The sequence below is a fragment of the Neomonachus schauinslandi genome, chromosome X (assembly GCF_002201575.2).
Source record: "Neomonachus schauinslandi chromosome X, ASM220157v2, whole genome shotgun sequence".
Taxonomy (NCBI): Eukaryota; Metazoa; Chordata; class Mammalia; order Carnivora; family Phocidae; genus Neomonachus; species Neomonachus schauinslandi.
In genome coordinates this window covers 87,529,771-87,673,949 of record NC_058419.1, presented here as the reverse complement: position 1 = coordinate 87,673,949, position 144,179 = coordinate 87,529,771, and the positions used below count along the sequence as shown (strand labels likewise).

The following is a 144,179-nucleotide window of genomic DNA, read 5'->3' as shown; positions in this document are numbered from 1 at the left end:
ATCTCCTACAATTGAAAAACAGAATTAATCGAAATGTGAAACATGCAAAAGAGAACCAGATTCTTTTCATATACAGTGAAGGAAACTGAAAGGATTACTCCTGTTATAAGGTTTGACTTGTATTATTAAGATTTTTTCTGTTATATTCTTTTTTTTTAATAAAATAGTCCTGAAACAATAGCATTGTTTAATCTGGAAAGGGGTCATTGGAGCACTCCTGGGAAAGTCCCTGTGGCTTAGAGACTGTTGTTGATCCTGTCTCCTGCAGAGTGATGGGATATAGTTTTTTCTAAACTTTTCTTTTTGCCATAGTCACACTAAGAAATATATTTTGGGGCGCCTGGGTGGCTCAGTCGTTGGGCGTCTGCCTTCGGCTCAGGTCATGATCCCAGGGTCCTGAGATCGAGCCCCGCATTGGGCTCCCTGTTTGGCAGGAAGCCTGCTTCTCCCTCTACCACTCCCTCTGCTTGTGTTCCCTCTCTCGCTGCGTCTCTCTCTCTCTGTCAAATAAATAAAATCTAAAAAAAAAAAAAAAAAAAGAAATATATTTTATGGGGGCGCCTGGGTGGCTCAGTCATTAAGCATCTGCTTTCGGCTCAGGTCATGATCCCAGAGTCCTGGGATTGAGCCCCGCATGGGGCTCCCTGCTCCGCAGGAAGCCTGCTTCCCCCTCTCCCACTCCCCCTGCTTGTTTTCCCTCTCTTGCTGCGTCTCTGTCAAATAAATAAATAAAATCTTTAAAATATATATATATATATTTTATGACTTTGTGTACATATGTGTATACAAGAACAGTTTCATAGAATAATACATTTTCTAGCCTGTTCCATTCTATTTCATTTAAATAAGGAAGTAGAGGTTGTAATCCTCTAATTGGGGTGCAACACAGAGTTCACACAAAGCACTTGATGGGGAGACATTTCTAGAGTTCTCCTGGTATCCAGTCTGGACTTTTTATTAACTGGGCTTGTCACTTTTGGCAAGTCACATTTCTTTCTCTGGGTCTTTTTCTTCATTTGTAAAATGAATTACATTGGTTTTAAACTTAAAATTCTGACCAACACTAAAATACCATCTTCTTTGTGTTTCCTTGGATTAACATGAAATTTCTGAGTGATGTTCAAAATATTTAACAATTAGGGCTGATGACTGGTGATAACAAGTTCACCTATATGCCAATGCCTGTAGGCTGCATATCACCATCAGATGTTTCTCTTTGCAACTTGAAGCAGCCATGGTTTGAAAACCAGAGTGCTTTCTTCTTTGTCACCTGCTTATTGAATTGTAACTACAAAGTTGTTTCAAAATAGGCCTATGCTTGCTTCTGGGTAACATAAGTCAGTGGATTCCGAGTCCTGACTGCTTGTTAGAATCTCTTTTGAAAATAAATAATTGATTAACCTCTGGAGATTGGGATCAGGCACAATATTTTTTACAAAGTTTCCCAGAGGATTATACTGTACAGCCAGGATTAGAACCATTAGGTTGTAGTAGTTTTTGTCCTCAAGCCATTGGAAGCCCAATTCTGTGATATTTTATCCATAGTTGGGTAAAGTGGAAACAGTTCTAGAATAAATGGCAGAAGAGCTATATGTCCCGCCCCCTTTGCCATTTAGACACTGATGTAAATACTGGGCAAGTTATTTGAACTCTCTAGAGGGATTTTTTTTTTTTTTTTTAAGATTTATTTATTTATTTTAGAGCAGGAGGGTCAGAGAGAGAGGGACAGAGAATCTCAAGCAGAGTCTGCAAGGAGTGTGGAGCCCAATACAGGGCTCGATCTCCCAACCCTGAGATCAGGACCTGAGCCAAAACTAAGAGTCGGATGCTTAACCAACTGTGCCACCCAGGCGCCCCAAGAGTTCATTTTTCTTATGTATGTAGTATTGGATTGGTTCTTTTAAGATTCATTTCAATTGAAAACCTCTCCAATTTGAATTATTTTATGTAAATAATACCCTCAACTCAAAAAGAATGCAGTTTTTCATTACAGATGGGGGGGCGGGAAGCAAACTTGGTAGATTACTTCTTTGTCACTTGTGTCTGAACTTTTTGGGTTTTTTTTTTTTCCAGTTTGTATATAAGGCATTAGTTTTTCAGAAGTGTCCTGTGGAACACTGAAGAATTCTCTAAGGAATTCCCTTAGAGTAGTGCTATCTAGTAGAAATATAATGCAAGTCATATATATGATTTAAAATTTTATAGTAGTCATATCGATGCAAAACAAAATAGGTGAAAATAATTTTAACCTGGTATATCCAAATCTTATCATTTCCACTTGTAATCAATATAAAAGTTATGGGATTTTTCACAGTTTTTGTTTTCATATTAAGTCTTTGAAATCTAGTGTGTACTTTATAATTTCTGCACATCTCAGTTTATATAAACCCCATTTCAGGTGGTTACTCTGTTAGAGAACTCGGTCTTAGAAGAAATGAATAGTTTAATTAGTTTAGTTCAATTTTTTAAAAATTATTTTGAATACTTTTTTATGGGGCAAACACTCTGTTCCTGGAGTTACATAGATAAGGTGGTACCTACCTCATGGACTTTATGCTCAATCATGTATGTCCTAAACTATAGAGGTGCTCTCAGGCTCTACCCCAAAATATTTTGAATTTGACAGTGGGATTTCAGCATCTCTAATTATAATTAGTGCTAAATTTTATTTTGGAGTCCACACCATGGACAATTCCAACCATCTACCCATGGTAAGAGTTTGTAAGTATTAAGAGTACCATACTCACTTTTTTTTCCCCAACACCATTTGTTGAAGAGACTTTTTTCCATTGAACATTCTTTCCTGCTTTGTTAAAGATTAGTTGACCATAGAGTTGAGGGTCCATTTCTTTAAAGAACTTATTAAACTCAACACCCAAAGAACACATGATCCAATCAAGAAATGGGCAGAAGACATGAACAGACATTTTTCCAAAGAAGACATCCAAATGGCCAACAGACACATGAAAAAGTGCTTAACATCACTCGGCATCAGGGAAATCCCAATCAAAACCTCAATGAGATATCACCTCACACCAGTCAGAATGGCTAAAATTAACAAGTCAGGAAATGACAGATGTTGGCGGGGATGCGGAGAAAGGGGAACCCTCCTACACTGTTGGTGGGAATGCAAGCTGGTGCAATCACTCTGGAGAACAGTATGGAGGTTCCTCAAAAAGTTAAAAATAGAGCTCCCATATGATCCAGCAATTGCCCCACTGGGTATTTACCCCAAAGATACAAATGTAGGGATCCGAAGGGGTATGTCCACCCCCATGTTTATAGCAGCAATGTCCACAATAGCCAAACTGTGGAAAGAGCCCAGATGTCCATCGACAGATGAATGGATAAAGAAGATGTGGTATATATATACAATGGAATATTATGCAGCCATCAAAAGGAATGAGATCTTGCCATTTGCAACGACGTGGATGGAACTGGAGGGTGTTATGCTGAGCGAAATAAGTCAGTCAGAGAAAGACATGTATCATATGACCTCACTGATATGAGGAATTCTTATCTCAGGAAACAAACTGAGAGTTGCTGGAGTGGTGGGGGGTGGGAGGGATGGGGTGGCTGGGTGATAGACATTGGGGAGAGTATGTGCTATGGTGAGTTCTGTGAATTGTGCAAGACTGTTGAATCACAGATCTGTACCTCTGAAACAAATAATACAATATATGTTAAAAAAAAAAAAACAACAGGAGGGGAAGAATGAAGGGGGGGAAATCGGAGGGGGAGTTGAACCATGAGAGACAATGGATTCTGAAAAACAAACTGAGGGTTCTAGAGGGGAGGGTGTTGGGAGGATGCGTTAGCCTGGTGATGGGTATTAAAGAGGGCACATTCTGCATGGAGCATTGGATGTTATACACAAACAGTGAATCATGGAACACTACATCAAAAACTAATGATGTAATGTATGGTGATTAACATAACAATAAAAATTTTTTTAAAGGTACCATATTCATCACACTGTCATACGTAAAAGACACGGTATAGTGAGAGCAGCTACATTTTTCTCTATTGAGGTAAAAATCACACAGTAAAACTAATCCTTTTAAAGTATGCAGTTCAGTTGCATTTAGCGTATATTCACTGTGCTGTGTAGCCATCACTTCGGTGTAGTTCCAAGAGATTTTCATCTGTCCAAAAGGAAACCTCATACCCATTAAACATTAACTCCCCATTCCCCACTTCCTTCTGCCCCTGGCAACCAGTAGTCTACTTTCTGGTTCTATAGAATTACCTGTTCTGGATGTTTCATACAAATGGAATCATATAATATGTTCCCTTTTGTGTCTGGCTTCTTTCAGTTAGCATGTTTTTGAGGTCACCTGCATTGTATTAATGGTTCAGTCCTTTTTATGGCCAAATATTCCATTGTGTGGATATAGGACATTTTGTTTATCTGTTCATCAATTGATGGACATTTCGGTTGATTCCACTTTTTAGCTGTTGTGAATAGTGTTTCTGTGAACATTCATGTGCAAGTATTTGTCTGAATTCCTTTTTCCAGTTCTTTTGGTTATATACCTAGGATTTGATTTGATTTCATATGGTGATTCTATGTTTAACTTTCTGAGGAACTGCCAAACTGCTTTCTACAGTAGCTGCACCATTTTACATTCATGCCAGCAATATATGAAAGTTCCCACATCCTTACCAACACTGATTATTTTCCATTTTTTCTTATTATGGCCAACCCAGTGGATGTGAAGTGGTTTTTCTTTGTGGTTTCATTTTCATGTGCTTGCTGGCCATGTATATTATCCACTTTGAAAAAATGTCCGTTCAGGTCCTTTTCCCATTTTTTAATTCAGTTGTTTGTCCTTTTGTTGTTGAGTAGTAGGAGCTTATATTTTGCATATTAACCCCTTATCAAATATATGATTTGCAAATATTTCCTCTTATCCTTTAAGTTGTTATTTCATTCTCTTGATAATGTTCTTTGATATACAAAAGTTTTTTATTTATTTATTTTTTAAAGATTTTATTTATTTGAGAGAGAGAGAGAGAGCACATGAGACGGGGGGAGGGTCAGAGAGAGAAGCAGACTCCCTGCTGAGCAGGGAGCCCGATGCGGGACTCGATCCTGGGACTCCAGGATCATGACCTGAGCCAAAGGCAGTCGCTTAACCAACTGAGCCACCCAGGTGCCCCAAAAGTTTTTAATTTTGATGAAGTTCAGTTTATCCATTTTTTGTTTGGTTGCTTGTGCTTTTGGTATCATATGTAAGAAACCACTGCTGAATCCAGGGTTATCAAGTTTTACCCCTGGTTTTCTTCTTAGATTTTTATAGTTCCAGCTCTTATATTTAGATATTTGATCCATATTAATTTTTATATGTGGTTTTATATGAGCTAAAGGTCTAAATTTATGCTTTTACATATCCAGTTGTCCCAGCACTATTTGTTGGAAAAACTATTCTTTCCTCTATAGAAGGGTCTTAGCACCCTTGTTGAAAATCAGTTGGCCACAGATGTATGGATTTATTTCTAAAATCTTGATGCTCTTTCCTTGATTTATATCTCTGTCGTTATGTCAGTACCACACTGGTTTGATTGCTGTACCTTTGAGGTAAGTTTCAAAATTGGAAAGTGTGAATCTTCCAACTTAGGTAGTTACTTTTACTATAGTACTTTATCTCTTCATCACAGGGCTGTGAATTACTGTCTTTGTTTCATTTCAGCCCCAAAATTCAGCCTCTAGCATTTTCTTACATGGCAGATTGGCTAGTGACAGACTCTTTCAGCTTTTATTTATCTGAGAATGTCTTAGTTTCTGCTTTATTTTTGAAGAATAGTTTTGCCAGATATGGAATTCTTGGTTAATTTTTTTCTTTCTTTCTTTCAGCAGTTTAAATGTGTTACCCTGTTGCTTTCTGGCCTCCATGGTTTCTGATCTGAAATCAGCTATTAATCTTATTGATAATCCCTTGTATGTGACAAATCACTTTTTTGTCCTGCTTTCAAAATTTTCTTTGGGTTTTTAGTTTGAGTATACTGTGTCTTGGTGTGGCTCTCTTTGAGTTTTTCCTACTTTGGAGTTTCTTTAGCTTCTTTGATGTATAGATGCATGTATTCTGTCAAATTCGGGAAGTTTTGGACCATCACTTCTTCATATATCCCTATTGTCCCTTCTTCTCTTCTGGGACTCCCACAATGCATAGGTTAGTGTATTTGATGGTCCCTTAGGCTCTGTTAATTTTTCTTCATTCTATTTTCTTTCTTCTCAAAATGGTCAGTTTCATTTGACCTATCTACAAGTTTGTAGATTCTTGCTTTAACCTGCTCAGATCTGTTGTTTGAAACCCACTAGTGAATTTTTAATTTCAGTTACACTTTTCAGCTTCAGAATTTTATTTATGGTAATTTCTGTCTCTTTATTAATAATCTCTGTTGAGACCTCATTTTCCTTGTTTCCTGTGGTTCTTGTTTATGGTTTCTTTTAGCTCTTTGAAGTATACTTAAGACAGTTGATTTAAAGTGTTTGTGAAGTCCAGTGTCTGTTCTTTTTCAGGAATAGGTTTTGTTATTTTTTTTTTCCTGTGACTGGGTCATACATTTTTGTTTATTTGCAAGCCTCATAATTTTTTGTGAAAACAGACTCTGAGAATTAAAAAAAAAAAAAGACTGTATTCTCGGTCAGATGTAGTCCCTGAGGTCTCTGTTCCCTAAGCATAGTACTGTGCTAATATTTTGACATTTTGAATGTTATCATGTGGCAATTACAGAAATCAGATTCTCCCTCTCCAGGGTTTGTTCTTCCTTATTGTGGGCTACAGTTGTCTGTTTGTTTAGTGACTTTTCCACAGTATTTTCACAAAGACTGTATTCGTTGGCACGTGTGGGAGCTGAAGTTTCTTTTCCATTATCTCAGCAGTTAGCCAGTGACCTGACAGAGATTTCCTTCAGTGCTTTGTGCCAAAAAAAGAAAGAAGAATGGAAAAATGAACAGAAAAGAAAAAATAATTCTCCAGGTCTTTGCAGATTGCCTCTGTGTTGAGTCACTCCTTATACACTTATCCATGCTGCTTACAGTTGTACTTTTAGCCTTTACCTCCTTGCTTGCACTGCGCCTAAAGATTAGCAAGAAGTTACAATTTATGGTCTTAGGTATTTTTCTGAGCATGCGCCCTGCTCTGGGTATGCATGTGGCTTTCTAAATTCTCTAGTGTTCACGGGAACTTTTCAAAACCTTTTATTCCCCCCAAATCTCACTCCCCAGCTTTTCTTTCCAGGCCTTTGGTGTGTCTGTTGCTTGCCCCAACTCTTTGTTTTTGCCTTTGTTCATTGACCTTTCAATGTTTTGACCTTCTCCACTGAACCACTTGCCCTGATAGAGTGAAGCTCCTTGTGTTAGTCCTTTGGGGAAACTCCAGTCAAGTCAAAACAGAAAAACATAATTCCTTGGGAACAAGATCCACTGTGCTCCCTCCAGAACCAGGGACACTCACACTAGAACACAAGACTACCATTTTTAAGTCCACTGCCACACTAGTGATGTGGGTGGGGATAAGGTAAGTTAAAGTGACATAAAAGTTTCCTACTGTGTTGTAAGTTCTTTCTGGTCAGGCATTCACTTGGTCGCTGTAAACCTTGACTGTTGCCCAGAGTTCCGGTAAGGTTGCTTCTGGCAGTTTTTACTAGATTTTTTTCTTTTTTTAGTGTTTCTGAAGAGTTCTCCAGAGTTCCCTGCTCCATCACTTTTGTTGATAATACTCCCACAGCTACATTTGAAAACCAGGTTTCTTGTCTCTTTATTGATGTCCTAATACTACTTGTGAGAGATGGTGATTAGTTCACAAAGAAGTGATAATGATATCAATAATAGCTAATACTTATTACTTACCATATATTTGGCACTGTTCAGAGCAGTCATTATTTCATTGATCCCTCAAAATAACCCGGTGATTTATTGGAATTGTTATTATCTAATCTTCTATATAAGGAAATGGAGTCAGAAAGGTTTAGCAACGCGCAGGTTCACATAAGCTTAGGATCCTGGCTGTAGAACCTAAGCTTGTAGTCTTGATTTAGACTACCTCTGCAGAAGGTCTTACTGAATAAGTTAGGAGCTGACCAAACTCTGCTCTAAAACTAGACACAGAAATAATGACAAACAGCTGAATACCACCAGAACATTCTATGTTGAACATTTCCGAGGTCTTATTTCTAAAGGCACATTTTTCTATAGAATTTATAGTATGCTGATTACTGTTTTTCTTTTCTCATTTCAGGTCATCAAGAAAATAACAACTTCTGTTCAGTTAACATAAATATTGGTCCAGGTGACTGTGAATGGTTTGTTGTCCCTGAAGGTTATTGGGGTGTTCTGAATGACTTCTGTGAAAAGTAGGTTTCCAAACTAAATTTTCTTTAAACGTAATTACTCAAAAACAGTAATTGTAAAGGACAGCTTACTAACCTGGATATCCTAATGTATGTAGCCAGTATTCACTTAACCATTCAGCAAAAAATTCATTTAAGTTGATTTGATTCCAAGTCTATTCCTTTGCATTACTGAGAATACTTTAAGAAAGATGCCTTGAAACTACTCCATGAGGTAGTAACAGCCTTGAATTTGGAAGATAGGAAGGTTGAGTTGTTTATTAGGTTAATTGAATAGTTGATACATAAATACTTTTTCATGTGGGAGATCTATATTCCAAGAAAAATTATTTTACTATGAATGGTTTTAGAAGTGGAAGGAATTCTATAATAGAGCCCCTTCATAGGTTGTTAATAACTCAAGTTTGAGCATATTACTCTTTGTCATATCACCATGATATAAATCCTTTTTTTTAAAACTACACTGGCAACTATTCCTATAAAATAATTTTACAAAGTTTAATCAACTACTTCAGATTTTATTTTCTCTGTTTGAAGGAACTCACCTAGTAGAAGTATTCCTTTCCTTAAGGTCCTAGAAATGGCCTTCCTTTATTTCTGTATCTTGTGTTAAAGAGTACCTCAGAATTATTTTCATTGGTTTAAACTTAATTATTTGTCTAAATGGAAACTTTCTCTCTCTCTCTCTCTCTCTTTTTTTTTTTTTGGAAAGTACTCATGTAAATGATTGGGCATGGCTATGGTCTAATAAAAGTTCTATTTACAAAAATAGGTGAGCTGGATTTGGCTCATGGGCCATAGTTTGCCAGCCCTTGATCTAAACAAATAAGTTAAATTTAAACCAAAGAGAATAATTTCAAGGTACACTTTATTGTATCCTTTGGCACAGGACAAAAGTAAAGACTACTTCTTAGATCATAAGGAAAGGAACATTTCCATTCTGCAAGTTCTTCCTTCCCTAAAATGTAGCTTATTGAATTTTATAAACTTCTCTTGTAGGAAAAGTTGCTATGCGGCTTAAAAAATACTTCATATTATATCATGATGAAGTAGAAAAAGAAGAAGCCAGATTTTATTTATTTTTTTTATTTTTTATTTTTTTAAAGATTTTATTTATTTATTTGACAGAGAGAGACATAGCGAGAGAGGGAGCACAAGCAGGGGGAGTGGGAGAGGGAGAAGCAGGCTTCCTGCAGAGCAGGGAGCCCGATGTGGGGCTCAATCCCAGGACCCTGGGATCATGACCTGAACCGAAGGCAGACGCTTAACGACTGAGCCACCCAGGTGCCCAAGAAATCAGATTTTAAAGTAAAAGCTTACTAAGATCCATAGAATGGTTCCAAAGTACATTGGTGGTGGCGGCGGCAGTGATGACGGTTATTTGTGCATGTGTATGATTATTCGTTTTTTATGAAGTTGTTTTCAGCTGCATAGTTTTAACTAGTATCAAAACTCTAGAGACTGACATCCTGTCTCCTTTTCCTCTTAGAATTCAAAACAGCAGTAGAGACCATTCTTTTTTCCACTTTGCCTCAGAAATCAAAGTTCCTAATACTTCATTATATTTGCCATAGCGTTCCTGTTTATGGACTTAAGTGACTTGATGTCAATTCCACCTTCCATTTACCTTTTAGAGATTTCTTGGTACTCCGTGAAGAAGTGTTCAGTCAAATAGCCTTTAGTGAAATGAAATTAAGTTAATGTATAAGTGTTACTTAAAAGGAGCTTTGGATTTCATTTGGATCTTTGAAAAATCAATTGACGTTAGTAGTACTGATCTTTGGATAAGTTATTCAATACTTAACTGTAATTTTACTCCCATTACATACGGTAGTTCTTCTTTCAATGCAGTGTGAATGAGCATGTTTTAAGAAGTTTTGACCTTGTTTTCCAGTCTTATTAAGGAGCTTTATTTAAGTATTTGATCCATTTGCATTATTTTTTCTTATTTCAGAAATAATCTGAATTTCCTCATGGGTTCTTGGTGGCCCAACCTTGAAGATCTTTATGAAGCAAATGTTCCAGTGTATAGGTTTATTCAGCGACCTGGAGATTTGGTCTGGATAAATGCAGGCACTGTTCATTGGGTTCAGGCTATTGGCTGGTGCAACAACATTGCTTGGAATGTTGGTCCACTTACAGGTATTTTAAAGAATATGCTAAAAAAAAAAAAGTTTGATTTATAAAGGATTGTATCTGATAGGTTTATTTTTTTTTTCTTGGAATATAACTCACTAGTAATTGGAAGAAGAGTTGTATCTCCTTGAATAAAATTTTAATTTGTAGTACCAGAAATTAAATTCAAGTTAACAGGTAGAAATCCAAGACCATAGATCTCAGCAAATAACAAATTAATGTCTTTATATACAAGGAAGATACACTTTTAATAATTTTTAGAGTGCTTGGTTTTGTTTTATAAAGCAAACCCTTTATGGGAGAAGGCAAAATAGAGTGGTTATTCATTCTTTCAAATTTTTCTTTTATCTGGTATGTTGTATGAATAGCCCTAATATGTCAAAATCTGTTTGAATTATGCCTGCCTTCAGGCAGTAGATAATTCAGATTAAGAATATGGCCTTTGGAGCCAGAAAGACCTGGATTAGGACCAGGACCTGGCTCTTGCAACTTTGGGCAAGTTATATAACCTCTCTGGGCCTCAATTTCTTCATCTGTATAATGGGAATAATAAAATTAATAAGGTAATGATAAAGATGAAATGAGATAATGTATAAAAATAGCTCAGCACAATGCCTGGCACATAGTTACAGTAAGCACTCTTTATGTGTTCACTATTATTATTATTGCCATAATTATCAAAGAAAGATAAAAATTATTTTTGTAATGTTTTGAGGTTCTCAGAATTGGTATTGATAACATCTGAGAAGGTGATAATGGTAACTTCATATCTTTTGGTACTTTGGGTTGCTATTTTATAACTGTTTTTTTTTTCCTAGCCTGCCAGTATAAGTTGGCAGTGGAACGGTACGAATGGAACAAATTGCAAAGTGTGAAGTCAATAGTACCCATGGTTCATCTTTCCTGGAATATGGCACGAAATATCAAGGTCTCAGATCCAAAGCTTTTTGAAATGATTAAGTAAGTGCTTTCTAAAACTGCTGTAGTCCCTCTCTTTTTGGGGAGTGTTAACTATTCAGTACTTCCCCCCACCCCCATAGAATTATGTTGACATCACAACAAAAAGGTCCAGAAGTCTAGTAAAATGTAGTACGAGTATCCACACATTAAAAGTATTTTTCCCTTCCAGATAGTCAGTACGCTATGGTACAAAAAGGAATGAAGGCACACAAATGATTCTAAACCAGTAGATTCACAGGCCTGTGCTTCCCCACTACCCTCTGAGCCACCTGATTCCTAGGAGAACTTGAGTTTTAATATTGAAAGACTGCCCTTGGTATCAGGGGGAGAGAATGGCATCACAAAATAATTGCTGGTACAGATAAATTAGCATTTAATATAAGGACTTAACTAAAATGGCAATTTTTTAATTGTTTTAATGAAATCATCCATCTTATAATTGTTCCTTTTCTCAGCTGCTTTAAACACCTAATACAAGTTATTTGAATATATATATCCTGCTAAGCTTCTCATTTATTGTCAGTTTCTGTCTTAGCTATTTTGTAAATATATTTGAAGTAATATTTTCAAATAGTGCTATATAGCAGTGTTTCCCTAAATTGTATTTTCTGCCACTGCTGCCCCTACCCTGAAAAGGTGGGTGATTCTGGTCAAAGAAATGGAAAATGATGGATTAGATAAAGTTTTACAAGTCCTTTATTCTTTTAATAGTTTTTCTAAAATGTTGTAGAGACTATAAGTGTTGGTATGTTTTGTGAATGGGGAGGGAGGAGGGTTATATAATGTATTTCCCAAACTTATTTGTTTGGCCAGTATCTCTTAAAGAATTGATCTCCTCAAAAACTCATTTTGGAATACACTGCTTTATACTCACTGATAAAATATTTATAGTTTTCATATTTGTTAAAGTAGTGCTTATATTAAGTATTTCTCCTGCAGCTATATTAATTTGGTCAGAATATGTCGTTTTCAAAATACTGTCTTTTGAAAGTAATCCTGTCTTAATAAACTGATTTCAAACCTAAGTCCAAAATTTCATTCAAACAGAAATTGTAGTGGTCAAGGTAACACACCTCTGGATTATCTTATGATATAGTCCTTTTATCAGTTGCAGTTTTTCGCTAGTCTTGGGCAGAAATAGTAGGGGAGACAAGAGGTAACAAAACCCAAATCATAGCAAATAATGTACAAATCCTTTTTTTTTAAATTCAGTTAATTAATATGTAGCGTATTATTAGGTTCAGAGGTAGAGTTCAGTGATTCCTCAGTCTTATATAATACCCAGTGCTCATTACATCACATGATATACAAATCCTTTTAAAAAGTTGGCTCTTGGGTACTGTATTCTATAAATGTAATTGGTAGTGGGGTGTGAGGGGTTATCTATCCATTTATCTTACTATATCTGACGGTGGTACCTTGCTCTGAAGGGCAAGTTCAGGGTTACTTTTGGGGCAAAAAATGATTTAAAGTCACTGAAGATGTTTAGTAAATTTGAGATAGGCATAAACTAGAGGCTAATTCAGATCTCCTAAAGAAGGTAGAGAGATGGTACAGCATAGAAACCATTTCTCTAATAGCTATATAGATTGAAAGTGACTCATTACATTTTAGATAGATTAGAATTTTATAATTGGGAAGGATTTTTAAGGTCATTTAGTCAAAACTACTACTAAGTGCAGTAATCCATTCTGTAGCCTCCATAATTTGTGGTCATCTAGTGAGGTAGATGAGAACGTTACCTCACTATAATTCTCATTACCTCACTATAATTCTTGAAAGTTCTTTACACATTGGCCTAAAATCTACCTGTCATTTGGTCCTAAATCCCTAAATATGTTTCGGATTTATGTAGAATGTATCCCATTCAACAAGTGTTTAAGAACCAACTCTGTGCAGTGTTTAAATTAAAACCCCTCCCCTCAGGGGACTTAAATTCTAGTGGAGCAAGACAGACCACCAGACAAATGAATAAGTTACTAACAAGTAGTATGAATAAGATGAAATGCGTAATATTTGGGGGTGAGGGTGGGAGTGCTGCTTTTTTCTACAGCAGTCAAGGAAAGTGTCTGAGAAAGATGAGTTTTGTGCTTAGACCCAAATACTGAGATGGAGTCAACCAAATACTTAGGGGTAGAACATTTCAGGCCTGAATGGCTGAATGGGGAACATCTTTGGCATGTTTGTAGAACAGAAAGGCCAGTATATACTAGCAGAATGAGAGAAAGGGGGGTTGCAGTAAGCTCAATGAAGTGAGCAGGAACCAGATTGGACATGGACTTTTAGGACATGGTAAGCAGTTTATATGTTAGTTCTGGGTGTTATAGGTTAGCATTAGAGGAGTATAAGCAGGAGACGGATGGGTTCTGATTTAAACTTTTAAGAAAATGAATCTGGTTGCTTTGTAGAGAATGGATTCCAAGAAGCAGTGTTGGAAAGGGGGAGTGGGTGGACAGTTAGAAGGCAATTGCAACAGGACAGACCAACCTAGACAGACATTTACCCATGGGGGTAGAGAGAGGGATCAAATTAGGGTCTGTGATGGAGCTAAAGCTCACAGAATTTGCACATATGTTGCCGGGTTGGGGGAGGAAATGGCAAGAAGGAAAAAGGAATCAAGGGAAGATCATTGTCCTGTTCTGTTCTTCTTCCTACCTGGTCGTCATTAATTTAAACATCTCTCACCTCTATCATCTTTTCCATCCCTCCGTCCCCATCATCCTTGTCATCCTTCTAGACTCCTTCCAGTTTATCATCATCCCTCTTAACATTTGAAATGTTGAGCATTGACACTCACATTCATCTTTGTTATAAAGTTGTGTTGTGTTGAAATTGGATACACACCATTTGGATGTTTTTCAACTTAAAATTACCTGCGGTACTGTTGTTCCTCATACCTACCTTGTTTTTTTAACCTAAATGCACTTACATACTCATTTTACTCCCATTTTTACTCTGTGCTACAAAATATTCAGTCATTTAAATCTTTATTGTGTTCCTCATTATATTAAGAATTCTGCTCCCAGCTTGAGTTGTCATGAGATGTGATTAGCAAGCTCCTTTTGTCATCACACTGATTGAAAATGTTCACTATAAATTCAGACCCCTAAGCCTTGCTTTATAAACTTCCCTCTTAAAGCATAGTCATTCAGCTATTACTAAAAATGGACTTTTCACCAGCCAACATTGTTCCTTTTCTTCCATTTGTACTTTCTATAATTTAATGAATGTTTGCTGACTGTATACAGGGCTCTAGGCTAGGCACTGAGAGAGGGTATATGTGTGTCTGTCATCTCTCTGTATCTGGTATAGGTCTTATCTTGAAATAAAAGTGCATATAATGGATAGATCGAAAGAAATACAACAACGGATCCCCACTGGATTCTTTCCAGCTCCATGGAATCAGAAAAGTCTGTGTGTTCTGGGAAGCAGGTAATTTGTGTGAAGGCTAAAGATGTGGAGGCAGGGAGAGGAGAGAGGACAGAGGAATAACACCTGAAGCCAGTTTAAGACCAAACTTGTGCCATCAGGAAGACGCTTCCATTCATCTACAAAGTAATGCATACCATGTCTCCTTCAGTCCAGCACAGTCACATTTGCCTCCAGCGAGGGAATAAATCCCTTTTCTTCACTTGAGCACTAGGTGAAGTCGTTGGGCTTCTGTGGAGAGGCCCTCTTGTACTATTACAATCATACTCAGCATGGTAAGGCTGCTGACTCGGTAAGAGGCTCAGAAGAACTCCTGCTGCCCAGAGGACCAGCAGGTGCATACTCACTCCAGGTCATCTTTTCTTCCCCCGGCTCTACTTCTGTCCCCAGCACCTACCTGTTTTGCTCCTCCCTCCTGACTTCTTCCCTACTGGGTATTTGCATGATCTTAAACGCATATATGATACAACTCTGCTACGTATGCGGTGGTACATTCTAGCTTGAGGACAATGTGTGTGATGAGTAGTAGAATAAAAGTTCTTAGTGGCAGAGAGTATGCATTGTGTGCCAAACATAAGTCTGTTCTGTTAGCTTTTGATGGGTTTTTAACTAATACGATCTAATTTGGGTTTCATAAAGTACTTTCTGGCAGTTAAATAAACAGCATAAGCTTTTGGATGGTAAGAGAAAGGAGTGAATCAAAGATAGTTTGGGTTTTCAAGTCTGGGTTCTATGTGGTTTTAGTAATAATGCTAGTTAATAAATTGATTTTGGGGGGCAGACCTGGCTGGCTTAGTTGGCTAAGTGTCCAATTCTTGATTTCGGCTCAGGTCAGGATCTCAGGGTCGTGAGATCAAGCCCCGTATTGGGCTCTGCGCTCAGATCTGCTTAAGATTCTCTCCCTCTCCCTCTGCACCCTTCCCCCCACCGCTCACATGCTCTCTCTCTAAAAATCTATATAAGAATAAAAATAATAAATTGAGTTTGGTACTTAGCTGAGCACTAAGAAAAGTGCTTCCCAGAGTGTATCTGAGTTCTACCCCTCAGCATCCCAAGGTCACCCAGGTAGTTAGAGCCAGGATTAAATGCCCATAGCCATCTTGTATGAAAGCTACTTGAATGTGTCTTTGGCACAGGACTTCATTTTGGGGCAGTGGCAAGTTTGAGGAGCCAATAAAATAGTTGGATAGAGCTGTTTAGCGGAAGCTGTAGGAAATGCAGAACTCTGGAGAGCAAAGTTAGAGCCGACAGACTAGGGGGTCTTTTGTCTAGCCATTTGTGATTGCATTGCCTTGAGAGAAAGAAAAGGGGAGGAGTTGGAGACAGAGCTTAGAGGAATACTTCTATTTAAGAAAAGCAAATAGTGAACCAGATAAAGGTCAGAAGCCAGCATGGGGAATGTATTGTTCAGAAATAGAGGGTGTCTTTTTCCACAAGCTCGGCTTTGCTGTAAAATTGTACCCACATCATTGATTTGGTCCTCAAACCTAGTATCCTGCCAACAAAGGAAGTGGTATTGGTTTGTCCTGGCTTGTGGAGCTATACCAATTCTTAAGTAATGGTTCTCTCTTGCCATTTCTTTCCTTGGCCTGAGTCTTTTTCTTCATATCCGGTCCACTCCACCATCCATAGCAGTTTGGCTTTCTACCTTAAATATGTCCCAGTCAGTTCTCTTGCTGAGGTTTCCAGTGACCAACTAAGCTAAACATACAAAGGCATAAATGTAAACTTTCTTTAAAATCCCCCATTTCTACCTCAAATCTGACCCCCACTTACCTTGTCAGCCATTTCTCCCACTGCTGCCTTTCCATGTGTACTTGAATTTTCCATTTATTTTTGCTACTCTGTTTTGTATTTTAAAAACATCTTTAATATGAATTGCAATTTTTACACTTCCCCCCCTTTTCCCTCCTTGTTTGAATTATCTTTTAGTAAGGTATTAATTCAGGATACCTTGAACATGCGAATTGTAGACTATTTTAAAAGAAAAAAAATTATCAGCTCCATGCAAGAAGTGGAATGGAGAAGATATATATACAAAGATAGTCTTCTTCCTTAACTTCCTCCCTGAGTTATTGTTTTTAGTTCAAAATACTATGAATCAACAATGTGTAATTTTTGGGTCTTGATAGTTGTGTTAATCAGAAACAACGCAAGCAAAATGTACCTTGTGCCTTCACATCCACTCATTCATCTCCACCCAGTTCTTTTCATGCTTTCATATTTGTTTCATATTTATTGTGAACTGAGTTGGTGCTGTGATACTGTCCTAGGGGAGAGAGGGACTTGATCACTTCTCAAGCCATTTATAATAAATGGGGAAATAGTGCATTAAAATATGGGATCTTTGCTCGTGAAGATACTGGTTTAAAAAATGGGGGAGCACAGAGGAAGGCACTTCTGAGAGAGGGGAACATTAAGGAAAGGCCTCACAGAAGTAGTAGTACTGTAGCTCCATAGTCCTTTATCCTACCCTTAGGCCAAATGTGGTTTGGTATTCAGAATTCTTTGGGTTTAGAAAAGAAATACAGTGCATATATGATCTATTTTGTCCTTCTAGTAAGGTCTGTGGCAGTATCCTGGAATCAAACACATTAATTTTTCCGTGGTAAAACATACAGTCACCCTGATGAGCTAAGCAAAAACTATAAAAAGCCTCAGGTCAAGTTTCAACACCAAGTGAGTTTATGCAAAATTTATGAAAAATTTGTGGGAGTATAGTAATAGATCATGTACCTCTCTTGGCACCGAGTGATTTAATAATGGGAGAATGGTGTTCTCTTCTATTGCCCCCTACTAATTTCTTGTTATCATTTTGAGAATGAATTACCTGTAGTTAATTCATCAAGTCAACATTATTCTTGTTTTTTTCCCTTGCATTTCCCAAGTTCAAATTGGGTCTTTCAGAGTCCTGTAATTCCATAAAGTACTTAGATTATCTGAGTAAATCATATAGTAATCTCTTTCACTTTCTACATCCTAGTTGTTCTACTAAAATACATTAATCTTTATACTCTGCTTCACGTTCTTCCAAATACCTTCTGCATTGGCATGAGTCAAAAGAATATTCATTATCTTATTACTTCTTTCATTTTACAATGCAGTGACCTTGAATTAAAAAGTTAACAGCCTAACTCCTTAGAAGAATTTTAGTGGAGGCTCAGTGAATAACTTTTCTCTTTTGATTTCCTTTAACTGTCTAAATAAACATAAACTTTTTTCCACATACCCCATATATTATAAGCAAACTTAGTTTCTCCTTCTTTAGACCAAACTTTTAAGTGTCTTTTCAGGTTTAAGCCCTACTTGTTCATATTAGTTGAAGAGTATAGATTTAAACATGTTGCTAAAAATTTCAGGTAGACTTCACATTGGGAGCAGCCACCAGTGGGAAGCCTTTAGAATTTTACATCTTTTAGGGGCGCCTGGATGGCTCAGTTAGTTAAGCTTCCAACTCTTGATTTTGGCTCAGGTCAGGATCTCAGGGTTGTGTGATCGAGCCCCGCATCAGGCTCTGTGTTGGGTGTGGAGCCTGCTTGGGATTCTCTCTCTCTCCCCCCCCCCCCGCTCTCCCCCCCCCCCCATTGCGCTCGCATGCTCGCTCTCTCTTAAATTTGTTTTTTGAAATCTTTTTAATGATCAAATTTGCATGTTAGGTCACTTGGCAGCAAGATGAAGCAATAAATGGAGGGCAGAAGATTTAGAGGAATAAATGAGAAGGTAGTTGCTGCAGTTCAGACAAGAGGAGGGACAAAGGTTAGAGGGTAAAATAGACTACACTTGGTGATTGGGTGGCGGAGGTGAGAGGAATCTGTACTGCTGGGGCTTTACCTTGGGTAAGCAGGGGGACATACGTGCTTGTTGATGGAGCTGGGGGTAAAGGAAGAAGAGAGGAACTGAATTAGGTGTGGGGAGTGATTACCAGCTTGGCAGACTTAAGACATGCAGAACTTGAATTCTTCCTGTGATGTTTTAGTGGGGATCTCTGTTCAGTAGCCAGATGACTGTGTGGCTCTACTGCTTAGAAAAGGAGTCTGGTACACACGTTTGTAGCTTTCACCTGGCTGACGGGTAACCCTCCTAAGGTGTTAGCTGTTACGTTTTCTCAACCATTCACTATTTTTAAAATAGAACAGTGCCTATACAAAGAAATGAAGTAAGAAAGACTTTATCAGAATGTAAGGCTACTGATCTTTTCCTTTAACTCATTGAACTGTGATATTTTTTCCATATTAATACCTTATTCTCCTTTAAAATACATCAAATTTGCATGTAATGCATTGCTGCATGCCCCTACTCCGAAATTTGTTTATACTTTTTCCTCCAACGTTTTATTTTGTAATTTTAAAAATCTACCAAAAGTGAAAGAATAGTACCGTGAATGCGTATATAACCTCATCTGGAGTCCTCAGATAAGTTTTTGCCACATTTACTTAGCAGTCTCCACATGTGCATATGCACACACTTTCTTGGCTGAGCCATATGAAAAAATAATTTGCAAACATTATGACATGACCCCAAACACTTCAACCTGCATCTCTTAAGAATAAGGATATTCTTGGGGCACCTGGGTGGCTTAGTCGTTAAGTGTCTGCCTTTGGGTCAGGTCATGATCCCAGGGTCCTGGGATCGAGCCCCGCATTGGGCTCCCTGCTCGGCAAGAAGCCTGCTTCTCCCTCTCCCACTCCCCCTGCTTGTGTTCCCTCTCTCGCTGTGTCTGTCAAATAAATAAAATCTTAAAAAAAAAAGGAATGCTTTATGTTAAATAAAAAAGAATGCTTTATGTTTAAAAAAAAGAATAAGGATATTCTTGTGTAACCACAGTAATGTTTAACACATGTAAGAAATGTGAAATTCAATAGTAATTAGCTAATATACAGACTGTATTTGAAATTCCCCAACTACGCAAAAATGTATTTTTGTAGCTTTTACCTCTCCTTGCCCAACCAGCCCCTATGATGCTGACGTTGAATTTAGTATGTAGTCATTGTGTCTTTAGTCTCTTTGAAATCTGTGAGTCCTTTTGCATGATTTTTTTTCTTTCTTTTTCTCCTTTTGTTTTTTTTTTTAAAGAGAGCCGACCTTTGTGTTCTACAGAGCTCCACGTTCTGGATTTGTTTTCTCACAATTTTATTTGGGTTGTACATTTTTGAGAACTTTTGAACACACTTACTTTAAGTAAGTCCCTCTCCCACTCCAGTATAAACTATGTCATAGGTATTTTCATTGGTTGGTCTTGAGTGAATGAAGTTTTACTAAATAGGCACTTTAAGACCTAAAATTGAGGGTGGGGAGATTATTGATGGGGATTATCCATCTTCATCATAGTATACAGTTTTTACTCTTTGGTTTTAATTTTAAACTAGTTGAGAGCTAAGAGAAATCTCATTCTTTGAAAATTCATGATTCCATTTTCAAATATTTGAGGTACATTGCTTTGGCCTACATTTTCTCCCTGTATAGTGCTAAAGCTCTTTTTAACTTCACCTTCGTAAGACTTGTATATTCATTATGTTTTAGCATTAAAGTATTCCTTTTAATAGGACCCTTGAAAAGGAAAGAAAAAAAGACAAAAGGAATCAAATGATAGTGTAGCAAGTGAGCTCTGGAGACTGTTGGTACTGATCAGATTTCCCTGTAGATAACAGGCTTTCACAATACATAGATTCCTTTAGATGCAGTTGAATGGTTTTATCTCAACAGTAGATAAAGCCAAGTCCAACAAATACGGTATAAATTGTTGCAATCATGTTGGGCTATTAGCAAGTTAATGTAATGATAGTATGTTTCTAATACGTTGGAAACTCTGGTTCCTTCGCCACCTACTTTGTTAGTTCCACTTAAATCGCTGTGATGGTAAGTAGTTCAGTACGTTTTCAAATGTCAAAAACAGAATGCCAAAGATCCCATTTTCCTCTGGAAAAGTTCAATATTAGGAAGTCTCAGATTTAGGAGGAGCATATCAGACAGTATGCTGAGGAGTCTATAGAAGGTTAATTTTCAGAATATACATTGTCTTATCAACCTCCCTGTAATCTGCTAGGTAATTATACATTCTAAAAATACTAATAGCTTATAAGCCATTACTTGAAAATAAATTTTCTAAAATTTCAGTAGTATCAAGTCCATTGAAAACCACTCCCCACAAACTTAAGTTCTTGTCATATCATTTTGTCATACTTTTGACCACTTACACGCTTTTTGTAGATGTTTTTAAATGTACCATTTTACATGCACAATATTAATGCTTTATAAAGTACTTTCTCTGTGCCTTTCGTGTATATGTGGTCATTATCTGTTCGTTATTTGCCTTTCCTTTGTAATTTCCCTGTCTTAGGTTCCGTGCTATTTGATGTCTCAGTGAACTATTACAGGCAGGGCAGCACTATGTAGTTGTTTAGAGTCCAGTCTGCCTTCAGATCTCAGCTGCCCCATTTGTTGGTAGGGGGGGACCATGGGTAAATTACCAGACTTATTAGTCTTTGTTTTCTTTTCTGAAAAATGGGAATAATAATTGTATCTTTCTAATACACCTTTTGTAAGTATTATGTGAGTCTTAGCATAGAGTAAGCACTCAGTAAATGGTAGCTATAGTTATAATTGTTAATACTAATATTAGTTATAGAAACCTCAGTCACCTTCTGTTTTTCAAGTATAATATTCATGGACCTAGGGCAGTGGTTCTCAACTGTGGGTAGTTTTGCCTCCCCCTGACCCCTTCCTCAGGGGACATAGGGCAGTGTCATGATTTGAATGGGACGGGTACTATGGATATTTTGTGGGTAGAAGCTGGGGATACTGCTAAGCACCCCACAATGCACAGGACAGCCCCTCACAACAAAGAATTTTCCCGCCCAAAATAACAATAGTGCCTTGATTGAGAAATCCTGACCTAATGGGATCTAGACTAAACGCCTTTTAAATAATCTGCCTTATGTTCTTTTTGGTGTAATTATTGCACTTTTAGTTGGCACTCATTGCACAATTTTTTCAAATTAAAAAAACTTCAGTTTAGTAATTATTTAAGAATTTGACATGTTGAATTTAAATACTGATCACTAATTGCCAGGCACTAGTCTAAACATTTTATGTAACACATGTAATTTTCATAATAGCAGTGTTAGTTAGTTGTCCTCTTTTTTTTGCAGTGAGGAAACTGAGGCACAGAGAATATGAAGTATGTGTGGAGCTGGGATTTGAACCCAGGCAGTCTAGATCTAGAATCTGCTCTTATCTCCCCCCTGAAGCTTTCTTTCTATAGTCTCTTAAAGGCTTTTATCATAAAAATGTGATTCATGAAGTTGGTATAGTACTAATGTCTATTGAAGAATACTACAAATTTTAGACATTGTTCCCAATTTCATCACTTATGAAGTAAGAGGTTTGCACTGGTTCTTACTTCCCTAATCATAAAAATCAGCAGAGACTCTTACTAAAATAGATTTCTAGTCTCTGTTCTTAACAAGTAAATTCAAAGCTCTATGGGAAGAACCCTGGGAATCTCTTTCACAGTGGCCTAGATAAATCCTCTGATCAGGCAAGTCCCTGACATCCTAGACTAGATTAGATCTCTTAAAACTAACAATATTTTTGTTTTCCCTTTTTTTGGTACATACTGTAGATTATTACCCTATCTACATAATATAAACTTTATCACAAGCACAGAGGTTTTGAATATACATTAAAGCAGATTGTTCACTATTAACTCCCCTTTCCCTTTGATTCCCATTTTTTTAATGGACAAATGGACTCCAGCTCTTTGGTAATATCCAGTTGGCCTAATAATTGATTGAGAGGGTATAGCCATGAAGACCAGTCCATAGTTGGTGTAGATCCTGATGCTCTTATCCTGAGGCTGGGTCTTCTGAAACACCATTGGGTTAAATATACAGTACTTCGTGAGAACACCGTATAAACAAAATCTAAAAATTCTAAAACTACATCCTCATGGTTAACATTTGCTTTCATGTTTGATTTTTCCATCCAGGAATTTAAAATTCTTAAGATACTCATTTTATCATTGACTGAGACCTTGATTTTCAGCCATGTGGTTGGTTTAAATGAAACTATTAGATGTCTTACATTCAGACACTGTTGTCTTAGGGAAATGAAACCCTGGAGTGACAGGTGGCAAGTTTGTTTCAAGGGCTCACATGTTGGCTCACTTTACCGGCATGGCTCTTTCAGTAAGAGAGATTGGTCAAGGCAGGGCACCTCTTGGTGTACTTTAATTTGTACCCCATTTACTTCTTAGTGGCTAAGGTTGTTACCATAAAGACTTGTTGTATCAAGTTAACCCATGTTTCATCTGTCTCCACAGTGGTATTTGGGAACTAACTTTGGAAACTTAGTCCTAAGTTACCCTTGGAATGTCTGAGTAGTCCCCAGTGTTGTCTTCACTTCAACATAATGTACTGTCACTGTGGCTTTATTCCTTTATTTTCCTGGCCCAGAAACCCCATCCCAAGATTAAAATCTTGTAGCAACAGTTGTTTGTTTCCTGAATAATCTCCATACTAGCTTTGTTCATGGCATTCGCACTGCCTGGAAGATGCCTTCCTCCCACCTCTCCTCCTTGCTCACATCTAAATTGACAACTTCTTTATGAAAACTGTGATTTCCCATCTCCCCTCAATGGAAGATGAGCTGCTCCTTCCTTTTGCATTCATGGCATGCTTTATCTTTTGCCCAATGTATTGATTTATGATTATATTGTTCATAATCATTTGTTAGTCTATTTATTGTCTTCAGTGTTCTTATTCTGATATTTCAGGTATATTTGCATTTCTATCCCCTATGTAAAGCTGTTCACTAAAATTCCATCCCTCTTGAGGTTCCATCTTTGCAGATGGGTTTTTGGGTGGATTAGATTCTGTGTAACCTCAAATACAACACACCCTCAATCAGCCTCTTCCTTGTGGTTTTCTTCCAAGCCAGAGCTGTCTTTAATACTCCCTGCCTTTTTGTGTAGTCTTTCATCCAGACAGCTAAACACAGGGTCCTGAAACCAGACTGATCCTTAAAACTCACAGAATTTCCTGCTTTTCTGGCTCCTGAAATCATTTCTGACCCTGTTCCTAAAATGCATTTGTTAAAAAACAGCATCTTCTATCCTCTATATTTTTTTTTTAAGACTTTATTTATTTGACAGAGAGAGACACCAGGAACACAGCAAGGGGAGTGGGAGAGGGAGAAGCAGGCTTCCGAGGAGTAGGGAGCCCGATGCGGGGCTCGATCCCAGAACCCTGGGATCATGACTGAGCGGAAGGCAGACGTTTAATGACTGAGCCACCCAGGCGCCCCATCCTCTACATTTTTATACTTTTAGCTAGTGATTTATTATTTTGTTTTTAACAAGTTACATTTTTAATTGCTATAAGTTTATTAAAATTCAGCAAAACTAAAATAAAGAGGAAATGGCAACAGTGATTTTGTTTGACTCTTAGTTTTTAGCTCTTCAGTACATTCACATGTTGTCGTCACATAAAACCAAAGCCTGAGGGCGCCTGGGTGGCTCAGTTGGTTAAGCGACTGCCTTCGGCTCAGGTCATGATCCTGGAGTCCCAGGATCGAGTCCCGCATCGGGCTCCCTGCTCGGCGGGGAGCCTGCGTCTCCCTCTGACCCTCCCCCCTCTCATGTGCTCTCTGTCTCTCTCATTCTCTCTGTCTCAAATAAATAAATAAAATCTTAAAAAAAAAAAAAAAAAAAAAAACAAAGCCTGAGATGAACCAAAGCAGAACCAGATGACTGTTAAAAGTCAAGTCTTGAATAGTATATCTGTGCCTTCCCTAGGCATCCTTTCCTCAAATGTTTTTATTTTCTATTGTTCCCTACCCTTCAGTTGAATCACATCCTCTCTCTAGGACCTGCTTATTGCTGTGGACTCCAAAAGAGCCTCTGTCTCTCTCAGTTCTCCTTCTGTTCCAACTGCTACCTTTTGAAAATGGAAAGAAACAAAAACTTTTACCGTTAAGGAAAAAACCAAAGGGCAAGGGGGAAACCACAAGTTGGTTATTTGTTGTCAGATCACATTAATTGAATTGATGATTTTCTAAGATTCCAGTATGTCACAAAATAAAAATTCTGGAGCTGTGATTCCAGAAGCAGCATATTCATGGCTTAGTGTTTACTCTTAATATAACCCTAGCTCTAACCCTTTATTGTTTGTAGGAAAAAAATATATACTAATTGCCTTTTTCTGGATAAAACTACCTAACGAGGCTTAAGTTGTAAACTACAATCTAACTGCCAAAGTAGTCCATAGCATTGGAGGTAGAAGTTCATTCGCTGAGTAGAGTGGAGTACTGCTCCCCTCAGAACCAAGGCTCTGTGTTCAATACACAAAACCAAACTGTGCTGATGGAGCTTCATGAATCTCATCTTCAAGGGCGCCTGGGTGGCTCAGTCAGTTAAGCGACTGCCTTCGGCTCAGGTCATGATCCCAGGGTCCTGGGATCAAGTCCCACATCGGGCTCCCTGCTCTGTGGGGACCCTGCTTCTCCCTCTCCCCCTCCCCCTGCTGGTGTTCCCTCTCTCGCTGTGTCTCTCTCTGTCAAATAAATAAATAAAATCTTTAAAAAAAAAAAAGAATCTCATCTTCAAAAGAGATGAGGGGGAGCAGGCAGGTAAAAAGAGATAGGAAAAGATACCAGAAAGAAGAGAGTACAGTGTGAGGTAGTGAGGGGAGGCTTAACATTTTGTTTTCACAAACCCCTAGCCCAGCCACTTAAAAATTAGCTTTATGACATCAGACAAATTGAGCTTCCCTGAGCCCTAGTTGGCTCATTGGTAAGATGGAAATAAGAGTGCCTCTCACAGGGCTGTTAAGAGGCCTACATGGCATAACGTGTCTGAAGTACCTCATACCATGCCTCCTATTTTCTTATTTTTAATTATTTATGTACTTTATTGTATTATTTTATTATTTTTTCTTTGTTTCTCACACAAGAGCATAGTGGAGTCTGCAAATTTTCCAAAGGTATCTGCAAAGTTTTAGGCATTATTTTCCCGTGAAAGAGACCTTATTTTGAAGCCCTGCTTGGAAAACTTGTTTAGTAAGATCAGTGGCTTCAGAGGTGAATTGTACGTGACGCGGGAAGGGGAAAAGGGAGGAGCAGGTACTGTTCAAGAGCTGGCGGCATAGTCTAGAATTCTATCTTCTTTTTGCCATGATCTAACTTTTTACTTGCTACCTCCCCTGACACATCTCTCTCCACTCCCCCCACACACAGCTGTCCTGTGTTTGACTTGCAAACCACAATCTAAAGCATTATTTTGTTTTTAAATAAGTTAAACACAAGAATTGCTGAAGCCAAATTAAGAGTGAAATTCTTTGACTATGATACTGAAAGGATCTGCCTTACAACTGTAAAGTTGCTATTGTTTAAGGTTTGTTACATAAAGTAACAGGTTTACATATATTTTAAGTCATCTTTTTTCCCTTGGCTTAATGTACATGGGTTCTGATAAATTATAATACTTTAACCTTGTAACTTAGGAAATAGCAAGGAAATACAAATTCAGAGAAATTAAATATGCTGTTATCATGCTCTAAATTTTACTTGTTAAGTAATTGAATGTTTATCGAGCACCTACTATATGCCAGGCACTGTCCTAGGCAGTGAATAAAACAGACAAAAACTTTGCTCTCAAACAGCAGTTAGTTGCTAAACCCATTTCCTTTTCTTTAGGGTATTTTCATTGTCTGCAAAAATTTTAGAGCTGCAAAGTGCCTTAGAGACCATCTAGTCCAAGTTCTCTTTGAAATGGAGAACCTGAGCCACTAATTCACAGGAGAATAAGAGACTTTAGCAGACAAGTCCAAATAATGACAGCAAACTGTAGGAAAATCACAAATTGTGAGAATTCAATATATTGTTAGCATCATAAGTATGAATTTAGAAAAGGTATAAGAAGAGTTCACTTGTGTTAATATAAATGAAAGATTCTGTATTATCCTCAAGTTAAAATCAGGTAATGTCTTTTTTTCTTCTTTAGCGCTGTAGTGAAACCAATTTTGTGTCATGTAGTAACTAAATCTATAGTTTTTTGTGTACAGACTCAAAAGTTTCAAAATCACCTGTACAGATGATGCTATTTATGAGTGTCTAGGTAGTGCTGACAGAAATAATGTGCCTTCCTGCCTTAATAGAACTATAGCAGTTGAGATCTGGACTTTAGACCCCTTATGTCAAGGATGAGGACATTGACTCCCAAAGAGGTTAATTGACTTGCCCAAATAAGAGCCAAAGTTAGCAGCTTCTATTTAAGCAAGGAGTTGGGTTTTTTGTATTAAGATCACTATATTTTGATATTCAGATATCAATTAATTTTCAATTGTAAATGATCTAATATTGTCATCATCAGACTTGCTGAGCATTGGCCTTATTTTTTAAGAGAATATCCGAGAAATTGACCAAAAAAAAAAAATTAGAAAGTCACAGATACTAGAACCAAGTTTCTGGGAGTATATCTTTTATGCTAATGATATACAGTATTCTGTTGCTGGTCACAAATAATTTTTCCCCCATAATAGGTATTGTCTTCTGAGAACTCTGAAGCAATGTCAGACATTGAGGGAAGCTCTGATTGCTGCAGGAAAAGAGATTATATGGCATGGGCGGACAAAAGAAGAACCGGCACATTACTGTAGCATTTGTGAGGTAAGTATTGTTATCCAGGGTTGTTTTATAAAGCCTCTTACCTCTCTACTTTTGGTTTCTCTTTGGTTACTTTATTTAAAATTTACAAATATATAAAATTTATAAAGAGTATTTATACTCTCATGTCCTGCATCTTACTGAAATTGACATTGTATTCAATCTTGTTATTTTCTTGTTACTTAGCTGTTATGTTAAAATTCAATGACCTACTATTTCGCTAACAGTGAATTAACTCTACAAGTAATTATGACAGAGTCATTTGTCTGGTAGATGTTTAACAAATGATAATCATCAAGAAATTTAGTCTTGAGATTTTAAACTGGAAATAATCCAGATGTAAACAGATGACAGTAAACTGGATGTAGTTCGGTATAGCTCCAGGCAGATCAGTGCTCACCCCTCTCTGGTGCAGTTCATAATACATTGGTCAGTCTTCTGTTGCCAAGGCATTCAAGAGAAGCAGAAACAAATATTAATGTAGTACCTGTTCTGAAAGAGCTTATATTCTACTCGGAGAAGACAAATTATAAACAACTAATTGTAATGTACATGAGACTGTGGTGAATGCCAAGTTGAATCTTACTGTTAGGATAACACTGAGGGGGAAAATGACCTAATTTTCCCTTCTAGTGTTGGCATAAGAATTCACAAAAATATTAACATTTCAGTCCATCCTTGAAGTGGCTAAAAAATGATGAGAATTGGAAGTGGAGTGAATGTTGTTATGAGCTGTAGGCACAACATGGGAAATGAAATGGCTTACTCAGAAAAGGGTAAGTAGTCCAGTATGCTGGAACACAGAATATGCAAATTCTACTTACAAGTCTAGCGGGTAGGAAGCTTTGCAGAGCATCTGGAATGATTTTAAGGAACTTGATATTTATTCTGAGGTCATTGAAGCCATCAAAAAATGTTGAGCAGGCAGCCACTTTGGATATGTGTTTGAAAGCGAAATGTGATTGGAAAGAATGGAGATAGGAGCTATTGCAGTGGTTTTAAGAAAGAGTTGTTATCTTCAGACCTACATGAGATTGCAGTGGGAATAGTAAAGAAGGAGAGGAATTCAAAATATTTAGAAGGTAAAATCCACAAGACAGCTCATTACATGGCAGAAGTGAGGGACAGGTCGAAGAATGCTCACAAATTTTCTAGCTCAGATCACCAGGTTCATGTTGTTACCCATTGATAGTAATGGTAAAGTGGTGAATGCTGGGATTTTAGTTAACACGCTGTTCAAAGAAGACAGGAGGTCATGAGAGTTTTCTGTCATTGAATAAATTCAAGGATATGCCAAAGCCAGGGATATTAATGATCCATTCCAAACCTTGAAATTCTGTATTCTAACGTTGACTTTTATTTGAAATGAGTGAATCCATCGGCTGTTTTTTATTTATTTTTTTAAAGATTTTATTTATTTATTTGACAGAGAGCGAGTGACAGAGGGAACACAAGCAAGGGGAGTGGGAGAGGGAGAAGCAGGCTTCCCACTAAGCAGAGAGCCCGATGTAGGGCTCGATCCCAGGACCCTGGGATCATGACCTGAGCCGAAGGCAGCCGTTTAACGACTGAGCCACCCAGGCACCCCAGTCCATCGGCTGTTTTAATGTTGTGTAACCTGGCTAAAGTTAAATCTTTGGGAGATCAGATAGATTCTGTTTAGGTTTGTTATGCCTCAAAAAAAAAAGAAATGAATGTATCAGCTTTTCAGAATTTCAGAATGACTTCTGTCCCTCAGTGTTATTTCTTATCCCACCTGAACCCTAGCAGCTCATCAATCTTTCTGTAAAAGGTAGAGGTATTATTTCTAAAATCATGCTATACTCATAAATATACCTTTTGCCTGTACTCCTATTCCTTAACATGAGGCTTATAGCTAAACACTCACTGTCACTTATCTGTCAGTTTCCTCGTCTGTAAAATAATCAGATTATATTTATTCAACAAGTGTTGAGGTTTGCCTTATTAGCACTGTGCTATGCTCTGGAGGTGCAAAAGTGAGTAAAACATAGTCTTCATTGTTGAGGAGCTCAGTCTCTGGGAGAAAAGTATCCATACACAGTGCTCTATGATGAGTACTGTTACAGAGAAGTAAACGGAAAATAACCATCACTTTCTTCTAACTGTATACCATTGTTTTGGATTTAAAACAAAAATAGGCTGACCTTGATCAACTTTTAAATTAGGCTTTTGCCAGTGGTTGTAAAGGGTGTGTCATTCCTTTAAGTCCCTCCCCCAAAGTTGCATTACCACCCATGTCTTTGGGTTTGGTGCAAAATAAACCTGGTCTGTTGAAGATTCTCAGACATGGCCGTGTTTGTCTTAGTAGCTACTCTTAACCAGAGATCACTGTCCACAATTCCATGTAAAGTAGAATTCTGTGATTATACTAAAACAGTACAATAAATAAATACTCTATTGAACTCTTTTTCTCTTGCATAAAATAGGTGGAGGTTTTTGATCTGCTTTTTGTCACAAATGAGAGCAATTCTCGAAAGACCTACATAGTGCATTGCCAAGATTGTGCACGAAAAACAAGCGGAAACCTGGAAAATTTTGTGGTGCTAGAACAGTATAAAATGGAGGACCTGATGCAAGTCTATGACCAATTTACATTAGTAAGTAAATCAGCATGTGAGTACATACTTAGCTGGATAGGGAAGCAGCAGTGTTTGTTCTGCCACCTGAGAAGTAGGAGGTAATGAAATATTATATTTTCCTTTGCTTGTTAGATACTGCATGAGGCAATACTCATATCATTTCCCCCTCCTTCACTTCCAAGTATTTATTCCTATAAAATTGGTATGTTTCATTTTCACTTTTCTTCCTGGGTGAGTCCAAGCCTAAATAATGTCACCGTAATTACATTTTAAAATCTTTCTGTGCTTTTAGAACACTATCATATCCTCTGTGCCATTTGATTTCAGTTGATAAAATGTGTACATAGGTTATTAGCGTCCACAAAATGAATCAGTAAGTGTGGTCTTTAAATAGACTTCTGCTTTTAGAGCTAATTATATGTATTTAAAATTTTGTCCTTGCCAGAAGTATTAACCTCATGGGAATATCTGATGGAGCTTAACTTCCTGGTACGTTATATAACCTTATGAAATTCAAGTATACTTATAAATTATTACACAGTTTTTAATTTTAAGCAGCAGATGCTTAGGGGGAAGCATTTTACTCTAGCACATCAATAGTTTCATGAATAGACACACAGATATGATTTATGAATTGTTGATTTCCTCCAGTACTTTTCTCTGCATATATGACCAGAACCCGAATTATTGAAATTTAGCTCCCAGTTTCACTTAGATGGTCTTTAAGATTGCTTAAAGAAGAAGAAAATTATCCGGAATATGTTAAAATATATTATCTCGTTGAGATAGCTTCTGAAGCCAGTCACTAATGAAATTATAATTGATTTGTGAAATCATTTTCTGAAAGCCGTTTTTTTTTTTTTAAGCAATCTAGAAAATGGTCAACCTAGTAACATCCTAAGAGCTTTTGACTAATTGGTGAAGTACAGAAAAATGTAGGCACACTGAGTAGAATAATGGTCCCAGACCCTTAGGAAAATTGGCCATGCAGGAGACAGTAGTAAGGAAGGTTCTACATTGACATTGTGTAGCAGACTGTGAAACTTTCTTTTGAGAATTGTTCCTTCCCCTGCATTCATAAGCAGACTATGTTTGTAGACTTGAGCTAGGGACTGCTATTAACCGTTTGTATACCAAAGTAACACACCTTTTATTTTCAGGCTCCTCCATTACCATCCTCCTCATCTTGATATTGTTCCGTGGACAGTAAATGCGACCTTTTCTGCTATTCAGGAAGTAACTCAGTTCTGCACCACTGGTTTTTGTAGCTGTCTCGTAAGGCTGCTGGCTGAAAACTGTGTCTATGCAACCTTCCAAGTGTGGAGTGTCAACCACCTGGACAGGGGAGAGCACTGCTCCTACTCCAGGACTCTCACAGAGCTGATCAGCTGTACTTCAGAAACAAAATAATAAATTCCATGTTTTGTATATATCTGACAAAACTGGCAACATCATACAGACTACTGACTTGAAAACAACCTCTTTTATATTTCTCTATTTCTGGGCTGATGAATTGGTTTTCATCTATCTTTTCCCCCTTCAGAATTTTCCTTGGAAAAAAAATACTAGCCTAGCTGGTCATTTCTTTGTAAGGTAGTTAGCAATTTTAAGTCTTTCTTTGGTCAACTTTTTTTTAATGTGAAAAGTTAGGTAAGGAACTTTTTTACTGCTTTTATGTTTTTCTGTCTTGTTTTGAAACCATGACGGTTATTACACTTTTGGTTCCTAAATAAAATGTTTAAAAAATTAACAGCCAAGTCACAAAGATAATGGATTGCACATAGACTAAGGAATAAACTTCAGATTTGTGATTTTTGTTTCTAATCTTGATGTAAATTTACACTATTTATAAATACATATTTATTGCTTGAAAATATTTGTGAATGGAATGCTGTTATTTTTTCCAGATTTACCTGCCATTGAAATTTTAAGGAGTTCTGTAATTTCAAACACTACTCCTATTACATTTTCTATGTGTAAATAAAACTGCTTAGCATTGTACAGAAACTTTTATTAAAATTGTTTAATGTTTAAAGAGTTTTCTATTGTTTGAGTTTTAAAAAGACTTTATGTACAGTGCCCAGTTTTTGTTCATTTTTCAAATCTGATTATATATATTTTATATATACTTATGTATGTATATATAATATATATAGAAATCTGGCTATATATGTATAGAGATTTAGAACTTAAATTTTTCTCGTTTTAAGTTTCACATCTATGGTAGATTTTTGAGGTGTCTACTGTAAAGTATTGCTTACAAAAGTATGATTATTTTTAAAGAAATATATATGGTATGTATCTTCAAGACCTAAAATGTCAGACTGGTTTATTGTTAAGTTGCAATTACTGCAATGACAGACCAATAAACAATTGCTGCCAAAACATAGTATAATAGTAGAAAACAAATAGTGATTGAACTTAAGATTTTAAAGGGAATGTTACATGGGCTTGATAAATCTTGTACATCACTAAGTAGAATTTTATATGGAAAAATTCAGATGAAGGGCTCTATTTTAGAATGCAAATAAATTAAGAGACTTATTTTTTAATGTTAGGCAATTTTGAAATTTCATGCTTTCCTGCTTGCATGATGTGATTGGGGTCGGGGGGGAGAGTCTACAAATCCGTATCACTGGTAAAAATATAGCAAGCTATATTAGCATTAACAAGTCACTTCTAATTAATTTCGTTTTATAACAATGGTACCTTGCACTTGGCACATACTCTCTTTTTATCACACTGTTCTTTATAAGATTTTCCAGGAAGCTTTAGTGAAGAAGCATAGAGAATGCTAGAAATGGAGTTACATTTATGACTAAAGAGAATTTATAATCCTATCTGGGGAAATGCCGTGCTGATTGCATTAATCAAGTATTCTTGTTCAGATAGTTTTGGAGTATGTTGTTCTCCCAGAAACGGTTCGAAGGCTTGAAAGCATGGAGATATTTTATTTAATTAGTTAATTTGGTAAATATTGAGTATCATCAATAGCAGCCATCATCTCTTATAACTTCAGAAGGAAATAACTTACAAATCTATTTTAGTTAAGAAGCAAAAGTGCTTGTCTAAGTGCTGCTTAGGATGTGTAACCACTAATATTTTTGAAATAACTAAAGACATACATTTTTGCAAATAAAAATTACAAGCCAACTGTCCAGAAGCAGAGATTATAAGAATGCTAAAGCTATGCCTAAATGTAGCTTAACCACTTATAGTTTATCTTACTGACAAAGTGTCTTATTTTCTATGGTTTTATCAGATTGTTTATTGCTAAGATTAATACAGGTTGTCTGACATTTAAGAGTAATTTAGTGCTGTTTAATCAATACATACTTGGAAGTTTTATGTCAAGAATAATACTTGCTCAGCTTAATCTTTGAATGGGTAGAGAATAGGAGATAGCAAACACATCAACATTACTCTGAAGTATAACTAGATAAAGTTGTGCAAACTGCTTTCTTTTCATCAATTTGATATCCTTTATAATTTACATTTTTCAGGTTTCAGAAGAAATAGAATTTTTTTTTCTTTTTACTGCTCTATGTATAGGTAAATCCCACTAAAAGCACACTTTATTTAGATGCCTTAATAACACACATTGTTTAAAGAAAAGCTAATTACAAAATGTATAAAAAAGCAGATGTTGATCCAGATAGTGGGAACTGAATCATATTCTTTTCTCTTTGTCACCAGTTGAATAGGAAATCATATACCATCAGTAGAGCAGTTCAACTTGCTTTTTAACCTATGTTAAATCAGTAAAAAAAGTGGCTTCTTCATTTTGAAATAAAACCTGAGTCAGTTTCTAAAAGTAGTAAACTGACACAGCCTTCACAATTTCAACGGAAATTTAAGATCACATAATACTATAAATTTAACTGAAATGAAGTGTCTTCTCCGAACCTAGTCATTAAATCTTTAAATTATTGTCGTGTATTTTCATTTAGTCAGTATACTTATTTAGCATCTCCTAAAAGCAAATCTAAGATGTGATCCCTGTCCTCTATCCTCTCCACACACATCTAATACGGGAGATTGATGTAATACATCAGGCAAAACCTAGAAGAGTTAACAAGAAGGGTAGTATCGGGGCGGCCTGCATTTCAGTGAGGTTTACATCGCACCTTCCCGAGCCAAGAGGATTTGGGAACTTTGGCCAAGGGGTTGGAGGAGTGCTAAAAGAAAGGGTAAGAAGGCTCCGAGATGTGGGAAAGCTGCCTCTGCCATGAGCGGTGTTTACACTTTACCCTGTAGTTAATATGGAACCGTCCATGGGATTTAAACGAAAGAACAGCACTGAATTTGCAGTAGTCTTCCTGCCTACTTTAACACACTCCATCTATTCTATACATTGCTGCCAGAGGCATATCTCCAAAGCAGAGAAATTTAAGGAAGAGAGGATTTGGATTTGAGCTTTGGATGTTGCGAGGTTGGAAATAAGAGCACAGATTGGGAAGACAAAAAGTAAGTTCCACAGGACCCATTAGATGTCTTCAAGTGGTCTGCTTCTAACGAGAATAGGAAATACGGAAGTGTGGTTCTGGAGGCAGAAACTAATGAACTGCTTGTGGGGCATCTAAGTAGATGAAATTAGGAGAGGCCTGGTCTGGAACCATGTATCTGCTGTTCACTGAGGTGATGCTTAGAGCCAGAAGAGATGATACGATCTAGGAACTGTGGTGAGGAGAGGTAGACCAAATACCCACTAAGGAATGTCACGTATGAGAGAAACGGAGATTGCAGAGGAGAAGAAAGCTAAACCAGCCAGGGTGATGTTGGACAAACCAGAGCTTTTGAAGAACAACCACACCATGCTGCAAAGATGAGGATTACAGGGATTCCTTTGGGTTGGCACAAGATGGTTGGTGACATTTGCCAGAGCACCTTCAGTGGAGCAACAACCTAACTGCCATGGATGGGAAAAGGTATTGAATTTGAGGGGTGGGGGGTTGTCCGGTCTTTCCAGGATCCCTAGGTATGAAATTATGTTGGTCTTTGAAGAACAGCGAACATCACCAATTTTAAATGTTTCATATCACTGTCCTGGAGTGCTTTGCACAGTAGTAGTTTTGTATATATATTGTGAAGCAGTCCATGTGGTATTTTGGTTTTGAAAGGAAGATGTACTTTTTTTTAGTTGAACAGGGAAATGAGGATGGTATTTTTTAGTGTGGCCTACAGATACCATTTACTGACAACCTGTGCAAAGCACAGTGCTAGGTACCTAATATACATTCTTTTTAGTCCTCACAGTGACCCTCTGAGTTGGGTACTGTTGTGTCCCCATCTTACAGATAAGTAAACTGAGGCAAAGAGATCATATAACTTCCCCCAAGTTTGTGGTCATTAAGTGTTCGAGCCAAGATTGCAACTGTGGTGATAGAGATCCGACTCCAGGGAAGTGCTAGTCTACCTCCCACCGCAGAAAAGTAGAAATTGCGGAGTGCTTACTCTGTAGTCATGCTTCAAAGAAACTTTTCATTTTGAGTATTTCTTTAACAAGAGAAGGATGTCTTTAAATTTGATAACCTATAATTAGGCCAACCATATCTTTTATAGTCCAAGCCAGAACACTTTTGAGATCAAAAGGGGGCACAATTAGTACTTACTGGGATAGGGTGGCTGCCATAAAATGGGGGCTCTCCTAGACAAGCTGGGATGTATGGCATAGTGTTTTAAGTTGGTTTCAGAAGAAGCATTTGGGAGTAGTAGTGACCTCCTCCCGGCATCATACTCCTAGATTTTTGCACTCTTGGAAAGGAAGCATGGATTTGTGCTGTATTAGGGTCCATAGTGGTTGGAAAAGATGGTGAGTGGTCAGGGAGAAGATAAAGCAATGGGTTTTAGGAAGTGGAAGTGATAGAGGAAAGAGTCCTTTTGAGTCTTAGTGATGGCTACTGAGTTGTTCCAGTCCTAAAGTCAAATAATGGCACTTCAAGAAACTGTGACAAGAAAGTGTGTAAATAGAATATTTTCGATACAATGATTAATAGACATTTTTTTTTTCTAAATTCGGTCTGACTACCATTTACCAGTCTAGTTTAAGATGAGAATCTGATTTAACATATTCAAAATATGATTTCTAAGTGTGCCAACCTGAAAAAAATGTAAAGTCAGAGTCCGTTTTCTCAGGATTTTAAAGCCATTCAGTGCCAGGTAGTTTACTCCCAAGTGGTTAAACATGTCTTGATTTGAACAACAGAAAGATTCCTGATGAACTTAAGGACTGCCTTAAGGTATTTACATTATAACTGTGTGTATGTAAGTATATGATGACCTCAAATAGATTAAGGGTATGATTAACACAAAGTAATAACTCTGAACCACACCTACTTCCCCAGATGCTCAGATACAACATCTACTAAGTGTAACAGGAGAAAGGAGGAGAGAGCAAACGCACTGATTTTGTAGGCTTAAATAGCTGATTGTAGCCAAGCGTTCTTTAGCGCTCCACTTTGTGTAGAATAATACATTTGGCAGAGTGAAAGTAGATGAGAATGTTATCTTTAGAAAACTTGATATATGTGATTTAAATGTCATTATCTTTGATTAAATGTACTTGGATGCAAATTTTGAGATGTGTGCACATGGAAAGGATTCTATGTTTAATAAATGGAAGTCGGTACTCAAATCTATGATCAACAAGATTTTCTGGGTTAAGGTACTGAAAATAATTGGTGGTGGGGGGGGAAATTCAAAAATATACACAATACTGATGCATCAAAAATTTCAGTAAAAAGGAAAAACTAGAAAGTGCCAAAGACTTGAAAATACAACTGTATGCAAAACCTGGATCATTTTTAAATCTTGATCAGCCTACAAATTATCCTGCCATAAATCCTTCTAAATCATATGGGCTTGCAAGTCCATGAATTAAAATTCCTCTGTAAGACCATCTCTATCTGTTCCTCCAGATAAGGCCAGTCTCCTCAAAAGCTTCATGAGTAAAACCCACTGAAGAGCTGCGGATGAACAGTGGGTAATCTGCTAGTTAATACTGAAGTGCGATGCTAGCACTCTGAAACCTGCATTTTAGGCTTGCTTCAGGCTCCATCTAACCCCCTCCCTCCCTCCCTTTTGACTTAACTTTTTTTTCAAAACACATAACATTTACATGGTTAAAAATGCAAAACTATATTAAAACGTACTTTCAGAGAAGTCTTGTTCCTATCCCTTTAAGCACCTTCAAATTGTCTCTACCCACCCCCTACAGGTAACCATTTTTAATTCATTAGCTTGTATCTCCTGTGTTTTTTTTTCCAAAAGTAAATAAATTGGAATGTATAGTCTTATTTCCCTTCTTTAACACACAAAATGTAGCATGATGTGTGCACATTTTGGCACCTTGCTTTTTTTCCACCGAATATATCCTAAAGATCATTATCAACTCATGGTGCTCCATCGTTTTCATTTGTCATCGCTCAATGATGGACATTTGGGGGATGTTTCCAATCTTTTGCTATTTTCAAATAATGTCTCAATGGCCTTATGCACATGTTGTTTTGTATTTGTGGAGGTATATCTTCAGGGTAAAATCGTAGATTACTGGGTCACAAGGCAAGTGCGTATACAGTTTTCGTCAATATTGCCCTTCCTAGCTATACTGTATTGCACTCAGCCTAGAATGTATGAACAAGACTATTTCTCCTACAGCCTTACCAATAGACTGTATTGTGGAGCATTTGGAGTTTTGCAAATATAATAGGTGAAAATGGAATCTTAGGGTAGCTTTAATTTTTTTAAGATTTTATGTATTTATTTGAGATAGAGCAAGAGAGAGAGAGCAGAAGCAGGGAAGAGGGGCAGAGGGAGAGGGAGAAGCCTGCCTGAGCAGGGACCCTGACTCAGGGCTTGATCCCAGGATCCTGAGATCATGACCTGAGCTGAAGGCAGACGCTTAACCGACTGAGCCACCCAGGTACCCCCTTAGGGTAGGGTACTTTTAATTTGCAGTTCTTTAATGACTAAGGTTGAGTGATTTTTCATGTATTTAAGGACTATTTGTCCATTTTTTAAACCTGATCTTTTTTGAGATATGGTTACATAGTACAGTAAGCTGAACAGATCTTAAGTGTACAGTTGGATGAGTTTTGGCAAATGTGTCAGTTATACCCCAATCAAGAATAATGCATTGTCATTTCCCTAGAAAGTTCTCGTGTCCTTTTCCATTCTGTTCTCTTCCTCTCTTGCTGCCCCAACCCCAGGCAACCACTTTTTTAATTTTTATCCCCAGAGATTAATTTTACTGTTTTTAAACTTCATAAAAATGGAAGTGTGCAATATGCTTTCTTTGTGTTTGACTTCTTTCACTGAGCATAATGTTTTTGAAATTCATCTATGTTGATAACTATCAGTAGTTCTTTCTTTTTTATTGTTGAATAGTATTTTTTAAAAAAGATTTTATTTATTCATTTGACAGAGAGAGACAGTGAGAGAGGGAACACAAGCAGGGGGAGTGGGAGAGGGAGAAGCAGACTTCCCACCGAGCAGGGAGCCCGATGTGGGGCTCGATCCCAGGACCTTGGGATCATGACCTGAGCCGAAGGCAGATGCTTAACAACTGAGCCACCCAGGCGCCCCTGTTGAACAGTATTTTATTATATGACTATAACAATATGTTTTATCCATTCTCCTGCTGATTGACATTTGGGTTTCCAATTTTTGCTACTAAGAATAAATATGGCTGGATCATAAGGTAGTTCTCTATTTAACTTTATAAGCAATTGGACATTTTTCCAAAGTGGTGGTACCAGTTTATACTTCCAGCAGCAATATCTGGGAGCTCTGGTTGCCCTGCATCCTCAGAGATATTTAGTGTTGTTAGTTTTCAAAAGCTTAACCATTCTAGTCAGTGTGTGGTATCTGATTGTGGTTATAAATTTGCATTTCTGTGATGACTAATGTTGAATGTCTTTGCATGTGTATACTGACCATTTGTATATCTTCGATTATGAAGGATACAGATGTTTTGCTCATTTTAAATTGGGTTGTCTTTTTGTTATTGATTTGTAGAGGATTCCTTATATGATCTGCTTATAAGCCATTTGTCAGATATTCATATTACAAATATTTTTCCCAGCCTGTGATTTGCCTTTTCATTTTCTTAATGGTGTCTTGATGAGTAGACAGTCTTAATTTTGATAAAGTCTAGTTTACCCGTTTTTGTATGGTTAGTGTTTTTTGTGTACTGTCTAGGAAATCTTTGCCTAACCTTGGTCTCAAAGATACTCTCCTGTGTTTTCTCCTAGGGGCCTTATAGTTTTACATTTAGGTCGGTAAATCATCTCAACTTATGTTGAGATGTTCTATGAAGTCTTTCAATCAGGTAGTGTAAGTTTTCCAACTTTGTTATTCTTTCTCAAAGTTGATTTGGCTATTCTAGATCTTTTGTATTCTAGATTAATTTTAGAATTAGCTTGCCAATTTCTACCAGAAAATCCTGCTGGAATTTTGACTGAGATTACATTGAATCTCCAGATCCATTTGTGAAGAATTGGCATCTTGACAGTATTGAGTTTTCTGACCCATGAAAAAGGCATATTTTGCCATTGATTCAGATCTGTAATTTTTCTCACCACTTTGTAATTTTTGGTAAACAGGCCTTCATATCCCAAAGAATTTGATATTTTTGATGCTATTGTGAATTGCATGTTTTTAAAATTTTAATTTCTTTTTTGTGTGTATGGCTAGTTTATAGAATAAATCAATTACTGAATACTGACTGTGTCCTGCAACCTTGCTAAGCTCATTTATTAGTTCTAGTAGTTTTCTGTAAATTCCTTGGGGTTTTCTACATAAATAATTTATGTTACCTGTGAAGAGTCTTACTGCTTTCTTCCCAATACGGGTGCCTTTTTTTTTTTTTCTCCCCATTTTTTGCACTGGCTTGAACCTCTAGTACAATGTTGAATTGAAGTGGTCAGAACAGACATCCTTGCCTGTTCCCAGTTAGGGGAAAGTAGGTATGATGTTAACTGAAGGTTTTTCATAGATGCCGTCTATCAGGTTGAGGATGTCCCCTACTATTGCTAGTTTGCTGAGATTTTATCAGGAATGTATGTTGAATTTTATAAAATGAGTTTTCTGCATTGACTGAGATGATTATATGTTTTTTTTCTTTTTTAGTCTGCTAATATGATGAATTACATTGATCAATTTTTAAATGTTAAACTAATTTTATACTTCTGAGATAAAGTGCACTTGCTCATGTTTTATTATTTTATGTATCGTTGGATTATATGTTGTTGCCAAAAGTTGGCTGAGAATTCTTGCCTGTGTGTTCATGAGGGATAGTGGTCAATGGTTTTATTTTCCAGTAATACTTTTGTCTGGGTTTATTATCAGTGTAATATTGGCCTCAGAGAATGAGTTGGGAAATATTCTCTCTCTTCAGTTTTTTTGAAGAGTTTGAGTAGAATTGGTATTAAATCTTCCTAAAAATGTTTGATAGAATTCATCAATAAAGCCATCTGGGCCTGGAGTTTTCTTTGTGGAAAAGTTTTTAGCTACAAAATCAATTTCTTTAGTATATATAGGCTGCCCAGATATCTATTTCTTCTGGAGTGAGCTTTGGTAGTTTGTGTCTTTCAAGTCATTTATCCTTTTAACATTTGTGAAATCTATAGGTCTGTGTCATTCCTGATATTGGTGAATTGTGTCTCTCCCCCCACCCCCATCAGTCTGGCCAGAGGTTTACAAATTTTCTTGATCTTCTCAAATAACTAACCTTTGATTTCATTGATTTTTCCTTATTGTACTTCTGGTTTTTTGTCATTGATTTTCTCTCTCATTATTTTCCTTCCTTCTGCTTATGCTGGGTTTCTTGAGCTGTTTTCATTCTGGTTTCTTTAGGGGGAAGCTGAGGTCATTGATTTGAGACATTCTAGTATAGGCATTTAGTCCTATAAATTTCCATCTAATTAATGCTTTCGCTGTGTGTCACGGGTCCCCCAAGACCAATCTCAGGCTTGTTGATTCACTACCAAGAGTCACAGGGCTCAGAAACTGTTTTATGCATGGTTACAGCTTATTACAATGAAAAGATTAAAATCAGCAAAGGGAAAAGGCACATGGGGGAAGTATGGGGGAAACTAGGCTCAAGCTTCCGGGTGTCCCCCCCACAACCAGTGGAGTTCCCCCAGACATGCTTAATTATTCCAGAAACAATGTGTGACATGTGAAGTATTGCCAAACAGGGCAGCTCCAGGATTTTTATTGGGGGCTAGCACCTGCATGACTGACCTCAGCTAGTCAGACTCCAGAACTCTAGAGCAAATGCAGGTGTTCACTACAAATCACATTATCAGCATGAACTATCTGGCCAAACTGGTACAGAATGGCCAAATACCTCAGACATACAAAAGTAATCTTAAAAGACAGAACATTCCAAGAGCTCAGTATTCAGTTCCCAGGGACTAGCCAAGAGTTTTTCTTGGTAATGTGCAGGATTTGATCAACCCAGGCCTACTGACTTAAACTTTTCCTGTACAAGGTGCCTTCTCTAAACTTGGATAGAATGTATTTTCATCTTCATTTCAAAATACTTTCTGATTTCCCCTTTGATTTCTTCTTTCACACATGGATTTTTTTAAAGTGTGCTCTTCCAACTGTTTGGGGCTCTTCAAGATATTTTTCTTGTTGGTTTCTAATTTGATTCCATTGTAATCAGACTATATTTGTATGTCTTGGATCCTTTTAAACTTATTGAGACTGTTTTAGGGTCTGGACTATGGCCCTTGGTAAATGAATTATGTGTACTTAAAAAGAATGTGTATTCTGCTGTTGAATGGAATTTTCTGTGACAGGACAAGTTGGCTGATAGATAGGACATGTTATTCAAGTCTATTTGTATACTGACTGTCTGTCTGTTCTATCAATTATTGAGAGAGTGGTGCTGATATCTACAACCAAAATTGTGGATTTGTCTATTATTCCATATATTTCTCTCAGATTTTACTTCATGTATTTTGAGGCTCAGTTATTCAGTGCACAAGCATTTAGCACTGTTATGTTCTCTTGATGAATTGACTCCATTGTTATTCTCTGCTTTTAAGGACTCTGAGATTGGGCCCACCTGGATATTCCAGGATAATGTCCTATCTCAAATCCATGCCCTTAATCACATCTGCAAAATCCTTTTTGCCATGTAAGATAATATATTCAAAGGGTCTGGGGTTTGCATACGTTGGGCGGGGGGAACCATTCTTCTGTATTTTATTTAGTATGCTTATTGGTAAAGTTTGGTTTAAATTTACCACCTTGCTCTTTGTTTTTCATTTGTACCATCTGTGTTTTGTTCTCTTTTTCCTTCTTCTGTCTTCTTTTAGACTGAGTATTTTTTGGGATTCTATTTTATCACCTTTCTTGGCTTATTAGTTATAGCTCTTTGTTGTGTTATTTTAATAGTTCCTTTAGTGTTGGTGTTACAGATCTTTAACTTCTCACAGCCTACCTTCACATGATATTCTACCACTTTACATATAGTTTAATAACCTCACAACAGCATACTTCTATTTTTATCACATAGTTTCAATCTACATATATACATTGCTATAATTTTTTTCTGGCTGCTTTTAAGATTTTACTTTTTTTTTTAAGTAATTTGATTATGAATGTCTTGGTGTAATTTTCTTCGTGTATCTTTGGCTTGGTGTTCCTTGAGTATCCTAAATCTGTAGAATTACGGTTTTCATCAAATTTGGAAGATTTGGGCCATTATTGCTTCAAATATTGTTTTTTTGAGTCCTCCAATTATGAATGGGTTAGGCTGCTTGAAATTGTCCCGTAGCTCAGTTTTTAAAATTTTTTTTTAATTTCTGGATTTCCTATTCAATTGTTTTTATTGCTGTCTTTGATTTCACTAAACTTCACTTCCACAGTGTCTAATTTGCTCTTAATCCCATCTAATTTTTTTTTACATTTCAGAAATTGTAATTTTTATCACTAGAAGTTTGATATGGATCTTGTTGATATCTTCTGTGCCTCTTGCTTTCTTCTCCCTACTTGAACATATGTAATATAGTTTAATAACTCTTTGAATGTCTTTGTCTACTCATTCTACTATCTGTGTCACGTCTAGGCTTATTTTGATTGATTTTTCTTTTAATTATGGATCATATTCTCCTGTTTCTTTGCATGCCTGATAAGTCTTTATTTAATGCCAGACAAGGTGAATTTTGTTTGGTTCTGGATATTATTTTATTTCTATAAATATTCTTGGGCTTGTTCTGGGATGCATTTAAGTTACTTGAAAACAGTTTGAAGCTTTCACGTCTTTTAAGCTTTGTTAGGTGAAACTAAAGCAGTGTTCCAGTAAGCTCTCCTTTTGCCCTCCTACTGAAGCAGAACCATTCAGAGTACTCTACCCGATGCCATGTGATTCATGAGGGTTTCCCCAGCCAGTTAGTGGGAGCAGGAATGAATATTGGCAAAGTTAGTTCCAGAGACTCTTCCCTCTCATCTTTTTGGGTATGTTTCTTCACAGCTGTGCTGCTTCCTGAAGACTTGAAAGGAATCCTAGGCAAATCTCCAAAGGTATTGTTCTGTGCATTTCTTTTTTTTTTTTTTTTAAGATTTTATTTATTTATTAGACAGACACAGAAAGAGAGGGAACACAGGCATGGGGAGTGGGAGAGGGAGAAGTAGGCTTCCCGCAGAGCAGGGAGCCCGATGTGGGGCTCCATCCCAGGACCTTGGGATCGTGACCTGAGCCGAAGGCAGACGCTTAACGACTGAGCCACCCAGGCACCCCTGTTCTGTGCATTTCTATCTACTATGTGACTCTGAGTCATTAGCTGTCTTGGCCTCCTTGAGTTCTCAACTCTGTCACTTCAACTCAGGGAAAGCACTGGGCTCTGGGTTTCCTCTATGGGCTGCAGCCTGGAAACTCCAAGCAAGAAGCTGGGACAATTGGAGGGATCACTTCCTTCATTTCCCTTTCATCAGTGGTTAGTGTTGTGTTGATGCCTGATTTCTAATGTCCTGAAAACCATTATTTCAAATATTTTGTCCAGGTATTTACTTGTTTAAGGCCAGAGGATAAACAGTCTTGTTACTCCATCTTTATTAGAAGTCTCTGCTTTTTAATATAGAACTATCTTCCTTTTGATTTTTATGATTATTGAACATCTTTCCTTTTTCACTGCTGTTGCAAATGGAATTTTCTCTTCCACTGTATTTTAGAAGCGATAATTGTTTGATATATAAAGGCTATTGATTTTTGTATGTTACTTTTATATTGTTACCATCCTAAACTTATTATTTATATTGGTTTTAGCATTGATTCTCTAGAGTTTTTCAGATATCTTATCAACAATAAATATAGTTTTACCTCCTCCCTTCCTATTTTATGCCTCTTTAAAAAAAATTTTTTTAAGCATTTTATTTATTTATTTGAGAGAGAGAACGAGCCAGAGGGGAGGGGGGTGGAGAAGAGCAGAGGGAGGAGAAGCAGACTCCTCACTGAGCAGAGAGCCCAATGTGGGACTTGATCCCAGGACCCTGAGATCATGACCAAGTCAAGGCAGATGCTTCACCGACTGAGCCACCCAGGTGCTCCTGCCTCTGTTTTATTTGATTGTACTGGTTAATACCCCCATACAGTGCTAAATATTCACACTCTTCTATTTCAAACATAGTATTGATAACTAACCTCAACTTGCATCAGCTAGGTTTATTTTTAAGGCCTCAGATGATGTTAAGTTAGGGGACAGTCTGGTGGCCAATGAAGTATCTTTTCGAAGTGGGGTTAAATTGAGAGACTCCAGGATCCAAAAATGGATTGTCTCCAGAATGTCTAACAATGCATTCTGAACATTCAAGTGGTGATGTTCAACATGTATGGATAAATGAGTGTTCTGATCCATTTTGTTCTAAGTTTCTTAGTTTCCCATTAAGATCTTTCTTTTTGTTTTTAAGACTTTATTTATTTATTTTAGAGAGAGTGAGAGAGTGCTGTAGCAGGGATGAGGAGCAGAGGGGGACAAGGAGGGAGAGGGAAGGGGAAAGAATCTCAAGCAGACTCTCCACTGAGCAGGGAGCCCTCCACGGGGCTGGATCTCACAACCATGAGACTATGACCTGAGCCATAATCAAGAGTTTGGATCCTCAACCAACTGAACCACACAGGTGCTCCCCGACCCAAACCATTAAGATCTTTCTGATGCCTATTCTGCTGTTATTGGATGGAGTGGTCTTTAAATACCAATCAGGTTATGTTGGTTGGTAGTATTGTTCAGATCTTCCATATGTTTAGAGATTTTGTCTACTTGCTCTATGATTACAGAGAGAGGAATGTTGATGTCTCCAAGTAGAAGTGAATTTTATCCATTTTTCCTTTAAATTCTGTTGTGTTTTGTTGCATGTTCAGGATGGTTAGCTGGAGAACTGATCTTTTATCATTATGTAATGTTCCTCTTAATTGCTGATAATTCTCCTTGTTCTGAAATCTACTCTGCATGATATTAATATAGCTACTCCACATATTTTTTTGATTAGGGTTGTTTGTGTGTGTGTGTGGGTGTGGGTGTGGGTGTGTAGCAGGTATGCATTTCTCAGGCCAGGAAAGGTGTGCATAAGAAATAAAACTTTTTTCCTGTAATTTCTATTTAGCGCCTCCATTCACTGACTGACAGAGGAAATTACAGTCAATTCGAGGTTTGAACCCCTCCCCAGAGTTGCATCTCAGTTCTGCATGGGGCTTATGTGGCACCAAGACTTGAGCAAGGGGGGATCGCTCTGTCAATGCAAACATCTGCCGATATGACTCATTCCCCTCTAGCTCCTGTCCTTGGACCACACAGACTTGTTCTTCACCTTGGATACCAGACCTCTCTCTCCACCACTGCCAGCCCTCAGGGTCCCATGCACACTGCTCTCAGCTTCTTGAAAACCACTTCTGGGACTCTTTGTGCTGTGTTGGCATGTGAGAAGACTCTGGAAGCCTGCCTTGGGCATGTCTTCCTTGAGTCCCCCACACTTCTCCCTCCCTCCTCTTAGAGCTGCCACAGTGCAGTTTGATCTGGGGCAGGAAAAATATTCATTTTTTGTAACTTTTTTATTTTAATGTTATACTATGTAATATTATTTTGATATAATTTTCAACTTACAGAAAAGTTAAAAGATTAGAACAAAGGTCTTATTCAGATTCACCAGTTGCTTATACTTTACCACAGTTGCTTTGTCATTATCTCTCTTTGCATATATGTGTGTGGAAGGTGTGTTATTGGTGTATTTTCTTTTTTGCCTTTCTGAGTCATTTGAAACTAAACAACAAAAAAAATAGAATAAACCAGTGAAATAAAAAATAGTTTCTTTAAAAGATCAACAAAATTGATAAACTTTTACTTAGACTGATCAAGAAAAAAGAAGATATAAATGATGAAAATCAGAGATAAAAGAGAAGGTATTCTATTGACCTTACAAAAATTGAAGTGATCATAAGAGAATGTTATAAACAACTTTATGCTAATGAATTAAACAACTTAGGTGTCTTAGGTACAAATTACCAGAACGAACTCAAGTAGAGGTAGAATCCAATCTTGGAATGTACTCAAAAGAAATGAAACTATATGTCCACACAAAGACTTGTATACAATTATTTATAGTAGCATTATTCATAATAGCCAAAAAGTGGAAACAACCAAATGTCCATCAATGCATGAATGGATAAATCGAAGTGGTATATCTATACACTGGAATAGTATTTGACCATAAAAAGGAATGAGGTACTGATATATCGTACAACGTGGATGAACCTTGAAAACATTATACTAAGTGTAAGAAGCCAGTCACAAAAGACCTCATATTGTATGAGTCCATTTATATAAAATGCCCGAAATAGGCAAATACATAGAGACAGAAAGTTGATTAGCAGTTGCCTAAGGCAGGGGGAGGATTGGGGCGGAGGGTAAAGGCCGAAGGGTTCAGGGTTTCTTTTGGAGGTGATGCAAATATTCTAAAATTGATAGTGGTAATGGTTGCACACCTCTGTGAATATACTAAATTGTACACTTCAAATTGGTAAATTTTATGGCTTGTGAATACATATCAATAAAGTTCTTACCAAAGAAAAAGAATAGAAAAGCTAAATAGACCTATAACAAGTAAAGAGATTAAAGTCATAATTAAAATACTTCCCACAAAGAAAAGCATCAGTCCAGATGGCTTCATTGGCAAGTTTTCTCAAATATTTAAAGAAATAATGTCATTCTTTCACAAACTCTTTCATACAATAAAAGAGGAGGGGACACTTCTCAACTAATTCTATGAGAACAATATTACCCTAACACCAAAGCCAGACAAAGATATCAGAAGAAAGAAAGATCACAGACCAATATCCCATGAACATAGATGCAAAAATGTTTAAGAAAATATTAGCAAACTGAATCCAGCAACATACAAAAAAGACTATGCATCATGGCCAAGTGGGATTTATCCCAGGAATGCAAAGCTAATTTAACATTCAAAAATCAACTAATGTAATGTACCTTATTAATAGAAGTAAAAAACCACAGGATCATCTCAATATAGTAGTCAACATAGCATCTGACAAACAACTATTCATGGGAGAAAAAAATCTCAATAAACTTGGATAGAAGGAAATCTTCAACCTGTTAAAGGGCATCTATGAAAAGCCCACAGCTACCATCACACTGAATAACGAAAGACTGAATGCTTTCCCAAGATCAGGGAAAAGACAAGTACATCCACTCTCACCACTTTTATTCCATAACTGTAGTTAAGATTTGGGTCATTTCCATAAGGCGAGGAAAAGAAAAAGCGCCCAGCAGGTTTTTTTTTTAAATGGGGTATGTGGTCTTTTGTCTGTGCCCATTGGCATTTCTGGGGTGCCAGCTTCTACAATACATAATCCAGGATATATGAGGCAAAAAGGAAACCCATGGAGCTCACTGCCATGTCATTCTTTAGGGCCCTAGGCTTCTGGCTGATCAGCTACCTTTCATCGACCTTTTAAAGTCATCTTATATTTGTTTATTTAATATAATATTTAGAGTTTCAGTCTTCACTCAGTGGGAGGAATAGAAAGAAGTGAATCTATTCCATCTTGGGCTGTAACTGAAAGTCTGGACTATTTATCTTTTATTAAAATTTTTATTTTGGAATAATTTTAGATTTTTTAAGAAAAGTTGCAAAGGTAGTACAGTATAGTTCTTTTATACCCTTCACCCAGTTTTCCCTAATGCTAACATCTTACATAACCATGGTATCTTTTTAGAACTAAGAAATTAACATTGGTACAGTTCTACTAACTAAACCCCAGACTATTCAGATTTCGCCAGTTTTTCCACTAATATCCTTTTGCTGTTCTAGGAGCCAATCCAAGATACTACATTATATTTAGTCATCATGTCTCCTTAGTCTCTTCTGATCTGTGACAATTTTTCAGTCTTTCCTTGCTTTTTCTTTTATGACCTTAAAAGTTTAGAATCTACTGTGAAGCTCCAGAAAGATAAGAAAGTGGCTACATAAAGAGCCTCCAGGGATAGCAAACTAGGCAGTTTGGGGCCAGGGGTGGGAGGAAGACTTTTCTCCGTCTACCCTTTAGTTGTGTGCCTTTTGAATTTTGTATTTTTAATAACCATGAAGATGCTGATGTATTACCAGAATTGTTGATAAGAACAGAATAAAACAGAATAAGTATATATATATGGAGAGAGAGAGAGAGAGAGAAGGGGGGGAAAGAGAGAGAAGTGGGGGATTGATTTATTTTAAAGCATTAGCGCACACTATTATGGAGGCTTGGCAAGTCTTAAATCCACAGGCCAGCAAGCTGGAGACCCAGGGAGAGTTGTAGTTCATGTACTTGGCTCACAGAATTCCTTCTTGCTTGGGGAGGTCAATGTTCTATTAAGACCTTCAACTGATTGGATAAGGTCTACTCACATCATGGAGGGTAATCTACTCAAAGTCAATCAATTTAAATGTTAATCTCATCCAAGAAACACCCTCACAGAAAACATCCAGAATTGTGTTTGACCAAATATCTGGACAGTGTGGCCCAGCCAAGTTGGCACATAAAATTAACCATCACACTGCTTATTTTTAAAAATTTAAATCATTTACTAAAACATAATTTTGAAGAGTACTGTTCATGTATGTTATAGAATCTCAATTAGAATTTATCTGACATTTTCTCATAATTAGATTTGAATTATGGGTTTGGGGGAAGAACATACAGAGGTAAAGTGCCCTTTTTACCATATCATGTTGGGGGGGCCATGATATCACATAATGTGGTTTTGTGGTTAATGGTGGTTTTGACCTTAATCATTTGGTTAAGGTGGTGTCCACATGTTTTTTCTACTGTAAAGTTACTATTTTCTCTTCCCATACTCTACTCTTTCCAGGTGAGTCACTAAAGCCAGACAACACTAAAGAGGAGGGAATTAATCTCCACCTCCCAGAGGAGATAGTCTCAATGTGTATATTACTTGGAATTCTTCTGTAAGGATTAATTCTTCTGTAAGGAATATTTGTCCCTTCCTCCCCATTTATTTATTTATTTATTTATTTATTCATTCATTTATATTGGTATTAACTCATGAATATTTATCCTAATTTTGGAGTTATAATCCAATACTATTATTATTTATTTTGTTGCTCAAATTGTTCCAACTTTGGCCACTGGGATCCCGTTCAAGTTGGCTCTTGTGTACTTTTGACAAATCCCCTTGCATTTTTTTTTAGCACTTCTGAGTTTTTTGGCACCACAAGAGGCTCCAGGCTCATCTTGTATTTACTCTGTCCTAGACTCCAAAGAGCCCTGATTCCTTTGATTGAAGAATGGTGTTAGAAACCAAGATCTGGGTGATGGGTGTGCTCATTGCTACTGGGATGTCACTGTTTCTAGGCCCTCTAAATAGAACTAGAAAATATATGTATGTGTCGTAATACACGAATACATATATATCCATAATTCTATCTGTATTATATGTTAAACATGAGTTCACTCACATAAAAAAGATACCAGGAAATTGATGCAAAAAATTAAAATCAAGGGGCACCTGGATGGCTCGGTCGGTTAAACATCTGCCTTTGGCTCAGGTCATGATTACAGAATCCTAGGATTGAGCCCCATGCTGGGCATCCTGCTCAGCAGGGAGGGAGTCTGCTTCTTCCTCTGTCTTTACCCCTCCTCCCACTTGTGCTCACTCTCTCTCTCAAATAAATAAATAAAAACTTTAAAAAAATTAAAATCATGCCTTGCCATCCCAGTCTTCCACAATTTTTTCATCTATAACAAAAATAAATATGTAATTACATACATACATATATACACACATACATACATAAATCTGAGTTCATTCTGATATCTGTGACTTGAGTCCAGCACTGCAGAGTTCAATTTAGCTTTCTGCCCTCCCCCTTTGTGTATTTGTAACTACTTACTGTGGTACATGGTACCAGAGGCTCCTATTATCTACAGTTTATTTACTTATTTGTTCAATGCTATAATACATGTAAAATAGTTTCAGAATTACTATCCTATAGCCCTGTGAGGAAAAAAAAACCTTATAAACTAGAATACAATATTTTCATGTAGTTCCCTTTGTCTGTAGTCTGAGTAATTAAAACACTGTTTTCTGAAGTTACTTTGGTCAGCTCCTTTGTTTTATTTTTCCAGTTTTATTGAGAAATAATTGACATACACCATTGTATAAGTTTAAGGTGTAAAATATGATGGTTTGGTTTACATATGTTGTGAAAATATTACTGTAATAGGTTTCTCTTCTCATATAGATGCAATAAAAAGAAAAGAAAGGAGAAGAAAACAACTTTTCTCCTCATGATGAGAACTCTTGCTCCTTTTATCCTCACCCCTCTGAGGTTTTGTCATACATTTGTAATACAGTTAGATTCTCTTGTCACAGTTGGTATTCCATCCATTTGTGGCTTGAATCCTTCACCACAGAGCTCCCCTGACACCTTTACTGATTTTTAAAAATTTGCATACAGTAAAGTTCACTCTGTATGGGTAGAGTCATGTATCTGCCACCTCGAGACAGTTCAATCACCCTAAAATTTTTCCTTTATTTTCTCCCCACTCCCCCACTCCTCTCCCAGGCCAGGGCCATTTTGAAGGGCTGGTTTCCAAGTCTGAAGAAACCATAAGGCTGAAACTGCTGAGATGAGTGACAACTGGGGTACAAGAGAACAGAAAAATATGATTTCTTCTTTCTGGCTGCCCTCTAGAGGCTGAATGAGAAGCCTGCAACAACTCCCAGAAGAAACAAAAGAAGGTCCGTAACCTTCAGTTGGACCTTTGTCTTTTTCATATGCTATATTACACTTGTTTAAGTAGCAAATGGCTTGAATTACATGTTTTTGTTTTTGTTTTTTTCCTGAAAAACCATAAAGATGAGAAGTCTACTCATGCATTCTGGTGGGGAGGAAATCTATTATTATTATTAAAGAACATGACCTCATGACTTAATCTTCAAGCAGCCCTGTGAGAGACCAGAGAGGACATCTATACTTTTGAATAGAGACTTTGCAATGGGCAATCAAATAGGTATATCATTTTTCTTACAAGCCACTGACTTCAACTGAAAACATTTCATTTGGCATTTGTGCATTTCTAGATATTAGTGAGATTAGTTTATGGCTTTCTTTTGTCTTTCTGTTTTTCTTTGCTGTCTTTGGGCAGGTTTTAGTATAAGGATTTTGCTTCTTTTGAGAAATACATGAAGTTAGAATTCTGTAAAGATGACAAACTTGATGTGGGTAGCAACCCAAATTTAGTCTGCTTCTAGAGCTGATAGTTGGGGGTAAGTGAGGTTGTAATCTTCATGGGAGTGTCAGCTGAAAAAACTTGGATGTAGCTTTCTCCGAGGTGAACTGGTTAAACCTTGGAAACCAGAGTGGGAGAGCCCCAGGGAGGGGATTAGAATGAAGCAGTTACTGGAAAACATTCAGGCCCCAAGGCATGGAACTCAAGGTTGGGGGAAGGGCGACTGATGTTGGATCCCCTCAGGTGAGTTTCATTGTCTGGGCTTCCTCGAAGAGACCAACAGGAGCTAAAAGGGTGGACTGTGACTACTCCCATGCCTGAGTCTGAGGAGGTGTTAGGAGGCCTGAGAGCAGGAAGGTTTTCTCCTGGCCTTCAGTAGGGTACTGGTAGCCTGCCTGTTGCTATGGGGAGCTCCTGCAGGGTGAGACCACTTTGTCTTCCAACACTTTGGGGCCTACTTCCCTTGTACTTTAATAACTAGACCTCAGCTCCAAGTAGTACTAGCACATCTGAGGGGGTCCAAGAAAGTAGAGAAAGGAGATCAATCAGAACAAGGATAACACATGTCCAACAAAACTTGTTTAAGATAACCACTTGAGTCAAAAAGTATGAACACAGGAAGAGTCACCTGTAGTGCAAAATATTTTCTGAGTCCATGTGAGTTCCCAAGCGCTTGATTCAGAAGCCAATTAGAAGATAAGAAAGGTCATTATTGAGATACAACTTGGTGGCCTGCAAACTCAAGCAGAAGAAACACTTCAAAGCATAGAGCAAAACACAATGATGGAAACCATGAGGAACTTGTCATGAGTTGGGGTGACTATATGCATGAGTTTCTTTAGGATATACTCAAGAGTAAAACTAGTGGATCATAAGGTAGGTGTATCATCATCTTTATCAGAATATGCTAAACCATTTTCCAGAAAGTTGGTACAAGTTTGCATATCCATCAGCAGTTATAAGTTACCTTTGCTGCACATTCTCCCCAATATTTGGTATTATCAGACTTAAATGTTTGCCAATATGATATGTGTATAGTGGTATATCATCATGGTATTCATTTGTATTTCCTCTTTAACAATGAGGTTAACAGTTTTTCTTATGTTTATTGCTTACTTAGATTTCCCCTTTTTTGAAATGGCTATTTCAATGTTTTGCCCATTTTTATAATGAGCTGTCTTTTTCCCCTTCATTTATATGTAAGTATTCTTTACATATTCTGAATGTGAGTCCTTTGTCAATGAATGTATTGCAAATATCTTCTCCCACTCTGTGGCTCATCTCTTTATGGAGTCCTCTGGTGAATAAAAATTCTTAATTTTAATGTAGTCAAATGAATCAATTTTTTGCTTTATGGTTACTGCTTTTTGTGTCTTGTTTAAGAAAACTTCCCTTGGTCTCATGTCATGAAGATACTCTCCTATATTATATTCTAGAGGCTTCAAACTTTTGCCCACATTCAGTTTTATAATCCACCAGAGTGTGTATCTAAGGTGTGAGGTAGGGATCCAGGTTATTGGCCTCTTTCAAGTTGCCAAATGTCCTTGCATGAGCAGTGGTCTTTTATTATCTCCCCCACATTCTAATCAAGGCCCTCAGTCGAGCACTCTCTGGCACTTCTCCTCCTCTCCTGCATTCTCATTAAATCAACATAGTTCACATCTTCCCTTTCTCTTACTTGGAATGGAGATTTCCCTGCCTCACTCTAAGACCCCTCATACATACAGGATAATACCACTCACCTCTTCCTAAAATTCTGAATCTATTATAGTATCCCCCTTTCCAATTCTGCTTTCATTTTCCATGGCTTTAAGAATAGAATTTTAGCACACTGGTGTGTCATCAAATATCTTGGCAGGCTGTGCTCCTTCCACATTTCTTGCCCTATCTTCCCCTCTTTCTCTTTACAAACTCTGATCTTTCTATTCTATCCAATGACTTTGACCTTGCTTCTCTTCTATTCATCTTTGAATTCCTGGTGCTTAACACTTAGTAGATACTCAACAATTGTCTGTTAAAATACAATTTAATCCACCCCACACAAACATGTGTTCTGGTCAGTGGCACATCATAAGTTACGAATAAATGTTGGCTTAATGAATGAGTGACCATCTCTGTACTTATTCATTTTGGTATCTAACATACCAAAGTAAGCCTTACCATAGTAAAGTTACTATGATTTGCCTATCTCATGTAGTTGTGGGATTTGGTCCTTGGAGAAATAAAACAGTAAATTGCTAGCAGTCATATATGACATAGCAAAATGTTTTATAGAGACTATGAATAAGATAGTGAACATGAGGCTGATTGAACAATCTGGATAATAAAGACAAGAAGTGCTTACTAAGAGTGGGACTACTGAGAGGCAATGTCAAAAAGAAAAGCCTCCGGGAAGAGGTAGGCCTCAGCTGGATTTTGAAGGATGGTTAGGCCTAAGGAATCCCAACCAGGGGGAAAAGCAGATGCAGTGGTGGGCTTGAGCTTAGAGTCTGGTGGGACATTCGGGTAGGTGGTTATTGCCCCTGCAGTCTGACCTTATGTGAAACACAGGATCTGCCTGGCTGGAGCCTATCCTGAGGGTTGGTGGCAGGACATGAGAGTGAGCAAAAGTCCTGATGTCATCAAAGAAGTAGAGCATTGTGGTTAAGTGCATTGACTCTAGAGTCAGACCTAGGCTCAAATCCCAGGTTCACTGCTTAACTAGAGTGTGTCCATGAACAAGTTACTATGGTGCACTGAGCTGTGTTCCCCTCCCACCCCAAATTCAAATGTTGGAGTCCTAACCTCTAATGTGATGTTATTTGGAGGTGGGGCCTTTGGGGGGTAATTAGATTTAGATAAGGTCAAGAGGATGGGGCATCATGATGGAATTAGTTCCCTTATAAGAAGAGACACCAGAGAGCTTGCTCCTGGCCATGTGAGGGCACAGCCAGAAGGTGGTTGTCTACAAGCAAGGAAGAGAACTCTCACCAGAACCCGACCATGCTGGTGCCCTGATCTCTGACTTTCCAGCCTCCAGAAGGGTGAGAAATAAATTTCTGTTGTTTAAGCCACCTGCTCTGTGGTGTTTTGTTATAGCAGCTTGAGCTGACTATGACGCCTGTCTTCTTTAAGCCATGCTTTCCTCACCCATGAAAAGAATTACATCCCAGGGCTTCTGCGAGAAGTAAATGCAAGCAAAAAACAAACAAGCAAACCCCATTCTAAAAGTCAGACTGGTTCCTGGCACACAGTAAACACTCAATAAATCTGCTACGGGAGGTGAGGTGGAGTTACCCTTAGGAAATGGAAATAGGGGCAGGGCAAACATATCATCATAACTGCAGGGACCCTCTTTAGCATCATAGATTCTGCAAAGGAGACCAGATTAGTTTCCTTGGTGTCCATGGGGTGGAATCAGTAGTCTTTATTCTAGACCCATCACTAACAACCCCTCCTGGGGTTGGAGGACAGCTAAGGGATGAATGGATATGACAGAGTCATTCATGACGAGGTTGGGTCAAACCACACAGATGGTGTCCAAGTCATTTACATTAGATCTGTCAGGCCAGGGTCTGAAGAAACTCAGCCAAGCACAAAATTTTAATTAAAAATAAAAACTCAAGTCCAGTCATAGCTCCCATTGCTATTGCGTTTCATTGCCATCAGACACAGCCCCCTTTGGACCGTTCAAAGGATTGGACAGCTTCCACGATTGGGCAAAATTGGGGCAGCTTCTTTGATGCTTTAAATCTATCTGTGAGCCAGGCCTCTGGAGATGAGGTCATCCCTCCAAACTCCTGTTGCTTTTTTTTTTTTTTTTTAAAGATTTTATTTATTTATTTGAGAGAGAGAGAATGAGAGACAGAGAGCACGAGAGGGAAGAGGGCAGAGGGAGAAGCAGACCCCCTGCTGAGCAGGGAGCCCGATGCAGGACTCGATCCCAGGACTCCAGGATCATGACCTGAGCCAAAGGCAGTCGCTTAACCAACTGAGCCACCCAGGCGCCCCACTCCTGTTGCTTTTGATGAAGGCTTCAGACCCCATGCTTAATTGTCTTGGTCTTTCCCCAGAGAAATGGATTCTTCAGTAAAATAGGAGTGTAGATATGTCACATGAAGACATGTATGAGAACATTCATAACAGCTTTATTTGTAATAGCTCCAAACTAGCAACAACCCAATGTCCCTGGATGGATGAATGGATAAACCATACACAACACTGCCACATGATGGAAGACTACTCAGCAATAACAAGGAACAAAGTACAGATACACACAATATGGATAAATCTCAAAAACATGCTGAGTGACAGAAGCTGGAGGCAGAGGAGTAAACACTGTGTGATTCCATTTATGGGAAGTTCAAAAACAGGCAAAACAAATCCATGGTGAGTGAATCCAGCATCATGGTTCCCTTCCCTGTGGGTGGGTGGGGGTTCAGTATTGAATGGGGAATGAAAATATTCTGTATCTTGATGCCACTCACATGAGTGTATATATCTGAAAAATGCATCACACTGTACACTGAAGTTGTGTGCCTTTTTAGTGTCTAAGTTTTACCTCAGTTAAAATAGGAAGAAATGGGGGTGCCTGGGTTGCTCAGTCTGTAGAGCATGCGACTCTTGATCTCGGGGTTCTGAGTTCGAGCCCGTGTTGGGTGCGGAGCCTACTTAAAAAAAAAAAATGGGAAGAAGAAAAGAAAGAACAGGGGTGAGAATCTGGAAATGAAGTCATCAATGCACCCAGCAAAGCACAAAACGACTAGCCGGAAGTGCCATGTTGGCGCGTCCTCGGCAGAGGGGAGTTGCAGTGTGGTGGCCTGTGAATGGAGCCAATGTTCTGATCTGCTTCCCAAGGGGGCCTGCTGTGAAGTTGGCCCAAGGGGCCAGGCTGGATTTGACCTCGGGGCCAGGATCTGGCTCCACTGGGCCAGCGTTCCTCAGCCTCCAGAAATGGTTATCGCACACTCTTTCTGGGAAGACGGATAATTTTTGTAAAAATTACAGTGGCTTTTGCCAACTCCATTCAGCCTCTTAACCTTTTGGCAGCTGCTTGAAGGAACGTCACAGAGCCAGTTGAGACAGTTTCCAGAGTGCAACAGAGTGGGCATTAATCCCACAGTTTTGCTGCCAAACAGGAAGAGAAATGGCGACTTAAAAAAAAAAAAAAAAAAAGGCAAAGAAATAGTAGAATAGTTGGAGGCCAAGACTGCTTTTCACTGAAGGGCCAGGGTGCACCCCAAACTCAGAGCAGAGTTCTGTGTTGGGCTCAGTCTCCTCCTAATCTCAGAGGGCTGGCTCCTCTGACTTCCAACATATACCTTTCATGCACCGGTCCACGGAAAGGTCTATTATGGGCACTTGGATGGACAATACTCTTACTGTAACTGTAGCCAAAAATTATGCACGTGCAACCTAGACAAAAATTATCTATGTATTAATACCCTCTTTTTCTCTGAGCCCACGAAGGCCACAGGAACTATGGTTCTCCCACATCACTCAGGACTCTCAGGGGCAGCACACAACTCAAATGGGACCTGAGAGAAAGCAGGCTAGGACTGCAGCAAATGAAACAAAAGGAATGATACATGTGGAAATTAGTTTTTTTCCAACTTCCATTGTTAGTCATCCAGTTTCCGGAATTCTTCTGAAACTTGGTGTTGATTTGCTTTTAATTCCTGGGACTTAACTTGAAAATACTCATCAAAACGGGTTCAGACTTTTTAAAAATAAGTTTTTATCTCGGTTCAAGAAAATAGCAAATCTTGGTGCCTCAAATGAAGTCTGTCTCAAAGTTAAGGCCAAGACTCGGAAGCTTGGTCAGGTCCCAGTTTGCTGGCCAGACTGTGGAAGGCGAGGAAAATCCCTGCTCTTTAAAAATGTCTGCATTTTTTTTCATAATAAAAGCAATACATCTAGATGATTTCTATTTTCTTCTTGGTCCGTATTAATATTTCCAATTTTTCTATAATGAACATATATTTGGTATTTTCATTAGACTATTTTTTTAAGTTCCCAAAGAATATTTGTTAAATACAGAAAAGTAGAAATGATTTTTTAAGAATCCAAAGCCCCATTATCTAAATCCAACCACTGCTAATATTTCGGTATCTTTACTTCCAGTCTTATTTCTATGCAAAACTTCATTTATTAAAAAAAAAAAGAAAAGAAAAAACACACAAAACCAGAAACAGCTCAACACATACAGAACATTTGGTGATCTGTTAGTTTCACTAAGCATTGGTTCATAGGCATTTTCTCATGGTGTTGTAACTCCTCCATAAACAGTATTTTAATTTAGTTACATACATAATTGTGTGAGTGCAACCCAAATTACTTAGTCATTTCTCTGCTCTCGGGAATTTAAATTATACACAATTCTTTGCTATTTAAAATAATGGCGTGATTATAATTTCAGTGCATAAATCTTCTCTTTCTTTTATTTAACATTTTGTGGTGTTGCATTAAAAAAAAAAAACTTTTGAGGGCGCTTGGGTGGCTCAGTTGGTTAAGCGTCTGACTTGGTTTCAGCTCAGGTCATGATCTCAGAGTCTTGAGATCGAGCCCCGTGTTGGGCTCTGCGCTCAGCATAGAGTCTGCTTAGGATTCTCTCTCTCCCTCTCCCTCTGTCTCCCCACTCATGCTCTCTCTCTCTCTCAAATAAATAAATAAAATCTTAAAAAAAAAACTTTTGAAGAAGTTATAGATTTATATAGTTTGGAGAGTCATATAGTGCTGCAGGGTTTGTTACAAAAACCAGCTGCCCCCACCCTTCCCCCTCTATTTGCCTTGCCCCTAGGCAAAAACATCTTTTAGCTAATTCTTTTACCTGCTATTACTTCTCTAAATAACAGGTTTGAATGGATGCTCTTGATTTTTCTGTTGTTAGCGTCATTGAATCTCCACTGTGGAAGGTGAAGATTTTTTTTAGCTTTCGTTTTCTTCTCCCTGGCTCCCTCTTCCCATGCACGCTCTTCCCATACTCCCAATGTAGATACGTCATCATTCTGATTAAATCAGTATTTGTTGTTGTTAAAAGAAAATTTTCCACAATTTACTGATCTGATAGGCTTTTATTCAGTGATTCATGAATTAGGCAGCATCCATCTAGCAGATAGAAAGGAACTCCAAAGAGCTGTGCAAGGCAAGAGATTTTTATAGAACAAAGTGAGCAGGAGTAAGGGAGTTATACTGGGCATTTACTGCTTGGTTATATGGTGAAAAGGGAAGTTGTTTTTCTGTTTTTGTTTTGTTTTTTTAGAGAGAGAGAGAGCACGCAAGGTGGGGTAGGGATAGAGGGAGAGAGAGAATCGTTTTTTTTTTTTAAGATTTATTTATTTATTTTAGATAGAGAGAGAACACAAGCTGGGGGAGGGACAGAGGGAGAGGGAGAGAAGCAGACTCCCCGCTGAGCACAAAGCCCGACATGGGGCTCGATCCCAGGACCCCGAGATCATGACCTGAGCTGAAACCAAGAGTCAGACCTTTAACCAACTGAGCCACCCAGGCACCTCGGGAGAGAGAATCTTAAGCAGTCTCCACACCCAGTGTGCAGCCCATCACAGGGCTGTATCCCATAACACTGAGATCACGACCTGAGCCAAAATCAAGAGTCGGATGCTTAACCAACTGAGGCACCCAGAAGCCCCAAAAAAGGGAAGTCTTGAAGCTTGTGCTAAGCAGGCTAAGTGCTGATTTGTTGATTTAGGCCTTCCTTTTCCAGGAGAGCCGAGCATAGAAACTTGGTTAAGTTTTGGTTTGCTGCCACAGGGCTTAGCATGAGTGACTCCATCTTGGGTCTAATCTGGTGCCTTTAACAGTGTTTGGATAACTCTATCTATGTAAATGCCATTTAAAGCTGAGCCCTGTAGTATACAATGCTCACTCTTCCTTTCCTGAGAAACTTCTAATTTTCTCAGAAGTTCTTAACTGTGTTAATTCTTTTGCTTGTTTCTCTCTGTACTTACTGTTAATTCAAATTCAAAGACTTCACCAATGGTCTAAATCTTCTCTCAAAACATTCAGATGCTTCAGGTTTGCATGAGTTGCATCTTCCTGACAGAATGGTTGAAGCCTTCTGACCTGCTCCCCTGTGCACTGGGTGGCCCCATACCTGGTGCATGGCTGTCTCCTGCCACCAGGGACTCCTTTGTCCCGTGCCCAAGCCCTTGTTTCCTACACCTCGGGCCTCCTTTATCTTGGTCTATTGCACTCTTTGGTAGAACACATCCTCCCATATCTTCCTAAGACAGGATGCTTGAGAATGGAAACTTCTAGAATTTGGATGTCTGGACTTGATAGTTTGGATATAGGACCGATTGATAGTTTATTTGGGGTAGAAAATTGAAGGTGGGAAATAATTTTCTTTCAGAATTTTGAAGTTGTTGTCTTATGGCTTCTAGTGTTGTGAGGAGTTTGAGGCTATTCTAACTTCTGACCCTTTTTAGGTGACCACTTGCCCCACCCCCAGCCTCCTGAAACTTGTAGGGTCTTTCCTTTGTCCCTAGGGCTCTCAACACTCATGCATTGTAATGGGCACTCCAAAGTCCTTCCATTGTCAACACTAATGATGTTTCATTCTGGAAAATCTAATTTTCTTGTTGATGATCTCCTCCTGTGTGTGTGTGTCTATTTGTCTGTGTGTGTTTCTGTTTGTGTGTCTGTGTGTGCACATGTGTGTCTCCATGTCTGTGTCAGTATCTGTTTGAGTATGTGTGTCTGTGTTTCTGTATGTGTCTTTGTGTGTGTGTTTTTGTCACTGTGTGGTGTCTATGTTTATGTATGCATCTGTGTGTGTGTTCTCTTTGGAACTCCTGTGATTGGATATGGGACCTCCTTAATTACAGAATTAAGTTTTTTTCTCATTTTTAGTCTGACTTTTTGCTCTGCTTCCTAGGAATTTTTCTACTGCTCAACCCTGGGGAAATTTGGGGCATCAAAATATGTGATAATAATAAATTACAACCCATTGAAAAAAATAATCTTCCCATTATTATTCTGGACATAAAAGAGATGTGAAAGCAAAAAGAAAATAAGAATCCACGAGTCCATATTTACATAAATGTATTAATAAGTAAGTAGGGAGGAAGAAAAGTTCTTTTGCTTTACAATGGAATGCCAACTAATACATGTAAAAGGAATAATAAAATTTAAAAAAATCATCATTTGGCAACCACCATAGTAATAACTGATTCAGGCAAAATTGTCGATGGATGCTAAAACAAATGGGAGGAATTTTGATGAATAGAGGATACTTGCATAATCTCAAAGGATTTCTTCTCCAGTTACAGGTTAAATTTACAGTGCTGGGACCTGGTAGGCCTCAAGTTAGCCAAGTGAACATCATGAATAATGGGACAAACTGACCTCATATGTTTTCTGATAAGGAACAACAGACTAACCCAAACTGAGGGAAATTCTACAAAATAACAAGCCTCTCTTCTTCAAAGATGTCAAGCCGATGAAACACACACACACACACACACACACACACACACACACACGCAGGCTGAGAAAATGTTCCAGATTAAAGGAGACATGCCAACTAAATGCAGTATATGATCCTGAATTGTATCCTGGGCCAGAAAAAAATTTCTATGAAGAATATTACTGGAGAAATTAGAAAAATTTGAATAACACCTGTGGTCAGATAACAATGTTGCATCCATGGTAATCTCCTGATTTTGAGAATTGTGCTGTGGTTATGTAAGCCTTTATTTTATTTTTAGGACATAAACCCTGAAGTTTTTAGGAGCACATCTGCAACTTATTCTAAGATGGTTCAGAAAATGCTGGTTGTGGGCGGGGGGGGGGGGGTGGGAGGGGGGAGAGAGAGAGAGAGAGAAAGATAGAGGAGGAGATACAGGTAGGGAGGGAAAGAAAGAGAAATGAAGAGGAAGAAAATGAGAAAGCAAACATGGAAAGAAGTAAACAACTGAGAATACCGATACAGGGTCTATGGAAATTATGTGTACTCTTCTTTCAACTTTCCTGAAAGCCTGAAATTATTTCAAACCAATATTAGGAAAAAAAAAAAAAAAACGAAAAAGAAAAGGAGGGGGGACCTAAAAAGACAATGAGGTGCTCTGGCCAGCCTGTGGGGATTGTCAGCTGTGATCTTCCCTGTAGAGACATGAGTGGGATGGTTGGGGGGCTTGCGATGGCAGGAGTTTTTAGCCTTTTCCCTGGGGGCTCCTTGGCCAGTTCTCCTGCCTGGGGTGGGGGGTGGAAGGACAGAGAGCCTGCCAGCGCAGGGGAAGGCATGGAGCATCTGCTGTGCACACATGCCCTCGATCTCCCAGTTTTCAGTGTGACCTACTATTCTAATCTCTGTGCTGTCCCTAAAGACCCTTGGACTCACTCTCCCCAGGGAAGGAGTTTCTGATCTTTTGTTGGCTCTTGGAGGGCCATCACCTGGCCATTACCTGGGTGTGGATTGGGGGGCAGGGGGTGGGAGATCCGGGTTCCATTTGCTACTTCTTTTTTTAAATTTAAATTCAATTTAATTAACATATAGTGTATTATTCGTTTCAGAGGTAGAATTTAGTGATTCACCAGTTGCATAGAACACCCAGTGCTCATTCCTTATGCCCATCCCCCCACCCCCCGCCCCTCCCGCCACCCTCAGTTTGTTCCCTAGACTTAAGAGTCTCTTATGGTTTGTCTCCCTCTCTGATTTCATCTTATTTTAGTCTTCCTTCCCTTCCCCTTATGTTCATCTGTTTTGTTTCTTAAATTCCACATATGAGTGAGATCACAGGGTATTTGTCTTTCTCCGACTGGCCATTTGCTTCTTAAAATGGTCTTTTAAGACTTATCCTTATTTCAGTCTTCCCCCTTACTTCCTGAAGGATCTGGTGCCACCAACTCCTCAACTTTTTGAGAGATTCTGTGGTGTAAATTGTGATGGTTCTCGGTATTCTTTGCTGCCAGCTTCAGATTCCGTTCTTTTGGTCCTGCTAAGTTATTTGCTTTCCAGTGTTCAGAGTTTTGTTTCTATTTTTCTCCTCTCATTTCCTCCTGTGTGCTAGTCAATGCCTATTAAAAATTCCACTTACTCTCATTTTTGTAGAGGTTACAAGTGTTCAGTCGTGATTTTTAAGTCAGTCTGTGCCTAAATCTCTCTGCATTCTTGATTACTTCCTTTGGGTAGCATCCCAGAAATGAAATTATTGGGTAGAGTATGCAATCCTTTTTGAGGCTCTTGATGAACTTTGCCAAATTAATTTTCATTAGGATTATATTTTCACCAAATTTCCATGACTTGCCTCTTTTCCTGAATATTTTCCCTGCCTTGGGTAGAATCATTACAAAAATAAAATACGAAAATATGCGTTACTTTAACCAGGGGAATGTGAACTCACTTTTGGCACATATTCCCCCCTCGGGAATGATTTTTCAGAGAGAAGCTCCAGATAGGGGCTTGAGGCAGAAAGGTGGATTCAGCTAAATAGGGGGGAGTGCAAAGGTGTGAAGGGGGATTTTAACTTGTGCTATACGCTCTCTCTACATCAGGTACCATGGTTTGTGTGTAGAGGGGAAGGAAGCAGAAGTGAGTATGTGAGCCCTAGGTCTCTACTGCTTTCCAGTGTGGTAGGGGTGGCCCTGGCTCGAGTATGGGCACATTCACTTAAGCCAATTGAGTAAGAGAGGAGCAGAGAAAGAGCAGTAGCAATGAAAAGGCTTGTAGTCCGTGAGCTTCACCCTAGAGTAAGCCCCAAATGGGAGACCTGAGTCTTCCTTTTTTTTTTTTTTTTTAAAGATTTTATTTATTTGGGAGAGAGAGAGAGACAGGGAGGGAGAGCACAGAGGGAGAATGAGAGGGAGAAGCAGATGCCCCGGTGAGCAGAGAGCCCGATGCGGGGCTTGATCCCAGGACCCTGAGATCATGACCCGAGCCGAAGGTAGACACTTAACCTACTGAGCCACCCAGGTGCCTCGTGAGTTGTCCTTTTAATCCAACTCAGTTTCCATGTTTTTTTCATAGTCAGGACCATCTTATCACACGGGTGAAGCTTTCACGTTTTGGGCGATGTCTTTTGTTGTATACAGCACAGCTCCAATACGCAAGCCAGCTTCCTCACCTGGTGCCCAGCCAATTTCTGCCTCATTCCCCAAGTTGCTTTTTTTTTTTACTTTTTATTTTGGAATAATTTTAGACGGACCCAAACGTTCCACACCAGTATACAGAATTCCCATCCGATTTCCCCTAATGTGAACATCTTACCAACCATAGGACAATTATTAAAACTAAGAAATTAACATTGATGAAATGCGATGTACTAATCGAATAGACCTTAACTGGGATTTCACCCCTCGTCCCACGGAGAAAAAGAGAAGCAGCCCACAATAGCTGGGAACTGGCCCCTTGGTGGAGTTCAGGGCTGGCCTGGCCCACACCTCAGGGCCTCCGTGTTCTTCTCGAACATAAACAATCGCTCAGATCACGAACATCAAACAAGTCCACTCTGTGACCACAAAGAATCAAGACAAAACAAGGCCACGCTGTTCTCATGTCTGAACACAAACAACAGCACGAACATTGTGGAACCAAAAATAACTGAACTTCCCCTTATCCTGGCTACTATGAGTGACTGCTGCTTTCCTAACAACAGTGTTAGCTTGCTTCATCCCCCCTGTCCTAGAGGTAAGATTTATGGAGATGTACAGTCATGGATTTACCCCCACTTCTTGACAGCATCCAATCCAGAGCAAAGCCCCACTCCCTTGAACCCTCCCCAAACTCACCTAACAAGCTCTAATCCTCTACAATGTCCTTTCTGCCCCCCACTCACTGAGACACCTTATGGCGCTCCGTGGTGTGCATTTCCCCCGTTGCCATGAGCAATAAACCCAACCTGTTCCACTTGGGGGTGTGTTCCTGGTAAGTTTTGGCCGGTGGGTATTGACACCACTGATGTCCCTTTTCTGGGCCAGGATCCCATCGAGGACCCCACATTGTGTGTAATTCTCACACCCCCACTCTGTGCTAATTCTATAGTCCTTCCTTCCCTTTCATGGCCAATTGTAGGATGTCCCTCGATTTGTCAGGTGTTATCTCATGATTCGTTTGAGGTTTTGCATTTGGGGCAAGAAAACTTCAGAAGTGATGCTGTGCCCTTCTCAGGGCATCATCTCGGGGGGCACATGATGTCTATGTCACTTATCACCGCTAAGGTGGACCCTGATGACTTGGCTAAGGTTGTGTCTGCCAGGTTCCCTCACCATCAAGTTACTATTTTTCCCTTCGTTCTTAATGAGTAGACTCAACTCAAGACAACTTTGAGTTGATGCAAATGTCCTGTGTCTCCTACTTTCATCTGGTTTGAGCTCCCACTGAGGATTCTTGCCTGCAATAATTATTAGTGTGGTGTTTGCCAAGTGGTGACTTTTCACTCCCATCGTTTCTTCTACACTTATGAATTGGAATTCTACCATAACCAAGAGCTCTTGCCTCCCCCCCTTACTTACTTATTCAAGTATTTATTTATATCAGTATGGTCTCCTAAGAATTGACTTTAATTATGGATTATAATCTATGACTATCACTATTTATTTTGTAGCTCAGATTGTCCCAGATTTGGCAACTGGGAGTCCCTTCAAGTTGGCTTCTGTGTCCTTTTGACATGCCCCCAATTTTCTGAGCATTTCCTTTCTTTCTGGCAGCACAAGATTATTCCAGAATCATCTTCTGCTTTCCTAGTCTTGGAATCAGCCATTTCTCCAAAGAGCTCTGGTTTCTTTTACTGGAGAAACCAAGACCAGGTAGTGGGGTGTTGCTGCTTATAGGCCTTCTCAGAGACAGAGCTGGGAAATAGAGTTCTAACACTCACATCTGTATTTCTGTATCTATCCATCCGTGTATCTACAGCAAAAATCCTGTGTTTTTAGTGATACTTCCAGTTCCAGTCCAACCTTAGAGGGTTGAAGTTTGCCCTCCCTCCTTCCTTGCTTATAACTCCTTTCTCCAATGGTAAGAAGCCTGTCTCTCATTACCCACAATATATTTAGTTACCTGCTCAACACTTAAAATAATTTTGGAACAGCTAACCCACATCCCCATGGGAAAAATTTTACTAACTAGAGCACAATTTTTTGTGCATGGTTCTTTGTCTCCTTTCTCTTTCTTCTAAATCGAGGTGAAATTCACATAACACACAATGAACAATTTTAAATTGTGTGCACGGTTCTTTTTGTTTTTAGCCTTATACTGTTGTAGTCGAAATGCTTACTTTTCAAGTTCCTTAGGCTAGTTCTTCGGTGTTGTTATCCTAGTCATGTGTAACACAGTTAGGTCCACTGGCTATGATTTGTATTACATCTTAGTGCAACCCACATCCTGGGGGATCTTAATTATTTATTTGTGGGTTGTGTGAGGCATTCCCGTGGTTCTAAGAGTCAGATTTATACAAAAAGTTATACTCAGAGAAGGTTGACTCTCTCTTCGTCCCTACCTCCATTCCCATTCCTCCCTTCTTTCCACCCCATTCCCACCACCCCCTGTAGGTAACCAATCTCGTTAGCTTCTGGTTTATTCTCTCTCTCTCTCTCTCTATATATATCTGTGTGTGTATATGTATTATATAATATCTTATATATAATATATATTTTCATATAATATATATTTGTATCACAAGTGAGCAGATACATAAATGTTTGCTTATACTCTTTCTTTCTTACATGAAAGGTCGCATCCTCTAAATACTCTTGGTGCTTTGCTTTTATGTTGTTCTCGTTTAGCTGTGTATCTTGCAGATCTTTCCGTATCAGTTCATAGAGATCATCCGCATTCGTTTTCAAAGCTGCATGGCACTCCATGGTGTGGAGGTATCATGGTTTATTCAACTACTCTCCCATGTACGGGCACTTAGGTTGTTTCCAGTGTTTTCGATTATAAGCAACACCACAATAAATAACTTTGACGTGCTGACTTTTGCAAGAAGGGCTGGTGCAGGATCTGACACCCTAGTGGGACGGGGTTGCTCTCCCTCCTTGTCTGCTCCTACAAAGAGCTACACGGGGCAGGCCACTTGAACTGGTTGCCCAGCTCCCCTTTGCTGGCCTGTTCCTCTCGGTTGCCTTTTGGAGGGTCATTATATCTGCAAATTCACTGCCCCCTGCCTGGGCGTTGACCCTCCCACATGTCTTGCAACCGCAACTGTTCTTAAACAGTGCCCTGAAGAGCTGCAGACAGACCAGGAGTATACCTGTGCACACGTGAGCCCAGCTGCACCAGTATACGCGGCCAACAGGCCTGGGGTGGGCAGAAAAGCCACATCTCCGCACACAGGCTTTCAACTGGCCAAGATGGCTTCTGCATTTCTCTTCAGTACTGAGCACGGATGGACTTCCCAAGGCCCCCAACATTACCTGCTTGAGGAGGATTCCCTTCTGAGCCTGGGGGAGGGCTGGGCTGAGGAGGTGAGGACAGTGGCTGCCCAGCTGTCATTCATGATCAAGCCAGAGTCTGGTTAGCAGGAAGCTGTAACAATGGCCCCAGTCAGACTGTCTACCAGCCTGCGGCATTCTGGCTTCCTTACGGGTCCTCTGGGCTGGAGCAGAGCCTTGGGGCCGGGATCAGGGGGCCTCCCAGAGCCTGCCACACTCTCCTTGGCTCTGTGAGGAGCCCTTTTGTGCTGGGAGACCCTCTGTTCTTGCCCTGCATCTGCCTTCAGATACAGAATGCCTATATGTGCCAGGCTCTTGAGAGACACTGTATTATTGAAATAGGGCAGTAACCCTGCGAGGGCAGAGCCTTTCCTCCCCATCTTATGCAGGCTCAGAGAGGTTAAACAACTTGCCCAAGGTTACACAGGAACCAGCCGAATCATTACTTGAAACCAGCTCTCTCTGATTCCAGGGCTGTAGATTTTTCCCAAAAGAATATAAGTCGAGCAAAGTATTGATTTATTTAGCAAACTCTTTATCTTTTAACCCTAGAGGAAACTTTCAGGCTCACGGAATCACTGGCGGGCAGAAGTCAGATGCTACAGGAGAGGACTGGAAAAATGGTCACTTTGAATGAATCGCTTGAACCCGTTTCCTCCTTCGAAGAGTTGGACTTGCCCGCCAGGCTGTGGCACGTGGAATGCATTCTCGTAGCTCAATTCCTTTGCCATGGTGGTTGTTCCGTATTTCGTATACGGCCTCTGGTCCCACACCTAGTTCCCTTGGTGGTGGAGGTCAAAGGAGATGCCAGTGAACCCCAGGGACATTCTCTGCCGAGGTGAACAGTTCATATTCTCAGGCACCCAGGGCCAGCTTCACGGGCACGCAAGCTCTGCAGTCTCACGGGGCCTGCGCTTGGTTTCATGCTCTGTTGTCTGGCCAGTCTTAATAACAGGAGGCCCCACTTTTTCATTTTGCATGAGGCCCCGCAAATTAGGGAGCTGGTCCTGCAGGCCAAAAAGGCAGTAGCTAAAAACTCTCAGGGAAGCCGCTCTGTCCTGTGTATGGCCGGCAACGTGTCTCCGTCTGTTTGGGTGGCTTTAACAAAATACCATAGACCGGGGGGCCGGGGGGCTGACAAGCAACAGACATTTATTTTTCACAGTTCTGGGGGGCTGGGAAGTCTGAGATCAAGGCGCTGGCAGGTTCTGTGTCTGGAGAGAGCCCTCTTGCTGGTGCATAGATGGCCATCTCCTTCCTGCGTCCTCATGTGGCAGGAAGGGCAAGGGGGCTCCCTGGGGTCTCTTTTAGAAGGGCACCGATCCCATCCATGAGGGTTCCACCCTCATGAGCCAATCACCTCCCCAAGGCCCCAGCACCTAATACCATCACACTGGGGGTTAGGATTTCTAGAGAGGAATTCTGGGGAGACACATGAGTCTAGAGAACATAGTATGTGACAAACGCCAAGCAAAAGGGCCTAAAGAGTGTACTGTTTTTCGAGCACCTGCTCTGTGCCCGGCTGGGTTGCTGCGGAGAACACAAAACGCCCTCACCACCGCCATCCGCCATCCGGAGGCTGCTCTCAGCCGGATGGGAGGGTGGGACACAGATCTCTCCGGAATACCCTTCGGATTAGCTTCACATGGGCACAGACCTATGGTTCAGGGGTACAGAGAGGGGATTCAAAAGGGGCTCCCTGGGGTCCGGGCTGTCAGGAAAAGCTCTGGGTCAAGGTAGGACTCAGACAGGATCTTACATGATGTGTGGGACTTGGTAAGTGGAGAAATGGAACCATCTGAACCTCAGCCCTGGGTACAGATGCACACGACACATTCCCTCATGGTCGGGCCTGGCCTTTGAACCCATCACTGTAGACTGGACTTGGGGAATATTGCAGGTTGGGTCAATCCTCTCCCCTCCAGACCGAGCCAGAAGGCCACCGTCTCCAACACTCTCAGGCAACCCAGGCCTGCCCTTCCAGAAGCTTGGCCTGCCATCCTCGCTATCATGGTTGCCCCGGGGGTTAGTGCCTGGAGCTGTCAAAAGGCAAACCCCCCCAAGGCAAGCAATCTGGTGGACAATGAAATAAGACGTTTCTTGGCCCATCTTTAAATGTGAGTGAAGGGGCCAAAACTGGGTAGGACAGGGTGCGAATCAGCAGCCGAAGGGGAAGGCAAGAGGAGTATGGACCATCTCAGCAAGTTGCTCTTCCTCCTGGGCCTCAGTTTCCCCATCTGTTAAGTCAGGCATTCTGACCTAAAGGTGGTGATTTAGAGGGAGACGAGAGGAGGCCGACTGGGAGGTCCCTAAGGGTAGAGGGCTGACAGGGAGGCTGGACAAAGGGTCAAAGAGCCCCCCACTAAGGCTTGAGGGGCCAGGGTAAGAATCCACATGGAGGCCCACATACCATGTGACTAAATATTTCAAAGGTATAAAGCAAACTAACACACTGTTGAATAGAATACGTTCTGTTGGCTGACCTTGAAAAATACTGTTGCAACGACCCGTAAGGCCGAGTTCAAGGAAAATTCTCAGACTCCTTCGACTGCTACACTGCAGGCCGCGGTGAGGACAGAGCTGGCCTGGGGCCCCGGCTGTGGCTGGCGTGTCCTGCTCGGGCCTCCGGCTCCAGGGAGCAGAGCTGGCCGCCGGCCCTGTGCTGCGCTCTCAACGTCGTCTCTGCGGGGAGGCCAAGGGCACGCTTCCCACAGGCTCTTCCCTGCCAACGACTGAGGGCAGCAGGGCCCTGTGGAACCTTCCTTTAGATATAGCACCAATGCCACTCTTAGAATGCCTCTGCTGACCTTCTCTGCCTCCCTTGGGCTCAGACTGGCAACACCGCCTTCTTCCCTCCTATGCAGCGATCTTCTTTAATACGATCCTTGCCCGATTCACCCTCATCCTGACACCTGCTTCTCAGAGGTCCCGGACGAACACATTGGCCCCCCGCCCACTGCTCATCTGTTCTCAGCCAGGGCTCCTTCTCACGCCACGAGGTGCCTCACAGGAGCACCCGGGACCCCAGGCACCCAGACTGTGCACCTGTCCACGTGTTTCCTTGGCCTGCCGTCTCCTCACTCCGTGGCAGTGTGGGCAGCATGGCGGGAGGGCTAGTGCGAGGGCCCAGGGAGCAAGAAGGGGGCCCCTCATGTTTGAGCCTGACACGGTCCTGGCCAGGGGCCTCACCTTCCCCCTGCCTTCCCTCCATGTCAGCCTCCACCTCCACGGCTCTGTCCCATGTGTCCTGCCTGCGCATGTTTCCGGAACACTCTCTGTAACCACCTGCCCATGTCCCTGGCCCTTCACATCCCTGTCTTCTTTCAGTAACTCAAGAGTCTGGTGGAGAACAGAGGACACTGAGGCTCAGCGAGATCCAGTGAGTGTCTGCGGTCGGGTCTTCTCCGGCCCAGCCCGGGGCTTCTCCGTGACGCTGTAGCCAGCAGGGGCAACCGTGCTGTGCGGCACGAGTCCCCTCTGGTCGTCAGAGTGTTCCTTCGTTCCCGGGAAATGAAGGTGCCTCTCTCTGAATGTCCCAGGACGGAGCTGCTTCTTTCAACCTTGCAGCGACCCGCCTGGGCAAGGGAGGGCCAGGGACGTTGTCCCCGGAGGCCGGCAAGGCTCCAGCCGCTCAGAACTTATCATTATACTTGCAGTCTGGGTAGCGGTAGGCGAATCTGGGGTCACAGGTTCTCAGGGGCCTCAAGATGTCCTTCAGCCGGCTGGCGGCCCTGAGCACTTCGGGGTCGGGGTGGGCGCCCTCCCCACACTGGGCAAGTGCCCTGTCTATCTCCTCCTGCACGGGGGAGGGGAACTTCCCCAGGAGGAGTCGAGGTAGCAGCTGCCGACACACGAGCACCAAGCTCTGCTTCTCCGGGATGGTGTAGCAGGAGGGCAGCTCAGCCTGGCAGCCCGAAAGCAGGCAGCTGAAGATGTCTTTACTCTCTCCTGCCCCGGCGGCTGCCGGGCTGCCTAGAAGAGAGATGCACAATATTACACACCCTACGACCTGCGCTCCTTGCAGGGGAGTGGAGCGGGGCGGGAGGGGGGGGAGCGCCACTAATTAGAATTGCTGGATGAATGTTTAGTGTCCTAGCATCTCCTGTCACCAGGAGATTTAGAGCTTGGGGACACAGTGGTCCCTGCTGAGGACAACACGGGAGGGACTCTCTGTGCTATGGCAGGAGGAGGCCACGGCATAGAAAATGCGCTGATCCCCGCCAGAGGTTGGGCTTCTAATCTCAGCCCCACACTGTGATTCTCCCGTTATTATTGTGGAAGGAGTGAATGCAGGAAATGCCTAGGACCCGTCTCATCCGCCCATGTGGAGTACGTTGGGAGAAAGAGCAGAAAGAGCAGGTGATGCAGAATATGCATGCAGTGGGGGCCAGTGGGACTGCCCAGCACAGTGGTTTCCGTCGCCCCAATATTCTGCCATCAGCCTCATTTCTTCTCACTCGATTCTTCTTAAGAAAGGCAACTCAGGAAATGAGTCAGTGCGGTTTCACTGGTCAGTCTTCGGAGGCCTTCTCATATCAGCAAAATCAGAGATCAGAGAAGAAAAGCCTCCGTCCTGTGACTGGGCTCAGAAAATGTGGTCACCGCTCGGGACTGGGATGTTCAAAGAGTTCTAGAACGCTCGCTGAGCCTGTGCGGGCGGGGAGAAACCCAATTCACTCATATACCACATTCGACGCCATGCTCTTTCATTTGGAAAGTTTAGAAAAAGCAAAGGTGCCCAGACGGATGGCACCGTGGACCAGGGCATCAGCCGGGTAGGGACGTTTCAGATAGAGGCTAGAAGCATCGGAGAGAGAGGCTCCGAGGAGGCGGATCCGGAGGTGGGGCCTGTGTGAAGGCGGGCAGGGCGGGCGCCCCGTGTGCCACACAGACGGCCTGGGACACCAGCAGTGCCCTGAGGGTGTAGGCGGGGCCGCGGGGCAGAAGGCCCCCGTGGACAAGGTCAAGTCCGGTTCCCCTTTGGAGAGGGAGTTGGAGCCCAGACTCAAAAGGAGAAGAGGGACATTTTACGAACTGGGGCTGCTCTTACGGTGACACACGGAGACCGGAACGGCCCCAGGATGCGACCGCCTCCACCCCAGTCACCCCTCCCTGGCCCCTGTCACCCTGACTTCCCCTCTACCAGCTGCTCAGTGAGGCCCATGCTGGGTACCTTCCTGCTTGTCGATGACGCCCAAGGCGCTGGCATCCCGGATGAACAGATGCCCGTTGTTAAAGATGCCAAACGTGCCCGCGTCGACGTGGGTGAAGTAGAAGAAGTAGTTCAAATCATTGCTCCTCAGGGACTCGAGGACACCGAGGAGCTGGTAGGCCAGGTCGGCCGCCTGGTCCGGGGCCGCGCTGTAGAAGTCCCGCAGCGGGCTGGTGCTGGTGCTGACCGCCAGTCGGCCGCAGGAGCCCAGGTACTTGGGCAGCGGCCAGCCCTCGGCGCCCGGGAAGATCTGCCGAGCAGGAAGGGGGAGGTATTCGAGGATGAGAGACAACAACTTGCCCCCGCCTCTCACCAGGAGCCTCCAGAGGGATGAGCCTCACCGGGCCCCCTCCGTCTCCGGATGCCTCGGCCATGTGTCCCTCAGCCTATTCTGACCTCTTGGACCAGGGACCCCCCCACCCTTTCGTTCCACTGTTGATGGATGAAGGCATTCAGAAAAGTCAGTCCCTATGTCCATGCAGCGGATGCATTTCAACAGGTTCCCTAAGCGAGGGCCGATTTTCCATGGGCTTCCAGATTCAGGGGACTATGTTTATTTTAAGAGCTGAAGAATCAAAAAAAAAAAAAAAAAAAAGCGACTCATTTTTGGGATTTCACGGGCAGCCCTGCCTAGGAGGAGGCCATGGCGTGAAACAAGAGGGTCAAGTTCAGGCCGATGTAAAGGAAAATATTTTCAAAAATAACAGTGCAGGCACACGTTCTGGGAAAGAACAAAAATCACGACAGTGGCCCTTGGTGGCTCGAGTCCGGGGAACCATGGCGCTGGCTCTGGGTGAATCTGCCTGGCCGGGGTAACTACCTACTCACAGATGCTGCACCTGCCCCCACCCCCCGACTGACTGGAACCTTCTGACTGCTTAACACTGATCTCCGGAAGCATACAGTCCTGGTGGGTCTCCTTGGTGTCCTGGTAAGAGCACCACATTCGTGGATTTCTGAGATGAAAAAGGAAGGTGGGAATCCTGGCTGCTCTTTTCTTGACTATTTATTGAAGCAGCTGTATCTGGAATGGTGTTTCTTTAAACGAGGGAGAAATGACAGAAACTATAAATACCACTTTTTTTTTCTTCTTTTCCTTCTTTAAAAAAAAAAAAAGAAGTTATCCCCCTCTCGGACAATTTTCTGTAGTCTTCTGTCCATTTTAACCCACCCGCTGGTTGTGAAGAACCTTTTCTTGCTTCCCCTGCCCACCCAGGACCTCTCCCACTAAGTGCTGTGGAGGGAGGTCCCGGGCCCCCTGGCGAAGTCTAACTACGCAGCCGCGGGGTCATCCCGGGGTTGGACAACGGTGACAAGATCCAGGCTCTTCCCAGGTGGGGTGAGGGGTGGATGGAGGGACCTGGCCCAGGCCTCTCAGGAGTCTGCTGCCACCACTGAGGTTAGGATGCTGGGAAAAGGAGACCCCCGAGAGGGACAACCAGCAGTTCCTTCTCCTTCTCTAGGATTTAAAATGCCAATGTTACTAGGCAGGTTTTAGCATATGGACCTTGCAGTCAGACAGCTCCGGGTTTGGGTCCCATTGCTGACATTAGCTAAGTGACTGTGGTTAAGTCACCTCACATCTCTGAGCACCCCCTACCTCATCTGGAAAAGGGGACAATAATAATATTTCAGTGGGGTTGTGGAGTTGTGATGTAAAAACATTCAACACAAAACCCTGTACACAGTAGGTGCTTAATAACGAAGAGCACCTCATTGATTATATATCAATATATATTAATTATTCATATATTAATAAATATGCATGAGACAGTAAATTATATATTAATATATTAATTATATCACATTATATTATGATTATTAATATATTATATTGTCTATTATTATATAATCATATATAATTATATAAACTATATATAATATTAATAATCATATAGATTATTAATAACCATATAGATTATTAATATATTATCACATATGTTATATATGATAATATATTATATAATTATTATATATTATGCATTATATAATCTATATTATAATATTATATATAATATATAATTATATTAATAATATATTATATTAATCATATTAATCATATATAATGTATATGATTATTATAGAATATACATCATATATTATATATATTATAACTTATATGATTATTATATATCATTTTATATATTATATCGTATTATATAATATATTACATATTATGCTATATATAATAATGATTATATATTGGTTATATATATAATTATATATAACAAATAATATATAATAATAAACATCATATAATTAGATGTATCATAAATAATAAATAAAATAATTATATATAAATATATTTATATCAATTAGGTAATATAGACTAAAATATGTAATGTAACAATGTAACAATGATTACTGATTATGTATAATTAATAACTGTATACAATTATATTTAAAATTAAATTGAAATGATGAAATTAATAATTATGTAATATTATGTGATAATAAACATTAAGTGTTTTTGTTGTGGCATCTTCCTTCTCTACTGGCACCTTCTCCCTCTCCTTTCCTTCTCTTTTCTTTCCCCTCCCTCTCCTTTCTCTCCTCCTTCCCTCATTCCTCTTCCTCCTTCTGCTCCTCCTCTCCCTCCTCTTTCTCCCTCCTCTCTCTAGCCCTCCTCCTTTTTCCGTTCCTTCCTCCCACTTCCTAGTTTCCTTTGTGCCCACACCGTGAGCGTCCTGACCCTTGGGATTTGGGGGAAATCAGTATGATTGGGCTCCGCATGCTCTGCGGATGCTTGCTGACTTGCTAAGTGTCTGTCTCCACCTCTGGACTGGAAACTGCAAGGAAATCGGGGCCACCATGACTGCCTCGTTGACCAGTGTATCCCCGGGTTCTAGTGCACCCTCATTTACTTGACCATTCCCCTACTGATGGGCATCTACCCTACTTCCATTTTTCTCTCCTTTCCAGGTATGGCTGCAGGGCATATCTCCGGGTGGTGGCCCCAAGGCTCTGGGTAAAGGGGAAGAGAGCTCAACCCAGGGCTGGCCCCCTTGGAGCCCGACACGAAGCCCCTCCCTGGGCGGGGGTCACTGCATACCTGCAGGAGGATGGGATGAGCATTGACAGCCAGGGTGTAGAGCAGACGCAGCTTGTCGCGGTCAGTGAAGTGGTCCATGAAGATGCTGCCGGCGTCGGCCACCTCAGCATAGCGCCGGACCACACGGTCCAGGAGTCGCTGCGACGGGCAGCGCAGGAAGGGGCTGGGCAGGCCCTGCAGGGGGTGGGTGGGAGAGACCCCAGGAGCGGGGGAAAAGGTGCTGAGCTCTCGTGGGGAGCCATCAGGATGGGACATAAGCAGGCTCTGCTGGTGGGGGAGACACCAGGGTTGGGGGACAAGATGGGCCTTGTCGGGGAGAGACCCCAGGTCAGGAAGGGGGCGTCTGAGCACTACTGGACGGTGGGGTGTAAGGGGCTGTGCGGGCGCGGGCTGGGGTCCTGGGGAGAGACCCCGAGGGCCAAGGGGAACGGACTGAGCCATCCTAGGAGCAGGGCAGGCGGGCACTGGGCAGGTGGCGCACCCCAGCATGCACTCAACACGTTGGACCACCTGCATCTCCACCACCATCGCACCCCCACTCCGCCTCTCCACAGAGAGCCAGTCTCAGGCTGAATTAATCAGATCAGCCCTCTGCCAATGACCTTTAGATTCCTTCCACCATTTCATGACAATGTCACCACAGTTGTGACACTAACACACCTGAGCGTCTTCCCATGTGCCACTTTGTCCTTTTTTTTTTTTTTTGTGGTGGTAGAGGTCATACTTGTGTCATTCCAGATTTTTTTTTTAAGATTTTATTTACCCACCTGAGAGAGAGAGCGAGAGCGAGAGAGCAAGAGAGAGAGCACGACCAGTGGGAGGAAGGGCAGAGGGAGAGGGAAAAGCAGACTCCCTGCTGAGCAGGGAGCCCGACGTGGGGCTCGATCCCGGGACCCTGGGATCATGACCTGAGCCAAAGGCAGCCTCTCAACAGACTGAGCCACCCAAGTGCCCCTACTTTGTTCTTCTTGGGCTAAAATTGGGAGGCACGGACCTCTTTATTTTCCACGACCTTCCACCCCACCCCTGTACCTTTCTCTTCACATTGAACAAACACAATGAACCCAACCTATGAATAAAAGGAAAGAAACAGTTAAAACTAGGGGCCTGGGGCCCAGTTGGCCAGAATTCAGCTCCGGGGCCACACCAAGCAGCTAGCTGTGTGACCTTGGACAAGTTCCTTACACGTCTCTCTGTACTATGGGTTACTCTGTAAGGAGAGGGTGCCGGTAACAGCACACTAAGAGATCGTGAGGATTAAAAAAAAGCTAACAGGTGGAAAATACTAGAACAGTGCCTGGCCAGCAGTAAGCACTCAATAAATGCTATCTGCTCTTATTAAATGGAAAAAGTTTAAACCCGGGGCTCCTGGGTGGCTCATTTGGTTAAGCGTCTGCCTTCGGCTCAGGTCATGATCCCGGGGTCCTGGGATCGAGCCCCGCATCGGGCTCCCTGATCAGTGGGGAGCCTGCTTCTCCCTCTCCCACTCACCCTGCTTGTGTTCCCTCTCTCACTGTCTCTCTCTTTGTCAAATAAATAAATAAATCTTAAAAAAAGTTTAAATCATCGAACATTACATCAAGAACTAATGATGTACTATACCTTGGCTAATTGAATTTTAAAAAAAAGTTTAAACTCCCAGCACAGAGAATAGCGGTGATAGCCAATGATAGCAGTGATAGCAAGAGTCCGGCTTTGCGGGTAAGAGGATTTTCAAGTTCTAAGAGCCTGGCTTCCAAGATGAAAGATCGAGGGCAGAAAGTGTGCCCCCAGGTGTCTGTAGATGGTGTTTGCAGGCTGCCTGCCTAGTGGAGGTGCTGACCGAGTGAGCCGTGGGGGTAGGTGGCGAGGGGCAGTCTCCAGAGCCCCGGACACCCGGGCACTTGGCAGGGCCAGCAGCCTGGAGCCCTCCCTCTCCCCAGCCAGAACCCAGGAGGGTTGCAAGCACCACTGGGAGCCGGGAGAAGTCTTGAGAGTCTTGGAGGTTGATGAGGGCATGGGCAGGCTCACAGGGTAGGATGCTCAACCATCCCTGTCTGCTTGGGACTGAGGGTTTCCTGGAACGTGGAGCTTTCAGAGCTAAAACTGGGAACCCGAGACAGTTGCTTGCTCACTCTACCACAGGGTCCCAGCTGGACTGTGGCTTCTGCTCCCAGACAAGGACCGGAACCGACTGGCAGAAGCCAGAGTGGATGCTTGTTGAACTACCATGATCTGGGTACCCAGTGAACCCCTGGGCTCCCCAGGGACGGAGGGGGCTGGTCCAAATCCTGAAGTGACTGGGCATGATGAAATGTGACCGGGGTTACCCGACAGTGTTTAGATGCCACTTCCTACTGCCTGGCGGGCGCGGGAGGGGGGAGCGGTGAGAGCACAGGAGTTGAGCTCAGGGAGAGAAAATTAAAGAACATTCCATGTTGGCACCTCTGAGTCTGTGAGTGTCCAATTCATGTGCCCTCCAGCCTTCGGGAACGTGTATAGATGGGAGGAGAGGGGACAAACCCACCACACGCCAGGCAGCGGGCTGCGGATTTCCCATGTGATTTCTCATTTAATCCTCCCAGGAACCCACGAGGCAGGTGCCATTATGAGCCTCCTTTTGCAACCGAGGAATTGGAAGTCTGCCGATTGTAGGTAAGGGGTGGATTCAGGATTTGAACCTGGTGTGGACCGCATGTTTGCTCCCCTGCCCCTCCTCAACACCTCACCCCCTCCCACGCAATTCATATATTGAAACCCTAATCCCCAGTGCGATGGCATCAGGAGGTGGGGCCTTTGGGAATTAACTAGGCCAGGAGGGCAGATCCCTCCTGATGGGATTAGTGCCCTTTTAAGAAGAGCCGTGAGAGCACCATGTGAGGATACAATGAGAAGGCAGCTGTCTGCAAACCCGGAAGAGAGCTTCCCCTGGGAGCCAATTGGCTGGCACCTTGATCTTGAACTTCCCAGCCTCCGGAAGTGTGAGAAATAGTCTTCTGTTCTTTAACCCACCTAGTCTATGGTACTCTGTTATAGTAGCCCGAGCTAAGATAGGACCCAGTTGTTTCGACTCCAATGTCCATGCAGTTTCCCCTGTAATAGGACCTGCCCCCAACCCCGGCCCCCCGGCCCCATAAGCTACCCAGGTGGAGACCAGAGAAGATGATTTGAAGCTAGGAGAACATCTCTTTGCTTTTCTTTTTTCTCTTTTCTTTTTAAAGATTTTATTTATTTATTTGACAGAGAGAGAGAGAGAGACAGCACAAGCAGGGGGAGCAGCAGAGGGAGAGGGACTCCCCTCTGGCAGGGAACCCCATGCAGGCTTGATCCAAGGACCCCGGGATCACGACCCAAGCTGAAGGCAGACGCTTAACTGACTGAGCCACCCAGGCACCCCCATCTCTTTGCTTCTGATAGTCTTTCCAAGGCAGCCTGAAATTCCACCATTACAGATAATCACTGGGGTCTGGGGGAGGTAAGTAATCTCTTCTCTCCTGCGAGAGCCAACTCTCAAGTGAAAAAACCTCTGGGAGAGGTAGGACACTAATTGGCCATAACGACAGCAATAATAATAGGTGATCATTATTGAGAGCTTTCTATACGACAGGATGTTCTAAGCCCCTCACATGTAGTGTATTCTTTCATTTACTCCTTACAAGACCCTAGTGAGGGAGGTACTATTAATATTGATGAATTCAAACATTTCCTTGGACCTAAGAGTTCATTTTTTCCTTCCGATTCTAAAAGAAATGAAAACATGTCCATGGGCCCCTCCGAATCTTCTTGGAGGACAGTTACGTCCAGGCTGAGGCCTGAAGTGTGGGTAGAGTGAACCTGTAGAGAGGGTGGGAGAGGATTCTATGCAGAGGGAACACCTTGCATTAACCTTGAGATAAGAAAGAATATGCTGGATTGCAAGTAGGTTAGTATCTTTGAAGGTGAAGTATTGCTAGTAACGGTTGGCAGAAAAGAAGCCCAGATAGCAGGAACATTGGAGTTATTTTAAGGAATTTTAATTTTATCCAGAAGCGATGGGGAGCCACTGAAGGCCTTGAGCAGGGGAGGGATATACTCAGATATGCATTTTAGGGAAAAGATTCTGGGTGTAGCATGAAGTGTGGATTCAGAGGTGTCCAAGACTGCTATTTATGGACTCCTGGATGTTAGTGAGGCATACGGCTGCCCAGAATAAAGATTACATTCTCAGCTTCTTTTGCAGCTAGGTGTGGTAGTGTGACTAGGTACTGGTCAATGAAATATAAGTAGAAATTTCTGGGAAAGATCTTTTAAGGGAGAGGGTGTATCCTTCTTCATTCTTTTTTTTTTTTTTCCCCCTGGCTGGAATGTGGAAGTGATGGCTGGTGCTTAGGCAGCCATCCTGGATCAGGGCTTTGTAGAGGAGCAAAATGAAAGTAGCCCAGATCCCTGAGAATCACAGAGCCACTACATCAGCCCTGGATAGCTATGTATTAGTTTCTTTTATGTAAAAGAGAAGAATATTTTGATTTTGTTTAAGCCACTGTTATTTGGATTTTTTGTCATATGCAAATGAACCTAATCCTAAATATCACAGGAAGAAAGAGTGGAGGCGGGAAAGTCAGGAAGATGCAGGGCTCCAGGTGTGAGATGAGAGAATGAAAAGATTTGAAGATATTTGTTGGTGGTAGAATTTATAAGCCTTGGTGACTGGCTGGATGGGGGAGGAGGGGCAAGAAAGAGGGAGGTGTCAGAGGAAGTACCACCAGAGGTATCATTTGCTAAGGTGGTTTTATTTTTTAAAAATTTTTTAAAGATTTTATTTATTTATTTGAGAGAGAGAGCAAGCACCAGCAAGGCAGGGAGGGGGTGGAAGGGCAGAGGGAGAGAGAGAAGCAGACTCCCTGCTGAGCAGGAAGCCCGACTCAGGGTTTGATCCCAGGCCCCTGAGATCATGACCTGAGCTGAAGGCAGACGCTTAACCAACTGAGCCACCCAGACGCCCCATAAGGTGGTTTTAGAACATGTTCACAAAGTCTTTGACACTCCTCCCATCAAGGGGTGAAGTCTAATTCCCCTACCTGGAATATGGACTGGCCTTGGTGACTCAAGCCTAGTGACTGGCACACTTATAGGAGTGATGCTACATGACTTCTGAGCCTTGGCCATGAAAGGTGACTCAGCTTCTCCTTGGCTCTCTCCTGTCCCCAGCCACCATGCTGTAAGGAAGCCCAGGCCACATGGAGAGAAAACAAGATCCCCAGCCTTCACCCCAGGGGAGTGCCTAGCTGACAGCCAGCCCCGACCTGCCAGCCACGTGAATGAGCCATCTTGGAAATGGCTCCTCTTGTGCTGGATTGAGCCACGTCAGCAGATGCCACGTGGAGCTTGGTGAGCCTTCCCTTCTAAGCCCTGCCCAAATTGCATATTTATGAGCAAAGCCGATGATTGTTGTTGTTTTAAGCCACCAAATTTTGAAGTGGTTTGTTACACAGCAATGAGTAACTGATATATTTGTAGAGAAGATTCTGGGCCACCTCTTGAACTACAGCCAGAAAAGGCTTGAAAACTGTCTTGTACCCCAACTCCCTTTACAGTGGCAGCAGCTGCTGCTCAGGGTCCCCCTCAGAGAGTGGGGCTCCATCTAGTTCTGTTTAGTGTGTGCTGGCCACGCGCAAGCCCACAATTATATTGGCAAACGGCAAACAGAATTGGGAAATCAAACAGTTTTCAATAAAATCAAGACTCATTCCAGAGCAAAATACAGCATTTTGGGGGATGCGCCACTGCTCTGGAGTTTCCAAATCACTCTTCCCTTCCACATACATGGGCCACAAGGCTAAATCAGCACCTTCCAATGAGAGGCAAAAGGACAACCAAACCCTGGTCCACTGTTGCCCTACCCCTCCCATTCTTGCCTGGATTCCTCATCCTTCTCTTTCCGGTCTGGTGCCATCCCTTAGGGAACCAGCCAGCCCGTCAAAGTCTTCACAGTGTGGGGCTAGTGACTGGGCTTTTGCTCTGCTCTACGGTCACCTAACAGGGGCCTTCTGTGCAGTGGGGTACAGAGATGATAGTCACACTTCTCCACAATCCTTAATGTCTGTACATCAGTCAATAAAATTTATTGGGTATGTCCCTGTGATGGTGTTTCATGAGTTAACTATGGTGCCCAGTTATTCCATCAAACACCAATCCAGGGGTTGCCATGACAATATTCTGTAGATGCGGTTAACATCTACAGTCAGTTGACTTAAAGGAAGGGAGACTGTCCTCAATAAAGTGGGTGGGCCTGATCCAATCAGTTGAAGGACCTTAAGAGCAAAACGAAGGTTTCCCTGAGGAAGAAATTCTGCCTGTGGATTGTAGCATCAGTTCCTGCCCAGGGGACTCGACTTACCGGCCCGCCCTGTGGATCTGGGACTTGCCAGCCCCCATAATTGCATCAGCCAATTCCTTGACATAAATCTGCTTATATGTATGCTTATGCTTAAGCATACATATGCTTATATGTATGTATATATATACACACACATATAAAATATTCTGTTATATATAATTATAGATTATACAAAATATTTGTATATTAGTTAATAATACACATCACATTAATATTAATAAATTATTAATATTGTATTTAATATATTAATATAATATATAAGATATGTTACACACACATTATACACTGGCACTAAAGGAAAAGCACTTGTTCATTGCGGAAATGACAGCAACCGAGATCAAAATCTAGGTTTGCTTTCACTTTTGAAGCTTCTAGTGAAATCGGACTACGCAAGATGTGACTTCCCCGATGAGTTGTTTGACCTTCGGTTGGCTTTTACCCACATTTTCAAGTGTGTTGGCTCAAAAAAACATCATCAGCCACCAAGAGTGTCCTCATGTAAGGGGTTCTTACCAGAACAGAAGCATCAGGGGTAAATTGTTTAGACAAACGATTTTGTGACTCTGTTGGAGGTACTTAAGAAGTAAAAGAGCTATGCTTGTTATTCCTTTCTAGAAGCTAGAGATAAGAGAGTTCATCCATAGGCAGACCACAACTGAAAGTTACATGGATCTCCAGGCACCATGCCAGAAGTGCCCCAGCTCCTTCTCAAGTTCTATCCCATGGGTGAGATCTGCCCAGCCTGAGGGTTCCCACCGGAAGTGAAAGATGGCAGCAGGGGGACCATGTCTCAGTTGGGGTTTGACCGCCAACCATGAGAGAATGTCGTGCACCCGCTGCCCATTCCCGGTGAATTCGGGACAACGGCATGGGGAGCTGCTTGCTGCAGAAGGCTCTGTAGTGATCGCTATCGGAAAACATGGTTGGCATGACATGGCTGAGGAAAGGAGAGTAACACTTGCTATAAGTTTTAACTGGGGGCACCTGAGTGGCTCAGTTGGTCAGGTGTCTGCCTTTGGCTTAGGTCATGATCCCAAAGTCCCAGGATCGAGCCCCACATTGGGTTCCCTGCTCAGCTGCTTCTCCCTCTGTCCCTCACCTTGCTCGTGCTCTGTCTCTCTCTCTCAAATAAATAAATAAAATCTAAAAAAAATAAAATAAATAAAAATTAAAAAAATAAAAGTTTTAAGTGTCAGGCCCCATGGCAAGCCTTTTCACGGACATTATCTCGACAGACACAGGGACTCTGAGCCTTTACTTCTCTCTTGGCCCGGTGACTATCCTAGAAATTTAGTGATTGCCTAAAAAAGGGCTTCAAAAATTTTTGGAAAACTGGGGCTCCTGGGTGGCTCAGTCAGTTAAGCATCTGCCTTCAGCTCAGGCTCAGGTCATGATCTCAGGATCCTGGGATCCAACCCCGTGTTGGGCTCCCTGCTCAGCGGGAAGTCTGCTTCTCCCTCTCCCTCTGCCCTTGCCCCTCCCCGCTTGTGCGCTCTCTCTCTCAAATAAATAAATTAAAAAAATCTTTTTAAAGATTTGTGGAAAATGCAAGGACATTAATTTTCACAGCCCATGCTGGCTAATGCAAATGGTAGACTGTACCATCACGCCATCTGGCAAAATGCTCCCATTTTCCAGATAAGCCATACTAAGGTAAGAACTAGGAAAGGGAAGTGACTCGTTAAAGATCATGATGCTTATTGATACCCAAGCCTGCTTGCATACCCAAATCTCAGTAGGGCATCAGAAATGACATTGGTGATTTCAGAGTAGGGTAGCATGTCCTAAACTTGACCAACAAACGAAGGCTTCAGAGTGCTGTAAAAATACAGAGCCCTAGGCCCCATCTAGAAATTCTGAGTAGATAGGTCCAGTGAGGGCCTAGGGTTCTGCATTTTTGACAAGGGTCCTGGGTCGTTCTTGTTATCAGGTAGGTGGGAGTGTGGGATGAGGGGACCAGCTGTGTTTCAGCGTTCTTATCTCGGGAGCTTTGGAAGAAGTTCCAAGGCAGAGTTCTTTCTTTACTTGGGATACCGATAAAAACGATCTCGCACTCTTGATGGCAGAATGTGGACATCTGGTAGACAAGCGCTTCCCTGTCACCCCTCAGACAGTTGGGACCTTTGCCCAGAAGGTTTTGGTTGATAAAAGCCCGAAGAGCTACCCTTCAAAGGGGGCTGTGCGTGCTGTAATAAGGGTGCTCTGGAAGCTCGAACAACCTTCAAAACCCAACTGAATCAATCTCTCAGGAGGGAATTGGATGCTTGGAGGAGGGATGGGTTGCTGAGCCCTGCAGTCCCATCTCAGACCTGCTCTGCTTTCCTCTTCCAGAGAACCAGGAGAGCCAGAGCTGGAGGAGGAATCGGGGCTGCCAGGGCGCCACGCTGCAGCTGGAAAGGCATCGAGTGTCCAAGGGCTGTATACTGACTCAGACTGGCCATTAGCCTCAAGCTGTAACCCAGGGCGACAGGACCAGAAGGAGAACTGGACTCCTAGATGCTTCCAGTTTTTAAAAAAGATTTTGTTTATTTATTTAAGAGAGAGAGAGAGAGACACAGCGAGAGAGGGAACACAAGCAGGGGGAGTGGGAGAAGCAGGCTCCCCACTGAGCAGGGAGCCCGATGCGGGACTTGATCTCAGGACCCCGGGATCATGACCTGAGCCGAAGGCAGACGCTTAACGACTGAGCCACCCAGGTGCCCTTAGATGCCTCTATTTTTATACTTCTTATGATGTTGGGTCAGGAAGTTACTAGGATTGCCCCTTTGGTTATTTTGGCCAGGAAACAGTGCCAGAAGTCACGCTGCTGAGTTGTCCATTTTCACACAGCAGAAAGACTAGAGAAGTTGTTTAGATTCCGTACTACTGCCTGTCCCACTATGTCTTTGAGAACTGAGCGCCGAGCCAGTTTACAAGCCTCACAGAACACGCATGCAAAAGGCTTTGCATTCGATAAATGGCACATATCATTGTCACCATCGTTGTCCTCAGTATAAGAGTCATCACTGCCACATTATAGATGCACTTTCTAAACAGCCATGGTACTCTCCAGGCCCTATGTCCCTGTCTAGCTGAAGCCTCCCCTTCCATGGCCGCATGCTTAGGCAAACAGGGTGAGGCCATCTTTGATGGGATTGGGGGTGCCTGGTGCGAATGGGGTATCAGTGAAGAGTTAAGCCAATTTTTCTGACTTCCTTTTGGAATTTAGATTTGGGATCCATCTGAGAAAGGGGGGAATGGGGCAGAGCTGTGGAAAGAAGCATGGGTGCCATGAGCCAGGGTGATTGGGAGCCCACGAGACACTGGCTGAGTGCTAGATGCATGGCTGCTGGATGTGAGTTGCCTCAGGTCCCACGAGCTTCCAGACCCAGTTTTAGGCCAGGGATGGCCTTACCACAAACTCCTTTTCCAGAGAGTGGGTTCGCTGAATCTTTGCTCCTTGCCCCCGGGGAAGCCAAGCAGCCCACCAACCCACAGAAAAGCGTCCTCACTGAGGCACGAGGGAAGGGCAATGGGTTTGGATTGGAATCTTGGCCCGACTGAGACTCAGTCTCCTTCTCTATAAGAGGAGATTATGGCGCCTCTTCTACCTCACAGGAATGGCAGGAGGACTCAGGAAGACGGTGTGTGCCTTATAGCCATCCTAGCCCCAAGCTCATTTCCCATATTAATCGTCCCACCTGGGTCTGGATGACTTTGGGCTGTTTCCCAAAAGCAAATATGACTCGGAAGACAAAGATTTACCATGACTGAACATATCTGAACACTTGCTCTGATGGAAATAAATGTGTAGAAGAAAGAACACTAACTACTCTCAGGAAGAAAATCTAAGGCAAGAAGGATGGCTTTCCTTTTTAAAGATCGGAAGTCAGCAATCGGAGGTCATAAGGATGGCTAAAGGCACAGCTGGATTCAGGACTCTGACCTGTCTTTCCAAGGACATAGTCAACTGACCAGTGGAGAGCTTCACGTTGAAATGAGAATTAGCTTTCACTTCTCAGAATCTGTTCTTCCAAGGCTTTACAGAACATAAAAATAAGGCAAACGGACATTATTTCATGTTCACAAATTATGACACACATGCTAAAGACAGCAGATGTGCTAACTCAAGTCATTTTACCCCCTTTTTAAAAATTAATTAATTTATTTACTTATTCCTCACCCCACCTTTTAAGATTTTATTTATTCATGAGCGAGAGAGAGAGCACGAGGGAGGGGTGGGAGGGCAGAGAGAGAGGGAGAAGCAGACTCCCCGTTGAGCAGGGAGCCCAATGCGGGGCTCGATCCCAGGACTCTGAGATCACGACCTGAGCCGAAGGCACACGCTTCACCGACTGAGCCACCCAGGCGCCCCCATTTATTTCCTCTTTTAACCTTTTCCAGGGTCACCACCGTCTTCCCCATCAATGGATTAGGCCACAGATATAGAATGTAACCGGGGCACTTTTTTCCACGCACTGGGAGGAAGGAGGCTTCCAAAGTCGGCCATCCCATGCACGTTCATTGTCAGACATTCAAACGATATGGAACTGTACGGTGTGAAAGTGACTAAGAGCTCCTGTTACCGCCCCCAGAGGCTACCATCGTTATATGTGGGGATGCAGTGATACCAGGAAAAAAAAAAAAAAAAAAAGATGGGAAGTCAGCTTTTCCAGCGAGAAGATCGCCCTGACTGGCTCAATTTGGAGGGCTGAGGGAACTCGCCAACAAATGAGTTTTTACTCTTAGTGAATTTACTGTTACCAAGCTCTCCTAGCACCCAGGGAGAAAAAGAGAAAGTTCGAGTGCTAATAAACCTCTGAGTTGACTTTCTGGTTACACAGCCGAACACCTTTTACATGATTTGGTTGTTAAGTATGCTTGCGACTCAGGGTTTAGGTTAATTATGTATCAGAGTTAATCAGTGTGTCGTAATTAAGACAATGATGATTCACTGTGCCGGTTGTTCTGGGTAATGAAGCCGAAAGTTACAGAATGTTTCCTCAAGCTGCGTTGTATTCAAAACCAGGAAAACCTATTTGGTTTTTGTTATTATGAGAAAGAGCTCACAGTTCTTTCCTACTCCAGTAGACAGAATCCCCCCAGAATCCCCCCCCTCCCACTTTTACTGAGATGCTTTTTGATTGTTTTTCTCATCTGGAACCCGGACACCGCACGAAGGTTCTTGGTTTGTTAACTTTTCGTTCTGCAAGTGCTGGCCGCCACAACGACTATTTGAGAGAAACCGTTTGGATGATTCAAAAAGTTTAGACATCTAGGGGCGCCTGGGTGGCTCAAGTCAGTTAAGCATCCGACTCTTGATCTCAGCTCAGGTCTTGATCTCAGGGGTGGGAGTTCAAGCCCCACGCTGGGGTCCTCGCTGGGCGTGGAACCTACTTTAAAAATAAATAAATAAATAATAAAAAGTTTTGACATCTAAAAATGTCCTCATCATTCTCAGTCACGTCCCTTTACAGGCACAGTGCATCCTCAGCCACTGTTACTGGCACTGGAGAAGGGAGGGAACTTGGTACAGTAGCTGGTGCCCTCATCATCCATGATACGGTGGATTTGTCATCGGCCCCTTCCCCCCTTAGGAAGTTTCTCTCTGCTACTGTTTGCCTGGGCTTATCAATTCTGGTTCCTTACAGGTCAGTCACTGATGGCGAGTTGGGCTTGGAAGAGTAGAAGCAGAGACCGAAAATGAGCCGAGAGCAGGTGCAGAATTTGGAGTTTGCTTTGGATCCCCTCCGAGCGGATAACCTCCCCGGGAAGGTTGTGTTGATGTGAACACAACATTCAATTAAAAAAATGAAACAGGGGCGCCTGGGTGGCTCAGTCGGTTAAGCGGCTGCCTTCGGCTCAGGTCATGATCCTGGAGTCCCGGGATCGAGTCCCGCATCGGGCTCCCTGCTCGGCGGGGAGTCTGCTTCTCCCTCTGACCCTCCCCCCTCTCATGTACTCCCTCTCTCTCATTCTCTCTCTCTCAAATAAAAATAAATAAAATATTAAAAAAAAACCCCAAAAAACCCAAACAAAACAGGTTTGGTGGCACGGGGCAGGGCGCGGTGTTTCCCTGGCACAGGACGGCCAGGGTCTGACAGAGCTCTGGTTTCCACGTAAAACAGGGCCTCCAACTCTGGGTGACATCCCGTCCTCGGGCAGGGATTCTGTTGGTTTTCTCTCCCCCGTAGTCCCGGGCCTCATGGGCAGGACCTGGATGCCAGGCGTCCTCGCTTCCCCAGGAACCCTGGGCATCGTCTGGCCTGTAGTTGTTGCTGTACCTCTTGGATGTGCCCTACCCTGCCCTCCACTCCCCCCCGCCCCTGGCTACTTTCTTCCCCAGCTGCTGTTGTGTGTGTATGGCCCTGCCTTACTTTTGCTACCCAGCCTCCCCGACCCCACTATGGACCCTTGTCCATGCACCCTACCTACTACTTTTTGACCCATTTGTGGAAAGATCCCCTGTCCTCAAGTCACTTGTTTTTTAGAAACGCAAATTCTCGGTCCCTGCGCCAGACCTGCTGCATCAGAACCTCCGGAGCTGGGGCCCAGCTCTGCCTGTGTTAACGAGCCCTCCGGAAGATTCTGATGCAGACTCAAGGTTGAAAACCGCTGTCCTACAGAATGAATGTCAACACTTGCTGCCTCCCAGTCCTGCTGTTGCAATGCCACCCACTGCTGCAGACGCACACCGTGATCGTGGACTTGACATTTAACTACTTTCCCCATTCACACCTTATTCCGCATCTTTGCCTGGCACGAGTTTCTTTTATTCTCTGGAAGATCTGCCAGGGACATTTCCCCCAGCCCATCCTTCCCCTCCCGGGTCAGATCACAAGTCCTCTAAGCAGCTTTCCCGACCTAAGCAAGCCCTCATTTTCTTCCTTCTCCTGGAGTCTGGTCCTCAGGCCCCATCGTGCCTCAGTTCTCACATGCTCGTGGACAGGGATGCTGAACACCAACACTTCTGTAACCTCCTCAGCTCCCAGTCCTGGGCGGGCACCCAGGAGGTCCTTAGCAAGCACATCCTTGGTCACAGATAGATGGATGTGCCAGAGCGCACTTACTTTGGGTGTCTGCTCCAACCCCCAGCTCCTGGGAGGCTGAGCCAAGCGGCCGGTGGTGGGTCTGGGAACGGTAATGTCCTGTCACGTTGGGGAGGAGCAGGGAACATGACCACATAGGGAGATCTAGTTTGCCGAGAAGGTGATGGAGCAGACAACCAAAAGAAAACAGAGATGAGAAACAATGCGGCCCCCGGAGGCAGAGATGGGCTGAGTAGGCGCCTTGGAACTTCCTGGTTTCCATGAGGTCCCGATGGATGTATTTCTGGCACAATGAACCCCCCCCTTTTCACTTTAACTGTTCCGAGGTTGTTTCTGATCCCTGCAACTTCTGATCCCTGAATAAGTTACAAGCAATTGTTTCCTTTTAGAAGACGTGCGTCATTTGTGGTGTTGTAGGTAACCCCTGGCGCTGAATTCCCCACAGTGTCCCTCCTGGTATCTGTGGTGCAGAGGCTGTGGTCGGGCCTCCTCCTTTCCTTGCCTCCCTATGCTCCTTGCTGTCAAACCTTCGGCAGCCAGAGGCTCGCTCGGTGGCAGTCGTGGCCCCCTCTTCCATGGGGTAGCCAATATCTTGGATGACCCTGCCTATGGGAGTGGTGGCTAGTTTCGTCCTCCCATTGGAGTCTCTCTTTCTCTCTTCCCTCTCATCCTCCATCTTCCCCCACTCTGGGGCCCCAGGCTTTGCCACTGTGGAATTTGTGAGCTGCTCAACGATTTTCCACTGTGGCAGATGAAATAATCTTTGTGGCAGGCAATTTAGCTGATAGTTGGGATGGACGGGGCAGCTGATGCAGACGAAAACACATTATTTCATGGTCTGTCATTTTGATTCAGGTATGCCAAGGCTGGTCATAATTCTCCACTGGGCCATTTCGTTTTATGGGCTGCTGGGTTCCCCACCCCCACATTTCTTTTTAAATCAGAAGACAGGACGCCAAGTGCTTCTGACAACTCACTTGTGCGTGCAAGCTTGCAGAAACTTCTGTAGGAGCTCAGTGGCTTCTGCTGTGCAAAGGTCCTGTGGTCCAGGAAGCTCAGACAGAACCCCAATTGTCAGGAAAAGCTTCCAACTAGCCTTGTGCTTGCATGGGGGAGGGGCTGCCAGGCTTCTGCTTCTGTCGAGGTTGTACCAACCCTATCCCTCAGGGTTCAGTCAGAGAAGCAGAAACCTCACACAACTGACCTCACCCCAGCAAGGGGAGCCAGTAGAGGGGACACTGTGTGTGAGCTACAAAGTGGTCACGGTTTCCCTTCTGCCTTCCAAAACTCCCAGAGAAATCTTTCTGTAGCCCACTGGAAATGGAAACTAACAGGGAGGGGAATTCTGGGAAATTCCAGTCAGCCAGGCCAAGGTGACACGTTACAAAGCCACCCCAACATCTTGGTCTTTCTTTGTGTGTCTCATGGCGACTTTTCTCTTCATTAATACCAGCGAGAGTATGTGATACCATATTAAGTTACAGAAGAACGTGCAACATTCCATATATTGCATTTTCCATATATTTAAAGATTATTCTTATCATTTTTCAACTTATTCAACTTCTTCGACTTCTTTGTAATTAAGTTAATATGACTAGAAAAAAGACAAGAAGGAAGAACTCCAATGGGTTCACAGTGGTTGCCTCTGGGGGGTGGGTTCTAAGTGATTTCCCCCCCACTTCCTTATGGATTTTAAAATATATATACTTTAAACATTTTTATAATGAATATATGTTACCTTGATGATTAAAAATAAAATTTAGGGGTGCCTGGGTGGCACAGTTGGTGAAGCGTCTGCCTTCGGCTCAGGTCATGATCCCAGGGTCCTGGGATCAAGTCCCACATCAGGCTCCCTGTTGAGCGAGGAGTCTGTTTCTCCCTCTGCCTCTCCCCTCACTCATGCATGGTCTCTCTCTCTCTCAAATAAATAAATAAAAATCTTAAAAAAATAAAATTTAAAAATTGAACGGGAAGGGAAAGACCTGGTTTTGGGGGGTGAGGAGGGTGGTGGCAGGTGGCCGGGCTGAGGATGTGTCTGGGAAAGCAGAGGTGGGGCCAAGGGATACAGGTGACAGGGCTCTCTGAAGCATGCCAGAAGTGGTGCCCTGTCCCCTTCCAATGGGCGGGGAAGTGCTGAGGGTGCTGTGTAGAAGGACTTGGTTGGAAGAGTTCCCTGTGCAAGAGGTGTAGGGAGAGGGAAGGGGATCTGTCACGGGGACCTCCTGTGGGAAAATATGCTCAGGCAATCTGATGGCCTCCAGGGCCGCAAGCACTTGAGGTATTAAGTTTAAACAGACAACTAAAAGGGGAGGCCATAGATGATTGGCCACTGGGCCAAGGGCAGGACTTCAGGGAGGACAGAGAGATCAGATGGACCCAAGAACAATGAGTTTTAAGAACGGGGTGAGCCCCGTGACTGTTCACACATCACTGTAGCCATCTGGCCATATAAAAATCAGGTAGCTTCACATACAGAGTCCCTTAGACCCAGAACCCTAGGAAAGGACAGTCATTTTAGGCTGAAAAGAAGACACCGATCTCAAAATACTAGAAGGTAGTTATATCTGTTGGTTAAAGCAAAAAAGTCACTTATGTTTTCGGAACTCCCTTCCCTACCAAAAGCATACATGTTGTCCGCTGTCTTGTCCCCAGAACTGGAAAGTGCCATGTGTAAACGAGCACCTGCTGAATCTCAGGGACAGTGTGCAGGTCTCCACAACATCCAGTGCCATTTTGGGGGCCCTAGATGCATGGTCACCCCGGACCACTGACCTTCCTGGAACCTCTTGGTAGGGAGGCACTGCGGACCCTAGGAGAAACAGTGATGGAAGGCCAATTGGTCTTTTGGTGTCTCACCTTCCCTTTGAAGTACAGTCCTCAAAAGTGCTTGGCCCAACTTATCAGGGGACCCCCTGGAGGAACCACTTTTTATTCTCCTGAGCAAGAGGCTCCCCATCAACTTCTCCCTTGCTGCCCTGGGTCAAAATGCCTTAGTTGTCTCTTTTCCAAGATAACGGTGTTGAGATCAAGCCTTGGAGAGTGTTAATGGATTACCATGTCACCATCCCTCCTCACTTGAATCCGTTAGACGTTTCTGGTATCAAGAGTCCTATTCCAAGGAGTAGGAACCATGATACTGAGTCAAGCCAGTAAAGATGTTCTCTTGGGGAAAGTCAGGACTTTCGGAGACTCTGAAATCCCATGGCCTCTGGAGTTAGCCCAGGGAGTCAGCCCTGGTGGGAGTCACCCGGAAGCCATGAACAGTGAGTGATGAATGATGTCCCATCCATTCACTCATTCTATCACTCCTTCATCTCCCAAACATTTGTGAGGTGTCTACTCCATGGCAGACATGGATGAGGGAAGACATAGATGACTAAGAAGCAGTCCCTGCCCTCAAGCAGCACCCTGTCTGCTTTGGCAAAAGCCAAAAGAACGAAAACCAATGCCATGTATTCTGATCTGCTGTAAGTGTGTTATTAAGTCGGGTTCTCCTCCGACTCCCATGCTAGGCTTGGTTCCTTTTTTTAAATATTTAATAAATATTTTATTTATTTTTGTGTGAGAGAGAAAGGGAGAGAGAGAGCGAGTGAGCACATGAGCAGAGGGGAGGGACAGAGGGAGAAGCAGACTCCCCGCTGAGCAGGGAGCCCGGCATGGGACTCCATCCCAGGACCCCAGGATCATGACCTGAGCAGAATGCAGATGCTTCACCGACTGAGCCACCCAGGCACCCCAGATCCATGGTTCTTGAGAAAAAGAATACACATGAACCAAGCTCCATAGTCACGCTATCTTTTGCCCTGAGGGCATTTTCCAGGCTGCCGCGCAGTCTTGCTGGGTAAAGGAAACAGTTTGGGGCTTCCAGAGTCGCTGGGATTTGGGGGTAGGGTCCTATCAAGGAGAAAGCCATAGAGAAGGAGCCCCCCAAATACGTGTAAAAGTTCCTGCCAGGTCTCTGGCCAACTCCTAAGCTGCATATGAGCAGGTGGGTCTCCAGGCATAGCACAGAACCACAGAAGGCTGTATCCCTGAACAGAGATTTCAGAGGCTGCATACTTCTGGCAAGATGGAGGCTGGACTTTGAGCCAGACATCTTAGCACCCTGGGCTTTGAATTGGACCTCAGGAAGTCCACACTCCAGTAGTAAGGATCATGTCCTACCAGCAAGGACCATGTCCCAGGAGCAAGAGCAACACTGAAGAAGATCTACACGAACAAAGTCTAACCCCAGCCTCAACATGATTAAGGCAGTGATTCTCAACTGGGGGGGCAGTTTTGCTCCCTCTGAGTTGTTTTGCAACATCTGGAAACATTTTGGGTTGTCCCGACTGGATGTTGTGATGCTATTGGCACCTAGTGGGTGGGGGCCAAGGATGCTGCTGAACATCTTATGATGCACAGGACAGCGTCGCCTTCATCCTCCCAACAAAGAATAATCCGGCCCCAAATGTCCATAGCTCTGGGATTGAGAAACCTTGGATTTTGGTGATCTGGGAGCAATGTAATTGGCTGCTAGAACAAAAGTCAACAATCTTTGAAAGAAGATAATATAAATCAGAACCTCTACAATGTATTATCCTTAAAACCCAGCATACAATAAAAAAATTGCCGAAAAATGTGAAGAAGCAAGAAAAACCAATTGGCAATCGAGAAAAAGGAAAACAACCAGCAGAAGCAGAAGGAGAAGCAGAGATAATCCAGAGTTAGCAAGTATGGAATTCAAAGCAACTATGATTAAGATTTTACGAGAAAAGAGGAAAAGACAGACAAAATTGATAAAGAGGAGAGAATTTCAACAGAGAATTAGAATTTATTTAAAAAAACCCACATGACATTAGAAATACAAAATGCAATATCTGAAATTAAGAACTTATTGACTGGATTGGATACCAAACTGGGCACAGCAGAACATATGATTAGTGAGCTATATATGAGAGATAACTCATGGAAGCTTCTAGAAGTAAACAGGGGAATACTTTTATGACCATGGGATAATCAGGATGCTAAAAGCATTAACCTTAAAATAAGCAGTGAATAAATTGGACTACCTTGAAATGAAGAATTTCATTTCATCAAAAGATACTTATTAAGAGAGCGGAAAGGCCAGCTGTGGACTGGGAGAAGATATTTGGAATACATATATCCAACAAAGAGCTCGTATTTTAGAATATAAATGTAACTTTCAAGAATCAGTAAGAAAGGCAGATGACCCAATAAAAAAGGGACAACTTAACCCCAGGGTTTTACAAAAGACGAAATCAAAGCAGTCAAAAAATATGCAAAAAGGGTCTCTATATTATTAGTTATGAGAAAAATACAACTTGAAACCACACAATGAGATACTGCTAGACACCCACCAAGATGACAAAAATGAAAAACTCACAATATCAAGTGTCGATGGAGATGTGGAACAATGGAACTCTCTCTTCCATTGCTTATAGGAGGAAATCAGTACAACCACTTTGGAAAACTGGTAGTATCTACTAAATGAGTCCCTATGTATGTGCCATCATCCAGCAGTTTTACTTCCATAAGTATACTCATGTTCACCAACTGACATATATAAGAATGTTTGTAGATAATGTTTTAAAATTCCAGATTTGGTAGGGTTCTTTTTTCTCCTCCTTTTTATTATTGTTAATGTCTGATGCTATTGCCTTTTATTTATTTTATTATTTTTTTAAAGATTTTATTTATTCATTTGAGAGACAGAGACAGAGAGAGCACAAGCACGGGGAGAGGCAGAGGGAGAAGCAGACTCGATCCCAGGACCCTGAGATCATGACCTGAGCTGAAGGCAGACGCTTAACCATCTGAGCCACCCAGGGGCCCCTGCTCTTGCCTTTTAATCAGAGAAAGTGGTCCATGTTATTTCTACTTTTTAAAATTTATTGAGAGGTTTTGTGGCCGAATAAACTGTTTTTAGAACACAACCAACTTATCAATTAGTTTCATCATTAAATTTTTCGAGTGAATGTCTTTATAGATATCTGTTATAGGTTATATAGTTTCACCTCTGTTTACTTCATATTATGTGGACATATGTAGAGGCACAGCCAATTTTCAGGCCTCTGAGCCAAGCAAAAGAATTTGTTCCAGCATATATCAAAATAGGGGTATTGAGATAGCAGATGAAGAAATCATAGCAAGAAAAAAGGATGGCTTGATTTATTTATAAATATATAAATTTATTTATTTATTTATTATACGGGTTTGGTTGGCTAACACCCAAGTTCAAGGAAAGCTGAGAGCCCCATGAAGGCAGAGCCTGCAAACATCTTGATGTTTTTCCAGCCTTCAGTTTTGCCTTGACTGTGGACTGCCTCTATTCTGCTTTTGAGCTCTTTGGGAAAGGAACTCCTGGTGACTCATCTCACGTCTACCTTCCCTGAGTCTTCTCTTGCCTCTCTTCAATTACCCAACTTGTTTGTGTCAAGGTGGGGAACACCTTTCACTATCTTCTTTTCACTCACGAGGTCCATCAGGAGTAATTTAGGACTCAGTTGAGCAGACAGGCTGAGCGATCTGTTAGTCCCTTTTCTATGAGCCTATGATAAAAGGGAGGCCTGGAAATGAATAGGTTAGTCTCTAGCCCATTCCAAATAACGTGGTGGCCACAAATGCCGAGGTGATGACGTCTCGGGGCTTGTAACTCTCAACAAATCCCATGATCCAAAGCCTTAGTTGTTTCAACTGTCAACAGTTCCGTGACTAGAAGGAGAAAGTGGGCCGGGCGGGGCTCAGATCCATGCCGTAATCTCTCCCCAGTTGGCTCCTGGAACTCCCGTGGGCAGCAAAAAAAGCACCACTGACTACTTCCCAAGGGTCATGGGGAGCAGGGTCTCATGACCACAGTGTACCTCGGAAGGGCCTCTGCTCTCCTGAGACGGGTCAGCCAGAGGGTGTGTGCTGATGTTCTGGGAATATTGACCTATGGTGGGACTGGCCAGGCACTTTTAGTAGCTTATACTTCCTTTTCCATTAATACTCATCATCTTTGACTCCCGTATGAGATCAGTACGAAAATGGTATGGCCACCGATCAGCTGTTTTTCTTTTTCTAGCACCAATCTGGTCATGTTATTTTAAAAACAACAACAACAACAGCATATGTAACTTTTTGGAAAGGTCCTTGACCTGGTAGCCTGTGAGAGATTAAAATCTTTATGGTCTGAAAACTAGCTGCGACTCTGATACAAGATTTTCATCTTTATTCAAACACGTTATCATAACCCGTCTCGTATCACAGTGGGTCCCCGCCCCAGCGGAGCATCGTCTCCCAGAGTGCAGGGACCTTGTCTCAACACCCTTATCCCCTCCTAGGGCCTTGCATAGGTCCAGCAAAGCCCTCTTAACCGTTTTTGAATTAACTTTAAGCACAAATGAATTTTACTGTAGTATTTACCTCTCAAACCACATTCTGATTAAATGGTTAAGATGCATTTTGCTGAATTTGTTTACTGCCCCTAATTCTATCTCTTTAAACAAACAACCAAGACCGAGGAAGTAAAATCGCCCGCCATCCTTGTGTTGAACGAAGCTGCCTGAACACTATACTGCCATCTAGTGGGAGAAAAGGCTCGGCGGCCACGGAATCCGCTCCCACTGGCGGCTGGGGGGGGGGAACAGGGTCTGTGTTTAGAACAATGTCAGAAGCAGCCGGTAGTTGAGGGGATAGGAGGGGGACGCAACGGGGGATATGTGTTTTCCTCCGATTAGCCACGCACTGCTGAGGGCGGTTGCCTCTATGCACTTGGCATAATAGCAGAGGAAGCCTTCTTTGTGGTTTTTCCGAACAGGCACATCATGATAAACTGGGTGGTGTTCTTGGCTGTGGTTCTATCTGTGGGCTAGTAATTTAGGCTGTGGGATATTCCCATCAGAACAATGCAGTTTTTAGAAGGAGAAAAGTCACGGTTTTATTAGCATAAGTCACACACACACACACACACACACACACACTCACTCTGCGTTGTTTCACCCTCTGGCTGATTTTTCTGGTCCCTCGCTACCTCTTTGGCAGTGCCTCGCTGCAGTATACCGCCTGTGGCTCAAGAGAGTGTCCTTAATACAAAGCCGTGCTTGGCCCTGCAGGAGTGGGGAGCCACGGACTCCCTGGCTCAGCCTCTAATGGTGACCCCTGGGGCTTTTCATCCAAGTTGACTTTACTTATTCATAAGCAGAACTCACAATCGAGGTTCGGAGGGCCCTGCACCTGTCACATCCCCCCTGCCTTCAATTTTCTTTTATTTCTTTGACTTGTTTCTCTTCTCTTCCTTGTCAGTTCTCTGAGCAAACCTGTGGGCTCCCTGCGGCCCCTTTTCCTTTCCCAAACACGCACCGGCATACACACACACAGATACACACTCTGGAGGGCCCTGGCCTAGATCCCGGTTGGAAAGTGGCTTTTGAGAAAATCAGGGAACACCCACTCAAGTCATGGTCGACAGAATTCCTGGGGCTGGCAGAGCTGTTCGGCCAAATCTGGGATGAATGGTCACTCTGAAACAGGCTGCTTGCTCAGATCATCGAGAAGGATTCTGGGGGCACATCTGAATTTTGTGGGCAGGGGGAAGGATGCAGGGATGTTTTAGGAAGGTGTGAGATAGTCGTGGGATGGACAAGTACGAGTATTACCATATCGGTTTTACACACAAATGGTTTCTTGGAGAGCTAACAGTGAAATGCTATTAGCTGTTAACATCCTGGCATGAATTAAATTATTGGATTAGCTGCCCATCACCTCCTGGGACTCCAAGGGAATGAAGTCACAGGATTGGTGAAGTTTCTGTGGGGCTTATTCTTCCTTTTTGTTTTTAGTTGAGGTGAAATTCGCATAACATAAAGTGTACCGTTCTCTCCATTTTAAGGTGTATAATTCAATGGCTTTTAGTATACTCACAAGGTTGTACAAATATCATCACTCTAACTCCAGAATTTTCCCATCACCCTCAAAAGACACCCTGTGCCCATGAAACATTCACTCCTAATTCTCCCCCTCAGCTCCTGGCAACCGCTAGTCTGCTTTCTGTCTTTATGGATCTGCCCATTCTGGACATTTCCTATACATGGAATCCTCCAATATTTGTCCTTTTGCATCTGGCTTCTTTCTCTTAGTGTAATGTTTTGAAGGTTCATCCGTGTTGTAGCAGGTATCAGTCCTTGATTCTTTTTTATGGTCAAATAATATTCCATCGTGTGGCTATAAGATGTTTCGTTTATTCATTCCTCAGTTGATGGATATGTGGGTTGCTTCCGCCTTTTGGCTCTTGTGATTAGTCCTGCTGTGAGCATTCACATACGAGTTTTTGTGTGAAGCCTCATTTTTGACTGTCTTGGGCAGATGAGTGAGTTTCCTTCACCCCCACCTTTGGTGATGATGGATCCATTTTAAACCATCTGGGAGGTGAATTTTGCTAAGAAGAAAAGTGTGGTAGTTTGGGTGCTGCCTGGATGGGGCCTGGGAGGAAAAGGGTGCAGAACACCGAGGGCATTCTGTGGGATCCTAAGGCGAAAGGGTCTCTGGAAAGGAGGACAGGAGAGGGAGGAGGTGGGGCCCAATGGGGTGCCAATAACCTTGAGCTTTGGTGGATGGAGGAAAAATGGGGTTTGTTCAGCATTTATAAAATGGCTGCTGATATTTTTCTGTTTTTTTTAATAAGGAAAGGAAAATAATCATGTAATATACATTGGTTAATTGAATTTAAATTTAAAAAAAGGAAAGGAAAAATCTCTGGTGGGTGGGGATGAAAAGATGAGTTAGCAGAGAAGTGAAAATGGGTGTGGCTTTGGATGTGTCTTTTTTTTTTTTATTTTAAAAGATTTTATTTATTTATTTGAGAGAGAGAGAGCACATGAGAGGGGGGAGGGTCAGAGGGAGAAGCAGGCTCCCTGCCGAGCAGGGAGCCCGATGCGGGACTCGATCCAGGGACTCCAGGATCATGACCTGAGCCGAAGGCAGTCGCTTAACCAACTGAGCCACCCAGGCACCTGGCTTTGGATGTGTCTTAACGGGGTGTTGTTAATGGATGTGTTTTTGTCAGAAAGAAGGAAAGTTTGTCTGGCCACATGTTAAGGTGAGAGGACAAATTTGGTCGAGCAAATTTTAGCACAACACACTGAAGAAAGGGATCCTCTCAGTACAATAATGTTGCCATGTATTTCTATGGCGATGGACTTTTTCTAAAGCATATGTAAAGCTCATTAGGATGAATGAATCGGATAGAGAAGGCACTATTTGCTGCCCTTTGAGAAGGAAGAAATCAAGGGACGCCTGGGGGGCTCAGTCAGTTAAGCATCTGCTTTTGGCTCAGGTCATGATCTCTGGATCCTGAGATCGAGTCCTGCATCGTCGGGCTCCCCTTTCAGCGGGGAGTCTGCTTCTGCCTCTCCCCTCTGTTCATGCTCTCTCTCTCTCTCTCTCAAATGAACAAATAAAATAATAATAATAAAAAGAAATAGGAAATCAAGGCATGCAGCAGAGTACCTGCTGATAGTAGTCATTCATCAGGATTGTTAAATAATAAGCGAAGCAGAGTCATCTCAAGTCAAAGAATGTCAGAGCTGGGAGGCTCTTTGAGATCATCCACCAGGCCTCCCCTCAACCCGCTTTGGGAGGAGGGATGTGGGGGCAGAGTGGGGAAGTCCTGCGCTTAAATGCCACGTCACCTGGTTGGTGAGTGAAGGACCCAAGTCAAAAGTTTGTCCTCTGTTCCCTTACTGAGTGTCCTCATATCATCCATTATCTTGCTTTGTGGTGGTTTGTGTTCTTACCTGTCCTCGCCGGGGGGCCACCTGCTCCTGGAGGTGGGGCTTGTGTCAGATTCATTTTCGTGTCCCCAAGATAAAGCACAGTGTTGAAGCTTGTTGACCAGAGGCACGGGAAGTGGCAGCTCTTTGCTCTTCCTGGGTCTCCGCTCCTTCTCGTTTGGCCCCAGGTTTGAGTGGCAAAGCCAGGGCTCAGACAGTTTCCAGACTCCAGAGATCTTTTGTCTACACCACAGTGTCTACACTCATCATGGTAGGTGACACTAGATGTCCTGGGCGGGGTGCTTTGGACTTGCTGGGGTCGGGGTGGGGGCATGGGATAATCCCCACTGGATTGTTATTATGGAAATCTCTAGAACCTGAGGGAAAGAGGGAGCTTTCCTTAGTTCATCGGTCCGGCCACTTTCCATGGGATCTCAAGTGTATCCTGAGCACCTGGCTGTCCTTTGGTGTGTTGTGCAGGTCCCAAGTGGAGGTAAGTCTGGAACCAGTGCCTTAGGAGAACTGTGTCCTTCGGCATGGAACCCGTCAATGATGGGGGCCGGAAGAGGTGACGGGATTTTCAAGGGGGTTCTGAAACAATTCCCTGTGTATCTTGTTTTGCTTTTCCTGGGGGACTTCCACTTGTTCCTGAGCACATAGTTGAGGCAAAGCGGGAAAGGTCTCACATTGGTCCTTCCTGTGGCTCAGTACTCGCTGTGGCCAGCCTGCAATTGGCAAGTGGCAGGTACCCAGGCCAGGGCGTGGAGGGTCTGTCTGCGAGTGCAGAAGGAGAGGCTCAGGGCGATTATACTGATGGTGTGGACCACGGTGGGGGCTTTGTTATCTGTCCTCTCTTGTCGGGTTCTGCTCAGTGTTGAGCAGCCCCACATGGGGTTCTTCTCACCTGAGCCTCTGCTTGCTGTCTCCTGCACAAACTCCAAGACCCGGATGTTGGATCCCGCCACCTCCCTGGCCTGGGAATGGCTTGACTTCCTCTGGCTCCTTCTCTCCCCACCCCACGGCAGTGAGCTTCATAAAGTGTAGAGTACAAAGGGCTCCCATTGGGAAGCGCGATGTCAGATGGCAGCCATGTTTCCCACAGCTTGATTGCTCCTGATTGTAAAGCAGTGTCCACACAACCCAAGAGCAAAGCCACATGGTCTTGTGACACAGATGAGATATCCAGGGACCAGTGGTTCTTCTTTGCTTGGTGCCCCTCCTCTTGAAGAGGCCAAGGGAAGGTCTGAGTGCTTCAGAAGTCCCTCGAGCAGCCTCAGGTGTCCACGTGAAGGGGGCTTGTGGCCTGGGGAGTGCAAGAGGTGGCCTCGGCATCCCCCCAAGGGGGCCAGTTCGAGCCCTCCAGCCTTGTCATGGCAGGGAGGTTGGGGTGAGCCTCTTCTTTCCCATCTTGGCTGAAGGTGAGACACTCCTCAGTCCTCTGAGGGGGCATCTTCTGCCATCAGGGGCCCAGCAGGGTGTGTGGGGAGGTACAAGGTTGTGCTGGTTTGGTGAGGAAGCAGGATCCCGGGGATTATAGTGCAGGAGGGGGGACCAAGGCAGGGTATGAGGGCGCCAGCAATGTGCTGAAGTCCCGGAGGTAGCCTACTGGGGGGAGTGAGTGGGAGCTCTCAGATGGGAAGAGGGAGCTGTATTATCAGAGTCTACTTCTGTCATGACTCAGGTTTGGTTCTTCTTTCTGGTGGGAAATGGACGAGGAAGCTGATGTCCAAAGTGGGCTCTCTGGATGGTGAAACAGAGTGTCTAGGAGAGCTTTCAAGAAAAGGCACAGTCTGGAAGTTGGCAAAGGTCCCCCGAGAAGCTTGTAGGTGAGCTAAACCCTGGCCGGGGGGAGGGTTGGAAGGGTCATCCCATCAGTTCTTCAGACCAGAGGTAGCAGCCAGAAACTGTTTCCCAAATAGTTGCGGAGGGTCACATCAGCGAGAGTGGAGGATGACAATGGGAAGGGTCACTATAACTAAACCTGTCTAGTTACCGTCTTGTCACAAGCCACTCTGCTTCGTGACATGGGTTTGGTCCCACGTCAGACCATGACTCCTTTTCCCCACATGGAGATGTGAGATGAGAGTAGATGCCTCCCTCCCCCTCGCCCCCTTGTCTCCTGCCTCACGACCAGCACACTCACCTGCACCAGGTCCGGTGTGAGGCGCTTGGCCTGCAGCCATTTCTGGAACCTCCTGGTTTTCCGCAGGATGCGCTCGATGCTGCAGGTCTTTGGGGCTGCTGCAGAGGCGCAGATTCTCCTGTCTGAGATGTCACTTTGCTGTTTGCTGACCAGCCTGGAGACCTCCACGGGGCGCCAGGTTTTGGAATCATCTGAGTAATTTGCAGGGTAAGAAGGCAAGTAGTCAGGAGGCAGTCCAAGGGGGGAGGCCAGCCAGCTGTCAAACCTGGAAGAAGAGCCCTTTTATTTATTTTATTTTTTAATGTATTTTTCTAAAAATTTTAAAAATTTATTTATTAGAGAGAGAGAAAGAGAGAGAGCACAAGCAGGGGGAGCTGCAGGCAGTGGGAGAGGGAGAAACAAACTCCCTGCTGAGGTGGGAGCCCGACGCGGGGCTCCATCCCAGGACCTTGGGATCATGACCTGAGCCGGAGGCAGACGCTTCACCGACTGAGCCACCCAGGTGCCCCCAGAAGAGCCCTTTTAGGATCTGCTTGGAGCTGGAGGGATGAAGCGGGGGCCAAGGAGGGACTAGCTATATTGTCAGAGCCAGCAGAACCTGGAGACAGGGAGACAGGCGACAACATCCTGTCTGATCCATTTCTCCTCCTTTGACTGGGGCACTCCACTCTTCCTGCGAGAACACTACTTTTGTTTCCTCAAACTCAGGGATATAAATATGTGATGTCAGAAAAGGTGAGCTAGATACACGCCAGACACATGCTTTATCCTCTTCAGGCAGCTGACGCAGAAGGACTAGCCATGGCTTTTTGAACTTCTCCATGTAAAGACGGCAGCTTTACACATGCTGGTGCCTTAGATTCTCCTGATACCCCATCCCCACTTTACAGACGGGAAAACTGAGGCTTATAGAGCTTAAGGACCTCACCCAAGTTCAGGCAGTACATTGCCAAGCAGATGTGCAGACCCAGGGCCATCTGTCAGCAGAGCCCATGATCTTTCCCCTTCCCAACACTGGTTCTAGAAACAGCCCACCCTCTGACTAATGGCTGGGTCTTGGAACCATAGTTGGTGAAGAGGCTTCTGGGAGTGCACTCAGAGGAGCACTACCTCTGCATATCCCACCCTTAGTGGCCCCATCAATTTTGCCCTCAGTCCAAAGATTTAAGCCATCCGTACCAAGCAAGTCACAGGGAACAGTGGCTAGAAAATGGTCACCAAGTTCAAAGCCACCTGGGATCCAAGACGTGTGTAATGCCACACAAAAGCCTGGTTGGTCCTTAATCCTTCCCTAGGACCCCTTTGCTAGTTTCCTAGGCCCCACCTTGACCTTTTCTCTGGTCATTCTTCTGGCCACATGCCAACATTCCCATTAGGGGAGAATGTGAAATCTTCTTCTGATTTATGTAGGAAAAATTAGGAAGGTAACATTTACTTCCATGATTAATAAAATTAAGCTTCTGAGATGTGTTCTATATTTAATTCAAGTCAGAATCTGGAACTTATTATTGGACAGCCTCATGGCCAGGACTTTTGGGGGAATTAGCATTTTGATTGGCCCCAAACTCTACACTGCTTTGTTTTCTCACTTGCATGACGCAGCTTCACCCTAAGAGACTGCAAGCTTCTCAAAGAAGGTGCTCCAGCAGAACCTGTTACTTAGCACCTTCCATAATGTAGTAGTGCCGTCCAAACTGCAGTGGAAGTAGGCCCAAAGAATTCTGTTCAAGAACATTGCCACAAATCTATTTAAAAAGGTGAAACATTGTGGGGCGCTGGGTGGTTCAGTCAGTTAAACGTCTGTCTTTGTCTCAGGTCATGATCCCGGGGTCCTGGGATCGAGTCCCACATCGGGCTCCCTGCTAAGTGGGGAACCTGCTTCTCCCTCTCCCTCTGCCTCTCCTCAGCTCATGCTCTCTCCCTCAAATAAATAAATAAAATCTTGGGGCACCTGGGTGGCTCAGTCGGTTGAGCATCTGCCTTCGACTCAGGTCATGATCCCGGGGTCCTGGGATCAAGCCCGGCATCGGGCTCCATGCTCAGCGGGGAGCCTGCTTCTCCCTCTCCCTCGCTTGTGTTCCCTCTCTCGCTGTGTCTCTCTCTGTCAAATAAATAAATAAAATCTAAAAAAATAAAAAATGAAAAATAAAATAAAATCTTGAAAAAAAATAAAAATAAAAAATAAAAAAAATGAAACATTGTAAACGAGCAGTGAATCAATTTCACCGGCATTTTCAGGACAACCATTGGGAATGGTCCTCCCCTCTAAGAGGATAAGGAAGGGCAGAGGGCCCCGAGGCAAGCCTGTTTGCTTGTTCCTTGCAGCTGCTCTTGCTCCTGGGGGTTCAACCCCCTGAAAGGCCTGTGACTGAGGATTTATGATAGGTGGTTCTCTTAGACATTGATCGTAGCAACATGCATGTATGAAACATGTAAACACACCAGTCACTGTGCTAAATGCTTCGTAAGTAGTAATTCAGTTAAACCTGGCAGCAAACCTGCGAAGTCAGTACTGTTCTTAACCATGCAGATGAGGAAACTGAGGCACAAAGAAGTTAAGTAATTTGTCCAAAGTCGTACAACCAGAAATTGGAGGAAGCGGCATTCAAGGCCCCAGAGCTTGCAATCTCAAGTGCTTTGCCCTGGACTGGTCCCCTGTCATCCTTTGTATGACTTTGTGGGAACAGATTGGTAGGTAACATTATTAGGGGTTGTATCTAGCAGTATCATAGTTTCAGAGCTGGAAGCAAGCAACAAGGTCATGTGGTCCAATCCAACCGAGCCCCTCAACATGGAGGACAGCGTGGTGGCGTGGGGCAGAGCGACAGTGTTGCAATGACAATAAAACACTTCCCTCTTGCATGCTCCTCATGCTTACATCCTGTCAAACACTAAGTCTGTAGACATGCCTTCCTAAATATTTCTTGCCTCCCTTTCCTTTTCTCCATCCCTCAGCTTTGCCCAGAACGCTTAAAACATCCAGCGTCTTCCCAAAAGCTCTTAGGACACAGCTCACACTACTTAGAGCACTTCACAGCTTTCTTTCTGGGCCCATCTCCTTCTACTCCCCCTACAACCTTGCTTTGTTCTCACCAAACCACTGATCATCCCTGGCTAAGTCACATTGGTTTGGGCCCCTGAGCCTCCACTCACCTGGTCATGTGCCCATCCCCTTGTCTGAGATACTTTCTTCCATTTTTCCAGTGCCCCCACTGTCTTCCCAATGGAGAGTAAACTCCTGCAGGGCTAGGACTGGGCTTCCTTCAACTTGGTCGCTCAGTGCCTAGCAGACGGCTGGGCGCCAAGTTAGTGCCCAGTGCATTTTAGTTGGATGGATGGATGGATGGATGGATGGATGGACGGATGGATGGATGGACGGACGGGTATTTGGATGTATAGATGGATGATAAATGAGTGGAGGGATACATGGAGGGCTGGCTGGCTGGCTGGCTGCAGAGGGATGGTTGGATGGAACGATGCACAGATGGACGCCTGAATGAATAGGTAAATGGACAGATGGGCGCATGTGTGGATGATGGAACGTGTACACGGATGCTTTTGCCATAAGCTCTGGGGCCCCACAGCTCCCGAGACCTCTGAATTGATTCGAGGAAGTGAGTTAAAGCAATAATTGCTATCATCTTCCGAGAGGAAAGAGGCAGACAAGAGCAAGGGAGAAGAGAAGGCAAAAACAAGCCTAATGATTTACTTATTTTAAAAATACTGTGAGCCCTCCACTACTCAGTTAGAAGTTTTTAAACTTTCTTTAAGACTCTGGGAGTGGGGGGTAGGGATGCAAGGCCAAGTGAGTACAGTAAGGAAGGGGAGGGAAAGCAGGGAAAGCACCTGCCTTGGTGAGAGCCCAGGAATCTCTAGGAGCAATTCTGATCAGAAATACTCCTGCTAAGTCCTCCATCTCCACCTTTCTCCCCAACCTGTGATCTGCACATACATGAATCCTGATCAATCAGTTCCTGCTAGATCTCACCAGCTGGCGTGATTGCTTAGGATTTCACAGATAGGTATGTTTTCAGCGGGAAGACTATGTCAATCAGGTTTCCTCTTGTTTTCTGGCTTCCCTTAAGTTTTTTTTTTCATTCAGGATTTGAAAGTCCAAATGGAACGCATGGGAAAACTGGTACTGAAAACATTGAAATGTTCAAAGGTTAACGGTTGGGTATGGGAAGCATTAGATTTATCATCAGCATTCTTGCCAAAGAGAAGATAAGGAAAGATGACAGTCATCTACCAATGATGTGTCTTCAGCTTCCCAGGCTCACTCTCTGCTGCCAAAGAAACAAGTTTTTGTCCAGTTCTTACTGAGGCCCTGGCCTGGAATGCTAACGCTTGCCTGGTTATAGCATGTCAGCCAAACAGCTGAGAGTTCGGGATGAGCTTTTTCCTAAGGTATTATCATAGTCATTTGCAAAAGTGAGAAAATATTTGGAGATGAACAAGACGAACAAACACTCTTAGAAAGAGAGGCAAAGGATATGAACTTGTAGACAATTTAGCAAACAAAAAAGGAATAGAAATGGTCAGTACTATATGTTGGCTAATTGAATTTAAATAAAAAAAGAAATAAATTAAAAAATAAATAAAATAATTATACATAGCCCCCCCAAAAAAGAAAGAAAGAAAGAAATGGCCAGTAAGCCTGAAAAAAAGGCTCAACTCAGAAGACATACAAACTAAAAATAGTAGTAATATTAAATATTTGTGAGCATGCAAGAAGTGAGCTCCATAGGTAGAAGTCTCCATTTGGAGATATATACATATATAAAGTCTCCTAAAAATGCGCTATATTTTGTGACCCAGAAATTTCCACTTCTGGGAATTTGTCATAGGAATTTTTGATTGATGTGCACAAAAGTCGAGCAGCAGGGCTGTTCAACATAAGACTGTTTATAATATTGAAAAGAGAAAAAAAACTAGTTGTCTCACAGCAGTGGATTAGTTAAATAAATTATGGCTGACTGATGGGGTTGAATACCACAAAGCCATTAAAAATCAAATTGTGGATGTATCATTTGCAAATATCTTCTCCCATTTGGTGGGTTTTTTTGTTTGTTTGTTTGTTTTGTTGATGGTTTCCTTTGCTATGCGAAGACTTTTTATTTTGGTGCAGTCCCAAGAGTTTAATTTTACTTTTGTTTTCCTTGCCAGAGGAGACATGTCTAGAAAAATGTTTCTATGGCTGACGTCGAAGAACAGTTAATAATGTGGAAAGGTGTTCCTGACATACTGTTAAATAAAAGTTTACAGAAAAGTGTACATAGTCTGATCACATTTTTGCTGAAAAAAAATTTTAAATCCATACTTAGAAAAAAGGTGGCAAGGATATGTTAACTAAGGGGTGATCCCTTCGTGGAGGAATTATACATGATTTTCATTTTGTGCTTTCTTCAGTATTTCTTGAAAATTCTAAAATAAAAAGATATTACTTTTAAAATAAGGAAACAGTTGCTTACGCTGTAAAGAACTATCAACAAGTCCGCGTCCCCAGATCCACTCACTGCCTCTCTCTGGGGCTTTGCACTTGAAGAATGTGCATTCTCAACATGGAGAGCCCTAAACTCCAACCCACCCCACCTGATGCTTTCCCGTTTGTCTCTGCACACATCCCTTTCGGGCGCACATGGAACATAAATTATGAGGGAGCTGAGGTAATATCCTGAACTTGAATGGAACACAAACCTATTTGGGGAAATGCTTCCTGAATTTGACCAATACCTGCCTGGTGAGAAAAACTTCATTTATTGCCACTTGGCAAAGAGTCAACTGTACGATTCATATACTCTTGTTTAGTTACCTCGAGGAGGATGTGAACCCGGGACTCTCCTTCAGTTGAATCCCATAAAGGCCCTCCCTCCTATCGGAAAATCTGTCTGTATTCTCCCCGCCTCCTTTCTCCGAGGAATCAGCCCCACTTTACTCATGTTCTTGGTCCTCTCCATCCCATATCTTAGACGGGATGGAAATCTTGTGTTCGCTTTCAACATTTCCATCTTTACTTTCTGTCACACTGAGTTGGTCAACAAAATGACTTCTCTAGCTGAACCCACCCACTGGCATCCTTCCTGCCCTGCTTTGTTCCCACTGACCTTTCTCCTGGACTAGGAGAACTGGTCTGGCTGCCCCTGCCAGCGTCAACCAGTCCATCCTGCACACTGCTTTCATTTTTTAATTATTATTATTTTTATTTTTTAAAAAAATTATTTATTTATTTGAGAGAGAGAGCACGAGCAGGGTGGCAGGGGGAGGGGCAGAGGGAAAAGCTGGCTTCTTGCTGAGCAGGGAGCCCGACGCGGGGCCCGATCCCAGGACCCTGGGATCATGACCTGAGCCGAAGGCAGACGCACATTTCTTTCCAGGAGATCCTTCCAAAACACAAGTCTCATCTTGTCTCTACCCCACTAAACTCCTTCACCGTTGCCTGCAATAGAGCTTCCCCGGTTGGGAAGGTCTTTCAACTTTTCACCATTTGAAATGCCTTAAAAAAAAAGCCTAAGGGGGAAAGTCTACATCAATATGATATCTATCATCTCGCAAAAGTTCCACATTTTTGATTGATATTTTCTATTCATTATATTTGTTTAGTAACTTAGTTGAATAATCAAATGTCTTCGGTTAATACAGATTGGAAATCAAATTATTGTAAATTAATGTTGTTTTTTGGTCACCAAATTTTACATGCCTCAGATAGGTCCCTGGGGGAGGGCTGCAGAGAAAGGCCTATTACAAAGGCTCTTTAGTATCAAAGAGGTGGGGAACCGCTGGCCCACAGGAGAAGGTCCCAATTTCTTGGCATGGCATTCAAGGCCCCTGGCCCATCTGCCTCTTCCAGTGGCCTCCTTCTGTCATGCCTCCACATAGGCCCCATGCTCCAGCCTCTAAGTGCTTCTTGCCTCTCGGAGCCACACTCCGGGCCATTGCTTTAGCTTGTCCTTCTACCTTAAGCCCTTCTCCTAAATTTCAGCTCATCCTTTAAAGGCCTTGCTCTGAATGCCTTCTCCAGCCCCCATTTGGAATTAGTATTCCCCTCCTTGGAGCTCCCGGAGGTCCTGTACATTTCAGGCCACGTCTTATTATTGTTATTTGTAACATGGCTCCCTCCTCCTGAGCCCCTCAAGGGCAATGACCAAGAGTTACAGTGATGTCATTAGCCCCCTTGCTGGGTCTTGGCTGTGGTCAAGACTCATTGACTATGTGCTGACAGGCTTGAACTCCAGAGTGATACCATCCTTGGTGAGATCCAAATGCATCACCATTTACTGAACTTGGGTTTTCCTCTGCATTGGAAAATTGGCTCTGAAACTTTGGAGCAAAGTGCCCTGGTTTAAATCCCAGACCTGCCACTTACTAGGGAGTGACCTTGGGCAAGTCATTTAATCTTGCTATGGGCACTCCCTGAGTAATGAGTGCAAAACATTAACGTTCTGGGATGGTGATGCAGAGCAAATAAAAATAAGCTTTAAAAGGTCCGTCACATGGTAGGCCTCCTATTAATTTTATTTCCCTCTTTTTATGAGAAATGAACTTGGTAAACTCAATAATCCCGGGCTACTCCATTCATAGAAAAGAACACTTTAAGCTCCCACTTCAAAAGAAAACTTTGGCTTTAGCATTTAGGGCTAGAATTCAGCTTCATACCTTACCCACCCCCCCAACCCCCGCCCAACGTCAACCTATTGCCGCCATGATGACTTGACTTTGCTTCAGCTCCCACCCAGAAACAGCATCCTGACTCATTTTCAACAAACTCCTGGACATCATCACATGAAGGGAACAGGAGTTTGCCCCTCCGAGTTATCTAATGGAGATTCTGACCTTATTTCTTCTTTAAAGAACTTCTTGCAAATTGATGTCCCGATGCAGGCATTGCATTTATCAAGACCGAGGAAAGTCCTTCCAAAATTATAGCTGGTTCTGCTTCGGGGCACCAGAGAAGGAGAGGGAGAAGCCAGCGAGGAAAGAGAACAGCTCAGGGCTGAGACCCACAGCAGCAGCACGGGCCGGCCTGGGCCGAGGCCGGCAGCCTTAGGCCCCAGCTGGGGCTCCATCTCCTGCTCAGGATTCCCCGCTGCAGGCTTCAGCTGCCCACTCAGGGCTGCACAGAGGTGGGTCTTGGCAAAAGAGAGGGGGCTGGCTTCAGGGCGCTGACCCCATCCCAGCTTCCCCAATTTCTGTTTGAGGATGCTAAGGAGCTTGGGGCTAACAGGGCAGGGGAGGAGGTGAGGAAGTCCATGGAGGATGCTGATAACACCGTTTCCAGAGTTACTCTTCCTCTGTCTGGGGCGGCTGCCTCGGGCTGGGGAAGGGCTGACTGGCAGATTTTGGGAAGGACAATGGTCAGGGCTTCCCTGTGCGGTCCTTTCAACAAACACAGGATATCCTGGCTGGGCAGGAAAGGTCCATTCAGGATGTGTGTCCAACCTGGATTCCACCTGGGAGTTTCAAAGGATCCTGAAGGCCTCCACCCTCCACTGTTTGAGTTCTGGGCACATCTGTCCCTATGGATCGCGCGTGCGCACACACACACGCATACTACATGCATCACACACACACACACACACACACACACACACACACACCAATTTCCCCCCTCTGCAGTGGATACTTAGGCCCCCCCCTTGACTAGGCATCCCAGCCCCACTTTGATTCTATTTGGCTGTGAAATAACTCGAAGTCAGTCGGCTGGCCATTAAGTGGCGCATTTAACACTGATTTGAATGGCGAAAACTTTTGGCTGTTTTGGGAGTAGAAAAACTCAAGTTAGTCCATGTTTCAGCTCCTCTCGCAGATCTGAGCAGGCTGGGGGAATAAGTCTGGTGGCCTCTGATGTGACAAGGGAGCACCAGAAAGATTCTTCTGCCTGTACCCAGCTCTATCTGTTCCTCTATCCCCCTCCCACCACCTGCCAGTCCCCCTTCCCTTCAGCACCCTGCCTCCTTTCTCCATGGCCAGCCTGACTTGGTGGCATTTACTGTCCCACAACTGAATCCTCCTGACAGCAAGATAAGGCCCACAGAGTGGAGTGGAAGGGAGTGCTAATTTAGGGATGGAGAGGCTATATGAGGACCAAACCAGGGAAGGCAGACTTGGGATAGGAGAGGCGGGGAGAAGGCAGATAAGAGGGGGCCAGGGATGGTCTCAGGAGAATCGGGGAGTTTTGTTAAGGATTGGCAGGAAGAGCAGGCTAATGGCAGTTTTCCGATGGTTAAACATATGCTTATAAGTTCACAGTCTGTCCTCCTCGGGGAAATGTTCAGTTGTGTTTGTTTTGAATTCTGGAGTTGTGAGAGTTCTTTATATATTCTCGATACTGGTTCTGTGTTGGATATGTGGCTTGCCAATATTTTCTCCCGGGTGGTAACTTGTCTTTCATCTTCTGAACAGGGTCTTTCACAGAGTCAATGTTTTTAATTTTGATGAAGTCCACGTTGTCAATTTTTCCTTTTATGGATCATGGTTTTAGTGTCAAGTATAAGAACTCTTCACCTAGCCCTAGACCCCAAAGGCTTTTCTCCTAAGACTTCTTATAAAAGTTTTATAGTTTTAGACTTTCCATTTAAATCTATGACCCAGTTTGAATTAATTTTTGTGTAAGATGTGGTTAAGTCAAGCAAAGTTCATAGTTTTGCCAATGGATATCCAGTTGCTCCAGCACCATTTATTAAAAAGACTATCCTTCTTCCATCGAATTGCTCTTGCACCTTTGTCAAAAATCAGTTGTCTGTAATTGTAGGCGTCTATGTCTGGATTCTCAATTCCGTTCCATTGACCTATGTGTCTGTTCCTTTGTCAATGTCACACAATCTTGGTTATTGTAGCTATAGACTGTGTCTTGAAATTGGGTAGACTGATAACTCCAACTTTCTTCTTCTTTTTCAAAATTATTCTAGCTACTCTAGTTCACTTGCCTTTCTATATAAATTTTAGAATAATCTTGTCTATACCTACAAAAAAATTTTGCTGAAATTTTGATAGGTGTTGCATGAAATCTGTATATCAATTTGGGGAGAATTGACATCTTTATTATGTTGAGTCTTCAATTGCATAAACATGTTAGGTCTCTTTATTTATTTGGATCTTTTATTTTTTTCATCAGCATTTGGTAGTTTTCAGCATCTAAGTCCTGTACATTTTTTTAGACTTACACTTAAGTATTTTATTTTTGAAGGAGCATTTGTAAATGGTGTCATGTTTTAAACTTTGGTGTCTACGGGTTCATTGCAAATATATAGAAATACATTTGAGTTTTGTATGTTGATATTGTATCCTGTGACCTTGTTGAAATGATTTATTAGTTCTAAGAGATTTTTTGTAGATTCCTTGGTATTTTTTTTTAAAGATTTTATTTATTTATCTGACAGATAGACAGCGAGAGAGGGAACACAAGCAGGGGGAGTGGGAGAGGGAGAAGCAGGCCTCCCGCTGAGCAGGGAGCCCGATGCGGGCTCGATCCCAGGACCCTGGGATCATGACCTGAGCCAAAGGCAGACACTTAACGACTGAGCCATCCAGGCGCCTCTCCTTGGTATTTTCTATGTAGATTATCATGTCATCCTGAAATAGGGAGTTTTATTTCTTCCTTTCATCAGTATTTTGTACATTCCAAGATCTGAGCCCTATAAATGGTATTATATTTTAGAATTTGTGTTCCACATGTTCACTGTGAGTTGTTTTTTTGTTTTTCTATTTTCAGTTTCACTGATTTCTGGTCTTAACTTTATTAGTTCTTTCCTTCTGCTGGCTTTGGATTTATTGTGCTCTTCTTTTTTTAGTTTCTTGAGATAGGATCTTAGATTATTTATTTGACAACTTTCCTCATTTTAATGGAAGCATTTTACATTATAAATTTATCTTTTGACACTATATTAGCTGTATCCCACAAAATTTGATATGTTGTATTTTTATTTGCATTCAGTTCAATGTACTTTAAAATTTTTCCATGAGACTTCTTCTCTGACCCATGAATTATTTCAACATATGTTGTTTAGTTTCAAAGTGTTTGGACATTTTCCTGCTTTCTTTCTGTTAACTGATTTTTAGTTTGATTCCATTATGGTCCGAAAACACACTCTGTATGGTTTCAATTTTTTTTAGAGATTTTATTATTTACTTGAGAGAGAAAGAGAGAGAGAGAGCATGGGCAGGGGGAGGGGCAGAGGGAGAAGGACAAGCAGGGACCCCCACTCAGGGCTCATGTCCAGGACCCTGAGATCATGACCTGAGCCGAAGTCAGATGCTTAACCGACTGATCCACCCAGGCGTCCCCGGTTTCAATTTTTTATTTCAAATTTGTACAGGTTTGTTTATGGTCCAGGATATAGTCTGTCTTGGTGTATGTTTCAGTGAGCTCTTGGCAAAGAATGTGCATTTTCCTCTTGCTGGGCAGAGTGTTGTATAAATGTTGACTAGGTCTTGCTGGTTGACAGTGTTGTTGGTTCTTCTATATCTTTGCTGATTTTCTATCTAGTTGCTTATCAGTTGTGGATTGACTATAACTGTGGATTTTAAGAATTTTCTCTTTCAATTTTATCAGTTTTTGCTTCACATATTTTATGGCTGTCTTGTTTGGTGTACACATTTAAGATTACTATGTCTTTATGATGGATTGACCTTTTTATCACTATGGAATGTCCCTCTCTGTCCTTGATAATTTTCCTTGCCCTCAAGTCTACTTTATATGATTTTAATACAGCTATTCCCACTTTCTTTTGATTAATGTTTGTATGGTGTCTCTTTTTCCATCTTTTACTTCCAACCTAATTATACTGTTATATTGGAAATGTGTTTCTTGTAGACAGTATTGTTGGGCCAAGTTTTGTTTGTTTTATTTTTAATCCACACTGCCAATCCTTGTCTTTTAATTGGTATGTTTAGATCACTAACATTTAATGCAAAATTGAAAAGTTAGGGCTTAAGTATGCCATTTAATGTTACTTTTATTTGTTCTCTCTGTTTTCTTTGTCCTACCACTGGAACATTTTAGAATTCCATTTGAGTTATCTATAGTGGTTTTTGTTGGGGCTTTAAAAAAATCTCTGTCAGTTGGCCTTTCCAAGTTGCTGGCTTTTCTAGTACCAAATCTTGAATGTATGAGGCAATAAGAAAACATGGGGAGCTCACAACCATGTCATTCCTCAGGTCTCAACTTCCTTAGCTCATGGGTCTTCTACTTTCCATTTTTCAGTTTGATTTACTTATGATGCCTAGAGTTTTTAGTTGTACTTAGTAGGAGTGATAGGGAAATGTACTTCTGTACATCTTTCTGGAAGCAGAAGTCCCTCAGAGTCTTTTATAGCCTAATCTCAGTAGTGATGTTCCATCACTGTTGTTGCATTGTATTTGTTAGAAGCAAGTCATTAGGTCCAGCCCACACATAAGAGGATTATTTGAGGGCATAGATATCAGGAGATGGAATCATTGGGAGCCATTTTAGAAGAATGTCTACCACACCAGAGCTACTCAAATTATGGCCTCCAGACCGGCAGCAACAACATGACCGAAAACTTGTTAGAAATGCAAATTCTCTGGCTCAAACCCAGACCCACTGAATCAGAAACTCTGAGAGTGGGGCCTAACACTCTGTATTTTAACAAGCCCTGCAGGAGATTCTGATGTATTCTAAAGTTTGAGAACCATTTCTCTAAGTAATTTACTAAGATTTTTCACTGGTTTCTGCTTGATCACTTTAGGTAATAGAGAGCGACCTGCAAAACAACCCATTTTATTTTTTAGCTCCTAGTATTTTATTACATAAATAATCCATATTCATTGTGTTCAAATTAGATAATAGAAATAACCAAAAGAAAAAAAAATCTGTCTTACCCCCACCAAAAGATAAGCACTGCTAAACTTGGTATATATTAATATTCCAGATTTTTAAAAAAGATACATATATTCACAAAAAAAAAGACATCCATCCATCCATAAATCTAGAACCTGATTTTTTGAAACTTAACCAATTCTATTTTTGAATGATTCTAACAGAAAGTATGTCCTTGTGTTGAGCTCAAATTTGCCTCTTTATAATTTCCAGTTAGTTTTTGCTTCAGTTTTGCCTCTCGAACTACAACTGACAAGTCCACTTGTTCTGCCACATAAGCCTTCAAATATGGGTAGCAAGTTACCATGTAACTCCTCTCAAGCTAAATATATCTAGTTCTTTGCACATTTTCTCCTATCATAATGCTCCTAGAACATTTGCCATTGTGTGGTCCCTCTGACAATGTTCTTGCTCAGTGGCTCTCAAAGCGTGGCCCTAAAACAAGCTTTATCTGGGAACTTACTAGACATGCAAATTCTTGGGCCTCACCCTAGACCTACTGAGCAGAAACTCTGTGGTAGGGCCTGTAATCTGTGCTTTAACAAGTCTTCTGGGTGATTCTGATGCATGCTGAGAACCAATGATATACTTAGTTGATCTCCATATTAAGGAGTAGATGTGATCTGGATTTCATTCATGCTGGGCATGATATATCTATTGATATATCAGAGATTATATTTTCTTTTTTTGGCAGCTGCATTTAATCCTCTTGGCTCATACAAACTTTCAGCAAACTAAAATACTCAGTTATTTTTCATATGAACTGTTTTGTCAGGTGCTCTTAGTCTATACTAGCATATGAATTAAAAAAAAAGCTTTAACTTGGGCTCTTGATAGTTTTACCTGTTTAATTGCAACTTGAGTTTTTCCTCCCCAGCTTTATTGGAATATAATTGATATATAACACTGCATAAAATTAAGGTGTACAACACATTGATTTTGATACACATACATTGAGAAAAGATCACCACAGTAGCAATAGTTAACATCTCCAACACATCACAAAATTATCTTTTCTTTTTTTGTGGTGAGGACATGTAAGATCTACTTTCTTAGCAACTTTCAAATATATAATACAGTATTGTTAACTATAAGCACCATGCTGTACATTAAATCCCAAGAACTTATCCATCTTATAACTGAAAGTTTGAACTCTTTAACCAACATCTCCCCATTTTCCCCACCCCCCAGTCCCTGGTAACTACCATTCTACTCTCTGTTTCTGAGTTTGGTTTTTTTAGATTCCACGTATAGGTGATGTCGTAGTGTTTGTCTTTATCTTTCTAACTAATTTCACTTAGCATAATGCACTCAAGTTTCTTCCATGTTGTCACAAATGGCAAGACTTCCTTCTTCCTCATGGCTGAGTAATATTCCATTGTATACACCACATCTTCTTCATCCATTCATCTGTTGATGGACACTTAGGTTGTTTCCATATCTTGGCTATAGTGAATAATCCTGCAATGACCATGGAAGTGTAGCTATTTCCTTGAGATACTGATCTCATTTCCTTTGGATACAGGCCCAGAAAGTAGAATTTCTGAATCATATGGTAGTTTTATTTTTAATTTTTTGAGGAACTCCCAACACTGTTTTTCATAGTGGCTGTACCAGTTTACACCCCCACCAGCAAGGGTTCCCTTTTTTCCACATCCTCACCAACACTTGTTGTCTCTTATCTCTTTGGTGATGACCATTCTAACAGATGTGTGATAATATCTCATTGTGGTTTTGATTTGCATTTTCCTGATGATGAGTAATGTCGAGCACCTTTTTGTGTACCTGCTTGCCATCTTTATGTTTTTTTTGGAAAAGTGTCTATTCAGATTCTCTGCCCATTTTTTAATCAGATTTTGTTTTTTGCTACTGAGTTGTATGAGCTCTTTGTATATTTTGGATATTGACCCTTTATCAGATATAGGATTTGCAAATATTTTCTCCCATTCCATAGGTTGTCTTTTTATTTTATTAGTGGTTTCCTTTGCTGTGCTGAAGCTTTTTAGTTTGATGTAGTTCCACTTGTTTATTTTTGCTTTTGCTGCCTTGGCTTTTGGTATCAATCCAACAAATTATTGCCAACTGATCTAAAGGAGCCTACCACCTATGTTTTCTTCTAGGAGTTTTATGGTTTCAGTCTTATGCTCATGTCTTTAATCCATTTTGAGTTGATTTTTGTGTATGGTGTAAGAGAGTGGTCCATCTTCATGCTTTTGCATGTGACTGTCCAGTTTTCTCAACACCATATATTGAAGAGACTGTCCTTTCCTCATTGCATATTCTTGGCTCTTTGTTGTAAATTAATTGACCTTATATGCATGGGGTTTATTTCTGGGCTCTTAATTCTCTTCTTTTGGTCCATATGTCTATCTTTATGCCAGAACCATACTGTTTTGATGACTATAGCTTTGCAGTATAGTTTGAAACCAGGAAGTGTGATGCCTCCAGCTCTGTTTTTTCTCAGGATTGCTTTGGGCTATTTGTTTTTTGGTTCCATACTAATACTAAGATTTTCTTTTAATTTTTGATGAAAAATATCATGAGAATTTTGACAGAGATTACACTGAATCTATAGATGGCTTTGAGTAGCCCAGATATTTTAACAATATTAATTCTTCCAGTCCTTAAACATGGGATATCTTCCATTTATTTGTGTATTCTTCAGTATTTTTCAGAGAAAGTCTTACAGTTTTCAGCATACAGATCTTTTACTTCCTCAGTTAAATTTATTCTTTTTAAATTTCTTCTTTTAAAAAATTTTTAATTTAGGGCGCCTGGGTGGCTCAGTCGGTTAAGCGACTGCCTTTGGCTCAGGTCATGATCCCAGGGTCCTGGGATCGAGTCCCGCATCAGGCTCCCTGCTCTGCGGGGAGCCTGCTTCTCCCTCACCCACTCCCCCTGCTTGTGTTCCCTCTCTCGCTGTGTCTCTCTCTTTCAAATAAATAAATAAAGTTTAAAAAAATTTTTTAATTTAGATTCAATTTAATTAACATACACTGTATTAATTTCATTTTTGATACCACTGTGAATGGGGTTGTTTTCTTTATTTCTTTTTCAGATATTTCATTATTAGTGTATAGAAATACAACTGGTTTTTGTATGTTAATTTTGAATCTTGTAACTACTGAATTTGTTGATTAGTTCTAATGGTTTTTTTGTTGGAGTCCTTAGAATTTTCTATACATAAGATCATATCATCTGCAAACAAAGATAATTTTACTTTTTTTTCCACTTAGGATACTTTTATTTCTTTTTCTTGCCTGATTGCTCTGGCTAGGACTTCCAGTATTATGCTGAATAAGAGTGGTGAGAGTGAGTACCCTTGTGCTCTTCTTGATCTTAGAGGAAAAGCATTCAAACTTTCACACTTGTTGAGTATGATGTTAGCTTGTCATATATGACCTTTATTATATTGAAGTATGTTCCTTCTATATCCAATTTATTGAGCATTTTTATCATGAAAAGATGCTGTATTTTGTCAAATGCTGGTTTTCTGCATCTATGGAGATGATCATGATTCTTATCTTTCATCTTTTTTTTTTTTTAAAGATTTTATTTATCCATTTGAGAGAGCGAGAATGAGAGAGAGTACATGAGAGGGGGGAGGGTCAGAGGGAGAAGCAGGCTCCTCGCTGAGCAGGGAGCCCGATGCGGGACTCGATCCCGGGACTCCAGGATCATGACCTGAGCCGAAGGCAGTCACTTAACCAACTGAGCCACCCAGGCGCCCCACATCTTTTAATGTTGTGTATGACATTATTGATCTGTGTATGTTGAAACATGCTTGCATCCCAGGGATGAATCCCACTTGATTGTGGTATATGACCCTTTCAGTGTGTTGTTAAATTTGGTTTGCTAATATTTTGCTGAGAGTTTTTGCATCCATATTCATTAGGGATATTGGCCTGTAGTTTTCTTTTCTTGTAGTGTCCTTATCTGGCTTTGGATCAATCATGAGGACCTCATGAAATTAGTTTGGGAACATTTCTTTCTCTTTGATTTTTTGGAATAATATGAGAAGGATTGGTATTAATTCTTCTTGAAATGTTTGGTAGAATTCACCAGCAAAGCCATCTGCTCCTGAGTTTTCCTGTGTTGGGAGGTTATTGATTACTGATTCAATATCCTTACTTGTTATTGGTCTGTTCAGATTTTCTATTTCTTCCTGATCCAGTTTTGGTAGGTTGTACATTTCTAGGAATTTTTTTCTTTTCAGATTTTTATTTAAATTCTAGTTAGTTAACGTACAGTGCAATATTGGTTTCAGGAGTAGAATTCAGTGATTCATCACTTACATACAACACCCAGTGCTCATCACAACAAGTGCCCTCTTTAATACCCATCAGCCATCTGGCCCATCCCCTACCCACCTCCCTCCATCAACCCTTAGTTTGTTCTCTCTCTTTAAGAGTCTCTTATGTTTTTGTTTTGTTTTGTTTTTTAAAGGTTTTATTTATTTATTCGACAGAGAGAAAGATAGCGAGAGCAGGAACACAAGCAAGGGGAGTGGGAGAGGGACAAGCAAGCTTCCCACCGAGCAGGGAGCCTGATGTGGGGCTCGATCCTAGGACCCTGGGATCATGACCTGAGCCGAAGGCAGACATTTAACAACTGAGCCACCCAGGCGCCCCATCTCTTATGTTTTTTTTAAGATTTTATTTTTTTGAGAGAGAAAACAAACAAGAGCATGCGTGCATGTGAGAGAAAGCACGAGCAGGGGCTGGGGACAGAGAGAGATGGAGAAGCAGGCTCCCCACTGAGCAGGGAGCCTGACACGGGGCTCAATCCCAGGACCCCAGGATCATGACCTGAGCTGAAGGCAAATGCTTAACTGACTGAGCCACCCATGCTCCCCAGGAATCTCTTATGGTTTGTTTCCCTCTCTCTTGCTCTCTTTTTTCTTTTTGTTTCTAGGAATTTATCCATTTCTTCTAGGTTGTCCAAATTCTTCTGGGTTGGTGTGTAATTGTTCAAGGTAGTCTCATGATCCTCTGTATATCTGTGCTATCAATGAAATGTCTCTTTTGTTTCTGATTTTATTTAAGTTTTCTCTCTTTTTTCTTATTTACTCTAGCTAAAGGTTTGTAAATTTTGTTTATTTTTTCAAAAACTCAGCTCTTAGTTTTGCTGATCTTGTTTATTGTCTAGTGTCTATTTCATTTATTTCTGCTCTGATATTTGTTGTTTCCTTCCTTCGCTAAATTAGAACTTGTTTGTTCTTCTTTTTTCTAGTTCTTTGAGGTGCAAAGTTAGGTTACTTATTTGAGATCTTTGTTTTCTTAATATATGCATTTATTGCTATAAAATTCCCCCTCATAATTGCTTTTGCAGTATCCCATAGGTTTTAGGGTGTTGTATTTCCATTTTTATTTATTTTGAAATATTTTTTTGATTTCCCTTTTGATTTCTTCTTGGACCCATTGGTTTTTCAGAAGTGTGTTGTTTAGTTTCTACATGCTTGTACATTTTCCAGCTTTCCTTTTGTTGTTGATTTACAGTTTTATACCATGTGCTTAAAGAAGATACTTGGTATGATTTCAACCTTCTTAAATTTGCCAAGACTTGTTTTGTGTCCTATTATGTGATTTATCTTAGAGAATGTTCCATGTGCAATTGAGAAGAATGTGTATTCTGCTGCTGTTGAATAGAATGTTCTATAAATGTCTGTTAGGTCCATTTGGTCTGATGCATGGTTCAAGTCCAAGATTTTCTTGTTGATTTTCTGTCTGTATAATCTAGCATTGCTAAAAGTGGGGCATTGAAGTCCCCTACAATTATTGTATTGTTGTCTATTTCTCCCTTCAGATCTGTTAGTATTTGCTTAATATATTTAGGTACTCGGATGTTGGGTACATATATATTTATGATCATTATATCTTCTTGATGAATTAATCCCTCTGTGATTATATAATAACTTTCTTTAGTTTCGTTACCATTTTCAACTTACAGTCTTTTGTCTGATGTAGGTAGAGCTACCTTGCTGTTTTCCTCATGCATGGAATTTCTTTTTCCATCCTTTCACTTTGTACCCATGCGTGTCCTTAAAGCTAAAGAGTCTCCTGTTGGTATCATATAGTTGATTCTTGTTGTTTTTTTCCCCATCCAGCCATTCTATTTCTTTCGATTAGAGAATTTAATCCCTTTATATTTAGAGTAATTATTTATAGGTTAGGAGTTACTACTTCTGTTTTATTCATGGTTTTTTGGATGCTTTGAAGTTTCCTTGTTCCTTTCTTCCCTTCTTGCTGCCATCCTTTGTGAATTTATGATTTTCCATAGTGGTATGCTTTGATTCTCCTCTCTTTATCTTTTGTGAATCTACTGTGTGTAGGTTTTTGCTTTGTGGTTATCATGAGGCTTGCGTAAAACATCTTATTGATATAACAGCCTATTTTATGCCAATAACAATTTGACTTTGATCACATTCAAAAACTCTACTCTTTTAGTCCTTCCTTTTATGTTTTTAAAAAAGATTTATTTATTTATTTGAGAGAGAGTGAGAGTGGGGGAGGGGCAGAGGGAGAGGGAAAGAGAATCCTCAAGCAGACTCCCTGCTGAGGGTGGAAACCTATGCAGGGCTTGGTCTCGAGACCCTGAGATCACAAGCTGAGCCAAAGTCAAGAGTGTGGCACTTAACCAACTGAACCACCCAGGCGCCCCTCCTTTTATGTTTTTGATGTCATAATTTATCTCTTTTTATGTTATATATCCATTAACAATTATCATGGCTTTCTTTTATTTATTTATTTATTTATTTATTTATTTATTTATTTATTTATTTATTTTAAATTTTAGCCTGGTCTATCCCTACATGGCCCTGAGTCAGGGACTGATCCAAAGGAGTCTGGATGTCGAGTCACACAACACTCACTTGCACAGCTCACTCCTACCTTCAGGCATCAAGCCCTCCCAGCCTGCCAAACAGGGCCTGTCCTCACCCACCAGGCCATCATCCTGAGGCCTACAACTTTCTGCATGCTGCCACTGGCCAGAAAGCCTGAATGATGGTCACCATGAGACTCCACATAGTCCTGAGGTCCTGGGGCCCACTTTACCTTAGCTATAGTTATTTTTAGTACTCTGTCCTTCAACTTTTATACTCAAGTTAAGTGGCTAATACACCATCATACTACAGCACTAGAGTATTCTGAATTTGACTGCATATTTACCTTTACCAGTGTTTGTATATTTTCATAGCTGCAAAACCCACTAATAGCCTTTTGGGAGTTTCCTTTTAGGTTACAAGCTTATTTTCTCTTTCTGGTTTTAAAATTCCTTTTCTTTGATTTTTCAAAATTTGATTATAATATGTCTTGTAGAGGATTTTTTTGAATTTGTTTGGTGACATATGAGCTTCATTAACTTCCCCAGATTTGGGAAGTTCTTGGCCATTATTTCTTTAAATAAGCTTTTGGCCCCCACTCCCTCTCTTTTTCTCTGGAACTGCAATCATTTGCAAATTGCTTCTTTTGATGGTATCCCATAGATCTTGTTTTTCATTCTTTTTTCTTTGTTCTTCTCTGACTGGATAATTTCAAGCTTCCTGTCTCCCCCCCCCCTTTTTTTTTTAAAGACTTATTTATTTATTTTAGAGAAAGAGAGAGAGAGAATGGGTGGAGGGGCATAAGGAGAGAGAGAGAGAGAGAATCTCAAGCATACTCCTCACTGATCACAGAGCCCGATGCAGGGCTTGATCCCACAACCCTGAGATTATGACCTGAGCTGAAATCAAGAGTCGGATGCTTAACCAACTGAGCCACCCAGGTGCCCCTCAAGGTTCCTGTATTCTAACTTAAAGATTTTTTTCTTCTGCTTGATTCACTGTGTTGTTGATGCTCTCTAACGCATTCCCCCTCCATTTCATTTATTATGTTCTTCAGCTCTAGAATTTTTTAAATGATTTCTATCACTTTGTTAAACTTCTTGTTTTGTTCATGTATTGTTTTTCTTATTTGTTTGAGTTGTCATTCTGTGTTTTCTTGTACCTTAGTGAGTTTCCTTAATACAGGTATTGTGAATTCTTTACTGGGTAAACTGCAGAGCTCCATGTCTTTGGGATGAATTACTGGAAGATTTTGTGATCCTTTGTTGGTGTAATGCTTCCTTGATTTTTGATGTTCCCTGAAGTTTTGCATCACTGTCTTCGCATTTGGAGTAGCAGGCATCTTCTCCAGTCTTTAATAACTGCTTTTGGGAGAGAAATATCTTCTGTTAGCCTTGCTAGGGATTCTGAAGCTTGTACAGATACACCTTCTCCACACTCCTTGCTCCCTCTTGTGGCAGAATTCTTAAACTGGTATGCCTTCTCTCCATCTTGCAAAGCACCAAAGAGAGTGCTAACAGCCTCACATTTTTTTCCCCCAAAAGTAATAGTAAAGCTCAAGTTTGTGGTCTCTTCCTGGTCCACAGATTTGGGTCAGCTCTCTAGTCACCTGACAAACCTTGCTCTTGTCACTATCAGGAGCATGCACAGGCAGCCTGCCACAGGGTGAAGGTGTGTGGGGGTGAGGTTCAAGGAGTGCTGGTGGTGCCATGGCCAGTTGGAAAGATTTGAAGTTGAGGTGCCCTTAGTGGCTTATGGGCAGGCTTCTTGATGGAGTCCATCATGCAGTTAGTAGGATTTGCATCCTTTTAATACTCTCCAAGAGTCCTATCTGTTGCCTTCCCAGTCTCTTCCCACCTCTCAATAATTACAGCTCACTATTCAGTACTCTGGATAGGGTAAGAGTTAAAAGAGCCTCTTTGGCATTGTCTCACACAACTGGGCAATCTGGATGCTCACTCGCATGCTCTTATTTTCCCCTGTGGGAAAAATCATGGGCCGAGATCTTTCTTGGCCCTTGTTGTGTTGCCTCAGAAGAGGGATGATGCAGGTAAAGTCAAACTGTTCCTCTTACTCTCTTTGGTGCATCCAAACTTGTATTTTTTTTGCTCCAACAGTATGCTGGAACTTCTCAGCTGGAAACCTGGAGTTCCACAAAGGCTCTGTCATCTGTGGGCGATTGCCTAAGACAGTGTTTTCTTTTTTTTTTTTATTCTTATGTTAATCCCCATACATTACATCATTAGTTTTAGATGAAGTGTTCCATGATTCATTGTTTGTGCATAACACCCAGTGCTCCATGCAGAACGTGCCCTCCTCAGTACCCACCACCAGGCTAACCCATCCTCCCACCCCCCTCCCCTCTAGAACCCTGTTTGTTTTTCAGAGTCCATCGTCTCTCATGGTTCGTCTACCCCTCCGATTTCCCCCGCTTCATTCTTCCCCTCCCGCTACCTTCTTCTTCTTCTTCTTTTTTTTTTTTCTTAACATATATTGCATTATTTGTTTCAGAGGTACAGATCTGAGATTCAACAGTCTTGCAACATTCACAGCGCTTACCAGAGCACATACCCTCCCCAGTGTCTATCACCCAGTCACCCCATCCTTCCCACCCCACCCCCCACTCCAGCAACCCTCAGTTTGTTTCCTGAGATTAAGAATTCCTCATATCAGTGAGATCATATGATACATGTCTTTCTCTGTTTGACTTATTTCACTCAACATAATACCCTCCAGTTCCATCCACGTCGTTGCAAATGGCAAGATCTCGTTCCTTTTGATGGCTGCATAATATTCCATTGTATATATATACCACATCTTCTTTATCCATTCATCTGTTGATGGACATCTTGGCTCTTTCCACAGTTTGGCTACTGTGGACATTGCTGCCATAAACATCGGGGTGCACGTACCCCTTCGGATCCCTACTTTTGTATCTTTGGGGTAAATACCCAGTAGTGCAATTGCTGGATCATATGGTAGCTCTATTTTCAACTTTTTGAGGAACCTCCATACAGTTTTCCAGAGTGGCTGCACCAGCTTGCATTCCCACCAACAGTGTAGGAGGGTTCCCCTTTCTCCGCATCCCCGCCAACATCTGTCATTTCCTGACTTGTTAATTTTAGCCATTCTGACAGGTGTGAGGTGGTATCTCATTGAGGTTTTGATTTGGATTTCCCTGATGCCGAGCGATATTGAGCACTTTTTCATGTGTCTGTTGGCCATTTGGATGTCTTCTTTGGAAAAATGTCTTTTCATGTCTTCTGCCCATTTCTTGATTGGATTCTTTGTTCTTTGGGTGTTGAGTTTGATGAGTTCTTTATAGATTTTGGATACTAGCCCTTTATCTGATATGTCATTTGCAAATATCTTCTCCCATTCTGTCAGTTGTCTTTTGGTTTTGTTGACTGTTTCCTTTGCTTTGCAAAAGCTTTTTATCTTGATGAAGTCCCAATAGTTCATTTTTGCCCTTGCCTCCCTTGCCTTTGGCGATGTTTCTAGGAAGAAGTTGCTTCGGCTGAGGTCAAAGAGGTTGCTGCCTGTGTTCTCCTTTAGGATTTTGATGGACTCCTGTCTCACATTGAGGTCTTTCAACCATTTGGAGTCTATTTTTGTGTGTGGTGTAAGGAAATGGTCCAGTTTCATTCTTCTGCATGTGGCTATCCAATTTTCCCAACACCATTTGTTGAAGAGACTGTCTTTGTTCCATTGGACATTCTTTCCTGCTTTGTCAAAGATGAGTTGACCATAGAGTTGAGGGTCCATTTCTGGGCTCTCTATTCTGTTCCATTGATCTATGTGTCTGTTTTTGTGCCAGTACCATGCTGTCTTGATGATGACAGCTTTGTAATAGAGCTGGAAGTCCGGAATTGTGATGCCGCCAGCTTTGCTTTTCTTTTTCAACATTCCTCTGGCTATGCGGGGTCTTTTCTGGTTCCATACAAATTTTAGGATTATTTGTTCCATTTCTTTGAAAAAAGTGGATGGTATTTTGATGGGGATTGCATTGAATGTGTAGATTGCTCTAGGTAGCATTGACATCTTCACAATATTTGTTCTTCCAATCCATGAGCATGGAATGTTTTTCCATTTCTTTGTGTCTTCCTCAATTTCTTTCATGAGTATTTTATAGTTTTCTGAGTACAGATCCTTTGTCTCTTTGGTTAGATTTATTCCTAGGTATCTTATGGTTTTGGGTGCAATTGTAAATGGGATCGACTCCTTAATTTCTCTTTCTTCTGTCTTGTTGTTGGTGTATAGGAATGCCACTGACTTCTGTGCATTGATTTTATATCCTGCCACTTGACTGAATTCCTGTATGAGTTCTAGCAGTTTTGGGGTGGAGTCTTTTGGGTTTTCCACATAAAGTATCATATCATCTGCAAAGAGTGAGAGTTTGACTTCTTCCTTGCCAATTTGGATGCCTTTGATTTCTTTTTGTTGTCTGATTGCTGTGGCTAGGACTTCCAATACTATGTTGAATAGCAGTGGTGATAGTGGACATCCCTGCCGCGTTCCTGACCTTAGGGGGAAAGCTCTCAGTTTTTCCCCATTGAGAATGATATTCGCTGTAGGTTTTTCATAGATGGCTTTTATGATATTGAGGTATGTACCCTCTATGCCTATACTCTGAAGAGTTTTGATCAAGAAAGGATGCTGTACTTTGTCAAATGCTTTTTCTGCATCTATTGAGAGGATCATATGATTCTTGTTCTTTCTTTTGTTAATGTATTGTATCACATTGATTGATTTGCGGATGTTGAACCAACCTTGCAGCCCAGGGATAAATCCCACTTGGTCATGGTGAATAATCCTTTTAATGTACTGTTGGATCCTATTGGCTAGTATTTTGGTGAGAATTTTTGCATCCATGTTCATCAGGGATATTGGTCTGTAATTCTCCTTTTTGATGGGGTCTTTGTCTGGTTTTGGGATCAAGGTAATGCTGGCCTCATAAAATGAGTTGGGAAGTTTTCCTTCCATTTCTATTTTTTGGAACAGTTTCAGAAGAATAGGTATTAATTCTTCTTGAAATGTTTGGTAGAATTCCCCTGGGAAGCCATCTGGCCCTGGGCTTTTGTTTTTTGGGAGATTTTTGATGACTGCTTCAATTTCCTTAGTGGTTATAGGTCTGTTCAGGTTTTCTATTTCATCCTGGTTCAGTTTTGGTAGTTGGTACATCTCTAGGAATGCATCCATTTCTTCCAGGTTATTTAATTTGCTGGCATAGAGTTGCTCATAATATGTTCTTATAATTGTTTGTATTTCTTTGGTGTTGGTTGTGATCTCTCCTCTTTCATTCATGATTTTGTTGATGTGGGTCATTTCTCTTCTCTTTTTGATAAGTCTGGCCAGGGGTTTATCAATCTTGTTAATTCTTTCAAAGAACCAGCTCCTAGTTTCGTTGATCTGTTCTACTGTTCTTTTAGTTTCTATTTCATTGATTTCTGCTCTGATCTTGATTATTTCTCTTCTCCTGCTGGGTTTAGGCTTTATTTGCTGTTCTTTCTCCAGCTCCTTTAGGTGTAGGGTTAGGTTGTATACTTGAGACCTTTCTTGCTTCTTGAGAAAGGCTTGTATTGCTATATACTTTCCTCTTAGGACTGCCTTTGCTGCATCCCAAAGATTTTGAATAGTTGTGTTTTCATTTTCATTGGTTTCCATGTATTTTTTTAATTCTTCTTTAATTTCCTGGTTGACCCATTCGTTCTTTAGTAGGATGCTCTTTAGCCTCCATGTATTTGAGTTCTTTCTGACTTTTGTCTTGTGATTGAGCTCTAGTTTCAAAGCATTGTGGTCTGAAAATAGGCAGGGAATGATTCCAATCTTTTGGTACCGGTTGAGACCTGATTTATGACCTAGGATGTGATCTATTCTGGAGAATGTTCCATGGGCACTAGAGAAGAATGTGTATTCCGTTGCTTTGGGGTGGAATGTTCTGAATATGTCTGTAAAGTCCATTTGGTCCAGTGTGTCATTTAAAGTCTTTATTTCCTTGTTGATCTTTTGCTTAGATGATCTGTCCATTTCAGTGAGGGGGGTGTTAAAGTCCCCCACTATTATTGTATTGTTGTCGATGTGTTTCTTTGCTTTTGTTATTAATTGGCTTATATAATTGGCTGCTCCCATGTTAGGGGCATAGATATTTACAATTGTTAGATCTTCTTGTTGGATAGATCCTTTAAGTATGATATAGTGTCCTTTCTCATCTCTTATTACAGTCTTTGGTTTAAAATCTAATTTGTCTGATATAAGGATTGCCACCCCAGCTTTCTTTTGGTGTCCATTAGCATGGTAAATGGTTTTCCACCCCCTCACTTTCAATCTGGGGCTGTCTTTGGGTCGAAAATGAGTCTCTTGCAGACAGCATATCGATGGGTCTTGTTTTTTAATCCAGTCTGATAGCCTGTGTCTTTTGATTGGGGCATTGAGCCCATTTACATTCAGGGTAACTATTGAAAGATAGGAATTTAGTGCCATTGTATTGCCTGTAAGGTGACTGTTACCGTATATTGTCTGTGTTCCTTTCTGGTCTATGTTGCTTTTGGGGTCTCTCTTTGCTTAGAGGACTCCTTTCAAGATTTCCTGTAGGGCTGGTTTTGTGTTTGCAAATTCCTTTAGTTTTTGTTTGTCCTGGAAGCTTTTTATCTCTCCTTCAATTTTCAATGACAGCCTAGCTGGATATAGTATTCTTGGCTGCATATTTTTCTCGTTTAGTGCTCTGAATATATCCTGCCAGTCCTTTCTGGCTTGCCAGGTCTCTGTGGATAGGTCTGTTGCCAATCTAATGTTTCTACCCTTGTAGGTTACATATCTCTTCTCCCGAGCTGCTTTCAGGATTTTCTCTTTGTCTATGAGACTCGTAAGTTTTACTATTAGATGTCGGGGTGTTGACCTATTTTTATTGATTTTGAGAGGGGTTCTCTGTGCTTCCTGGATTTTCATGCCTGTTTCCTTCCCCAAATTAGGGAAGTTCTCTGCTATAATTTGCTCCATTATACCTTCTGCCCCTCTCTCTCTTTCTTCTTCTTCTGGGATCCCAATTATTCTAATGTTGTTTCGTCTTATGGTATCGCTTATCTCTCGAATTCTGCCCTCGTGATCCAGTAGTTGTTTATCTCTCTTTTTCTCAGCTTCTTTATTTTCCATCATTTCATCTTCTATATTACTGATTCTCTCTTCTGCCTCATTTATTCTAGCAGTTAGCGCCCCCATTTTTGATTGCACCTCATTAATAGCCTTTTTGATTTCTACTTGGTTGGATTTTAGTTCTTTTACTTCTCCAGAAAGGGTTTCTCTAATAACTTCCATATTTTTTTCAAGCCCAGCTAGTATCTTTAAAGTGATGATTCTGAACTCTAGATCTGACATTGTACTAATGTCCGTATTGAGTAGGTCCCTGGCAGTCGGTACTACCTCTTGTTCTTTTTGTTGAGGTGATTTTTTCCGTCTTGTCATTTTGTGCAGAGGAGAATAGATTAATGAGAGAACAAAATGCTAGCAGAGTAACAACGTCCCCAGAAAATATACTCTAAACAAATCAGAAAAAACCTGAAGCAGTGGGAAAAGAAAGGGAAAGAGAGAAAAAAGAAAAAGAAAAAAAAGAAAAAGATAAAGATAAAAACAAAAACAAACAAAACAAAACAACAACAAAAAAACCAGAATGTGATCAAATATGATCAGTGCCACACACTAGATTTGGGGTGTATTTTGGTCTTTTAGAAGAAAGTGCCTCCCAAAATTTTAAAGAAAGAAAAACTTATATATGTACAAAAATAAGGGTTGATATGATGAAGGGATGGAATATGACTGTAAAGATGGAAATTATAAAAAATTTTATAAAAGGAATTGATAAGAAGTTGTTTAAAAAAAGAAAGAAGAGGATTTAAAAAAAGAAGAAAAAAAGGGAGAGGATGTGATCAGGCAGGGGAACAGAAAACACCATATACTAGAGATTTAGGGTATATTTTGATCTGTTAGAAGAAACTATCTCAAAATTTTAAAGAGAGAACAACTTATATATATAAGCCAAAAATATGGGTAACTACTATGAAGGGATAGAATATGACTCTAAAAATGAAAAATAAAAATGTTTTTTTTTTTTTAAAAAAGGGATTGATAAGATGTTGGTTGAAAAAGGGAAAAAGAAAAATTCAAAAAGAATAAAAAAAGAAAAAAAGACAGTTAAAAAAAAATTAACTTTGAAAGACTACAGAATCATGGTAAAAAAGCCATGAATTCTACGTGCAGTAGTCCCCTAGAGCTGGAGTTCTGCCGTTCTCATTGATGGGTAAACTTGGTCTTGGCTGGCTGTTCTCTCTGATCTTCTGGGGGAGGGGCCTGTTGCCGCGGTTTCCAAATGTCTTTGCTGGAGGCAGAATTGCCCCGCCCTTGCCCCCTCCCGGCTAAGTAATCTGCCCGGGTTTGCTCTCCGGGGCTTTTGTTCCCTGCGAGCTTTCCGTACAGCTTTGGAGGCGGAGAGTGAAAATGGCGGCCTCCCAATCTCCACCGCGGAGGAGCCGAGAACTCGGGGTCCCGCTTCTCAGTGAGCCCCCAGAGAAAAGCCGTCAGTCACTCCCGTCTCCCCGGTCTCCAGCCGCACTCCGTGCTCACCCGGCCTGTGACCGCGCGTTTCTATCTCTGGCACCCAACCCCGGGTGGAGTCTCCAAACCCAGCAGATCCCTGCGGCGCACTCATGCGCGGCTCCTCCCGGGGGAGGAAGGTGAGTCTCCCCGGATCTGCCGCTTGTTGGGTCCCTGCTGGAGGAGCAGTGGCCCGACTGTGCCGCGGATCACGGTTTATGGCCACCCCGAGTGAGAGCCCGCGCCTGGGCTCCGCCTCTGCAGCCGGCTTCCCTGCTCCGATACCTGGGAGCTCTGCCACACTCAGGCACCCCCAGTCTTTCTGTGACCCGTGGGTCCTGAGACCACACTGTCCCCCGGGGGTTCCACCCCCCGCTTAGCCACTGGAGTGACGTCCCTCAGCGGAGCAGACTTTTAAAAGTTCCGATTTTGTGCCCCGCGGCTCTATCACTTGCCAGAAGCGGCCGCCGGAGGCCCCTCCCCCGCCGTCTATCCTCCCGAATATCGCCTCGGATTCACTTCTCCGCACGTCCTACCTTCCAGAAAGTGGTCGCTTTTCTGATGAGAGAGTTGTTGCTCTTCTTTTCTTCGACCTCCTGTTGAGTTTGTAGGTGTTCAGAATGGTTTGATCCCTATCCAGCTGAATTCCTGAGAGGAGACGAAATCCAGGTCTCCTACTCCTCCGCCATCTTGCTCCGCCCCCTAAGACAGTGTTTTCTAAGGGATCTTGGAATGTGGCCAAGAGGGCCTGGAGCTAGTCCAGAGCTCACCAAAGGGTCCACAACCAGGACTGAGGTCTGTATGCCTCTTGCCCATTCTGTGGGTGGGTGACACTTCTCCTGAGTCTGTTGGTGTATGGTGCTGGAATCCATAGCTCCCACAAAAGCACTTTTATCTGTGAGTGGATACCAAATTGTTGTTGGGGAGGGGGACATGAACAAGAAACTTCTTATTCAGGCATGGTGCTGATGTCACTCACTGTATCTTGGGCTTGGCTTCAGTTTCAGTCTTAGAGATATTTTGGATTTGTGAGTTTGTTAATACCAATTTCTGTCATCTGCAATATTTGTAAGCATGTCTTTATCCACTGTGTTAATAAAAAGTATAAAAATGCTGAAGAAGGTGCAGAATTAACAACAGAGCCCTGGGCAAAGTGTTGGGAATGGTGTTCCCGGTTCAATGTGCTTTAGCAAAATATTTATGGTACTTACCATTACCTGAAGGCCTTATTTTAGGTCCCACAAGTGGGCTCTGCAGTGGCAGAGCCAAGAGCCCCGGGGAAATTGCTCATGGCCAGTACAGCAGGGGGTTATTGCAGAGAGGACTTGACTCAGCTCCTGAGACATTGGGAAGAGCACTGATTAGGGATACCAACTGTCTCAGTATGCCTAGGACTTGGTTTAGCCCTGGCATACAAGGAAACCCCTTAATCTTGGGAAAACTTGGACGGTTGATCACTAGCACCGGTAGACCTCCCATATGAGGTGTATGACATGGGATCTCAGGTGTGCCATTTGGCTATTAGATTAGAGCACAACCTTTGGAGTTAGTGCGCATGAGAGACACCTTAAGGCAGACCTGTAGATTACACACACACACACACACACACATACACACCCACACACCCACACACCCACACACGAAGTTTTCTTTTTTTTTTAAACTTAACTTTAACATTTTCTCCTGTCATTAAATATTCTTCTATGAGACCATTTATAAGTATTGCATTCCACTATATAGATGTAGCATAATTTATTTAACAAAACCCTGATTTTTGACATTTTGGTTGCTGATGGATAAGATTTTGACAGCTGAAAATCCTAAAAATGATAAAAAACAATTTTTTTCTCATTTCCAAAATACCGTGAATTTTAAGAGCCACCATCGATTTAAACAGCAGCTTTTAAAGGAAAAAAAATATAAGAAACATTACATCAAGTATTCATTAAAAAGTGATCTCAATTATCCCTGTAATTTTTAATACATGCTACTTTCCTTTTTAGAATCATTATCAAATTCTGAATGTGTTTTTCACATTCAGAGTCTGAAGATTTTCCTGAATTGTTCTTCACCTCAAGCATTCCAAGTGATCTGCTACTTTTCATAGTGTTCTCATGATTCTGGGTCTCTTTGACACCTTTAACTTCATGACATGGCAAGTATAATAGGGAAGATTTTCAGTCTGTACATTTAGATGTGTAAGACATGTAACTTCACATTTTATGACTTAATTTGATTTCTGCTTTGAGCCCTCCATCCTGGATTGGTGGGAAACCTTAGCATGATTATTTCTTGAGTTCTTCTTTTCTCTTCTAGAATTTCGTTCTGGGAGATTTATTTAACATGCAGCCACTGGATGGGAATATTTGGTGCCAGTGTTTCCTTTCCATGTGGCCTGTCATGTCCAGTTCCAGTTGCTTCTCAATGCCTTCAAACTCCGCTTGGGACACATGCTTCAGCCTGCAAGGCTGCCCACCATGTACCTTTAGATATACCTCGAGTGCCATTTCCTTTTTGGGGTTTTGCTGCTCCCTTTCTCCTGGGTTCCTAGTACTACCCAGAGGAGGAGCCTAGGTCCCTTCCCTCTTAGGCCTTGTTTACTTTCTAACCTGCCATATTCTCCTCCTGAGGTAATAAGAAAGGGACTAACTCTTTGCTTGAATTGAGGGGCAAGGGGCAGAAAGGGGAAAATACATGTACTATTTGGTTGGAACCTTAGTTTCATTTTTTCCCCCTTAACTGAGTTGTCACTAGAAGTTAAAGAACTTCTCTTAAAACTCAAACAGGCCCAGTGACAGATTTTCCAGAATCTGGCAGCAGCTCTTCATGATGTATGCTTCACCAAGGTAGAGATTTTTTATCTGTTTTGCCTCAAGCATCCAGAGCAATTTCTAGCATAGGCTACCTCATTTTGAGTAAAAATTAGGGATCCAAAGCCAATGCGCAGTTGCAATAACAATTAGATGAATTGATCCCTTCTACACGTTGCAAAATTCTCAGTTGCCCTTTCGTAACTTCTTTTTCAGTTCTGAGGCTGACAGTTTCTTCTCATCTTGAATATAAGGTGCTTCCTAATTTCAGAAACACTGGACGATTTTAAAAATGCATAGCTCAGCACTGAAGAAATCTGCAAGGCAGCAGACAACCAGGAAGAAGCACAGTAAGGGCAGTACTTTGATTTGTCTGATCTTAGGGGTGGGACACATGGGCAAATGGTAGGAGGAGGGGCATAGATGAAGGAGCCTTGGCTAGCAGGTGAATGAATGGTTTGGAGTGTCAGGGAAGGTCAATGTGGGTGGCATGGGATGGATTAATATATGGAGAACACTTAGCAGGCCACGACATGGGGTTGGTTTGAAGGAATGGTGCCCAGGGCCAGGGACATGGCAGTAGGAATGAAAACAAAAGGATGAATGGAAGAGATAACAAGAAGCATAGTCTGCCTGACTTGGAAACTGAGTCAGTGAAAAGAATGAGGGAGCAGCAAGAATCCGTGGACACTCAGAGCCTTCAAATCTGGATGTCTAAGAAAATAGACTACTATTGACAGAAACTGGGAATGAGGAAGAGGAGTTACTGTGGGAAGAAGACAAAAAATCCTGGTTTTGGACCTTTGCATTTAAAATATTAGCTGCTAACATAGGTCTTATTAATTGATCTGGGTGGATATGATTGCTTTAAAATATCAGAATTTGCCCAACTAAACTATTGCTCATACTTCTATCTCAATGATAAGGCTATAAGAACAATTTTGATAAATACCTTACTGAAATCCAGTTATACTATATCATCAGCATTCTGCTGGTGTGCCAGACTACTAATGCTAAAAATAGGAAGTGAGGTGAGCTATCATGGCATTTTCTTGGTGAACCCCTACTAGCCCCTAATGATCTCCATTGCCTCGATCCATAGTCCAGTCTAGACTTTGCAGAGGCCACCTTAAGAATCCACAGTGTCTGAACATCTTCAGTCTCCTGGCAGCTCCATGATCCAAGAGGCTACTCCATATGTGGAACAACCATGAGGAGCACCGTTAGTTGATGTTTTCCAAATGTGTGCATTTCAGGAGCCATCTCAAGATCCATCTTTTGAGCTGAGGCCACGCTCTTCCTGGGCAGCCCCAGCCAATAGCTGGGGCCAATGGCAGAGGCAGTAAGGTCTGGGCATCTCTGCCCATTGAGGGATACCTTTAATGGGGAATCTTCATTCCAGAGCTCCCTGTTGCGTTGGCTGAGGCTTTGTCAAGTCTGCATCATGGTTGGAGGCTCTCCCTGCCCCAAACTGCTTCCTCTCTCCTTATCTTTGCCAAGCATCTTCTACCAATAAATCTCTTGCGCTCCTAACTGCACCTCTGAGTCTGTCTCCTGGAGGACCCCACTGAATGAAACATGATTTTTCTATGCTCTCCTGACATCGGTCCTGGGATGGAACATCTAAGTTTTGGGGGCAGGGGGTCAGAAATAATTTGTTTAACATGAAGTCTCAAGGAAAAGATCTCCAAATTCCTTTAGATTGCTCGAGCTTTAGTTCTTTCTCAACAATATTAGCCCTACTCTCTAATATTTGAAAATAGTTCCCCTTGATATAAAAGATGGCAACCCCATAGGGTTCAGCTTTCTCTCTGTCAGCACTATCTGCCTAAAGGGGTAGATCTGTTCTCTTGTGGTTCTTCTTTAGATGAGCATGGTTAAAAAATTGCCTCTGAGCATATTTATATTCCCTGGTTCTCTACTTTTTAATTTTCCTAACCAGGACTTCAAAATCACTAATAATACTTTACACTGTAGAGATGTCTGTATTTTTATAAAGCACGTTCACATTTATTATTCCACTAGATTCTTACAACAAACTTGTGAAGTAGACTGCAAAGTTGTTAATAATAATTACAGATGGAGGAAACTGGGGTTTAGAGATATTTAATGGGCAACCAGTCACCCAGCTGGTACTACCAGACCTGAGGCTTGAACTCAGCTCTTCTGAAGCGTAACACAGTGCAGCATCCACTCTACCACACCACTTCTCAAGATGTGGTTTGAGCTTGTGCTGGTGGTGTCAGTGAGTCTAACTTGTATCCCCAGATGCGCATAAGCGGTGTTGGGTTTTCAGAAGGTTTTCCATATGTTTTGGCAACACACACATGGCAAGATGGTATACTTCTGAATCGGCCATGTGGGACTAGCCTGTGTCCTGTCCTCTCTACACAGCAGGGACTGCTGCGTGACCTACGGATACCTTTGAAGACCTGTATGTTGACATGAAATGTCAGCAACTTCAGATGTCCAGGACTCACCCGAGGAGAGCTTGCCAGCAACCAGGCTTCTTGGTACTGTTTCTCTTGCCTCTTAATTTTATGTTATTTATCTCCTCATGCTGCTGATTTTGGTTTCTTTCTGCTTTCTTATTCTGGCTTCCCTTTCTGAATTTTTTCCCATCCTACAAAAAACCCCTACTTCCTCTCCAGTAAGTTAGCTTCTAGAAGATGTTCCTCAAACCCTGCCAGCTCTTCTGAAGCCAGGAGACCAGTTTGTACCTGCCTCATTCCCAATGCTGAGTGACTCAGGCAGGAAGGCAAACCTGGATATGCCCATCAGGCTGGGGGAAACCTTCTCGCATTGCCCATAACCTTTGTGTAGCAAGAGAAATGGTTACCTTTTATGGCTTCCTTGACAACTCTGCTCCAAACAGCTCATGAAGCTGCCTTTTTGGAAACACAGGTTGCTGCAGAATCCTGGCCGCCTTCTGCCCCTGTGTATGTCCGTTGATGCTGGACACATGGTCCTTTCCCTGAGAGGAAGAAAGAGAAGAAAGAACACTTGAAGGACCCTAGGTTATATTTTTTCAAATACCATCTTTAAAAAAAACAAATACGGGGCACCTGGGTGGCTCAGTCAGGTAAGCGTCTGCCTTCGGCTCAGGTCATGATCCCAGGGTCCTGGGATCGAGCCCCGCATCGGGCTCCTGGCTCAGCGGGAAACCTGTTTCTCCCTCTCCCACTCCCCCTGCTTGTGTTCCTTCTCTTGCTGTCTCTCTCTCTGTGTCAAATAAATAAAATCTTAAAAAAATATATTTAAAAATATATAAAAGCAATGCATCTTCTTTTATTTATTTGTTTTAGAAGACAGCGGTGTGTGGGGGTGGGGAGTGGGAAGGGCAGAAGGGGAGAGAGGATCCCAAGCAGGCTCCAAACCCAGCGTGGAGCCCGACACAGAACTTGACCTCAAGACCCTGAGATCATGATCTGAGCCAAAATCAAGAGTCTGACGCGTAACCAACTAAGCCACCCAGGCGCCCCACGATGTGTCTTCTTCTTCTTCTTCTTTTTTTTAAGATTTTATTTATTTTTGACAGAGAGGTAGAGAGAGAGCACAAGTAGGCAGACAGGCAGGCAGAGGGAGAGGGAGAAGCAGGCTCTCTGCTGAGCAGGGAGCCGGACGTGGGGCTCGATCCCAGGACCTTGGGATCATGACCCCAGCCGAAGGCAGATGCTTAACCAACTGAACCCAAGCACCACACACAATGTATCTTCTTAATAGAAAACTTGGAAGATGCAAAAAAAATAAAGTAAATGTTAACAGTTCTGAGTATTAACATTAATATTTTTCAGTGCATTTATACCATACTTGCTTTTTCACTTAAAAATACACTGAAATAATTTTCTGTGTCATTACACAATTTTCTTAAAGGAGGATTTTCCATGGATATATAGTATGTACCGTAATTTATTGAACCAGTCCCTATTATTAAGATAGCTGCTAAAAATTATCCATGATTTAATTTTTCAAGTGGCAAAGTTTCAAAACGAAACATTTTGTTTTGGTTCCTGAGAGCTCTGGGAAGGTATATCAGATAGGATTATCTTTAACTGCAAGTGACAGACTATTCCTACTGAAATTGGTCTAAATATTACAAAATCTATTATCTCATGTAAGCAGTCCAGATTCAGTGGGCTCCGGCTGCTCAAATATGTCATTAAGGAGACAGGATCTTGCCATCTCTCCGCTTTGCATATTAGGTGAGTCAGTTTTCCCTTCAGGCTGGCTTCCTGGTCCTACATTGGTGGCTGCAATTCTGGGCAACACATTCTTTCATGTCAACTTCCGGTGGAAGAATCGGGGATGTCTCTTTTTTTGGAGCAAAGAACTATTTCCCAGAATTCTCCCTTCAGATCTCATTGGCTAGAATTGGATCAAATCCTACCTCATCACTGGGAAGAGGACCGAGATTACCATGATTGGCTTGGCTCTATTTTTAGAGCTGTGTCTAGGAATACATTTTCTTGCAGGGTAGACAGTAAACAAAAGCAAGGTGTGATTGAGAAGGAAGAACGTGGTGCCAATAAATGCTGACTAGTGTCTTTGAACTAGTCTGGTTTGGGTTCCCCAGAAACTAGTCTGGTTTGGGTTCCCCAGAAACAAACTCTGAAACAAGGATTTGAGTGCAAGTAGATTATTTGGGAGGTGATCCCACAAAATTCTGATAGGGGAGGAAGGAGCAGGAAAAATAGGGAGATGAAAGAAGTCAATAAAGAGTACCTTATCAAGCCAGCTACTACTGTGGACAACTGAGGTTCAATCCACTGGGGAATTCTGAAAGACAGTGGACTGCACACACTTCAAAGTTATTCCAGCTGAAGGGCAAGGGGCTGGGGGTATTTCCAGACACAGGGCACATATGGCATACTCTTATCAGCAATTGATGGAGGGCTGCTCTGGGAAATATGAGCTCCGTGGTACTTCCAGCCTGCCCCACACAGGTTGAGTGAACTGTGATCATCAAAGGAAGGCCTCATGCAAAGCACTGCAGTGTTTGAAGTTGGAAGCCATCAGTTAAATAGCAAGTATGGGAATGAAGGAGGTGCCAAGGGTGGACGGGCTGGACGTCCATAGTGTCTGCAAGGTGAGAAGGCAGCAGGGTGTACCACGGTAGGCACCTAAGGAATTGCTGCGGGAAAGGTTTTAATGCTCCAGTGTCAGGCTAAAGACCAAGACTAGTCAATAAAGCGGAAGGAATCACAGAACTATGGAGCTGGAAGCAATCTTAGCAATTATCTAGACTAGTTTAATCTCTTATGCCATTTTAACTGAGGCCAGAAGAGGTGAGTTGATGAGTATCAAGAATTGCACTGTTGAGGAGGAAGATACATATGGATGTGGTTCAGTGTTTCTTGAAGTGTGTTTTTTGGAAAAACCAATCGGCAAGAATGCTCATAGATTTTACAAGCATAGCATATATAGTATTGCATGGTGACAGATGCTACACTTGTGGTTAGCGTAGCATGACATATAGAGATGCTGAACCGCTATGTCGTACACCTGAAATGAATGTAGCATTGTGTGTCAACTATACTCAAATAAAAAAATTTTTAAAAACAGAATGAAGGCTTTTATGGTTGCATAAGGGTGGTTTTTATTTCCATTGTGTTTAACTGCAAGGCTTTTTAGAGCTCTTGAGATGTCAAACCGTTCTATGAAATTCCAAGAGAAGAAAATAGTATGAAGTGTTTCCTATAATTTAAAAAGTTTCAAAAATTTTTAGTTTATTTAAACTAAAAAAAACCCAGTTTATCCATTTCTCCCACTCCCCACCTCTACCCCTTGCAACCACCTATCTGTTCTTTGTACCTATTAGCTTGGTTTCTTGTTGTTTTGTTTGTTCATTTTTTAAGATTCCATATGTAAGAACGATCATACAGTATTTGTCTTTCTTTGTCTGACTTATTTCACTTACCATAATGCCCTTGAGGTCCATGCATGTTGTTGCCACTGGCAAGATCTCATTCTTTATTGTGGCTGAATAATATTCATATAGATAGATAGATAGATATGGATATAGATATAGATATAGATATTGTGATTATATATATATATCACAATTTCTTAATCCATTCATCCATCAATGGACAGACACTTGGGTTGTTTCCATATCTTGGCTATTGTAAATAATGCTGCAATGAACATGAGGGTGCAGATATCATTTCACATTAGTGTTTTTGTTTTCTTCAGATAAATGCCCAGAAGTGGAATTGCTGAATCATATGGTAGTTCTATTTTTAATTTTTTCTGTTTTTAATTTTTTGAGGAATCTCCATACTGTTTTTCTTATTGACTGCACCAATTTATGTCCCCACCAACAGTGCACAAGGGTTCCCTTTTCTCCACGTTCTTGCCAACACTTTTATTTCTTGTCTTTTTGATACAGTCATTCTGACAGGTGTGAGGTGGTGTCTCGTTGGGGTTTTGATTTGCATTTCCCTGATGATTAATGATGTCGAGCATCTTTTCATGTGTCTGTTGGCCATCAAGATGTCTTCTTTGGAAAAATGTCTATTCAGATCCTCTGCCCATTTTTAATTGAATTGTATGAGTTCTTTACATATTTTGGATATTGGCCCTTTATCAGATGTATGATTTGCAATTCTCTTCTCCCAGTCAGTAGGTTGCCTTTTCATTCTGTTGGGTTTTTTTTTTTTTTTTCTGTGCAGAAGCTGTTTAGTGTGATATAGTCCCATTTGTTTATTTTTGCTTTTGGTGTCAGATTAAAAAATATCATCTCCAAGACCTATGTCACAGGGCTTACCATTTATGTTTTCTTCTAGGAGTTTTATGGTTTCAGGTCTTACATTTAAGTCTTTAATCCAATTTGAGTTTATTTTTGTGCCTGATGTAAGCGAGTGGTCCAGTTCCATTCTTTTGCATGTTACTGTCCAGTTTTCCCAGCACCATTTATTGAAGAGACTGTCCTTTCCCTATTGTATATTCTTGGCTCCTTTGTTGTAAATTAATTGACAATATATAGGTGGGTTTATTTGTGGTGCTCTCATTTCTGTTCCATTGTTTCCTACAATTTTTTGAACAAGGGACACTTTGTAGCAGAAACTTTCACAGGCTAGTGTTCCTCACCCACACTCCCCTTGGAAATGCTAATATGGTCTCTGCCTACCCAGTCTTCCTGTGAACCTCTTAGGTTGCCTGATTCATCTTGTAATAAGAAAAGCTCTGAATGGGGGAATTGAAGCCTGGGCTCCATTTTCTTTCCCAGTGGGACATGGTAATTACTGATGTCATAGAGTATGATTTTGCTTAGTTTTCCAGGAGTGGTTGAGGGTTTGTGTCAATCCAGCTATAGCTGCTTACTCCGCTTGTCTTGTGATCAAAACCAGATGACCTGCACCAGGCAAAGTGTGAAATCAGATGAGCCACAGAGGTTATGTTCCAACCAGTGAAACAAATGTCAACGGCCCCTGAGAGCCTGGGAATGGGGACAATCCTTCCGGTTTCTTTTAAATTGTGTTTCCTAACTGTCTTCTGTTGGAAAAGCCTTCAGTGGTCTGCATTAGATCAATCAGTGTCATCTATTTGCAACGCCCTTTGCTTGGCAAAGAGAGGAGTGCCAACAGACCAACTCCTTGCAAAGTTGCTAAGGTTGGTGGCAATGTGATCCTTAGCAGCAGACTGTCAGGCTCAGATAGGCCCTTGGTACTTTTTTTTCCCCCAGAAATCTTCTCATTCCCCAAATATTTTCAAACTGCTGTTTCCTTTCCTTTCTTGTGACACAGTCAAAAGAGGCAGCTCTCGCTGTGGAGGAGCAAAGCTGGGTTCTGTGCCTTGACTCTTTGTTGGAAGAGAAAGAGTTGGAGTGATGTAGGCTGCCTCAGCCAGCTCTCATAGGCCTGAACTACCAGATACGCAAACTATGTGGGGATCCCCTGGCTAAGGGTTACACGTACGTGCTCCCAACATGGCTTATTATCACCTGTAGGTTTGGCCCAACTACAGTTTGTCATTGCAAAAAATTTTGTACCCTGTGGCCCTTCCATTAGTCATGGACCATAAACTTGGCAAAAATATTCCACAACATGACAGAGAGAGATGTGGCATTTCATAAGGCAGCTGTAGCTTGATGTAAACCATCAGATCCCGTTGGTAATAAGGCTAAGTTCAGACATCCTTAGCTTGTTAAATCAGCGAGGGATGGAGAAGGAGAACTAAGTGGTTGTCTGGAAAGGGTGCTGCCTTCCGAGCCAAGAATGAATAGGCTTTTGAAGTATTTCCCAAAGCAGCTGTGGTCAGAGAGAGGGGAATATGTGTCTTTGAGAAGAAATGAGATGCTTTTCACCCTTCTTCAAACCCCCAGCTGTGATAAAACATGCAGGTAAGTTTAATCGAGGCATAACAATTTTTCGGAGTTACACTTGTCCAGAGATTGGCCGACCCCACCAATGAGGCCTTGGGTTTGGGAGGATGGAAAGCAGTGATGTCAATGGCATCTGGAGAGGGTCTGTGTTTTCTGTCCCTTTACCTCCTCTACCTGCCTTCTAGGTATTCATGAGACAGGATGAATCCTAGGCAACCTCCAGTCATCATTTGAAAATGTGGTTTTATTTTAATAAGTGCATTAAATGCACATGGCCTGTGTTGGTGAGATCCTAATAAAAAGCATACCACCTAGAGTGGGGTGGGGGGATGGCAGCAAATAGGAAAAAGCAAGTAAAAATCCCTCCAGGCTGGCCCCTCTCGAAATCACTGGAACTTTTAACTAAGGTCTTCCAAACTTGGCTGGTGGGTTTTCACATCTGACTCCTTCTCTGGGCTGCGGTGGGGGGTGGGCCCTTCAGAGGCCCCCATGAAGACATTTAACAGTACTTTCCATAAGTGAGTAACACATTTTCCTGTCTCTGCTTTCCCTTCTACTCCACAACCCAGTGATGTCAGATTCTCCCTGCGAAGGTTTTATTGCCCCTCTTGGGGGTTCTCTTGGGCAAGATTTAAATAGTTCCAGATCAGCTGTCTCTCCAATGTGCGTCCACAAACTCTGGGAGTGTGGGCTACCCCCAACACAGCAAATTTTTCCCAGCTACCACATGTCTCTCCTGTGAGAGCTTTTTTGTCATGAATTGGACACCAGGCCATTGTGTCTCCCCCAAGTTCCAGGGACACATTTCAAACACTCTACATGGTCCCGTTGAAACCTTTCATAGGCTTGAGGTGACGAACAGTCACCCCCGGCTTCTTCCGGGGAAGTACTGAGAACACAGTTATCTCTAGAAAAACTAAAATCTGTCTAAAATCCTTCTTCTCTTAATCTCCAACAACTCAACTTTCCCGTGCCCTCGGTGAAGGTGAATCATTGAATTGGTTTTCAGAACCTATTTTGAAATCCCACAACTTGCTTTTTTTTTTTTATTGAGGTATAGTTGATACACAATGTTACATTAGTTTCAAGTGTACAACATAGTGATTTGATAAGTTCTCACAACAGGCTTTGAGGGTGGTATCTCTCACCTTATGGTCTTGGATGAAATTTCCAGTCAACATCTTGCTCTCAGAGATTACTTTGAATTTAGGGACACATTTTCTACTTTAAAGTGGTCACAGTTTGCTGTCCCTGAGAAGCAGATGCTGAGACAGAGTCAGGAGGGCAGATGTTGCCCTGGGGAGTAGCTCCTGTGCAAGGGAGAGGAGGAAGCCGAACTGGGCACGGGACACCATCAAACTGTGACAAGACCTCTCTCAGCCCAGTGGAGAGCTCTGGGGGCAAAGATTGCCAGCTCCGGGAGGCTTGCATTGGGTGGAGATGGCAAGGCTTGTTACCACCGCCTGGCGCAGTCAGTTGCTGGGGGCAGCCCAAGAAGAATGTGCCTTCAGCTACCACCTCCTTAGTCTTCAACTGGGAGCAATGACCGTCATACCCTGAGAAATGTATGACCGCAGCTTGAAAGCCAAGATGAACCCTGATGAAGGAAACTGGTGGAAGCTGTAAGTTAACCGCACTTTTCAGAAGTGGACAGTAAGTTCTTCCTTGAAGGGGGTCTAGGAGCACATCTCCGTGTCTGACACAAAATCTAGTTGATATACTCTGAGAACAAATATAGATCTTTTTTAAAAATTTTTAATTAACATATAATGTATTATTTGTTTCAGGGGTACAGGTCTGTGATTCATCAGTCTTACACAATTCACAGCGCTCACCATAGCACATACCCTCCCCACTGTCCATCACCCAGCCCATCCCTCCCACCCCCCTCCCCTCCAGCAAACCTCAGTTTGTTTCCTGAGATTAAGAGTCTCTTACAGTTTGTCTCCCTCTCTGGTTTCGTCTTGTTTCATTTTTCCCTCCCTTCCCCTATGATCCTGTCTTGTTTCTCAAAATCCTCATATCAGTGAGATCATGATACTTATCTTTCTCTGATTGACTTATTTTGCTTAGCATAATACCCTTTAGTTCCATCCATGTCGTTGCAAATGGCAAGATTTCATTTCTTTGATGGCTGCATAATATTCCATTGTATATATGTACCACCTCTTCTTTATCCATTCATCTGTCGATGGACATCTTGGCTCTTTCCATAGTTTGGCTATTGTGGACATTGCTGCTATAAACATTGGGGTGCAGGTACCCCTTCGGATCACTACATTTGTATCTTTGGGGTAAATACCCAGTAGTGCAATTGCTGGGTCTCAGGGTAGCTCTCTTTCCAACTGTTTGAGGAACCTCCATACTGTTTTCCAGAGTGGCTGCACCAGCTTGCATTCCCACCAACAGTGTAGGAGGGTTCCCCTTTCTCCGCATCCTCACCAACATCTGTTATTTCCTGACTTGTTAATTTTAACCATTCTGACTGGTGTGAGGTGGTATCTCATTGAGGTACAAATATAGATCTTTTGGAAATCTTTCTCTGTCTTCCTGTCTCTCTCTCCCTATGTGAGGATGCTTCCCTATGAGCCCTATGTGGCTTGTTCTGTCACCTTCATTCAGATCTCTCCCATTCAGATCTCTCTCTGACCCCCTCAGAGACACTTCCTCTCGTCACTGTGTCTTAAATATCACCCTTCTTCCCTCTTTATTCCCTTACTTAAGTTTGTTTTCTCTACATTGTTCTTTCACTACCTGCAATGATATTTATTTCATCATCGTCCCTCTTCTTCAACACAGTTAAGCGAGGCAGGGATCTTGTCTGTTTTGTTCTTTAAATATCCTGGAACTACTACACTGTCATGCATCCCAATGTTTATAACAGCAATTTCCACAGTAGCCAAACTATGGTAAGAGCCTATATGTCCATCGACAGATGAATGGATATTGAACACACACTGATAGGTGTTCAATAAATAATTCTGAAAGAATAAATGAATCTGGA

The 144,179-nt window shown here is 41.9% G+C and overlaps 2 protein-coding genes across 8 annotated transcripts in view; one reads left to right on the top strand and one right to left on the bottom strand.

The window, feature by feature from the left end:
* The window catches only part of KDM6A (lysine demethylase 6A), a 195,752-nt gene extending 163,227 nt beyond the window's left edge, over positions 1-32,525 (top strand). For 4 of the 7 annotated variants that reach the window (XM_044911671.1, XM_044911670.1, XM_021682100.1 and 1 more), the window contains 6 exons: positions 8,244-8,358; positions 10,310-10,497; positions 11,310-11,451; positions 27,417-27,543; positions 29,988-30,158; positions 31,301-32,512. In XM_044911671.1, the coding sequence (XP_044767606.1) occupies positions 8,244-8,358; positions 10,310-10,497; positions 11,310-11,451; positions 27,417-27,543; positions 29,988-30,158; positions 31,301-31,330 (773 nt within the window). In that variant the 3' untranslated portion in view covers positions 31,331-32,512. Of the gene's footprint in view, positions 1-8,243; positions 8,359-10,309; positions 10,498-11,309; positions 11,452-27,416; positions 27,544-29,987; positions 30,159-31,300 lie in introns of all 7 variants that reach the window. The other 3 variants (XM_021682119.2, XM_021682138.2, XM_021682110.2) reach the window with 1 other exon arrangement.
* Positions 32,526-70,848: 38,323 nt separating this feature from the next.
* Positions 70,849-109,895, bottom strand: DIPK2B (divergent protein kinase domain 2B). The gene is made up of 5 exons (XM_021681962.1): positions 109,632-109,895; positions 101,802-102,066; positions 75,525-75,698; positions 72,434-72,722; positions 70,849-71,232 (listed from the first exon to the last, which is right to left on the bottom strand). Exons 1-5 carry the CDS (start codon positions 109,862-109,864, stop codon positions 70,892-70,894), a joined length of 1,302 nt encoding a protein of 433 aa, XP_021537637.1. The 5' UTR covers positions 109,865-109,895; the 3' UTR covers positions 70,849-70,891.
* Positions 109,896-144,179: the final 34,284 nt, after the last annotated feature.

What these genes read in the sequence shown, in the direction of transcription:
- DIPK2B (XM_021681962.1), bottom strand. Translation starts at nt 109,864, where the DNA reads ATGGAGCCCCAGCTGGGGCCTAAGGCTGCCGGCCTCGGCCCAGGCCGG. An exon ending in CTCATCCCATCCTCCTGCAG is followed by an intron (nt 72,723 to 75,524) that starts GTATGCAGTGAC and finishes CCTGCTCGGCAG; the next exon opens with ATCTTCCCGGGCGCCGAGGG. An exon ending in CGTCATCGACAAGCAGGAAG is followed by an intron (nt 71,233 to 72,433) that starts GTACCCAGCATG and finishes TCTCTCTTCTAG; the next exon opens with GCAGCCCGGCAGCCGCCGGG.